Source organism: Lynx rufus, unplaced genomic scaffold (assembly GCF_022079265.1).
Source record: "Lynx rufus isolate CCGP_SWC_20201006 ecotype Redwood Valley unplaced genomic scaffold, mLynRuf1.p SCAF_1, whole genome shotgun sequence".
Lineage (NCBI taxonomy): Eukaryota > Metazoa > Chordata > Mammalia > Carnivora > Felidae > Lynx > Lynx rufus.
In genome coordinates, this window is record NW_025814823.1 from 198,514,861 (window position 1) to 198,659,039 (window position 144,179).

The 144,179-nt window shown below is 42.9% G+C and overlaps 1 protein-coding gene across 1 annotated transcript; it reads left to right on the forward strand.

The window, feature by feature from the left end:
* Nucleotides 1-31,838: 31,838 nt before the first annotated feature.
* Nucleotides 31,839-88,073, forward strand: LOC124510183 (chondroitin sulfate proteoglycan 4-like). Its single transcript, XM_047076948.1, is given in 12 exon segments — nucleotides 31,839-32,113; nucleotides 32,320-32,459; nucleotides 39,375-39,538; nucleotides 39,880-43,446; nucleotides 44,889-45,359; nucleotides 49,666-49,842; nucleotides 57,681-57,879; nucleotides 61,267-61,398; nucleotides 63,783-63,857; nucleotides 70,845-71,017; nucleotides 84,957-85,140; nucleotides 86,026-88,073. Coding segments are annotated over 12 exon segments (7,605 nt in total).
* The last annotated feature ends 56,106 nt before the right edge of the window (nucleotides 88,074-144,179 follow it).

Consider the following 144,179-nt stretch of genomic DNA (forward strand, 5'->3'; position numbering starts at 1 on the left):
GACAATAAACAGTTCACGATAATTTACCAAGCAAAGAAAATACACAGAATGTCAGAGGGTGGTAAGCACTGGAGAGAAAAAGAACAGGGAAAGGAGAGTCACTTGGGGTGGGGTTACTGTCACTTGAAAGTGAGGGGTTGCAGGAGGCCTCGCTGAGAAAATGGCGGCTAAGCTAAGTCCTACAGCGGGGAAGGGAGTGAAGCATAGGGCTGAGTGGAAGGAGAGGCTGTAAGCAGAGGAAGAGCCCAGGGCGGAGGCCGGGGTGCGGGTGGGCCTGGCCGACACGCACTTCAGGCAGGAGGCTGGTGTTGCCGGAGCTGGGTCAGCGGGGAAGAGGCAGTGGAGCATGACGGCTGAGGATGATGACTGGGCCACTGTCCTTCAGGTGGGGCCAAGCAGGCAGGCCTCTGTGAGGACTTGGGTATTTACTCCGAGTGTGGAGGAAGGCCATGGCAGGGTCTGAGCTGAGGAGGGAATTGAATGACACTCTAGAAGGATAACATGGCCCGCCCTATTGAGAACAGGTGGGAGGTGGGGGGCGGGGGGTGGGGGGGGGGTACGGTGCCAACGTAGAAAAAGCCAAGCCGGTTAAGAGGCATCCACAATAATTGGGACAAAAAGCGATGGTGGCTCCGACCAGGTAGTGTGGCATCAGAGGGAATGAAAAACAGTGAAACTTTGGATGATTTTTAAGTTATGGCCAACAGGATGGGTTTCTCTCCCAGCCGCCAGCCCTACAGTTTTAAGCTGTGTCTGGGCAAGTCCATCTGGATGTCTTTTTAATGCTACAAGTGTATCGTGCCCCTAACCCCTCTCACTCTAACCACCTCCCCTCTGAGTTTTTTTTTTTTTTTTTCCTGGACATAGACTCTTAGAAGCATATGAAAGTCTTCCTCACTCTCACATGTGCTAACTAGTTGTTAATTCTAGATTTTTTTTTTCGGCCCCATGCTTCCTTTCCAGCCCTACTACCGTAACCGTAGTTAGACTTGCCTATCTCCCTCTGGAAGATTCAATGCCACAGATAGTGAGTGCCAGTGATGGGAGAGGCCCTGCTGGAAATGCCAGAGGGCATTGGAGGCAATCCCAGCTCTCCAGGTGGCCACCTAATAATGAGAGGAGACCACAGTGAGATGGGACGTCTCCAACTGGTCACGTGGCAACGCCCGCAGGGCTCAGAGCCCAGTCCCCTTAGAACCAGGGAGGGGCTGGTACTCACAGCACCCACAAAGGCTGAGCTGGCAGAGGAGGGCTGCAGCCACACCTCCTCGCTATCCTACCCCAGCTCTGGCTGAGTGCTTGCTCGGCCTGCGGCTTAAAACCCCACAGCCATTATCCCAGAAAGGCCTCCGTGTAGTGAAAGGGTCCTAATCTTTGCATCACATGCTCAGAGTTTGAGTCTCAGCTCTACCAGCCAGTCACCCCAGGCCTTTGATGCGTTGCTTAGTTCTCTCCAAGCAAGATTCCTGGAGCTTAAAGAGAATAACTAGAAAGTGGCTTGCACAGAGTCAGCCTCTGATAAACAATAATGAATTTGGACACCGGTTTTTCCTCCTTCTGATAAACCTTTGCAATCCTACTAGATTCTTTTTCCCCAAAACACAGCTCTTGGATTGTTTTTTAATTGACCTTAAAAAAAAAAAAAGCCTCAGTGGCGGGTAGAGAACGTGCATGCGTTTGTGTTGTAATATTTATTATTGAAGTCTAGTTGACATGCAATGTTATATTAGTCTCAGGTGTACAACATAGAGATTTTCCAGTTCCATACAGTACCCAGTGCTCCCGCATTTGTCACAGTATAACATTTCTGCAATATTATGGACTATATTTCCTGTGCTGTATTTTTTATCTTTGTGACTTGTTTACACACACACACACACACACACACACACACACACACAGTGGAATTTTACTCAGCCATAAGAAAAGGATGCAATTTTGCCATTTGCAACAATATAGAAGGATCTAGAGGGTATAATGCTAAGTGAAATAAGTCAGACAGAGAAAGACAAATACCATAGGATTTCACTTATATGTGGAATCTAAGAAACAAAACAAAAAACAAAAACAAACTCATAAACACAGAGTCTGGGGGACTGGGCAAACTAGGTGAAAGATATTAAGAAGGACAAACATCTAGTATGTATGTGTTTTTAAACTTGGATCCGTATTTCTTTTCAAGTCCTTGACATCCTCAAGCTTTTTCACTAATAGAAATCACCTTCTTTTCCTTTAGAGAGAAGCAAATGGAAGGAAACTCTTTGCATCTTCTTATTTCTCTTTGGATAGATAACTCAGTAAATTTGGAAACATTAATTATGTGCCCGACATGTTCTTGGGCTGGGCAATAGGAATGACAAAGATACAATATTTGTTCCTTATTTTCAGGGATCTTATAGTCTAGTGGGGAAGCCTAGGTTCACATGTGAAACAATTAGAGCTATATATATATATATATATATATATATATACATATATATATGTATATATATACACACACACACACACGTACATATATGTACATATGTGCATAAATTAAATATAATGCATACATTAAAAAATTAAGAAATGAAATGATCATTTGGAAAAATAAAAGAAAGCTCTATGGAAATCATGGACCTTGCACTCAATACCAAATATTGAATAGATTGGGTTAGGTGGAAGGCGGGGAGAAGAAATACCAATTTGGATCAATACCACTCTGTTCTGTTCTCTGTAACTCTGTTACAATCTACTTTCCTTTTGGATACCTCATTCTGAAAATTCTTCATAAACACTGATATGTTTCACTGAATTTGAAAATTCACTCTCAAGCTTCACCCACTCTCCCACAGGAGCCCTCTATAGCACTTAGTTTGGGAATCTAACCCCACCACCCCTCCCCCACCATCATTTTCTACTATTCCCCTCTGAAATAGGACCTGTGTTGGGAAGACAAAGGCTGATAAGGAAGCTGAGGTCACATATCAGCTTTTCTTTTCTGTGGGAGTTTTCAAATCCCCAAGTAAAGCAAAGTTTTCCCCGTGGAACCCAAACAGTTTCAGTTTCCAGTTTAAAGTCAAGAAGGCTCCTATTATGCAATTTGTTCCCACTATTTTTCTCACTTCACATTGGAATGTTGATCTTAAGCAACTGTCTCTTCTACAAAAATACACAGAGCATCTTTTAACACAATATCCCTTTTTATTTCATTTGGCTGGGTAAAGGCTGCTTTGTAAAAGGGAATTTAGAACTTGTCAACTGAATCTTGGTTCATCCCACTTGAGCTTAAAGAGACTAGATTACTGTTTCCCTTTCGTTTCCTAGAAGTGAGACCCAAATTAAGTCTTATTTCATAGAACTTGTTGGATATATATATTGCTCCCAAAGAGAGCACTTGAAAGTAACATAAAGTTCTTTTCTTAAAACCTGATGGCGCCCTCAAGTGGCACATCCCATTTCAGGATCCTAAATCTCATCATCGTCCTTTCAGAAGCTTTCTTTCTTAGAAATTGGAGCTTTCTAAGGTTGATCTAATGATCAAAGCTATCAGGTAGGTTTATTATCTTTTAAGATGACTATCCAAATTCTCCCTTCTTAGCCATTGATCCCTGGAGCATGGGAGATATTTCTTGCTACCTGCTGCCATGAGAACAAAACTTAGATGCATACACTGATGTTACAGCGCATGGTTGATGGTTTCTCCGAACATTCTCATGAGAAGGGTGAGTTTGCTTTTATAACCAGAGATTCATGGTGAGTTGGTGTTTGAGTAACATCTTTTACCTTGAAAAGAATAAGTAAGTACTTTCAAACGAAGCGTAGTGTGGACCTCTCCCTCCTACATATACAGTCTCAAGAACCACAGTGATTTATACTTTACAAGGTAGTAAATACTGCTTCATTCTCTGGTTTCCTCTGAAGTGTCAGTGGTCAAGTTACTGGTGGGATGAAAGAACCACTTGGGGCATTATTCTTCAAGACTGACTTTGAACATAAAATCTTTGAAACATTCTCAGTAGATGGATTCAGAGTTTCCCACAGGTTGGCCAACCATTCACCAGACCTCTTCACAGCCCCTGACACAGTAGAAATGAGGCGGCTGATATGAGAGACAGGAAGCCAAGGGCTGTGGCTGGACAATTCAATCTCTGTTGTGTGGGTGTCCTATTAGTCACTTGAACCAAAGAATCAGCCCTCTAGAGGCTGAGAAGCACTGCACCTCCCCTCATTCTACCAGGCTGAGTAATTTGATCAAAAGTCAACAGAAGCCTAGCTTGGCACATGTGGACATGGTCTGGGGCCGGAGACAGCGAATAGCTTCACCCAACATGAGTCAGAAAAGAAGGTAGGGGGTGCCTGGGTGGCTCAGTTGGTTGAGCGTCCAACTTTGGCTCAGGTCATGATCTCATGGTCTGTGGGTTCGAGCCTCGCGTCGGGGTCTGTGCTGATGGCTCGGAGCCTGGAGCCTGCTTCCGATTCTGTGTCTCCCTGTCTCTCTGCCCCTTCCCTGCTCATGCTCTGTCTTTCTCTGTCTCAAAAATAAATAAAAAACATTAAGAAAAAATATATAAAATAAAAAAAAAAGAAAGAAAAGAACATAGAATGAGTCTCAGGCTTACACTTTACCAATAATTTGGGTATTTTATACAGACTTCACATAAGCATCAAAACGATTATCTAAGAGCTTAAACACTACAGAAGAAAGAAAAGCTCCAATAATGTGTTTTCATTGTTGTGCAAATGAAAGATCAATTTAATAGGGTGTCAGAGATCTAGGCACAAGTAAGGAGGCTTGTTGGTTTCACAGACATCAGAAGGAAGTGGTTGTAGTTGCTAAGCTCATTAATATGCCCAGGAGAGCAATGAAGACACTACTGTGCTGGTTTTGGGAGTACAAGTCCCCACACTGACTTGGTGCATTTCGTTGGCACAAAAGAGAACGAGTTCCCTGGTTTGCATGCTTCCTCTTCAGAAAAGGGCACTCTGTACCTTTCTCTTGCCACTCAAAGCTGTATTCATAAAGTTAACAGACTGGCAAATTGGAGGAGTTTCATCATGAGGAGAGAAGCCTCATGCTCTATGCTTTCACATAAATTCATGTGCGTGGGGGAGGAGACAGTGCCTGCCAAGGATAGGACACCCTTTCCAGTTCTTCCACTGGAAGTTGAGCCGACAGTGGGGAAAGGATTGAGACCTGCAGCCACTCACGGATTTCGGTTCCTGAGATTCGCAATGGCCACTGGAGGGCACCCCTGGGACTTAGGCTCAGATTGATCCCTGCCCAGAAGCCCAGACAGGACTCCGAGCCGTACAGGTACAGATCTAGATGTATTAACGCAGTTTCTCAACATCCGCACCACTTCTGTTTTGGACCAGATAATGTGTGGCAGCATATCTGGCCTCTAACCACTAAGTGCCAGTAGACCTTGACCAGCACTCACCCCTACCCAGCAAATGTGTCTGGGGCCAAAATCACCCTCACCTGCCGACCAGCTGTGGATTGAATGTTGGGTCTGGGCGTCATTCGTCCATTGTTCTTAGGCTCAAATTCACTTTCTCCAAACTCTTGCTTGGCCTGGGGTCAAGGGACACCCCTGTATTAAAAAGACACAAGAGTTGTCGTGGCCAACATCTGCCGTCATTGCGCAGTGAAACCCCAGACACAGGGCTCCCAGACTGATATGATGTCGGTGTCTCCCCACTTTCTGTCTCTGCACCTGCCTATGCCCTCTCTTCGGAGCCTCCTCCTCCAGCTCTGCCAAAAAGTGCAGACCTCTAGGAGGTGAGGCATCTTGTAAATTAATTCACACTAAGCTTTGTTTTTCCTCTGGAATACTTCATCACGTTGTCATACTGAGGAATATGTGCATTTAAATGGGGAGAATTGCCTGAAAGAGGATGTGGTTTAAATGAATCTCTAACAGCAGGCACCATGGAATCTATAAAACAGAGATATTAACAGCATTTATCTTATAAAGTTATAATACGGACTAAATGAGTAAAGCACTCATAACATGTCTGGCAAAAAGTAAACACTCTCAAAATACTAATTTTTGTTGTTATTATTACTAATTTTTTTCATCGATCCAAGAGGTATGTGGGAAGAGGTAGGCTAGCTTACAGCCTGAACCAACTTCTCATTAAACCCTTCTTGTCTCCAAAATCTGACCTGCACGTCTTTTCTAGATACCTGGAATAGACCCACCCAGGGAGCAGAGCTCAATGCTAAAAATTAAATCATCTTGAAATTGCCCCCTCGGAGTCTTTTTTGAATATTCCACCCTGAGTCCAAAAATCATTGAATAAGTCAATACACTACAGAGAAAATGGAAACACATATTTGTGAAGCACCTATCTTGTGCAAGGTGCCATGAGGCTATTGAAAATATTAGATTGAATCTAACTGTGTGGCTTATAAGAAAGATGTGAGTACTCAAATCACCAGGGCACAACAAGCCAGTGTCAGTGGAGGAGACTAGAAGGTGTAGGGTGTGGCATGAGGAGGAGGAAGAGGTGACCCCCACACAGCGGTTTGGTGGGGAGGGCATGTGACTGGGTGGGGGAGGAGACTTTCTGTGGGAGTCCTGGGGTGTGACCGTGTTACCAGGAAGCCACTGCCCCTCAGTCGCAGAGTCCCATACTTGGTGCAGTGGGAGTTCTGCAGTTTTCACAGCAGTACTTGTAAGATTTGAAACCCCAGACTCACACAAAGACCAAATAAGCCTTTTCGGAACCTTCCAGTCATGCTCCCAGAATGCATGTTCCCTACGGTTTCTGAGAAATGCTCCATGGAGAGTAAATGAACTAAATCATCAGTTTTGCTGAACTAGAGAAATAGGAGCCTTGTGAAAGTGCACACTGCTGCCTAATTTTCTCTGTTCCTTGCCATTCAAGCAGAGAAGTGTGTTGAATGTGTGTGTGTGTGTGTGTGTGTGTGTGTGTAAGAGAGAGACAGAGACAGAGAGGGGAGAGGGTGGAAGGGAGTAAATGAGTGAGAGAGAAATAGAGACAGAGAAATTGATTACTAGTTGCTTTACGTGGGAAGGAAGATGAGGGCTACACGTGAGTAGGCGGTATTAGCATTTATTCCTGGCAAGTAGCAGCAGAGTCAATGTTACATTGTCTTTAGATTAATTGACTTTAAAATAATTTGTATCAACTGTAATTTTTGTGTACAAGTTAACTCCAATCTGCACCCTAGAGGTGATTAATAATTTTTGAAACTCACAGTGTTATTAGTTATGCAGAACATTAAACAGAAATCCAAACCCCAGGAGGAGATTTCGGGGCACTTAAAGTATTCTTATTGCAATAAAACCTAAAACAGTGTGTTAATTAGCATAAAGGATGTCAGATAATTGTAAGTGGTAAGTTTCATGGTGTGAGATAGAGTTTAATTTGGATACTGTAGGAGACTCACTGTCCTTGAATGAATGGTGTTTAAAATTCTACAAAGTGCGGAACTTTAATAATTGATTTTCAGACCTAAAATCCCTTTGGACCTGCTTCTGCTGGCTATCAGGAGAACTTTGTCACTGGACTTAACTACAAAAATGCACCCACTCACTTTGGAACAGGCCTTTCATGTAAGGGCGATTGTGTGGCCAGGGCAGATAAGAGGCCTCTTCTCCCATGCATAGGCTGTGTGGGACTGCATTGTGACTTTGGGTGCAATTTGTCCCTCTATTGTCCCCCCACCTGGTAGTGGGTTGTGGAGGAGGCAATGTCTACCCACCCAGCCCCCCACTTAGAACAACCAAAAAAGATCAGTTTCTGATATTTACCAAGAAAGAATTGGACATTTGCTGAACGGTCAAATCAACTTAGACCAGTTTGCACCAGTGTAAGCAGCCCTTTGATGGCGGTTCTGGGGACAGGGACCTGCTCAAGACTTCTCGTTGAAGCCTCTTTTAGGAGAACAAACTTCATGAGGACGGGGACACAGGGCTCCCCCACATTCTGCGAAGTGAGTCATGGAATGAGTCACGAGCAGGGGGAATCTCTCCAATCCTAAAAGCCTCAAGGAAAAGGCACAGAGCAGCTGTCCCCCAAGGACACACTCTGTGGGTAGGTCACAGCAGCTTTTTGGAAACTGTTTCATCAGGTGACATTTTCCAAGCATCTGCCGATGCCTGCAAATGCTCTAGCGAAGTGCCTGGCACTCTGCTGTGGCTATGGGAAGCAGTATGGCATAGCGCCTTAAGGGCCTTGGTTCTAGAGAGACTTGGCTTTTGGTCCCAACTCTCCTATTAGTAGATGAGGAAGAGAAACAGGGAGGAGATCCACCACTCATCCAAGAGGCTCCTGAGTCACATTTCCCTCTAGATGCCTGTCTTTCTCTCTCATGATGCAAAGACAGAAGCTGTCACCTGATTCCTGAATAGGCAGGAGAGACAGTGGGATGCCAGGCTAGAGGGAATGCAAGGGTATATTGTGATGGTGTCGTGTGGAATGCCACCTCTCAGTTTCAGCAACTGTTCCTGCAACCGTGGGGTCTACGAAGGACTTCTGTGGGGCTTGCGCTGACAGACTCGCCACAAATCTGAATGTGGCTAAAGGAAGTGCCTCACACTGCCCTGAGTCTCCAGAGCCGACTCTTGGAGGAAAGAGAAGAAAACCCTCCCGGCCCCTATCTGCTTTAACTTTCTTCCACCATTTCAGGGTCTTGCTCCCAAATGCTGTGGGAGAACCATCCTGGAAGCGGCCATCACTGATTTATATTTCCGTACAGGAACCCTCAGCTCCTATCTTCAGCGTAGGTTTTCATTATGACAAGTCACAAAGACAGCAGAAGAACGGAAAGGTCCCTTGGGAGCAAGGGCAGGGCTGGCATTTTGGGGCAAAAGGAGGTACACTTCACTGATGTCTAAATTTTTCCTGGGGTCTCTGAGTTCTGCTGGGAAGGAATTCTTGGCTCTCACGTATTCTCCCACGACATCAATAAACTGACAACTCCGCGTTGAAAAAAATCATTGCAACTCATTCCTTCATCAAATATTTGTTGCGTACGTGCTACGTGCCAGCCACTGTTCCAGACCCTGGGATATCTCACAGAGATGACGGTGACTTGCGTTAGGGTAGCCGTCGAGATGGAGCGAAGCAGGCTGAGGCGGGCCATGTAGAGCAGGAGAGATGCAGAACTTGGGATGTGAGGAAAAGAGACTGATGGAGGTTGATTCCTAAGAATGGGCTTGAGCCACTGGATACATGTGGTTTCATTTACAGAGATGAGGGAGGACCAGGTTTGGGGGCAGCAATGAGGGGCTCTATTTTCATCACATTAACTTTGAGATGTCTATTTGACCTCTGAGAGAGGAGGCAAGTAAGCTTTCCTTATGCCGCCCAGGCTGCTCTCACAAGATACCATAGACTGGGCGGCTTCAATGATATGCATGTATTTTTCATGGTTCTGGAAGGTGGGAAGTCCAAGATCAAGGCACCAGCAGATCTGGAGCTCGCTTTCTGGTGTACAGACCGCCCTCTTCTCCGTCCTCGCATGGCAGAGAGCAGAGACAGAAGGACAAGCGCTCATGTCTCTTTCATAAGGGCATGAATCCCACCAGGAGGGCTCCACCCTCGTGACCTGGTCACCTCCCAAAGGCCCCCCTCCTCATACCATCACACTGGGGAGTAGAATTTTGATACATAATTGCAGGGGAAGGGGCCACGAACATTCAGTCCATAACAAGGCTTTTGGCAACACAAGTAAGGCTGAAACCCAGGGGGGACGTCGGAACTAGAGATATGAATTTGGGAATCATTTCCATGTAATACTTAAAAGCAGGGAGTGGGAAAGAGTTTGCTGATGGGGAAGAAAAGAGGAGCCAGGGCTGAGCGCTGAGGCGTTGCATCGGGCAGAGATGCTTGGAGCTAAGCCAAGGAGGCCGTGCAGGTGCAGTCGTTGAAGCGGCAGCCCAACCAGGAGCCTGTGCTTTATGGAAGCCAAAACCGGTAAATGTTTCAAGGAGGGAATAATTAACTTGAATGCTAACCGAAGGTAGGATATTCTGAGAACAGAGACGCGCCATTGGATGTGGTGACTGGGGACCGTGATGCGGACAGATGCCAGAGAGCAGGGATGAGGAAGCCAAGTGAGAGCTGGCCAAGAAGAGTTTCTGGTGGAGGAAGGGAGAGGAAGGGAGGCGTGCTGTGCTACGGAAACAGCATGAAATATGGAGTCAGAAGACGAATCGTAGGATAAAGACCCACCCGCTGGATGGTTTTGAGCAAACACTGTTCCACGTCTCCGTGTCAATCTGCAACGTGGGTTTGACAATAAGGCCTGATCCATGGGGCTTTTGTTTCTAGTTTTAAATATTAATAATGTTTTATACCCTTGATCTCGGAAACTGAGCATTGCTTTCCTGCCCAGGAGATTTTCCTGAGGGGGAAAGAAGCAACTGGCCTACTCACATTTTAAGAATCCAGACTTCGTTCCTGTCTTAGAATCTATCTCCCCAATTTGATCATGACGGCTTCTCAAAATTCCATGAAAACAGACACCGCGTTAATATGCCGAGTAGCCTACTTATTCATTTCTTTCTTTATTCATTCATTCAACACATACTAATTAAAAACCCATTATGGCCCCAGCATGGTTACAGACACTGGGGTTACTGCAATGATCAAACCAAACCCCTGCCCACATGGAGTTCACATTACAGCACGGGAAGGCAGACGATAAATAAGGACGTATATATTTACGCGATCATAAATGATATGGAGAAAAATAAAGCAGCTTAAGTGGGATGGAGGAGTTATTTTCCAAAGGTGACCAATGAAAGGACATTTCAGCAGAGACCTGTAGGCAGGGAGGGACGAGCCATGAGGATACAGGAGCGTTGCAGGCAGAGGGAATCAGGTGTGTCAGGACCCTGAGGAGGGAATATACTTAGGGTGGCTGTCTACTGTGGGGTCGACTTTTCCCTGTCACTCCAGACATATCTGGCATCTTGTTGTTCCTCAGAGCTCCAGGTTTCACAAACTGCTACTCAGAGAAAGGAAATAAAGTTTAGTAAAATGATAGGTTGCTGCTGTTCAACTAGGAAGCGTTGTAATCTCTTTGAAAAGCACACAATTGCTACTCCTTCCATCTGGCCCTTTGATGTTTGCTGATTTAGGGGTACAGTATTTCCCATTTTCCAGCGATCCCTAGAGGTCCCCTCCCCTGCCTATCACAAGTTCCCTCCAACTTTGTGTTTCACAGACATCCCACACCCCTCCTTTTGCACAAAGACACTCCCAGGTGGTGGTGGTTGGGGTCTGTCTTAGGTTGTAAAACCAAGTCTATAACTTTGATATATTAAGGATCTGGGCTGTGGTGTTTGCCGAACTTCTTGGCATTTCCTTTCCTCCTTCCCACCGTGCAGTCCTCATGTAAATTCTGAGGCCAGCTACTTTTCCACAGAGGAGTAAATAAAAGAAAGGTGGTGGGGGTTTGGAGGTGAGCACAGGTCATATGGGCCTTGTAGGCCTTTGTAAGGATGTTGGCTTTTTCCCTGAGAGATCCCTAAAATCGTGAGCTTTTTCTTGTCTCCTTACCTCTAGGTCACAGAAGCAGCACTGATAGATGTCATTGTCCCCATGCTACCCAATCGTCAGAACTTTTAAATCTCATGAATATCTAGCCTTCTACTTCCCTTACCTAGAAAAATGTCGACACTGGGTCAATAGTATACTTGACCTCCTCTGTATCTGATGCAGAAGCTGGTACTACAGGAGAAAAGAACACAGTTGTGCAGGCTGATGAAAGACCAATCTCTCTCTCTCTCTCTCTCTCTCTCTCTCTAATATATAGTCACCATATAATTTATTGATCCAACTGGGACATGGTAGGGATTGAATGGTTACCATACATAATTATACCATGAAAATAGACATAAACCAGGACTGGCTTGGACACACCAGGAGTAATGTCAATGTCCTTATAAACAAGTTTACGTAACTAAAGTGAGATAGGGAAGCTAACAGGATTTCATTTTAGTAAGGTTCCACTTCTCCTGTTTTCCTGCTAGGCCCTATTTACTCATGTTCTGTATCTTACTTTGCATCTGGGTAAAAACCACTCTGTTCCCAGTCAAAGGATGAAGCAATAAAGTTACTCATTCTCTTGAGTTTCTCCTGGGTCCCCAAACACCTGATACATCTAAGAAGAGCACGATCCCAAACATATTCCAGGACATTAGCTTTAAACAAACCCTGGCTGGTACTGGCATCAGTGCCTCTACCTTCGATGATTTATAAAATAACACCTATTGTTCACCTGTCACTCACCTTTGATCACATCTCACCTTGGATTCCTGGAGAAACATGGACCCTGGATTCCTTTCCAATACAAACCTCTAGCCCCAAGCCATGAAGAGACTCATTCCCCTTTCCTTTCTGAGTCTTCCAGACGCCCCATCTGTTATTCTCTGTCACTCAAGCCATTCAGTATACTCTGTTTTCACTTTTTCTGGCTCAAGTTTGATCTCTCTCCTGCACAAATCCAGGGAGCCCCTTGGCTGGTCCTGTGGGAGTCCCCTCTGGGTCCTCAGACCCTGCCTGCCTGCATCGAAAGGAAAGGGAAGGATCACGCCAATGATGAGCCTTCCATGCCCATATTGAACCCACTGATACTTAGCAGACACCTTTCGTCCCATTTCATTGAGAAGAGTGAGGCTACCCAGCTCAATTCTCTGTACTCTGACCCATAAACTTGCCATATGCCTTAAGTTCATCCTCCCCTCCTCTTCTCTTGCTCAGGACTGATCTGCACTTGTGTCTGGACCCCATTTCCTCCTGCCTCTTCCAGGACCCACCTCTAGTATCCCTTCTCCTGAATATTCCAACTCTCCTTCTCTATTTTCACCCCCTAAAAGCCAGCTCTAATTCTAAAAATCCCTTTCCTGATATTGTGTTCCCCCTCATTCCTAGTTGAACTCCATTCCTACTCTTACTCTATTCCTACTCTTTGACCCAAACACTTGAAGAAAGAGCCACACATGATGCCTCTTTTCTGTGTCCCACCCACGCAGGGCAGTATCATTCCTATCTCCCGCTGAGTTATTACCGCTACATTCATCAAAATCAGCTTTCTCCAAGGGGCCCAAACCATTGGACAGTTTTCATCTTTATCTTCCTTGACTTTTTTTAGGTTTTGATGCCTTTAGCACTGTTGAACATTTGTAATAAACATTCTCGACTTCCTCGACCCCCATGCAGCCGGAAACCCCTGGTCTCTTGGCAGCTCTCTCAGGCTGCTGTCATGTCGTGTCCTCCAGAGTCATTGTCACCAGTACATTACGATGAACTAATGCCAGAAGGTACGAAACACTTGGAAGTTGCAACTTCCTGCAGGTGGCACCAGAGACGCAGGATCACCGGCAGGTAGGCTGAGCAGGGGCTGTGGAAAAGTTGGTGCTGCTCTTTATTTTTCATGAAAATACTCAGCGCTCTGGATCTGGGGGAGCCACGTGGCCCAGGGGTCTCCTCAGCGCATGTTAATCCTTCAAGGCTCACCCAGTCGTGGGCGGAGGCAGGACTGAGTCACATGAATAACTTGCACGCGGGGGGGGGGGGGGGGGGAGGCCAAATAGTTCTTTGGAAAGCAGAGTTCAACAACTTAAAAATCAATTTTTTGTTCTAAGATAGCCAAAAATGGTTGCTCGTGGTTTCTTCTGTTTCTTTAACTAGGGTTACCAGAACACAGCTTTGTGTTAGAAACGCAAGGTCAGCAGTCTTGGCTAATGAGGTCTGGAGCCTGCTGGTATTGTGTCTGAGCCCCTGGGGCTGTTCAGTGGGGGGTGGTGGCACTTTCTGATTTTCCAGTTGCTGAGAAGTCCACAGGCCCCCTGTGGACATATTAAATGGCCACAAACTACCCTGGAGCTTTGGGCTTCCACATGGGGCCTGACTCTACAGAAGCCTTGCGGTGGGCTTGTGGGGAGCACTTACCTCTTAGAGCTGGCCACGTAGACCCCTGTCACTCGGTGGGTGACTTTCCATCAAAGCCTGTGACCTGACAGAGCCTTGATTCCGAATGAAGCCAAGCAGGAAACGGTGTAGTTGGAAACAGTGGATTCGCCACTTGTGGGAAGGTTACAACGATTCCCACTGTGGCTACAGACAAGAGCCAGCTTTGTGTGTCCTGTGTTGCTGCAAGGTCCCCCTAAAAGTTCACTTGTTGAAGGCAACATGGAATGTCAGAGCTGACAGGGACCACAGAGACCAGCCAACCCAACCTTCTCGTTCTTTTTTATTTTATTTTATTTTATTTTATTTTATTTTATTTTATTTTATTTTATTTTTTAATGTTTTTATTTGTTTTTGAAGGAGAGAGAGGGACAGAGCATGAGCGGGGGAGGAGCAGAGAGAGAGGGAGACACAGAATCCGAAGCAGGCTCCAGGCTCCGAGCTGTCAGCACAGGGCCCGATGCGGGGCTCGAATCCACAAACGGTGAGATCATGACCTGAGCCGAAGCCGGACGCTCAACCGACCGAGCCACCCAGGCGACCCATCCTTCGCGTCCTTCGTAACATAGATTTCAAAATGCGGATTGTGGTTTGAGCCTCATCGTTGCCTCCGGCCACATGATTTCAAAATTTTTTACATCCCTTCAATGTTAAGCTATTTGTTACTGACTGCAGTGCAAGAAACGACAGCCAGGTAAAACATGGAGATTTTTGAAGCTAAATCCTTCATACCAACTGCTTCCAGGACATCCCTCATCTCTTTATTAACCCGTGGCCAACTGACTTCTGTTCTCACTCTGTACAGAAACAGCTCTCAAGGCCTTTGTGTTCCCCATCCTCTTGTGTTCGTATGCTGTCTCCATAGACTCATTCTTCAAAGTGTGGTTCGAACACCGAAAAGGTCTCCCGTTCCGCTCACGTTCATCATCAATGGCCTTTTGTTCTAGTTAAAACCCCTTTTGTGGGGTTTTGTTCCTTGCAAGCAAACTAGTGTGGGGGAGTAATATTTTTTTAAATGAAACAAATCCCTGCATCCCTCCACACCCATCGCTTCCTTTTTTCCCTTGGTCTTTGCATGCCTTTGAACAGAATCTTTCTTTTTTTTTTTTTTTTAATTTTTTTTTTCAACGTTTATTTATTTTTGGGACAGAGAGAGACAGAGCATGAACGGGGGAGGGGCAGAGAGAGAGGGAGACACAGAATCGGAAACAGGCTCCAGGCTCCGAGCCATCAGCCCAGAGCCTGACGCGGGGCTCGAACTCACGGACCGCGAGATCGTGACCTGGCTGAAGTCGGACGCTTAACCGACTGCGCCACCCAGGCGCCCCTGAACAGAATCTTTCAAGGAAAGGATAACTTACTTTGCTTAAAGGCAACAGGAATAGTTAGCAGTCCAAGCTGCTGCCTCCCATCCTGTGCCAAGCACATCATGTAGATGATCTCATTTAACCTGGAAACATCCACATGGAGGTAGATCCTACACCGTGTCCATTTTTCAGATGATAAAATAGAAGTACAAGGTCAAATAACTTGCCTTACTGAGCAGTGGAGCTGGGATTTGAACCTCTCACCGTTTACACAGTTAGAGATTATAGAGCCTCCATGAAAAGCCACCCCCACAAATGATGGCGCTGTTACCAAACTGCGGCTCAGTTGTATTATTTCCCCCTCCCTTCCTTACAGTTACTGTTTAAACTTGGGCCTGGGGTTCTTTGACCTCCCGGGGAAAAAAGGAGCTGAACCTAGGTTCCTGCAGAGTCAGACTGACCCAATTCCAGTCTTCTGGTTTCCAAGCCGCCCCCTGCCAGCCACCAGCAGAGATGCCTCGGCCTCTACATTATTAGCTGTGGGTTCTCTTTTCACGTAGACTCTCCCATAAAGTGTTTATCTTCCTATATTCGAGGAAGGGCAAAAAAATATTTGCACTTTCCCACATGGAGGAATTTCCTCTTTTCTACTCAGAACAGCTATCTTGAAATAGCCCATGCCTTGGGCTAGGCAAAACTCTCCTGTGGCCTGGGTAGAAGACTGTGTTGTGCTCCAGGCCACTGTGTTATATCAGTGTGGCACCAACTGTGTGGGTTTTGCAAGGTAAGAAGGGACCTCTTGTTTGCTCGAGGTAGTTGGTTTGGAATCACTCTGCTCCTTCCAGGCAGTGGTTCTGTTCTTGAGAAATTCAGAATCCTTGACAGAAGCCCTCGCTTTCCTCAGGCAGCTTTCTAGAACTCAGAGCAGTTAATCTCTGCAGCAAACTCTGACAAAATCGCATTTGCCCTTTCTTTCTTCCTTCTGTTGACTTCCCAGGAGACTTAAAGCATCCTGAGATGTTCTTTTAAATTTTTTTTTTTCCAACGTTTATTTATTTTTGGGACAGAGAGAGACAGAGCATGAACGGGGGAGGGGCAGAGAGAGAGGGAGACACAGAATCGGAAACAGGCTCCAGGCTCTGAGCCATCAGCCCAGAGCCCGACGCGGGGCTCGAACTCCCGGACCGCGAGATCGTGACCTGGCTGAAGTCGGACGCTTAACCGACTGCGCCACCCAGGCGCCCCAATGAGATGTTCTTTTAAAGACTGGTGTTTCAGAGCACCTGGGTGGCTCAGTGAGTTGAGCGTTTGACTCTTGATTTTGGCTCGGGTCAGAATCCTAGAGTCACGGGACTGAGCCCTGCATCTGGGCGCTGAGCGTGGAACCTGCTTAAGATTCTCTTTTTCCCTCTGCCCCTCTCTCCCACTCTCTCTCTAAAATAAGAAAAATAAAAAACAAACAAAGACTGGTGTTTCTGAAGTTAGCAGTGACTTCTCAGAGTCTGCCTCATTTCAACCCCACTGAGGTCACAGCCATTGCCACAAAAAAATTGGCTCAATTGTCTTTAAACTAGACGGAGAGTAGGCTCTATGGGAGTTCTGAGTGCTCTTGGGTAGGCTCTTTAATATGGCAAATACAAATCCCAGTCTACATCTCAGATTTGCAAGCATGATGACTTTATTTTTTAATAGTCAAATTTCATGATTCCATATCCTTTTCTGCGGAGTGGCTAAACTCCGTCATGTTCTATGCAATGTTCCTTCTCAACACCCAGAAGGCTGAGAGGAATAAGATTTCCTGCTCTGGGATACAGGATAATCAGGGGGAAGCGGTCAGAATGGTGACATTGGCGGGTCCTAAAGAAAGGCAGGGCCCCATGGAAGCAGTATAATCCCTACATGTAGATTTATGGGCTTCAGGAAGACAGGAAGACACCAGGAGAGAAAAATGGCTGTGATGTGTCTTGGCAGCCAAGGCCTTATCCAGCCTCACAAAGAATATCTACACCAGGTTGGCTGAGAACGTTCAGAGTGGCTTGGGAGAAACAGACAAGTTTCTGACAGAGCCATTCATGTGGCAATGAGGTGTCTCTATGGAGCCTATATGGACTGATATCCAAAGACCCCAGGGGGTGAGGAGTGTCTCAGGAGCCACCCCCACAAGGGCATTGAGGAGCAGATAACTGCCAGCCCTCTTCTCTCAGTCATCCCTGATGCCTTGGTGCTACATAAATCTCATGGAACTTCAACAGCTTGGGGGAGCGAGATGCAGGAGTGAAAACTTAAAGGGGCTGAGATACAATTTTGCATCCACAGCAAATTGGGAGGTCAAAACTGAAAGCAAGTTGAGTTTGGGAAAAATATAGAAAATTATCATTCATGCACACCTGAATCTGTGAAGCTAGACTTGTATACCAGTCCTAGTGAAGTATGGATTCATCAAAAGAACTCAGAAGAATCTCATGGAAAGAAAATCTGGAGGTACACCTGAGCTTTGCGGGGATGAGAAAACCAGGAGCAGTTGCTGCCTGTGTCTTTGACTGTCCCTTCTAATCAGCTTTTTCTCTGGGCCATGGGGCCAATCTCCTGTCTGTAAAGACGAGACAGAGGCACACGGCTTTCTCTTCTGACTCATAGTCCCTGTTCCTCCATAACTTCGGTGAACATGGGTCTTTGGTTGGTGCTCACTAAGGAGCCATGTCCTTGTGAACCACTGGCCCTGTGGCTGCCACAAAATCATTGCATTCATAGTGCCTCTTGGTTGAAACGTTCTCGTTTGCCAGGGTAATGCCCTTTTGATCAGGAACCCACCTGGTTCAATTCTGCAGGGTCAGAAGGTGAGGAGTCAGGTAAATCAGACATGGCTGCTCAAAGCAGTCACATCTTCAAAGGTATATAGGTTGGAAAGTTTCAGAGAAGAGGGTCTTGGTCCCAGAGGCTTTGCCCAGTCTCGAACTCACCCGTGTTAAAATTACTGCTGTACATGTTTTGTACACCTCTTTACCTTGTAACGTTCTTGAAAGTAGAAGCTCTAATTCATTCGTTTGCGCCATGATATCTTCGTGTGCCTTCTGCATCTGGGAGGGTTCAGCGAGCACCTGCTGAATGAGTGCACATCTCTCTAGTCTTACACCTTTGTATCTCTGTATTCATTTTCTGTTCTCTATACCTTTATTTCTGAGCGAACAGCATTCTGGTTAAAAACCAAATAGAATAATTCTGGTTGCTGAGGTGTCACAGGTGAGGGCCAGCCAAAATGATTAGACTTGAGTATGACCCTGCTGCATGTGGATTTCCTGATGAGACACTCTTAGGAAACATCCTGAGAGTCACCATGGTTACAGTTGGGCTTTTCCTAACAACTGAGCATCTTAGTTCCTCATCATTTTAGAGCTGTCTTAACCGCTATGGAATTTAGCTAGAGACCACATTCAATCTTTGAAGCATTTAAGTGATAGATTACAACTAATTTAGAGAAGAGGAGCGAGTGGCACTCTACAGGGAGATAATTCCTAGTCCCTTTTTGACACTTGGAACGATCTTTCTAAATTAAAATCTTCAAGTTTATTAGTAATCATCCCCTCTGTTTGAGTCAAGAAATGAAACTATTTCAAGTTTCTCTGTGTGCTAATTAAAAGAGCTCTGTTTCAATGGCAGAGCTGTCCCGATGCCAATGATGATAAAAGAGAATCATAAAGTTTTGAGCCTAGAGGGAGTTTACAGATCATTTAATCCAATCCTTTCATTTTATAGGGGAGGAAACTGAAGCCGCTATAAGGTATGTGACTTGTCACACAGGTAGAGCCCAAGCTATAACTCCCAACCACCTGGTCCAGGGTTCTTCATCCTCAAGAAGATCAGAACTACTATGGGCAGTGGGGTGAAGCCAGAAATTACTATCATGGGGTGATTTGTGATTTATAATAAGAAATATATATTTTGTCTTAATTTTTTGTTTGTCTTAAAACCCTTGGAAGTTCCTGGGTGATGAGAAGGATAAAAAGTGTCTCTTTTGTTATGTTACTGAAGCTTTTTGGAAAGCCCCAGGTAACCTTAAAGATGGAGTCTCCTTGCCCAGGGAACCAATCCTGTGATTAGAAGGTAGGAACTTTCAGTCCCATTCCCAGACCCCCAAGGAGGGGAGAGGGGCTAGAGATTGAGCTCAATAACTAATGGCCAATGATTTAATCAGTCGTGCTTATGTAATGATGCCTCCATGGAAACCCAAAAGGAAGGGGTTTGGAGAGTTTCCAGGTTGGTGAACTGGAATGTTTCCATGTGCCACTGGGCCAGGCCCCAAACTGCATGAGAACAGAAGTTCCTTTGTTTTTGACCTTGCCCTATATATCTCTTCACCTGGCTGTTGGTTCCGATAACAAGTTTCAAGTTCAAGTTGACTCCTACAAGTTGATTCTTTCAAGTTTTTTCTGCATAGCTGGGGTGCAGGGGCCCAAGAGCAGCTGGCTCCAGGGGTCCCAAACAGACGGGGTTCAACCACTCACCACTGATAAAATCCGAAGGCAGAGAGGCCAGCAGTGGTGAAACAAGAAAGGAATTTATTTCAGTCAGGCTAACACTGGGAAGGAGGACGAGAGACCCAAAGACTATCTCCAAAGTGCTGAAAAAACTTCCAGGTTTATGTAAGGAAAATGTGGGACAAAGGTCAGTGAGTCCGTGCAGGTGGGCTGTATGTCTCTCAGGGATGCTCAGAAACTGGCTAGAGAAATCCATGGGCCTGACTGAGCTCCCTGGTAAAATGAGAGTGCCCAGTGATTTCTTACCATGAACCAGGCACCGTGCTCAACAAGAAATCCTCATGAGCTAGCTAAACCACACAACCCACGATAGGATCAGCATTTTCTTCATTTTACAGACCAGGGGACCCAAGCAAAGACAAATGAAAGATTTGCCCAAGGTCACATACCAAAGTCACTAACTAGTACCCAAGCTGGCATTTGCTCTCAGATCTCTTAAGGTACCCTACCAGTGTTCTTAACCAGAGGTGATATTTGAGTAGAGCCTTTTGGGGCACACCGATGAATAGTCTGGGGCCTCTCGGGGGAATCTTGTTCTGCACTGCCCATGTGTTAAACTTATGTGAGTACCTGAGGCTGTCAGGAGAAATTCTGCATGTCTATATCAGCCTGAGCTGAACCGGCCCTTCAGCTCTGGGCTGATTTATATGAGAAGCTGCCCCTCCAACTTGGGTAGAACGGATCCTGCCAGGGGTGGGGGCCAGGGAGAGGCAGGAAGTAGAGAGCAGTTCCCTTAGAGAAGTAGGGTGAGGCTGCCAGGAGAATGGAGGGCTGCTGAGCAGGAGAAACATGTCTGTTCAAGAGCAAAACAAATTACAGATTGTCTGCTGACGAAAAGGTCAAAATTGGATTCCACGCTATAAAAAGGAAAAAAAAAAAAACCCTTCATTACAGAACTAAAAAAGGAAAGGAAGGGGATGTGAAGTCATCCTTAATTTGATTAGGAACAAAATATCACCAGCATTGATGGCCTCTGTGGCACATTCGTTAGCATTTTGTCAGACTTCTTAGTTGCAGAGAACACAGCCAGGGAAGCGCAGCACCCAGAGAAGTTGATCTAGAAGGCCCCTGCTTTTATTGGTCAAGCCCTGTTCTTGGCAGATTCTGCTCAAGTCCGTTTTACCAGAAACCTCACACCTGGGCGGAGGCTCTTCCTCTCTATGAGCATGTGCCCCAAATCAGAAGGGGAGAGTTTCTGCCCAGGACTCTTGGGCCTTGATTAATCCCTCTGATAGTGGCTCCAAAAATTTCAATGAAATAACTTGACGGGCCGTCCTTTAACATTAATACAAATGAGGCTCACATTTGATAAGCAATGATTATGTCCTCTTATCGCCTCCCACTCTTAGTCGTTCGGCCCACACGTTTGCTTGAGCCAGCGCAGCAGGTATACATCGAAGACACAGCAGTAAGCGGAACGCGCCCCCTGTCCTTCTGGAGCTCAGGCGGGTCAGGGTAACCGTCTTCCTCACGGCTGGTGTGACAGTCCCACCTCCTTAACTACCAATTCCCCTAGCCTCCCTTTGTCACCACCTCCTGCTTGCACATTTCACCCCGCCGTAGAGGTCGCCCGGCTGGGGGGTGGGGGTGGGGGGAGCACGCGCCCTCTGCCCGCGACGACTGCATGGGCGCAGGGCCCCCGCACCAGCCCGGTTCGGTTTCGCCAGCGGCCTGGGAGAAGGTCGGGCCGGGCCTGTCGCTGATGGGGCGCAACAGCTGCAGGTCGCAAATGGCGCTCCCCGCCCCGGCCCAGCCCCCGCGCTGGCTGGGGGCGGCGCCCCCCGGCCGGGCTGCGGGCCCCGGCCGCGGGCGGAGAGGGGGCGGCGCAGGTAGCTGGGCGGCCGCCCCGGAGTAAGCGCGGGCGCGGGGCCGCCGCGGCGGGATGGGGCGGCTCGGGGCCCGCCGCCTCTTCCTGCTCGCCGCCTGCCTGGGGCTCTGCGGGGCGCGCGGGGCTCTCGGAGGTACGCGCCTAACTCCCCCTCCCGGTTCCTTCCCCGACCGGCCGCGCCGAGCCCGTGAGCAGAGGGTGGGCGAGCAGAGGCCAGGGCGCGCGGGGGGCTCTCCCCGGACTCCGGGGGCCCCGGAAACCCCGCGGCGACCCTGACTCTGCCTCTCGGGTTGGGCTTTCCCGAGCCGGGCGGCCGGGAGGAGACGGCTCGGCCCTGCGCGGTGGTGGCCGTGCGGCCGCGGGAAACTTCCAGCTCCCGCCCCACGCGGCCCGGCCCCGCTGGTTCCGGGGAGCCCCGGGGTGGGGGCTGTTCCCGAGGTCCGCGCGGCCCTCGCCGCCGCTGGGGGGGTTCAGAGTTGGACTCCTGGCGGCACTCGGACGAGCGGGACGAACGAATCCTGTCGTCCTCCCTTCTGCTCCTTTGCGGCTCTGCGCCTTCCCCAGGCCCGGTGAGGGGTCCTGGGCTGCACAGGACCGGCCCGGGTTTGGGGCCTTAAACTCGTGAAATTCTTTGGTCGCTGGCCTGGCCTGTTGTTCTGTAAGTCCCTCCACCAGTCCGCCTACATTTTCTGGACCTCATTCACTGGAAATGCTTTGCACTTCCATTGCGCTTTCCAGAAGTCAAGGATTACTAATAAAAGCATGATTATTTAGACTTTTTACATAACCGAGCCCTGCACTTGGGCCTTCCCGCCCACCATGGCTCCCTGAAATTTAATTTAGTTCAATGAAAGACTTCCTTTGTGACTTTTTAAAGATAACACATTCTAAATCTACGGCCTTGGACCTCTTTGTAGGATTCGGATTAAATTATGAACGCTTATTTACTGCACGTTAGGCATAGAATAGGCAAATAGTGTCATTGTCGCCTACACCGCCTGGTGATTTCACTGGGCGCTTCAGAGTAATGTTGCAGCCGTAATGGCATCTGGAGTATGGACACTTCACTCTCCTCTTACCCTTGTTGCTCTGTTCCAAGCTCCTCCTCTCCACCCTCCTCCCTCCTTCTGAATCCTGCCAGGACTGAAGGGTGGATTGGCCTGGGCTTGGAGGTCTAGGGCTGCGTGACTGAGGCTTTGATGTGGCTTTGAGAGGGAGGGTTCCAGTTGTACAACGGGGAGATCTGGGAGGGCAGTGCATGGTTCTGATTGGGTGGTGATCAGGGATAAGCCAGTAATCCAGTGGTTGGGGTAGGGGGATGGTAAATCCAAGCTTTGGAGTCAGATGGGCTTCAACTTGGGTGCTATCATATGTTCCCAGAATGTCTTTGCGAAAGTGACTTTCCTTTCTCTAGGTCTTAATTTTGCATCTGTAGAATTCAGATAATCACTTCTTCAGGGAGGCTTGAAGAAAATACTCTATAAGACTTATTCACAGCCGAAGAACTACTCAGTAATTCTCATTTGCCTCATTTTCTACGGATTAGCATCTTTCTTTGTCATCCATGCAATTGATTTGGGAATGAGGCTAAGAACCTATGGATTAGATACCTGTTTAGGGGTACGGAATGTGGATAGGGAATGTTTCTTGAAGAATTCCATGGGGTGCCTGGGTAGCTCAGTCCATTGAGTATCTGACTCTTGATTTGGCTCAGGTCATGGTCTCACTGTTCTGTTCCTGGGATCAAGCCCCGCTTCGGGTGTGGTGCTGACAGCACAGGAGCCTGCTTGGGATGCTCTCACTCTCTCTGCCACTCCCCCACTCATGCACTCTTTCTCTCAAAATAAATAAACTTTACGTTTATTATTCTTTTTAATTTAAATCCAACTTAGTTAATATACAGTGTACTAATGATTTCATGAGTAAAATTTAGTGATTCCTCACTTACATATAACCCCCAGTGCTCATCCCAACAAGTGTCCTCCTTAATTCCCCTTCCCCACTTAGCCTTTCCCCCCACCCAACATCCCACCATCAACCCTGTTTGTTTTCTGTATTTAAGAGTCTCTTATGGTTTGTCTCCCTCCCTGTTTTAATATTATTTTTGCTTCCTTTCCTTTATGTTCATCCGTTTGTATCTTAAATTACACATGTGAGTGAAATCATATGGTGTTTGTCTTTCTCTGTGTGACTTATTTTGCTTAGCATAATACACTCTAGTTCCGTCCACATTGTTGCAAATGGCGAAATTTCATTCTTTTTGATCGCTGAGTAATATTCCATTATATATATATAGACATATATGTCTCTCTCTCTCTCTCTCTCTCTCTATATATATATATATATATATATATATACCACATCTTCTTTATCCATTTGTCAGTCGGTGAACATTTGGGCTCATTCCATACTTTGGCTATTGTCACTAGCACTGCTATAAACATTGGGGTGCATGTGTCCCTTCGAATCAGCACTCCTGTATCCTTTGGATATATACCTAGTAGTGCAAATGCTGGGTTGGAGGGTAGTTCCATTTTCAAGTTTTTGAGGAACCTCCATCTGTTCTCCAAAGTGGCTGCACCACTTTGCATTCCCACCAGCAATGCAAAAGAGATCCCCTTTCTCCGCATCCTCACCAACATCTGTTGTTGCCTGAGTTGTTAATTTTAGCCATTCTGACAGGTGTGAGATGGTATCTCATTGTGGTTTTGGTTTGTATTTCCCTGTATTTCCCTGATGATGAGTGATGTTGAGCATTTTTTCATGTGTCTGTTAGCCATCTGGATGTCTTCTTTGGAAAATTGTCTATTCATGTCTTTTGCCCATTTCTTCACTAGATTCTTTGTTTTCTGGGTGTTGAGTTTGATAAGCTCTTTATAGGGATAGTAACCCTTTCTCTGATATGTCATTTGCAAACATCTTCTCCCATTCCATCAGTTGCATTTTAGTTTTCTGATTGTTTCCATCCCCACGCAGAAGCTTTTTGTCTTGATGAGGTCCAATAGCTCACTTTTGTTTTTGCTCCCCTTGCCTCCAGAGACATGTCGAGTAAGAAGTTGCTGTGGCCGAGGTCAAAGAGGTTGTTGCCTGTTTTCTCCTCTAGGATTTTGATGGCTCCCTGTCTTACATTTAGGTCTATCATCCATTTTGAGTTTATTTTTGTGTGTGGTGGAAGAAAGTGGCCCAGGTTCGTTCTGTGTGCCACTGTCCAGTTTTCCAACACCATTTGCTGAAGAGACTATTTTTCATTGGCTATTCCTTCCTGCTTTGTCAAAGATTAGTTGACCATATGTTTGTGGGTCCATTTTTGGGTTCTCTATTCTGTTCCATTGATCTATGTGTCTGTTTTTGTGCCAGTACCATACTGTCTTGATGATTAAAGCTTTGTCACACAGCTTGAAGTCCAGAATTATGATGTCTCCAGCTTTGCTTTTCATTTTCAGGATTGCTTTGGCTATTCAGGGTCTTTTCTGGTTCCATACAAATTTAGGATTGTTTGTTCAAGTTCTGTGAAGAATGCTGGTGTTATTTTGATAGTGATTGCATTGAATATGTAGATTGCTTTGGGTAGTATCGACATTTTAACAATATTTGTTCTTCCAGTCTATGAACATGAAATGTTTTTCCTTTGTGTGTGTGTGTGTGTGTGTGTGTGTGTGTGTGTGTGTCTTCTTCAATTTCTTTCATAAACTTTCTATAGTTTTCAGTGTATAGATTTTTCACCTCTTTAGTTAGGTTTATTCCTAGGTATTTTATGGGTTTTGGTGCAATTGTAAATGGGATCAATTCCTTGATTTCTCTTTCTGATGCTTCATTATTGGTGTTTGGAAATACAACTGATTTTTGTACATTGATTTTATATTCTGTGGCTTTGCTGAATTCATGTATCAGTTCTAGCATTTTTTTTTTTTTGGTGTAATCCTTTGGGTTTCCACATAGAGTATGTCATCTGCATCTGCGAAGAGTGAAAGTTTGACTTCCTCCTTGCTAATTTGGATGCATTTTATTTCTTTGTGTTTTCTAATTGCTGAGGCTAGGATTTGCAACACTATGTTGAATAACAGTGGTGAGAGTGGACATCCCTGTCATGTTCTTGAACTTAGGGGAAAGCTCTCAGTTCTTTCCCATTAAGGATAATATAAGTGGGGGGTCTTTTCTATATGGCCTTTGTGACTTTGAAGTATGATCCTTCTATCCCTACTTTCTTGGAGGTTTTTATCAAGAAAGGGTGCTGTATTTTGTCGAATGTTGTTTTTTTTTTTTTTCTGCATCTATTGAGGGGATCATGTGGTTCTTATCCTTTCTTTTATTATTGTGATATACCACATTGATTTGTGGATATTGAACCAGCCCTGAATCCCAGTAATAAATCCCACTTGACCGTGGTGAATAATTCTTATAATTATCTTTGGATTCGGTTGGCTAGTATCTTGTTGAGATGCTTGTTTGCATCCATGTTTCTCAGGGAAATTGGTCTGGAGTTCTCCTTTTTAGTGGGGTCTTTGGTTTTGGAATCAAGGTAATGCTGGCCTCATAAATGATTTTGGGAGTTTTCCTTACATTTCTATTTTTGGAAACAGTTCGAAAAGGATAGGTGTTAACTCTTCCTTAAATGTGTGGTAGAATTCGCCTGGAAAGCCATCCGGCCCTGGACTCCTGTTTGTTGGGAGATTTTCGATTACTGATTCAATTTCTTTACTGGTTATGGGTCTGTTCAAATTTTCTGTTTCTTCCTGTTTCACTTAAGGTAGTTTATATGTTTCTAGGAATCTGTCCATTTCTTCCAGATTGCCCAATTTGTTGGCATATAATTTCTCCTAATATTCTCATAATATTGTTTGCATTTCAGCAGTATTGGTTGTGATCTCTCCTCTTTCATTCATGATTTTACTTATTTGGGTCCTTCCTTTTTTCTTTTTGATCAATCTGGCTAGAGGTTTATCAATTTTGTTAATTCTTTCGAAGAACCAGCTCCTGGTTTCATTGATGTGTTCTACTGTTTTTGTGATTTTGATACCATTGATTTATGCTCTAATCTTTATTATTCCCCTTTTGCTGCTGGTTTTGGGCTTTATTTGCTGTTCTTTTTCCAGCTCTTTTATGTGTAAAGTTAGATTGTCTATTTGAGACCTTTCTTCCTTCTTAGGAAGGTCTGGATTGCTATATACTTCCCTGTTATGAGCACCTTTGCTGTATCCCAGAGATTTGGGCCTGTCATGTTTTTATTTTCATTGGCTTCCATGTACTTTTTAAATTTCTCTTTAATTTCTTGGTTAACTCATTCATTCTTTAGTAGGATGTTCTTTAATCTCCAAGTATTCATGGTCGTACCATGGTTTTTCTTGTGGTTGATTTCTAGTTTCATAGCGTTGTGGTCTGAAAATTTGCAAGGTATAATCTCCAACTTTTTGTACTTGTTGAGGGCTGATTTGTGACCCAGTATGTGGTCACTTCTGGAAAATGTCCCATATGCACTTGAGAAGAATGTATATTCTGCTGCTTTAGGATGAAGTGTTCTGAATACATCTGTTAAGTCTCTGTGGTCCAGTGTGTCATTTGAAGCCATTGTTTCCTTGTTGATTTTCTGCTCAGATGATCTGTCCATTGCTGTAAGTGGGGTGTTGAAGTCCCCTGCTATTATGGTATTATCATGAATGAATTTCATTGTTTCTGATTAATTGATTTATGTATTTGGGTTCCTCCACATTGGGGGCATAAATATTTATAATTTTTAGTTCTTTTTGGAACATAGACCCTTTAATTACGATATAATGCCCTTCATCTCTTGTTACAGTCTTCATTTTAAAATCTAGTTTGTCTGATATAATTATGTCCACCTGCCAAGTGGCACCTCCCTCCAGAATTTTATCTCAGATGTGGCTGTGTTTCAAAAACCCCACACTTCAGGGGCACCTGGGTGGCTCAGTCAGTTAAGCATCTGAATTTGGCTCAGGTCGTGATCTCACAGTTCATGAGTTCAAGCCCCACGTTGGGCTCTGTGCCAACATCTCGAAGCCTGGAGCCTGCTTCAGATTCTGTGTCTCCTTCTTTCTCTGCCCCTCCTCTGCTTGTGCTCTCTCTCTCTCAAAACTAAACATTAAAGAAAAAAAGTTTTAAAAAGAAAAAAACCCCACACTTCAGAGACCCCCACTGCTTGGACCCTGGCTAACTCTCTGGAGAAGGTCTCACTGAGCAATGGCTGGGTGCCGGCTTGCCCCAGAAAATGTTCGTGCAGTTGTGAAGTGGCAAAGATTCAGAGATTATGGCAAATCACAACACACAGCCATTGCCAGGTTTCACCGAACTCTGTCATCTTTGTCCCAATACCAGCAAACGTGGCTGCTCTCCGGGGTCCGCTCAGATCTTTGCCTGTGTGGAGGCCGTATAGCCTCTACCAAATGCACTCCAATCGGGGGAACCACTTCTCCCCGGGTGGCACATGGACCCCTCAGACCCCGCTGCGTGCACTGAGCTTCAGAACTTCAGACTCTGCACTCCACTGTTTATAGAATCCTGGCCGTGTTGAAACCCTCTCCTTTCTTCCCGTCAGTGGATTGGGAGAACAGATTTCTTGTTCAGCCCCCTGTGAGTGTTTTCACTCTTTCTCTTTCTCTCCAGCTACTTTCTAAAGAGTGCTTCTCTTGCACAATCCCAGTGCACCGCCCTCTCCTTCCTTTCTCTTTGTCTCTGTCCCCTCTCCGCAAAAGCAGCTGCTTACCATCCATGGCTTTTCTCTCCCCCGCTCCTGTTCACCTCTCCACACCTGTACCTGTGGAGTTCTGTGGCTCAAGTTATGCAAATTGTTGTGTTAATCCTCAGATCAATCTCCTAGGTGTTCAAAAATGGTTTGGTGCTGATCTAGCTGCATTTCAGGGACATGACAAGTTCAGGGTCTCCATGCCGCTCTGCATCTTAACTCCTCCTCCTCGTAAATACACTTTTAAAAAAAGAGAATTCCATAACGTAGACAGTAGCTCCCCCTTATCCATGGGAGACACATTCTAAGACCCTCAGTGAATGCCTGAAATCACAGATAGTACCAAACCCTATATGTACTATGTCTTTTCCTATAATACATACCTATGGTAAAGTCTAATTTATAAATTAGGCATAGTAGGAGATCACCAAAAACAAGAAAATAGAACAGTTGTAAAAATATACCATATTAAACGTTGTATGAATGTGATCTCACTCTCTTAAGATATCTTACTGTACTGCTCTCACCCTTCTTGTGACGCTGTGATATAATGAAATGCCTATGTGAGGAGATGAAGCCGGGTGAATGATGTCAGCCTTGTGACATAGCTCTAGGCTTCTATTGCTCTTCCAAGGATATGTCAGAAGGAGGATCGTCAGCTTCTGGACCATGGTTGACCACGGATAACTGAAATCGTAAATCAGGGGGGACAACTGTACTGTCAGCATATATACTGTTCTTCATCCATACCTCTGATTGCAAGACAAATATTGGAGACTGGGGTCTCATCCAAAGCTACTTTGGGGCACTCGGAAGAATATTTTTTGAGTAGCTAGATATGTGATCTGATTTCAGGTTTCTTCCTTACCTCCTTGGATAAATCAGGCTGTTGCTTTGAAGACTCTCCCTGTCAAAGGCTTAGGTGAACTTTTCTCAGTCCCTGGGGGACACTGGGATATGTCCTCAGCTTGGAGAGTGTCCCCACCGCAGGGAGCCACTTTGTCTGATAAACATACTGTCGTGGTAAGGATATCTTTTAGCATACAGGATATCTGTATTTGCAAATCAAATATCAGTCCTACTGTCACCACCTACTTTCTCAAGGTACAATATACACTTAACACTAGACCCAAGTAGGAAATAGTTCAATAATTTCTCATTTTTTTTAATGTTTAGTTCATTTTGGGGAGAGAGAGAGAGACAGACAGAATGTGAGTGGGGGAAGAGCAGAGAGAGAGGGAGACACAGGATCCAAAGCAGGCTCCATACTGTCAGCACAGAGCCTGACACGGGGCTTGAACTCACAGACAGCGAGATCATGACCTGAGCCAAAATCGGTACTTCAACCGACTGAGCCACCCAGGTGCCCCAATAATTTCTCATTTTTGACTACCTTCTTATCAGATCTCGTTAGAGTATTATTGCTTTGACCTCATACCAGCGCTGATGAAGAGCTTGAACAGGAAGAGGAGAAAGCGCCAGCACTTCCAGTTCCTTTGCGTTACTGGCCCTTGCGTTATTTCCACATATTTTTCATCTATGGCTTATTTGCAGGAATTGTCAAAAGCGACTGATCCTTTTAGTGAGGGTTTGCAGATCTGCGTGTGGTGTGTCACTGAATGGGAAAGAGGATGAGGCCGTTCGGTGTCAACGCATTGTAGGATTCCCGCTGCCTGCCCAGGGAGACTCGAGTACCCAGCAAGTGAGGCATGTGGCTGGTCTCACACAGACGACTGAGACAAGATGCCCATCAGTCTGTAAACTAGACACGCATAAAGTCTCAATTCTTACTTTTATAGAACAAGACAACCTGCAAAGTCTTCTGGCTCCACAGTGGATATCTTGGCGCCACGCTTTACCATTTCTTTTTTTCTTTCTTTCTCCACGTTGCCATTTCTACCTGAAGCTGGGGTGCCCGAACCCAAATGCTGCCCCCGGCCAGTGTGTCCTGGTGAGCCAAGCAACAGCTGGTGCGGCAGGAGGTGACACGGAGAGGTGAACCGTGGGGCTAGAACACCCAACTGCGCTCATGGTTGCCGTGCTGAATAGGTCCCGGGGTTACCTGATCAGCTGATTTGCAGGGAGACCAAAGAGTTCAGGTGTTTGATTACAGTCTCTTTCATTTAAAATATCTTAATTAATATTTTAAAAAATAGGGGCGCCTGGGTGGCTCAGTTGGTTAAGCGACTGACTTCAGCTCAGGTCATGATCTCACGGTTTGTGAATTGGAGCCCCACACTGGGCTCACTGCTGCCGTCACAGAGCCCACTTCCAATCCTCTGTCCCCCTCTCCCACTCACCCCTCCCCTGCTCGTGCTTTATCTCTCAAAAATAAACATTATATATTATATGATATATATTATATACTATATAATATATGATATATAATATAGCACATACACTGTTGTATATAATATATTACATATATAATATTATATATTATATACTATACATTATATGATATATGATATATACACTATATAATATATACTATATAATATATGATATATCATATAATATATAATTATAATATATTATATGTATTACATATATTATAATATAATATATATTATATAATATATATGGGCGCCTGAGTGGCTCAGTTGGTTAAGCATCCAACTCTTGATTTCAGCTGAAGTCACGATCTCATGATTTATGAGTTTGAGCCCCGCATCGGGCTCTGAGCTGGCAGTGCAGAGCCTGCTTGGGATTCTCTTTTTCCCTCTCTCTCTCTGCGCCTCCTGCATGCGCGTGCTCTCTCTCTCTCAAAAATAAATAAACTTATATATATATATATATAGTATATACTATATATATAACATATATAGTATATGTATATATCTTTTATATATATTGTATATATATAGTATATATATAACTTATATATATACTATATATATAACTTTTATATATATAGTATATATATAACTTTTATATATATACATATATATATATATATATATACATATTATATTTTAAAAATAGACCTGCATAGGCCATACAAAGCACAAACAAAAGTCATAACCTCTGCTTCTGGGGCCCTTCCCAGTGCTATTGCTTTATTCACCTCTGCATTCCCAGCACTTAGTCTAGTACCTACAAATGACAGGTGCTCAATAAATACGAGCAACTGAATGACAGAATGTACCCAGCGACTGTGGAAGGCAGAATAATGGCTCTCCAAAGAAGTTCACATCTTAATTCCCAGAACGTAGAATATGTTGCTTTACATGGCAAAATGGACTTTGCAGATGTGATCATATCATAAGAGGGAGAAGCTGATATGTTGGAAGCAGAGGTGATGGCTGGCTGGGGCCACAAGCCAAGAAACGTGGCAGTGTCTGGAAGCTGCAAAAGGCAAGGAAACAGATTCTCTCCCGGAGCCTCCAGAAGAAATGCAGCCCTGCAGACACCTTGATTTTAGCTCAGTGAGACCTTTCTTGGACTACTAGCCTCCAGAATTGTCAGACGATAAATCTGTGTCATATTAAGCTACTACATTTGTAGTAGGTAGTCTGCTGCAGCAGCAATAGGAAATGGAGATGAAAGAGCAAACACAGACATGCATAAGGGCCACGTGTGGTGCATCCAGGATAGGACATGGGAGCTATGTCACTAAGGAGGGTGTTGTCAGCTCAATCAGCGCCCAGCTAGGAACCAGGACTGCCTCACTACTTCATTTCAGGGGTGCTGTGGAAGCGACGGAGTCTATAGGAATAGCTCCCCCTGGCGTCGTGCAGGACACAGTCTTCGCGACCCTACGCAGCAGGCGTGGAGAATGCCGCCCTGAGAGTAGCCGAGGGCAGGCTACGTGCTGGTTTTCTCTTTGCAACCTGAGCAGTTGGCATAGTGACTAATGTTTGGGGAATGAATGAAAAGTGAGAACCTGGTGGATCCTGTTCCACAACAGCAAGAATTCCACGACTGTGGATTGCTCTGACCCCACCCGGAAACCCAAGATTGGCATCTACACAGTGGCCCTGGGCCTACTCTCCACTCTTTCCCTGCCTCTTACAGTGCCAGCAACACATTTAGCATAGAGATGTGGTGCCAGGGGCCCCCTCTCACCCCCCAGCCCACTAAACAACCGCCCATCCTGCAGCCATGGAGAAAAGATCTCTTCCTGGTATACCTTGACTTCCTGTCCCAGCTTATGTGTTAGCAGACCTGAGCTTTGTGGAAGAGAGGTAGAACCCCCCCCCCGCCCCTTGTTGGGGTTTGCATTCAATGAACAAAGGAGGTTGCGCCTCTCAGGCATGTTAGATGTTGGAGCTAAGTTATTTCATACTTGGAAGTTGTCTTCTTTCTTAGCATGCTCCGGATGGTTAGGACGGTTAGTTGTCTCTTGAATAAGTATTCAACTTCCGTTTCATAAAGCGCAACGTCAATGCCACAGTAAGGCAGTGCAGAGATTCCCCGGAGCAGATCTGGGGGTTAAAGTGTGGCTTTCCTGTTCAAGTGCAGTGACCCCTTCACAGGGTCGGTGTGAGGAAGAGCTGCTTTGTGATGTCAGCCCTCCTCCTACCACCTCATCTTAGGACTCTGTGTAACGCAAATGCTCTAGCAGAGAAGTTTGTTTTTGTGGTTTTGTATTTTAATTTTTCAGACAAGCTTCTACACCTATTATCATCTATGGAATACATTTGGAAGAAAGGCAATGCATGAAAAGGTATAATATAAAATTGCCAACAATGTTATACTATGAAAAAGCAGCCCTAATTCCCAGTGAAAGGAAACAGTTCTGAAATCTCTCTCTCTCTCCCTTTTAAATACTTTTGTAATTAGTTTTTATCCCACTTTTGTTTGCCCTCACAGTCACCAGGCCGATCTTTCTAAAATACGGAACCGATATGTCTCCTCCCAACCAAGAACCACGTCTTGGGGGCCTGGGTGGCTCAGTCGGTTAGGCATCCGACTTCAGCTCAGGTCATGATCTCGCGGTTGGTGGGTTCCAGCCCCGCGTCGGGCTCTGTGCTGACAGCTCAGAGCCTGGAGCCTGCTTCGGATTCTGTGTCTCCCTCTCTCTCTCTGCCCCTCCTCCACTCATGCTCTGTCTCTCTCTCTTCCTCTCTCGAAAATAAACATTAAAAAAAATATTTAAATAAATAAATAAATACATACATACCACATCTTCCCCTGCAGTCTTCTTAATGTGGTTTCTAAGGCTCCCCTCCCCCCATCAGTGGGTCCCTGCGCACAGGATCCAGTTAGTTGCTCAGTCAGCCGTTTGCTCCCCAAATGTTCTGGAGAACTTCTTGTCACATACGTACCAACAAACGAAGCGAAATGAAACAGAAACTTCTCTCTCAGGGTCCCCCTCTCAGTAAGGGGATATCCAGGCAGAAATCTCAAAATTAATCTGGATTAACCGCCTGTCCTCTCCCTTTCCCTGGACAATCTAGCTTTTTTAAATATTTCTTGAACCCACCCACTTCTCCCCTGTCTGCTCCCCACTATCCCTTTGAGCCCATGTTCTGTGCTTCAGCCAAAATCATCTAAATTGCAATCATTTCCCTGTTTGGTCCCTTTAGGGCTTTTTTTGGATAGAGTCTGAACTCTTGCCTTGGCTTACAAAGCCATCATTTATGGAGTGGTTACTATGTGCTGGGCACTCTTGTAGGTACAGAGGATTGAGCAGTGACCAAAACTAGCAAGGGTCCTGCCCTCAAAACTTCACATTCTGTTTGGGGTGGTGTGGTTGGAGCTGGATAATAACCCAGGAAACAAATAAAGAAGGTAACTAGACATGATGTAGGGGCCTCAGAAGGATTAGCCACTTTATTTTTGTTGTTGTCGTTAAGTTTATTTATTTATTTATTTATTTGAAGAGAGAGAGCATGAGCAGGGGAAGGGCAGAGACAGCGGATAAGAGAGAATCCCAAGAAGAGTCTGCTCAGCACAGAGCCCAAAGCAGGGCTCAGTCTCATGAACCACGAGATCATGACCTGAGCCTAAATCAAGAGTCTGACTCTTAACCAACTGAGCCAGTCAGGTGCCTCAAGGAGTAGCCATTTCAAATTGAAAGTTCAGGGATGGCCTTTCAGCTGAACACAGCAGCAGGCGCCCTCTGACCTTTACCCCCTCATATGTCTGTAGTTTTTGCCTGGCTGCTCCCCTCTCACTCTGTGCTCAGCCAGGTTGGACCTTTGGTTCCTTGCAGTCACTGGTCTCTTTGTCTCCTATTCCTCCCCCTTGTCTCTCTCCTCTTTCTCTCGCCTGTCCCTCGTTAGGTCTTTCTGGAAGCCATCTTCCTGCCTGCTGGAAACACCTTTCGTCCATCCCCCTTGACTAGGCTGAGTGTCTCGGTTGCGGTCTACATTTCCCAAGTAATCATCAAGCCGATGTAATTGCTTGACTGGCAGTTACGTCATTCACCTTCAAACACCCAGGACCAATCGAGCATTTGGTATATTTGTGGGCAGCATAAGTTCATGCAGGGTGGGCACTTAAATCTGCCAGGGAGAGACACTTTATGGGCAGTTTGCTCCTTTCTTCATAAAAACAAGTTGCTGATGTACCAACTTTCTACTCTCACCTGGGTTCGATATATTCTTCTTTTTGAGCAGCTTTCTCTTCTGATAGTCTGCAAGCCCTTTGGTCTTAGTAATTTCCTACCTCCGACTCCTGATAGTACTGGCACATAGGAGGTACCCAATAAATAATAAATCAGAAATCCCTAAACAACACCAAAGCCAAACAAGAAAAACAGAAAGCTGTAGTTTGGAAAAAGAAATGGGAACCATTTCTAGGGTAGAGAAAAATGAATCAAATAATCATCTTCTTGGGAGACGTTATAGAGAAATATCAATGTTTATTTTTCCTGAAAAGTCTTTTACCCACCTGACTGCCAATCTTTGGCTTCCATTCAACCATTTCACCTTTTATATAAGCACATAAAACCAGGAAGTTGCTCTGATTTTTGTTCACTTTGATTTGCTCTACACATGTAATGCTGAAGTCACACCTTTTCCTTCACCGCAGGTGGAGATCACCTTTCTCTTTCTAGAATTTCTTGTGCTTTGATTTGCTTTTTACTGTTATTTTGAGGCACTTACTAAGAGCCACAAAAGTGGGGGCCCATTTGGAGATATGTGAGGACACAACTGGTTCCAGGCTGTCAAACCAGAAGTCTTAAACCCGATTCCTCGTTTTTTCCCTTGAGGTCATGGAAATTTCTAGCCACCAGCCGAGCCTGGAATTGATTTAGTGCCAGGGAGGTGAGCCGTGGGAAAATAGAACATTACTTAGTCATTCTCAGCAGTAGATTTTATGATTTAGAAAACATTTCCTGGCTTTGAAAACTTAACAATACAGCCTCTAAGTCAGTCAAAAATCAGAGTGAGGGGATTCGTAATGAGAAATTCCAGGACTATACACACCAAGTGGGATAGCTAGTGGGTTTGTAATAAATCGTTTCGTCTCTACAACCTTATTGCTACAATCTGGTTTTATGGAATTATTATTTCATTATTAATGGCTGTTTTTAACTAGAGAGAAGAGTGCTTATACGTATCTGAAAAAGTGTGTAGAGATCAGATTCATCTCTGTAAGAGCTTTGCATCTTAGTGAAAACACTGGATTGGTGGTGGGGAATGCTTGGTTTTTGTCTTCGCTCTGTTTTGAAGTAACTGTTGACTCTACGTAAGTCCCTAAGCTTCTCTAGGCCTGAGTTTACTCAACTATAAAATGAAGGTCTCCTGGGTTAGTGTCTTTTGGTTCAATAAATGCTTGTTTGCTACTTACTTTAGATTGGGTTCCCTAAAAAGAGCAGCATGGGCAGAGATTCTTGTGCAAGTAAATTACTGAGTGAGGTGACCAGGAAAGAACTGTAAGAAAGGAGGGAAGCAGGATAGGGCAGGAGAAGAAACTAAGCAAAGATCTGGTTTTAATTGATCTAATATTGGCCTGATCCCAGAGAGGGCTCTGGGATATGAATAGCAACCCAGAGCTCTACGTATTTGGTGCGTCTGTTTCAATCAGTCAACGACCATAGGTTGCAGGGGGTATAATTTCACTGAAACTCCAGTTAAGCAGCTGGAGGATGGGTATATGAACCTTTTAAAGGGGATATCAATGAACTATCAACAAAACCTAAGATACCACCTGTGTGTCAGTCACCGTGTGAGATATTGGAGAGGGAGAGATAAAAAAGAGATGACTCCTGGTCATAGGAAACTCAGGGAATAGTTCAGGAGATAGATGAATAAACAAGTAATTTCAGTACAACGTGGTGAATCCTAGAATAAGGGAATATACAGAGTGTTGTAGGAACAGAGAAGCAGACATTGCAGATCGTGTGCCTCAGGACGCAGAATCTAAGGTGGAGAGAAACAGGAGCCTTCCTTATTAAGGACTGTTCTTAAGATCAACATTTGAGGAATGGAAGGGAACTGGAACGAGAGGAGAGAAAATTCCACTTGCGATGCAGTGCCAATGGAACTGACCTTGAGGAGAGTTTTGAAGATGCTGGGGGCTCTCTACCAGCAAGGTTCATAGCAGCCAGGGTAGAAAGGCCTTTATGCCTGAAGGGTAGTGCATCACAGAAAACATTCACCTGTGGAAGCCAGGTGCTTTGAAACCATAGATTTCTGGCTTATGGGGATGGGAACACAAATCTCTCAAGCGGGACACTGAGAGTGATGGTGAACAAGGCCACTCCTATCTACTTCTTGTTCCCAGACCCATGCATTATACTTCCCGGAGACACAGCAGGAGGTGTTTAAAGAGCTTTAATTTAAAGAACAACATCAGGTTGTTCCTACACTGTCAAGCCCTCCCTTTCAGCGACATAGTATATGATGTGCCAGTGGATCCTATTGTCTTAGGCCCATTACCACACCTTCCTTGGAGTATAGGGCATGTCTGTGATTGATGTGATGTTATTTGGCATCCCTTATTCGTGGATTAAACACTCCATGAGCTTTTCAGATGATAGCGCTATCTGAGTCAAGGAAGAAAAATATATACCCAGAACATGTGTCTATTTTTGTGGAAATGAATCACTGACAATTCTAAAGAGAAAGGGTTTCATTGAAGTCGGCTCACCACCAAATGGACAGTTGGTCTCTCTTCAAGGGATAGTAACATATTGGGGATTGGTGTCGGACTCTGTTGGAGGCATGTTGGGCATTCAGCAGTAGCAGTAACTAGGAAAGCCTTGGTAAGAGGGAACCCGGACTGTTGGGTGCATGCATAGACTCCACCCCGCCACCATGGCTACCTCATCATGAGCCTGTTGTGGCAGATGACAGAAGCTGGCTAATGTCAACTGGCCAAGTCACTGTCTGTCTGGTTGTTTAATGCATAGTCTGTGGTGGATGTTTTTTTGGCGGACATTAACATGCAATATAAAGATTTTCCCGCTTCCTGCATCAATCCCAGACTTCCTCGTTCCTACTCTTTCAATCTTTCGCATTCTAGGCTCTTGACCATCTGGCCAGGCCATTTGCCACTCTTTATCGGTCTTTATTTATTCGACTCTCAGGCCACTTCTCTCTGTGTAAAGTAGATGACTAGGTGTTCCACCCAAAGTCCTATCCATTTGGAGGACTTGCCCTTGCTAGTGGTTTTCATGGCCACCACTAAGAGGAGCTATGGTGCGGTTGGAGTCTGTTTTCATCACGCATCCGTAGGATGAGGCTGGCTCATCTGTGAACCACGCTCAGGTGTTTTGTTCCTCCATCAGCTGGCAACACGGGATTGCCCCATGCAGCCATAGGTGTGAGCTGATGAAAGGTGCTGGCACAAGAATGGTGATGACTGGAGCTCTGGGCTGCCCTCTTGTGCACTTGCTTGTACCTTCTTCTGGTCCTATTTATGCTCAATCCTTGATGTACCACTTCCATCTCTTTGATCCAGCTGTCATGGTCATTCTGTCATGTCTGTCCCACTGATAGTGGGTCGTTGCAATTTCTATGCATCTAGGAGCCACTTTAGCGGTGAGTTCGCACCAATTTCCAGTAGTCTTTTCCAAGGTATTATAGCCTATATCCCTGGAGAGTGCCCCAACTTTATGCTTTGTCCCCTTGTTCAGGTACCCTCAGTTGCATGTGTGTTCTTGCAGCTACAGGCAGTAGAATATACCTGGAGCGGTCCTACAGCTACATTAGGATCTAGTCCTTTTCTACCGATATCAAGCCCAACAGGTCTCCACACAGGTTATGCTGTGACTTAACCTTTGTTTTTGGCCTAGCGGCCAGGAAGAGAGATGGTTGTGTATCTTCAGCGGTCAGATGTTACTTGTGAGGAGAGGCCTCTGCATTCTCTTTAAGCAAGGCACGTGCCAGCCTTAATAGGGGAATAGGCCACTTCTGCAGGCTAAGAGGGTTCAGAGAGATCTGGGGACCCAAGGTATTTGAATGCATCAACCCAGATGCCCCCAAGTCCATATGTCAAGGTCCTATTTCTTTTCCAACCAGGGCCTTAGCTTTGTCAGAGCAAGCCTATCATAGAGGAGACTTTAACTCTATTTGCAGCTGACTACTCTGACGATTAATTCCTGAGTGGGAGTCTTACCTTCTACTGCTCTCCTGCTGTAGGAAAGGAGAAAGACTTTATATGCTGCCAGGGAAGCCCTCTAGCTTGTAATTGTCAACTAATCTCTCCTAGTTTTCCCTTATCTTTGTCCAAAGCTTCATTCAAACTTAGCAATAAATATCCAATTCATAGTCCTCCTAGCTATTACTTGCCCCATATTTTTCATAGCCTGATCGTTCATAGCTGGCTAAGGTGTTCCCTTCTGCTCTTACACCAGTTCACCACCAGTGGTTTGAGATTATCCCTGTGGGAGGGAAGGAAGAGGAATTGGGTACATGGAGAAATAGACTTGGATTCAGTTTCAGTGGAAACCTTGGCCACCCTTCTTGAGAGTTCTGAAGAGGGACTGACCCATCAGAGCTGTTTTGAGTTGGGGCAAGAAAATATTGAGTCTTTGTACCCCCACATCAGATCTGTGGGCTACCCCAGCTTTCTTCAGCAGGGTCAGTCCCTGAAGGGAGATGACAATACAAAGTGGAATGGTCATTGTGTAATAAATTTACTAACTTATACTTCTCTTAAAAATGTTTCCCTAGCATCTTTTTATGGTGAAAGTTATGTGGAGCTCAACATCATAGACGTTTCCTCTGAGTTATCTCTTCAATTAAAATTTCAAACCAGCAAACCACGGGGATTACTTTTTCTTGCAGCGGGGAAAAGTGACTACTGTATTATAGAACTTCTATCAGGAAACTTACGGGTAAGATTTTCTTAAATCTTTAAACACATGTAAACATCCAATTACCGGAGGAAAAGCCATGAGAGAGAAAGAGAACAAAATAGCTGTCCATTTGATTACTATTACTAGAATAAAGTCATGTGCCATTTGAAAAGTTTGGATCTCCTCTGAGTTTTCGAGCATGCCTGAAATATTCCAACTCTGACATTTTTTAACCTCACTGTATAGCCCATAAATGTGGAAAGCAGTTTCAAGTCCAAGTTTCTCCCCCGCCCCCCACCTCCCCGCCTTATGAATGGCCCTGTTTTCTCAATAAAATACAATAAGATGAGATTGATTAATTTTGATTCTTTCTGTTTCAGGTGAGGGTGAATTTGGGTGCAGGTAAACAAGTGCTCCTTTCTGAGGAAAGACTTCGTACAGATGACCTGGTTTGGCATTTAGTGGAACTGTACTATGTTAAAAACAATGTCTCTCTGGTTATTGACAAACGTTATGAGACAACGGGCCGTATCACCGGTGAGGTGCACAATTTGCACTTTCAACACGGAATCTACATAGCAGGCCACGGTGGACTTGATGTCCCTTACCTGAATGGAGAGCTCCCCAATTTCCGCGGATGTATGGAGGATGTGCTATTTAACCAGGAGGAGATCCTGGCATCCCTTAGATCTTACCCTGGCTTTAAGAAGGTTTATGAAGTGTCACTAGGATGCAGTGACGAATTTTTTGCAGGAGAGGATGAAGCCATCAATTTCTTTAGCTCCAGATCCTACGTCACCTTCCCAGAATGGAAGGTGCCAGGGGAAGGGCTATTGGAATTTGCTTTACAGACTGGAACTCAACAAGCCTTACTTTTATTTCAGTCAGGTAGAGAAGGAAATTTCGTTGCTTTGGAAATCGTTAACGGTCTATTGAGGGCTCATGTAAGATGGAGCAAAAGCAACACCCAGCTCTCTTCGTTTAGCTTAGTTAGTGACAACAAGTGGCACGTTATTCAACTGAAGTTCACTGGAAGTTTTCTGGCCCTGATGGTGGATGAGCAAGGGGTAAGGACATTGCTGCCTTTGCAAAGCAAGCCATTTGTATCTGAAGGCCCCCTCTTTGTGGGAGGTCTTAATGCCCGTAAGGGAGAAGAAGTTAAGAAGTTAGGATTTGCCTCTGTGCCTAAGAAATCTGCTCGAGGAGTTTCTTTCAAAGGATGCTTAAGAGGCTTGGAAGCCAACTCAGAAAAGAGAGCATTGAAGGATGCCCTTGTTTCCAAAGATATAGCTGCTGGGTGTAAAACGAGGAGTAGTGATAATGAAAATCCTTTCATAACGACAATGGAAAACCTGCTTCAGTCAGAAGTTCCCCTTTCCACCACCGTCGTTGAGGCAGGCAAGCCTTTTTTTCAAGATGCGAGTAGCTATTTCTTGAGTCTGAGTAACTTGGAGATCCAAGAAGGTGGGCGAGCCTTACTGGAACAAAGGCATATGAAAGTGGATGTGGAATCTGAAGATTTGGCTGTCCATCATTCTCAAATTCTATTTAAAATAGAGGAAATGCCCCTTCACGGGTTCCTTCAATTAGATGTTTCCCCTGTTCAGGAAATGGAGAAAGCTTTCACGATGTTAGATTTGAGGCAAGGGAAAGTTTGGTATGTCCATGATGGTTCAGAAGAACCTAGGGATTTTTTCACATTTTCAGTCTCTTCCAACAGCAAGCAGAAAATGCCATTTTATCTGCAAGGCCATGTTCCATATGTGTTCAACATTACTGTCATTCCAGTAAATGACCCCCCACACCTTAAGCTCCCCGAAGGAAACTTGCTTCTCTTGTTTGAGAATTCTAAGAAACGACTGACTCCAAATATAATACATGTGTCAGACCCTGACACAGATTCCTTGAGTCTTAGTTTCTCCATTCTTGGCAACTTCAATTCAGATACTGGGTTTTTAGAAAACACCAATGATCCTGGGAAAGCGATTAATGGTTTTACACACGGGGATTTAAGAGATGGCAACATTTTCTACGTGCACAGAGGTCCTCGGAACTCCCGGATCCTTCTGAGAGCAAGTGATGGAGAGCTGGTTAGCAATACAGTAGTGTTACGGGTCATGGCTGTTCCTTGGGGCTTTGAAGTGGCCATTAGAACCGGTGTCGTTGTCCAGCAAGGTGGCACAGTTCTGATTACACAGAGTAACTTGTCGGTGGAGGTTAATGGTGAACCCCACGAGATGGAGACCCGCTATGCTATCACTCAGCCACCCCAATTTGGCCAGATTCAGTGGCAGGGGTCAAGTGGCGAATGGAAACAAGTTAGTACCTTTTCTCAGCATTCCATTGATCGGGGTCAGGTCCGGTACCATAATACATTTCGAGAATTACAGCTAGGAAATGTTACAGATCACTTTAAATTTAAAGTTAACATAGAAGGAAAAGTCAGCGAGGAGCTAATGTTTCCGATTACCGTACGGTGGCTAAAGTTTACACTTCTCAAAAATGTTCCTCTTAAGGTCAGTAAAATAAACAGACAAGTATTGAATTCTGATCATTTGCAGGCTGTGACAGAGGGTGTGGACGTAGCTCAGAAGGAACTGCATTTTAAGTTGCTGACCCCACCTAAGAAAGGAAAATTGCTACTTGGCAATAAAGTGCTAAAAACAAACTCAGTCTTCAGCCAACAAAACATTACAGACTCTAAGATAAGTTACGAGCCACAGGAGAGGCCCAGGGAAGACACACAAGATACCTTTAGGTTCTTGATTGTTGTGAAGCACATAGCATCAAAAGATTATACTTTCAGAATAAACTTCGAAGCAGATAAGACACGCGTTACTGTGACTAACAGAGGATTATTTGTAAAAGAAGGAGAAGGGAAATTAATTACAAAATCAGAATTATTTGCTCAAACACTGGACAATCAGACCTTCCAATATAAAATCACCCAGAGTCCTCAACACGGGAAGCTGAAACTGATTAACTTGTCAGATCCTTTGAGAAGTCGTGACAATATCACCGCATTCACTGATCAAGACCTAGTGGGCGAGCGACTGATGTATGTCCATGATGATTCTGAGACCCAGCGTGATGAATTCCTCCTTGTGGCCTCTGCCATAGCACCAGGCCAAGACGGAGTGGTCAGGGATCTTGACACAGAGCATTTATCTACAGAAATCAAAGTTACCATTTCTGTAGGGTTAAAGAATGATGAGAAGCCAGTGCGCGTGGTAGATAGGGTCTTTCATGTTGTGAGAAATGGCCAGCGCCTGCTGACCCTGGCAGATCTCTGTTACCATGACCCCGACTCAGATTTTGATGATGGGCAGTTGCTCTATACCCGACGGGGCATCCCAAATGGGGACTTGGTGACAGCCAGTGACCTCTCTCAGAAACTATACCAGTTCAGGCAACATGACCTTCAGGAAGGGCGAGTGCTCTTTAGGCATCGGGGTGCAGACTCTGCTCGCTTTGTGCTGTTCGTGACGGATGGTGTCCATTACACGTCCTTCCTTCTAGAAGTCAGTGCCTCAGACCCTTATGTCCAGATAGCCAACAACACGGGGTTGCTTGTACAGAGAGGACAGGGCAGCAGCCTCACAGCAGCTAACCTCAGTGTCACCACGAACCAAGATATCAGAACGGACCACGAGATCGAATTCTACATGGTACAGCCCCCGAAGCATGGCAGAGTGCTGGTCAACCACTCAGTGTCCCGCTCATTTTCCCTGCACGACGTGAAACAAGGCCATGTGTTTTATAGGCATGACGGCAGAGGCAATTCTGATATGTTCAACCTGACAGTGAGAGTTAAAGAGGTGTATGTAGACGTAGGCATCTATGTGCGCGTGTACTCTGAAAGCCACCAACATGGCACCCAAATTCTGCTCCAGACCCTTGTTGTTGAAGAAGGAAAACCAGTAAAACTGAGTAGAGGAAGACTGCAGGTAGGTAGTCGCCCTGGCGAGCATTCTGTCTCTCCATGAGTAATCTGTTTGCTTCTAAGAGCTATTTTTGTGTTAATTTCCCTCCTGGTATTCAGAATGACTTTTTTTTTTTTCTCTAAATGTAAATGCCATTGAAAAGAAAGGCTGGAAGGTTTCAGGATTTTGACACTACTGAGCTTCCTATAGTTGGAAATGGAATATAAGAAATCCTAAGTCTTATGTTAAAGCTTAGTGCACACCAGCACACACGCTATCTGTGTGTGTTTAGTGTAGGATGCACTACACTAAATGAGGAGGTGATGTGTGTATTGGAGTAAATTAAGGAATGAGGAGGTGATGTGCGTATTGGAGTAAATTAAGAGATCTTTACGTTTTTCATTTCTTATAGAAACACTGCCAACATTTCATTTCATCTGAATTACATTCATAACGGGATGAAGCAGGGTATAAAAACTTAGGGCAACTTAAACGTAGAAAGGATTCCTCGAACAGCAGAGGATGCTATATTACACAGTTAATTTCCTTCATGTGGTCTCATTTGGTTTCCTGAAATTGATGGATAAAATTGGCCTAGACTTGTGGAATGTCTGGGGTGAGACCTCACACCAGAAGGTTTCCTGGGGCTCCTCCTTAGAAGCTTCCAGCAGGCAAAGCCCCACTGATCACACTTAGGAGATCGTGTTCTTTTTAGGGTAATCCTGTATAGGGTGTGTAAACTGTGATTTGTGACAACTGGCCACAAATACAGGCTATTCTGAATCTACCCTCAGGACTGCAAAGGAGTTTATTTGTTTGCGAAATGCAGCCAATAACATCAAGAAGAAATGAACACAAATCAGAAGCAATTTACTAAATGAGCTTGACTATCGGAATATGGGGGTCACCAGCTTTCCTCATTTCTTTTTTAGGATCTTGGAGAGTATGTGTTTCACCACCAGGGGGCATGTGTAGTTTAGTGACTATAAATCAGTTACAATGACTGAGATGGATTTTGCTGAATCAATAAATTCAATATATATTGAAAACGCTGAGCCAGTTAAAGTGGGAAAGAAAAGTAAACTTTCCTCTAAAGTCTTGAAATTTTAGTGATTCAGCTTCTGCTTCTTCAACCATTTTTTTCCTTCTCCTTATACCATTTTATTTCTTTTTACCTCAACATTCTGAGTCCAGGGTATCTTCCTGCTGAGAATGATGCCTTGTTAATGCATTAGTAGCTTATCAAGTGTTGTTGACCATTACATTTCTTTGCAACCACGGCTAAATGCAAATATTGACATGGTCACCAGAACCAGACCCAGGCTTACACTGTGTATTAACCCTGATTGTAACTTAAGCCATTTGTAGACATTAATAGAAAACAATTTGGCTCATCAAAGGGTCTTGACTCTTATGAGGATTGTGTTTTTCTTTTTGTGTCTGTGTGTTATCTATAAAAACTCAAGGCTGTGCATGAAGATAATATTCCTGCAGAGGCAATGTTCATCGTCAGAATTCCGCCGATGCATGGATACCTCCGAAAATCTTTACCTGAAGAAGGCAGCTTGGGTGCAGATGAAAAGTCCCCTCTGATTTTTACACAACAGGATATTGATGATGGCAATATCCATTATGTACAGATAGCTCCTGAGCAACAACAGGACCATTTTTTACTGGATGTGGTGAGTGGTATCCAAGCTGTGAATGGAATTGAAATTTTGGTGGATATCGTCCCTAAGCGGATTCCTCTGGAGGTACAAAATTTCACAGTCCAGGAAGGTGGTTCCAAAGCACTTCTGGAAGACTATCTCAAAATTCCAAGCAAATATTTTGAGGGAATTGACTGTGAATTTGTTCTGCTCAAACCACCACAACACGGTTATGTTGAAAATTCTAATTTTCCAAGAATAAAGCTAATGAAGTTTACCAGGAAACAGGTAATAAATCTCAGTTAATACATTTGGGTATATGGGATAAGAGGAAAAAATTGCTATTTGTTATTTAGATTAATGGACTCTCAGGAGTGATGAAACTTGAAAGAGGGTCCAGCTTAACCTCCTAACAGATGCTAGAAGCCTCTTCCATGGTAACCCTATAAAGAGGTCATCCAGCCATTATTTAAATATATTCAGCAATGGAGAGCTCACTTCTTCTTGCAGTGGACACTTCCAGTTTAAAAACACGTCAAATGTTAGAAAGTTCTTTATGCTGATCTGAAGTCTGCCACTTAGACACTTCTCCAAGGTCCTGGTTCTGATAGCTCACAGAACAAATCAAGACCTCCTTTTGTAAAAGCTTTTTAAATATTTGAAAAGAAAAGTTATCAAGTTCCCTTGGGTTTTATCTTCTTCGGCTTAAACATCTCTAGGTTCTCCCACTTTGCTCCTGTGTCATGGGCTTCTAGCCCCTGTATCATCCTGGCTGCCTAACGCTAGAGGACCTCCACACTCACTGCCCCACTCAACGTGTCACCCTAGATATTTAACCTAGACATGCTTTAGTCCCTAGTGGATTTACTCCTTTATTCGTTCCATTATTCAATCAACAGATGCTGATAGAGTGCTTACTTGGTACCGTGCCCTATGTGAGCATAGTGCTATCAATGGCTCCATGGTCCAGTCCCCACAATACAATACAACCTGGGTACAACTTCCCATCTAGTGTTCAGTGTAAAATAACCAATTAACTCTGGGCTGCTATCAGGTTTCTTTGCTTTGGGCTAGGTTGGTATTATTGTGAGATTTGGCTTTCTTATCATGAATAAAAGAATGATTTCCATTACTTTCTAAGTATTGAAAAGTATCTTCCCACCATTTCCTGTATAAGATCCTAGGAATACGCACTCTTCAGGTTAGAGACCTTTAACAACCACCTGGCATCTCTGGGTATCTTTGTCTAGTTAGCTGTAAACCCATGTGGGCTGCTTTATTTTGCTTCTCAGGATTTCATCTTATCAACGGACTTGAATCGATTTATTAAACTCTTATTCTGTTTAAGTTGCTATGCAAGGTTGCCATGATAAGGAGCCATATTGCTTGCTCTCAGGAGATGCTGTGTGTGTGTGGGGGGGAGGGGATGAGGCATACAAGCTTTAATATGAGGTACCCTCTTTTGATGCCTCACAGAGCATTCTTCAGTGGTGCTAAGGAAGTTCAGAGTTGTTACATCTGACTCTAATTGAAGAGAATAGGGAAGACTTCACAGAGGGAATAACGTTTAAGCAAGACTTGAGGAAAGAGAGAAAGATCAGGGAGATAGCAGAGGAGAAAACATTTTTAAAAAGCAGCACGAACAAAGGCAACAGCCTAGCCAAGGGCATGGAGGTATTAAAGTGAATTGGTTCTGGGGGCTGCGGAACACCCCGCAAGACTTGTGGATGGGCTTAGGAGCGGCAGAGAGAACTGGGGCCAGACTGGGGGGGAGTCTTGAATTACATGTTGAGAGGGTTAGACTGAACCAGGAGGCATTAGGGAGCCATGGGGAGAAACAGAGAATCCTGAGGACTGAAAACAACCTTGGAAATCAGTGCTTCTCTACTGGGGACCCAGGGAAACTGATCCTTTGATGCCTCCCTGCAGACGTCTCTTCCTCATGGCTTCCATGAGGCTGAACAAACCCTCCAAGATGACCACTTGCTCTGGTGCAAGTTGAATCTACTGTTGTTCACCTTGTGTGCTCTAGGTGAGGGAGAGAGCACTAAATTGTGGTCCTGTCTTGGCCAATTCATTATTAATTACACTTTGTAAGAAGCGTGTCTTTAGAATGGTTGGTTGAAATCTGTAGGTCAAGTCTGTGTGTTCCCTGGAGTATCTATGTGATTGTGTAGCCTTGTTCACAGTCAAGGTCATGTTTGTCTGCTCTTCCAGATGACCCCTTCACACTTGCTCTTCCTATGTGACTCTAAGGTCTCCAGGTTTTGCGACATCACTGTTTTCACGTAAAGTGGCACTTATCCCTAACAACTAGTGGCTATAGTGTTAGTGGCTGGGAGATGGAGCCCCTGGCCATGTTTGCCCTTCATTCATTCAGCAAATTGTTTTTGAATACCTATTATATGTCAGGCATGCCAGTTGTAGGTCCTGGGGATACAGTGTGAACATATCCAGCAATAATCCATGCTTTAATAATCTTTTCTCCTGGTGGAGGAAAGAAGGAGGCAGAGTGAGACAACAGACAAAACAAATAAGTGAAATAAATGGCATATTGAGTGAAGATTAGTGCTGTGGGGAAAAATAAACGAGGAAAGGGAGCTGGGAAATGCTGGAGCCTTCAGTGGTGTGTGTGTGTGTGTGTGTGTGTGTGTGTGTGTGTGTGTGTGTTCAGTGTCAAATCAAATGGTCGGGAGGTGCCATTGAGAAGGCAGCATCCAAGGAGACGCCTGGAGGAGGTGACGGATGGGTGAGTGGGTAGATATGGAAGAAGAGCATTCAGGCAGAGGGAAAGGCAAGTGAACAGCTGTGTGGAGAGCAGGAAAGGGACTCCATGCTGTGCCGGGAGAGCTGTAGATGAGGTTAAGGAGGTCCAGCACAGGAGGGCTTTCTACTTCTCCTTTAACATGAAGTGAAATGGGGAGCAAGGAGGGAGGGAACAGTCTGGTGACAGGAGACCGAATACTTTTCAACCTTTTAAGATTTTCTGTAAGTTTGTTATGTCTTTTAAGCTCAGGTGAGCTGATATTTTTCTAGTGTTAGAAGTCTAGAAATAGGCAAAATCCCCACCAAATCTTCTCTTTGCCTTTGGATTAATGCATATTAAATGGCACGTAATTTGAGGGAGTACCAGTCCAGTGAGGAAGCGATGTATTTCTCCAGGAAAAATACTGAGGAGACAACTTGTACTTAAATACTATGTTCCTAAAGCATTTTCGGTATAAATTCTCTCACATTCTGATCAATGCCATCTTCCATGTTTATTTTCAAATAGCTTAAACCAGCATCTTTCAGAACTTGTGCTCAGACCTATGTTCTGGAATTCTTCTGCCCACAGAACTCCAAAGAAATTCCCATAGCACCTTTGTACAGTGGCCAAAACTTTCCCTTGAGACTCTTCATGAACTTTTCAACTCATCAGAAACACCTCTAAGAGATCAAAAGTATTTGCTCAAAGGAAGTGCACCATAGGAACGGGCAAAGTTGAACAGTTGAATTCTTTGGCAGTATTTTATCAAAACAAACACAACCTCAGAGACTTTTTCAGAAGTTCAGCTACTCCTGTTGGGCTTTGGAAGTTGTCTGCCATTGTCTGTTTGGGTCACAGGCTCACTGAAGCTAAGTTCCCTTCCAGCTTTAAAACTCTCTTGGTCTCTAATTATGATCTTGTGCTCCTCAGTATTTTCCATCAGAGCCTTAAAGACATGAAAGGCATTCTGATCAAATTTGTGGTTATTACAAATCCAAGAGGAATAATTAATTCACTTACTGACCGTTTCAGAATGAAAATTAGAAAGATGAACCCTAACAGCGACCTAAGTAAAGGTTTTCATTTGTGTTATCAGGGTGAGGGAAGTCTGCCTTGATAGACAATTTGGTTTTGATGTATTTCATTATATTCTGTCCACAGGAGATGTGTGGTAGCTAGTTACGGGTAGTGTCTGTTAAGAGATGTATCAAAAAAGATTGTGTTCTGGAGGAGGAACAGGATTAGGAGGTAGCATGTATAGTCTCTCATACAAAGAACAGTTAAAGAAATAATGCATGCTTAGTTCAGAGAAGAGAAGTTTGGGGAAACTTAATAGTTGCCCTGGTCCAGATGTCGCCAAACAACCGAAGTCCAACAAGTAAGTAGAAGCTTCAGAGCCTGAACCTAACATTCGGAATTGTCTAACAAAACATTCCACAACTTTAAACATTAGTCACTGTAAATAAGCAAGTAGAGTCTGAATTTTAGTGGGTGTCATTCCACTGGAAGAGCAGCCAAATGATATCACCTACCTACAACACATCTTGTTTGGAGAAATAGCCTTGGAACTCAGGTTTCCCGATTACCAGTCTAGAGTTCTCTTTACTACCCCATGTTGCAGCATCATTCCATTCCTCCTCAAACTTATTTCCAGGATGTGGCATCGCTTCATAAAAACTATGCCATCCGTCACAATCTCCACTCTGATTGTTGGAATCCAACCTCATAGGATGAACACATGCTTCTGTGTTTCAGAGAGGCGTAAAAATTAGGATGATAGCAAGGTGTTCCTGTTTTTAAATCACATTTCAGTAAATTGGTGATTTTTGTTATTGGTGGTTATAGGTGGAAAATGAAGCGATTTACTATGTGCATGATGATAGTGAGGAGCTTCTTGACAATTTCACCATCTTTGCAAATAGCTCAGAGCTTGGAAAACAGAGTTTGCCCCAAACCCTTTTTGTAACTGTGGAATCAGTAAATGATGAGGCTCCAATAATAACAGCCAACAACATCCTTCAGGTAAGTGCTCCGTGCTTTTTATCATAGTAATCTCAACACTACCAATTTGATTTTCTTTTGTATTATTTCTAATGTTAAATAATAAGACATAGGACTATGTATGTATAATTAACATATTCCTACTGGTTTTAAATAAATGTTAGTTGTTACCAGGACATTCTGTTTGGTAACTGTTGGGAGATGATGAATTCCAATGAGTTACCGTCAGATTGTACTTCTTGAGTGGGTGTCATTCTCACTGTATTCCCCAAGGCATAGCCTCTTCTAGTTAGGGTGGGCAGGTGAGCATCAACTCCCTAGTGTGAAGTGTGTGACGTTGGGCAAGTTATTTAGCCCTTCAGTTTGCTTTTATCGAGGTGGTGGGAAATGGAGGCAGACTTGTGAGGAGTAAGCAATAAAATGATGTAAAACTCTCCCACAGTGCCTGACACGTGGATGGGACCCAATAAATGGTAGCTATCATTACTGAAAAACTCCAAGGCTGTACCAGTATTAGAATTAAAACAAAACAAAACAAAAACACTATACAGTCATGTGACAGTCTTTTGCTGTTTCTGGGAGCTTCCATCACTCTTCACTCTTTCTGAGAATCCCCTGGGGTGCTTCTTAGGCACTCACAGATAAACAAACGTGTTTTGGCTGTCGCATGGTGTCCACCACTTGGCTCCTCCCCTGATCTGAAGCCTGTTTACGCTCAAGTATCCCAAAGCTTTCATTCCGCAGATTTTCTTGGTCTTAAATCACTCGTTCTCACTGATCCTTCTTCTAAAGACTTGGGCGTGAATTTGCTGTTCTGGCTTGGAGAATAATTGCAGCTATTGTAGTAGTAAGTGCTCAAAAAAGAATTGTTAGCTATTTACAGTATGTGCCAGGTAACACTCTTAAGAGCTTCTAGCTCACTGAGATGTGCTACCATTTCCCTCACTGGACCATTCCTCATTGGACAGACGAGGAAATCGCATGACAGCTGAATGACAGGCTGAGGACAGAGTGACAGCACGGGAGCCCGATGGCTTGTTCATGTCTTTTGTCATGCTCTCCACCAATGACTGACACCTAGTAGACAAAAAATATTTGGTGAAGGGAAGAGTAAATGAAAATATAAACTGTCAATTCCCCCAGCACTGGCCCACGTTTCAGAGACCGGGCTTTTGTCTCCACTCTTTCTTCCTTTAGTGTAGCTGCATTTCTGGAAGAATCCTTGGCCCTTCACACATTAAAGCTCCTGGGGGACTCATTCTTCAGATATGCCCAGGTATGGGAATCTGAAGCATTCACTTTGAAATTTGGATGAGACAAATCTTCCAACATATGTATGTGTCAATTTCAGCCTTGTTTATACCTCTTGTGAGAGTAAATAGTTAATAATAGATATTTTAGGGGTGCCTGGGTGGCTCAGTCTGTTAAGCGTCTGACTTCGGCTCAGGTCATGATCTCACAGTTCATGGGTTCAAGCCCCGCATCAGGCTCTGTGTTGACAGCTCAGAGCCTGGAGCCTGCTTCAGATTCTGTGTCTCCCTCTCTCTCTCTGCCATCCCCCCCCCACCTCAAAAGTAAATAAACATTAAAAATTTTAAAAAAAATAGATACTTTAGAAGTCCAGAGGAAGCTGGATAGTCATAAGGGATGCAGGAGAGGTAGACATGAGTAGAGCTCACCAGGGGCTAATCTAATGAGAACATTTTATGTTGTTAAACATGTAAACATTCTGGGGTTTAAAAATCTGTTTTTACTTGCTCGAAATAGTTGGATCTAGGAATAGACTTGTCAGCGCTCTTATTTTACAGCTTGGCTCATTATTCAGCCTCTACATTTTAAGTGAGAAACTAATGGTGTTTATGCCTTTGTAACTTGTCACTTAATTTTGAGTTTACTTCACGGTCATTGTCCAAACAGCCTGGGAATGGTTCTAGCTGGTCACATTGGTAGGCCTACCTCTGCTTTCACAGACTCTTGTTGTACTAGTATCTACTGAATTCATTCTCAGCAAAGCGATCTGAGAAGTAGGTTGTCGCCAGAGTGAGGGATTGTAGGTGTCAGCGATGATTAAGCGCAGTTATAAAAGCTTACGTTTATTGTGTGCTTACGGAGTATAGTACTGGACATCTTCCAGAAGTGGTATCATTTTCACAACCCTACAAAGCATCTTGTTATGAATGTCCTCATGATAATGGGCACCCTGAGACCCAGAGCGGCACCAAGGGAAGGTGTGGGAAGTCTGACTGTCTCACCATCATGCTCTGCCGCTTTGCCCGCCACCCATGACTGACTCAAGCTCTGCCGGTGCATCCATGTGATCAAGGGCTGTGTTTATTAGTAAGAAAAAAGCCCCAAAGCTGTTGTGCCTCTTGCTCCTACTAAAGTGGACTTTACGGAATAGGTCTGCGGCCGTTGGATTGACACACAAGCGTTTGCCCAGGAACCTCGGCAGAGGAGTTGGGCATTTTGCTGTGTGGTGCAAAACTGGAGGATGAGGAAGATCCAGGGGCGCGGCCTAAATCTAGACAGACATGGGGGAAGAGCTGGAGTGGGCTGAGGGACAGGAAGACCGAGGAATAAAGTAGTGAACTCTCAGTCTTCCTCGTGGAAAGGAACTGAAGCCCTCTCCTGGGTTTGGCTTGCAGCTTTGAGGTGCCGTCCGTTACAAGATGCACCATCAACTTAACGATACTTTATTGTACTGAAAGATTCCCGTCCATTTAAGGCGTTCAGAACATTAAAATGTGGGAGGAAAAATGTGTACATTAGACTGTGTACATTCTGTCTTCCCTTTAAATTAGCGAGATACAGTCTCTGCCATGAACCTTGAGCTTGCTCAGGCCGTTTGCCCAGACCCTTTCCCCCCCGTCCTCAATATCGGAGAGTTCCTCTCAAGAAAAAAGGAAGAGTAGCTGTGGGCAAGGGCCATTTCCTTTCTTCTTCCCTTCTTCCCTGGATAGCCTGGATCCAGGCCAGGAAGGGGGCGACTTCCCAGTGTCAATGAATGTGGTCATTTGATACTGGCTCTTTCTGAATTTATTCAGTAAGAATCTCATTCCCTGCCTTGAACGTTCTGGATTAAAGCTAGAAGAACAGAGTTCAAGTGTTGTAACTTGCCCAGTTTAGGCAAAATTTCTCTGAGACTCCTCTTCCTTGACAGAAAAACCATGATTGAGTTGTGGGTTGGTATATGTGTATGTGTAAAGATACACAGATTACATATATGTATATTTATTATAAAGAATTATATATAGATATATAATAAATACATATATTATATATGTGATAAGGAATTATATTATTACATATTTATTATAAGGAATTGGCTTATGTGATTATGGAGGTGGGCAAGTTCCAAGATCTGTAGGGTGAGTTGTCAAGCTGGAAACCCAGGAGAGCCAATGGTATAGTTCCCCTATGAAGGTCACAAGAAGACCTGATGTCCCAATTCAAAAGCAGTCAGACAGAAAAGAATTCTCTTTACTCCCAGGAGAATCAGACTTTTTATTCTCCTCGGGCCTTCAACTGATTGTATGAGACTTACCTATGTGTGGGAGACTTCTCTGCTTTATTCAGTCGATTGACTTCAATGTCAATCTCATCCAAAAACATTCTCATGGAAACACCCAGAATAATGTTTAACCAAATATCTGGGCACCCCATGGCCTAGTCAATTTGACACATAATATTAGCCATCATAGTCCCGAGATTCTATGCTGTCTTTGACTCTCTCAACAGAATCTTCTCAAGACCTTCAGCTTACCACATGACCACTTACTCTCCTTACTTGTCATCAGAGCTTGGAGAAGTGGCAAGAAGGGTTATCTGCAGTCTATTTGGGAGAAGGAGGTGGGGGCATAGATAGCATCACTGATAGCATCTCAGACTCTGGATAGGACTTCACAAGCAGAAATCTGAATGTTAACCATTCTGTCATAGCATTTCAAATACACCCCTTTCTCCTGAAGTATTTTAAACAGCATGCCATTAAACTATGGAACTTGTGACTGGTTGGACTCCAAAGTCATTCAGTGGTGCAGGAAATCATTTCCATTGTGACACCCTGGAGTTAGGACGTGGAGTTAGACCAACTCAGGTGAATCCTTTGCATTTTATCATGAAATATATTCTCCTGAGTACTTTTGTATTCAAGCATGGCCAGGAATTTTGGGGCATAGCTGACCAAACGTATCTGTGTCCACAAGGGGGCTTCATTTTCCTGTTTTTCAACTTTGGCTTTCAGTACTGTACATTTTGTTTTGTTGTTGTCTTTTATACCCAGAATAGAACCATTTGTTTGTTTCTGATAAGTACTTGTCATCACTAAAAAAAGCTTTGAGAGCTTGGGACAGTGGAAGAATTAGGGCAGCAAAGCCTGAGATTTTGTCTGAAGGCCTAGAAGGGTCGGATAGTGGGATGGTAACTTTAGAAACACTTCACATCCCTCACATGAAGCTCAAAACAGAGGTCTGGGTTTTTAAACATTAGGATCATAATTAGGATTATCCTGGATTGTAATTAGGTCTCTAAATTCCACTGGCCTTCTGTTTAATTTAAAGGTGAATTTAAAAAAAATGTATTCCAATAAATGCGTTAAAATTTTTTTTTAGATATGACTATTTTACCAATGACTGGGCACTAAATCGAGCCTCACCCAAAGCAGTGGGGCTGTGAACTGAACTAAATTTGGTTTGAGTGGAAATGAAGACCTGAAGTTACCAGGTCTTGTTTTGAGTGGCAGGTTTTCCACTTGTTTTGAAAGATGGTATATTACAGAGGCAAGAGGGGGCAAAAGGAGAGTAGCACGGGAGAGTAGCCACAGTGGAAAACATGCTTCATCCAGCTTCTGTATGCACAGTCCTGGAAAAAATGAGTATCTACGAGTCACAGGAAGAGAATGGCAGTGCATTTCCAAACCAGTTTATGTTCCTAAAGAAAGGAGAATAAGACACGTGGATGGATTTTAAAGTGTAAAAAGTGAAAAAGTAGAATCAGTGGCCTTGGAATTTTGTTAAATAGTCCAATTGTATATTTTAGAGACACTGGCGGCTTTCCGTGATGAACTGAAGACCAAAGCCTTATCATTTGAACATTAGGCTGATCAGCAATCCTGGGAGCGATTAAAAAACTGATGTCCTTAGAGTTTAGGGCTGAAAAGTCCTCAGTGGGCATATTCCCAAAGCCAAGATGTAAGAGCATCCATTGACAGTACAATCATGAAACAGATGAACTATGCACCCCAAATTATGGAGAGATGCTGTGGAATTAAAGAAAAGCTGAAGTTCATGTTATAGAAGGGCTCCAGTAATGGTAATCATGACACTCCAAATGATTTTTAAGTAGTGTTAAAAAAAAAACGTATTCTATCTTTAGAACCAACTCTGATGAAGGATATGGATAATGTAAAGCTAATATTTATTGAATTCTTACTATGCGCCAGGTGAAGCTTATTGTAAGTACTTTATATAACTCAAATCACTCATTATCCGTAATAATTCTATCATTCCCAGCTTACTAATGAGGCAATTAAGGCACAGGGAAATTAAGAAACGTGCCCAAGGTTACATAGCTGAAATGGTGTATCATGCCTCATATGAAAATGTAGGAATCATGTATTTTCTGATATCCCTTTCTCAAATTCTATTTAAATCATTATTAGATAATGAGTGGGACTGAATTAAGATATTTCATCAACTCCCTACACTACTAAGGAAAGCAGCCCCTTAGACCAGAGAGATATCTTTTAAATCGCTTAGGATTGAATTTTTAAACAAGTTGGTAACAAGCATAGATGATAAGGCTCTAGAGAGGGAGCAAAGAATGACGTAAGCTTGAAAGTATGCATAGTGTTTCTATAGGGAAGACATTTATAAATACAGATAGAAATATGAAATTTTAGTTAGCGATAATGCCACCCATTTTTAGTGTTAGTGGAATACCATGTGACTGCGTGGTTATAGAAACTCAAGACAGCCTCGTTCCATCAAATGTGATTCAATGTCTAAATATATATTTTCAACTCAACATGTTCACGACTGAATTCCTGATCTTACTTCCCAAATCCACCCTATCTGCAGATCTCCTCATTTCAGTTGATGATCATTCTGTCCTTCTGGGTTTTGAGGCCCAAACCAGGGAGTCGTTCTTTCATTCTTCCACCTTTCCTTCTTCCACACCTCACTGCATCTGATTCATCGGAAACCCTGTTGGCTCCTTCTTCAACATGCACCTAGAATTTGACCACTTCTTACCACGTCATCCACTTCTGGCCACTCTGTTCTCTCATCCCTCTCTGGGATTATTACAGTCACCTGCTAAGTGGTCTCCCTGCTTCTACCCCTGCCTTCCCATGGTCTATTCTTGACACAGAAGCCACAAGGGTTCTGTTAAGGCCCAGTTACTCCTCACCTAAAGCCCTACGATGATTCCCCATTGCACTCAAGTAAAAGCCAAAGTTCTTACAGTGGCCATCAAGACGCTGCAGGATTTGACCTTCCACTACGTTCTTGACTCCTCTTCTTGTCTTCTTCATCTCACTTGTTCTTCTCCTGCCATACTGACCTCCTTGCTGCTCCTCATACAGCTGAAGCTTGCTCCTACCTTTGGGCTGTTCCCTCTGCCTGGATGTTCTTTCCCCAGACATCCACATGGCTCCTCCTTCACTTCCTTCCAGTTTTCCTCAAATGAGCCTCCTATTTAACATTCTCCCACTTCTGAGCCCCTCATTTTGCTCTATTTCACTTTTTTTTCCACAGTGCCAGGGAACTCCTAACAGTCCACGTTGTTCATTTCTTTATTATGACTGTTGCTTCTTCCCCATATCCCTTCATCCCCTCCTGCTGGAATGTAGGCTTCATGAGGATAGGACTCTGTTTCTTTTACTGATGAATTGTAAGCACCCAGAACATTGCCTGGAACATGGTAGATGCTCAATTAACGGTGAATTGTGGAATGAAGGTATTTAGGCAAGGTAAATATATCTTAAATGTAATTGGAAAACAGAGATTATTACTCAGAAATAATTGTAGATGAGCTACCCTCACAGCAGACATTGCAAGGCCATAGGCACCAGGTATGTGTTTTCCTGCAAGACAGGTAAGATAAAGGAAAATGTTTTCAGTGTGCAATGTGTGTTTTCCCTCAAATATTTAAGATCTGGTGAAATCATTCACCTCTTAAAATAATAAATAGAAATCCTTAAATCAACCTCATGAAGTAGGTTCTAGGATTTTCTAAAATTCCATGTAGAATCTTTGCATATGCTTCCATCCTTAACATATGCCAAGCGTACAGAAGGAGCTTAGCAGCCATCAACTTTTATTGTTATTATATTTTATGTAAGTAAATGTGCACTTTAAATAATTTTGAATAAATAATTACAAATGCTATTTTTTAATTGGGACTTCATAAACCTCATAAATTCAACAAACACTACAGCATGTCCTGTATTTCATCAGGTATTTAATTATATGTCTGTTTTGAATTAAGAATCCTCATAGTTTAAAAGCTGTAGTGAATTGCTTTCGTTTTTTTTTTTTTTTAATCGTTATTTATTTTTGAGAGAGACAGACCTTGAGTGTGGGAGGGTCAGAGAGAGAGGGAGACACAGAATCCAAAGCAGGCTCCAGGCTCCGAGCTGTCAGCACAGAGCCCGACACGGGGCTCGAACTCAGGAACCGAGAGATCATGACCTGAGCCAATACTGGACGCTTTAACTGACTGAGCCACCCAGGGGACCCTGAATTGCTTTAGTTTTTCAATCTTTGTGCAAGAAGCCAGAGTAGCATAGCTATCTAGTTTACTTGTGGGACGTGACTGGAACTGGTCTTTGCAAGATCTGTGCTTCTCTTCTTTTTAAGGTATGGGCGAATTCTGTCACCGAGATTACCAGTGGGGACCTCTGTGCGGAAGATGAGGACTCCTCCCCACAGGACCTCATCTACTGGGTCAGTCCACCCAGCAACGGGAATTTGGCTCTCAAGTCCTTTCCTGGCCAAAGCATCCAGAACTTCACCCAGGCTCAAATCAACAAGGGCCTGGTAGTGTTTGTACACACTGGTATGTCATAGAAACAATGTGAAATTAAAATATGTTTCGATCAGAGGCTAACATGAGAGTCAAACCTAGCAGTTGCTGACTGAAAACCACAAGCCATTCCAAAACCCTCTGGGCCCTGTAATTTTTTTTTTTAAGTGGCACATTTTTGTAAGGCTAATGATAGCGAACATCAGAGAGCATCTATAACTCACACATGGCTTACTCACATGGTCATGTAAGGTCGATGCTCAAATATAACGTTCTCAGAGAGCCTTTTCCTGACCGCCCATTAAAAGAGCATCTAGTCTTTGTCCCTCCCCCTCCCTTACTGACTTCCTGACATGGTAGTAGAGAGTGCTTTCTTTATTTGTTTGTTGTCTGTCTTCCGCACGCGAGTGCAAACATTTGTTGAAAGAATGAAATTATATTGAATACCTATTATGTGCCAAGTAATGGTCCTTATGTTAGAGATACATTAGTGAACAAAACAAACATTAAATAGGTGAACACGTGAATAAACTAATGAGTGACTATAACTGTAATTCTAAAAGACTCTGACATTAAAAGCCTTTTTTTTTCCCTTCCTTCTGTTAATCAATAAGCCAGACAGTCACTGTAAATCTGCAGAAGGGGTGATCCAGCCTGGCATTGTTTCCAGGCTGCCCTTGTCACTGGACAGAGGGGGGAATGAGCCCATTCCCAGCCTGTAGGAATGAATGGGAAGGTGTATGAGCCAGGGGGCATGATGGGAAAGCTGGCAGTCATACCTGGTCAGCCATTTTTATTAACTTCTTTGAAAATATAGTAGAGAAAATAAAGTTAAAAAAATCTTCTAAATTCAAATATAGTAATTTCCTAATCTTTGCAGTTAATGGAAAGAATCCCCACATAATCTGAAAATAATTTATTATGTGAGCGCTCTCAACTAGCAGTTCCAAACCCATAGCCTGAGGACCTCTAGGGTTAATTTTATTGCAACAAGATACTAAATCTACCACATACGGACCAAAGCATTGTTCCTAGACTGGATGATCTTTTCCATGTATGCATGTTCTCATTTTTTAAATGTGTGCAGATGTGCTGATTAATAAGATACGATTCATTTAAATAGGCACTGAATTAATAGGAAGTTTCCGCCAACGATGTGTGGTTTTGATTATTAGATATTGACAATCTGAGTATTATTAGACGAGGGCCTAGAAATGTTTTTATTTTTCGAAAAGATTATCGTATTTTCAAAATCCGGAGAACTGTTCTAGCGACTCCCCCAAGGGAAGTTTCCGATTCCTACAACTATGTAGTTTGCAATGAAAAGGAATCATTGACTCTCTGGCCCTTGCTGGCACCGCAGGAAGTGTGGTCACATGACCCACTTCATTTACTCTGCAGAAGTTCTCTGAGCCATGCGAGGTAGTGACCCCATTTTAGAGATGAAGAAACTGAAGCTCAGAAAGATGTAAGTTGATCTGACCATAACGCTGGGCTTTCTCCACTCTCTGCCACCCCACTGGAGGCCAGAGTCAGTTGAAGAACTACAGTGATTATTTGCAGCGAAGGACTAAAATGAAAATTAGCGCTCTGGACTCATTTAATTGTCAACTACCAGGTCCGTGTTCGCTTTTGGCTGGTAAGAGAAATAATTTCTCCTAAAAAAGCAGGAAGGACAGTTAAGGCAAGCTCTTTGAAAGTCAATCCATTCCATCTTCTAAACGGCTGCAGAGGCAGTGATGACCCTCAAAGTGGCTGGAGCCCAGCTGCAGGGGGGGCTGTTGCTGAGACCAGCTGGTCCCCTCAGCTACATCTGTCCATCATCGACCCCACACACAGGCTTAGGTTTAATTAGTCCCTCTTAGCATTTATATTTGCAAAGTGCTCTGCCATTAACCTAATTCATTTTTCACATAACAACCTAAGTAGGTTGATAAAGGCATGACGTGGTAGGCTAAGTGATTTCAGGCGCCCTTCGCAAAGTACTGTCAGAAAGATCTGAGGTTGTACAACAGAAAATCTATAGGTCACCCCTACGCTCACGTTTCTGTCCTTTCCTCTTTTTGGCCATAGTTTGATGGTTAGGGCATTCCCAATGTACCATTCTAGTATTCATTTTGATAGAATTCCTTTTGATTCCATTCCCACTTTGTTTCTGGATTCGTGAAATGTTGAAAGTGGCTAGTGGCAGAAAGCATTCTCTCCCTAATTTCATGTTCCATTAAATACAACTCTCGAAGTGCTATTTCTAGTGAAAACAAGCAAGCCAGCAAACAAACAAATAAAATTTGATTGTGGGTCCCTGTTTTAAATTAGGCAGACTCAGAATTTTCTCTCTCTCTCTCTTTTTTAAACTATGACTCTTGAGTGTATTGGGAACTTTAATAAAGTCTGTAACCTTTTTTTGTGAGGACTCAGAATTCTGGGTTTGCATAGATAACAGAAACTCGAGAGGCTGGCAGGCCATCGACCAGCTCTTTATTAAATTGTGTTATTAAGGGAGTACTTGTACGTAACTGCAGAGTCTGACCCTGCCTTCTTTGTTCCTTGCCACATGTCCCTGAGGGCAACAAAGAGGACATTTCTACCCATTACATGATGCAAAGACCCGTGGGCCTCCAGATTTACTGCTGGCTGAACATTTTCAAAGGGTGATGGGAATGCGAACATCAGGCTGTCTACATTGTGAGCTTGCCTGGTGCTTTGTGAGTCAGACTGGTAAAGCGCTCCTGGGGACGGGATCGATAGGGGGCCTGTCTCAATTTCTGTAACACACATAAGTTAATTTATAACTTTATTGATAGCACTAATCCTTAGAAGCGTGGGAGTACCTTTCTCCTCTTGGAGGAATATAACAAAAGCCGGGCCTGGATCACCTTCCCCACTCTTTGCCACCTTAGCAGAAAACAGCTAGTTTGAGTTCAGTGAATAATTAGAAATTATTTGGAGGGAGGGACTAAGTGTTATTTACTACCCCCTAGTTTTGACTTTAGTATTATTAAGTAAGCATTATCAATATTTCAGAAACTGCTTGTGTGTGTGTGTGTGTGTGTGTGTGTGTGCGTGTACATGTGTGCAGCATGCAGACATTACTTTTGGTGGCGTAAACTGATTCCAAGATAATAAAATGCAGGTGATGAATATGTTTAAAAGATTTTTTTTTAATTACTTGGAGGTAACATCTTTGCTTTCTCTTATTAGGTCATGGCGGGGAGGAGAAATATGCATTTTAGACCTTTATTACTGTTCTTTTAACTTCACATTTTGGCAACATTTGGCTTGCTGAGCTCAGTGACTCTATGCACACATTCTTCTGTTGATAGGGGGTGCTTGGCAGCGGGATCAGGTGGGAGACAGGGTGAAAGGGGGTGGCTTTTGCAGAACAACCAAAGTGACCAAGGCGTAATTCTTCTTTTGAAGGAGCCATGTCAGGAGGCTTTAACTTTCAGGTTACTGATGGTTTGAACTTTGCACCGCGACAAATATTTAGCATCACCGCTCGAGCCCTGACCATTAGCTTAGAAGTAAACCGAGGATTGAGCATCTTTCCAGGTAAGATTTTAACTTGAGTGCATTTGGGGTTAAGTGGTTTTCAATTTATTTAGAAAGTTCTACCTGCAAGGTAAGAAGTGCCATCATTTATCATCGAGTGATACCAACAACAGTTATAAAGTCACGGAAAGAATTCTGTCTTTGCAGGAACTCAGCAGAAACTAGGCCGGCTCTGTCCACCCCTTCTCTCTTTCCCTTCTCCTGCTCCTCAGAGAAGATGTGCCGGTGAAGGGCAGTGGGAGACCAGAGTCCCTGAAAGAGTCATGACGCGCGTGCACTTTTTCCCTACTCCCTCCGTAGGGTCCTTGACAAAGCAAGGAGGGCCAGGCTCTGCAGTGACCATCTGAATCTTGGATTTCCTTTTTCTAAATATAAAAACCCTGTGCATCAGAGGGCTGTGAGGGATTCCATTGAGTGCTGGCTTCAGGGCCCTGAAGCCTCTGGACTGCTATTTGCCAAGAATCTCGGCTTGGCGGAGATGGAAAAATCAAAGTGCACATCTCTGGCTCAATACCCTTATTGCGGGGATAGGGAAAGATTCACCCAATGGCAGAGGTAATAAAAAAGAAGAACAAATATTTAAACTTGCTATTTAAAAAGAATGCACTGAGGGAGACCAAACAGAAAACAGTTAAATTTATATTACAGTTTAAAAAAACAAAAACAAAAACATGCACAGTGACTTGTTTACTTGGTGTGTGTTACCAGTAAAACATAGATGGAGAAAGATATTCATCATTTCATTAATTATGGTTATTCTATAGTCACTTTAGCCGGTTGTTCTCAACCAGGAAGCTTTTAAAAATAGCAGTGCCTCAGGGTGCCTGGGTGGCTCAGGCAGTTAAGCATCAGATTTCGGCTCAGGTCATGATGTCACAGCCGGTGAGTTCGAGCCCTGCGTCAGACTCTGTGTTGATGGCACAGAGCCTGGAGCTGCTTTGGATTCTGTGTCTCCCTCTCTCTCTCTGCCCCTCCCTTGCTCGCACTCTGTCTCTCTCTCTGTCTCTCTCTCTCAAAAATAAATAATAAAACATTAAGAAAAAAATTTAAAAAACATAGCAGGGCCTGGGCCTTACTTTAAACCCGTTATACTGGAGTGTCTGCGAAAGGAACGGCCATCGTTATGTTTTCTAAGTTCCAGGTGGTTCTGAAGCACAGCCAGGATTGAGATCCGTGGGGCTAGGCACTGTTCTAATCTTTGAGTCCTGACATCCATGTGAGGTAGATGATATATTTATTTACAGGGGACCTGGCAGGATTTGTGGCTTACAGAGACAATGTGATTTAGCTGTGCCACCAATAAATGGTGGATAAAACTTGCATACTTCTAAGGGAGACCTAGGGAAAAGTCACAGTAACTTCAACAAAAACAGTTTTTTAAGAGAAATATTGAAAGTTTTAGTCGCCTTAGCATTTGAGCTCCTGAAAAGAAACCTTATTAAAGTCCAGTTAAAGATACGTTGACCCGAATTCTTTTATTCCCCAGACAGTTTTATGTCCCATAATTTTTCTCTGGGAATAACTGTGATGTTTTCATTGATTTTTTTCAAGGCAATTCGGGTGGCATTTAGTGTTTAAAAATTAGCAAACTAGGAATCTGAAAATGTAGTAATTTACCAAAAAAAAAAAAAAAAAGTTCTGAAATCAGAGTAAATCTGGTTGCCGCAAAAGACTAAATACTCTTCATCTATTCTGGCTAAACTCTGGTTTAGTAATTGATGACAGTTGTGTTAGCCTACAGGGGAGTTAAAGCCACCACAGCTTAGAAAGTTTTGGGTTTCTGGCGCCTGTTTTACTGAATATTAGTTTAGCAAGAAAAATATGTGAAAGTGGACCAAATTGTCACTTTTGTGGAATTATGCAAAACATGTAGTTTTCATAGCCCTCTGCTTAATATTTGGGCTCAGCCGGGAGTAACTGACTCCTTTCCCTTTCCAATGTGCCCTGCCCCCGTCCTGACACGGCCTCCCTGTGTCTGAGAACCCCACACCGGACCTTGTGCATTCTTCCTACATCCCAACAGAAGCGGCTCCATTTTCCAAGCTTCCCCTTAGCTAGCACCCAAAGTCGGCTATTGGTTTCCGAGTCGCCCCCCATCCCCAGATTGTGACTTGTTTCCAACTCCCAGCTCCTGGCCAGTAGGAAGGAATTTAAAGTTTCATGTACATTTCCATTAGGTGGCTATGTCTGATAAAATCTCCACTTGGGTGGGTGTGGAAATGACAAGTGCAGAGTCCCAGATTTACGAGTTGGGATGGACCTGACGGGTCAATTGGTCCAGTTGTTCTTGGTGTTTTTCCTATCCTAACGTCCCGAGTGGTGGGGGCCCCTCTTGGATCTAGTGTGGGCATGGTTCAGATGACCACACCTCCTCCTCTTTCTAGGGACGCAAGTGAGCCTTGCTCAGTTGGCTTCTCCACTAGCCACTGAAGGATGTTGGTCTCTGCTGCTGTGTGAAGGTATGGGGGAATGATGATAGATGCCCCACTCTTCCTTTTCCCTCAGGACACCCCTCATCATGACAGGTGCTGCTGAGAACAGGCTCTGAGTGACCTCTGCCTCCCTCATCTATTAGCCAGTACTTTGGCTGAAAGGGAAGGGAGGCACTCCATGCCCCCCTTCCAATGTGACTCCAGGTGTCAGCTGTCAGCTAACTGCTGCTCTTGTCAGACTCCAGTTGACCTATAGGTTCTAAAATATCGGGGAAATTCTAATGCTTTTTATAGAACTATAGATTTTATAAAACCATAATAGCAGGAAATCTATTCTTGTTATAGAATGGACATTCAGATACTATCACTACCTGTGTTTTTACTGTGCTTTTCATCTTTATCTACTACAGTGGATTGTTTTAAGGATTTAAATGAAAGAATGTCTATAAAAGGAAGTTGCATCACCCCTATTTGGCATGATGCAATGTTGATAAAAAAAACATTGGTGCTCAGGCAGTTTCAGAGTCATAGAACTAATAGGAATCATAAGCCCAAGACCGAGTGCCAACTCTCAACCCCAAATCTTGTGCTGGAATCATGGCAGCTTTTCTCCTTTCTGTGCATGACTGTGTTCCAGGGCTGTGTCCATTTTAGAACAGCAGTTCTCCGAGAATGAGATCATCATGGAGTCTCTTTATTTTGTCTCCACGATATATCATTGGTGGATTGACATACACAATCAGGAGAATATGCACAGCAATTTAGTAACAGCGATGATGATGTAGAAATTTTGTGTGTTTTGCTCCCTTCAAGTAAGGAAATATGGCAACCCAGCATCAGTTAACTTTATTTTTTTTTTAATTTTTTTTAACATTTATTTATTTTTGAGACAGAGAGAGAGCATGAATGGGGGAGGGTCAGAGAGAGGGAGACACAGAATCTGAAACAGGCTCCAGGCTCTGAGCTGTCAGTACAGAGCCCAACGCGGGGCTCGAACTCACGGACCGCGAGATCATAACCTGAGCTGAAGTTGGATGCTTAACCGACTGAGCCACCCAGGCGCCCCACTTTTTTTTTTTTTTTTTACACTAGTCCCCATACCAGTTGGACTTTGACCACCAGCCTGGCAAACTTTGGCCATGCTATTTTGCCTTCCTTGTGGACTCAGTCTTAAAAAGTGGCCCTGACTTGAGACCTGTAAGAATTTGTAGGATGAGCCAAAATACTTGTAGGAGTACTTAATGGGTGAATATTTTAAGGTTAACCATAGCTTCTGTGCCCTGCCTAGTTTGAAAGGCATTTTTTAACTCAGTTATTTTAAAGTAGGAAGGACTGCAGTTCTAAATGACCTCTTTTTGTGTATGAATGAAGAAAAAACATCTACTCAATGGATATTTTAATTTTGTTATTTTGTGTATGTATATGTATAGATAAATACTCATACACACATACACACATGTTCTATTTCTTCCTGCAAAATTTATTCCCCAGAAAATTTTATAATTTTATAACCAGTTTCTCACCTTGAATGCTACTATCGAATGTGTTTGTTTTTCTTCAGTTGTGACATGTTAGAACATATTGTGACCTCAGGACCTAGTTTTTCTGCATATCCAAATGGTACTTGGCTCTTTTACAAAGAGTGTTGGGGAGGGGTTGACTTGGAGAGTTTTTTCAAACTAGTCTAGAATATAAGCTTACACAGTAGCTGATCAGTGAAGGGTATTCATAGCAGACTGTGTTACTTCAATCCCCTTGGGGTTCAGTCATGCTACAGAGGGAATCACATCTCACCAACGGGCCATCTGTCCTTTGAGGTGGGAATTGAGGGAGAGAAGAAAGCAGAAGGAAATCACACTGTGTTGCTAGAGTTTGGAGCAGAGATTCCTAAAAACCTTTTAGTCAGCTAGTCTTGCAACACTGATTTGAATATTGTAAGACTTAGTGGGAGATAATACAGAAGTGTAAGAAGATTGTCAATTCTCAAGGAAAAAAATGAAAGGCTTACTAATTGGTGAACTAAGAGACTTAGACTTAAGAGTACACTAACCATGCATAGCATATGCTAAGGGTCCAGTGAGTAAGCGACCACTGGGTAAGCGACATGTGTTCAGGGGAGGGAAATCTCCCACAGACTGCAATAGTCAGGGGGAGCTCTTTGACCAGACAGGTCCTGAGCTGTCCCTTCAGAATAAGTGCATTTCAGTGAATGGCAACAAAGGGGTGAGCATACCAGAGAGCCCAGCATGGCTGTGGAGGAGAAGACCAGGGAAGAGGTTTGGCACGATGTGTTCAGAAAGTGGAGAGGAGAATCTGTTGGATTTGTTGAGTGATTCGTCACATTTCCTAACTCACTTATCAGTCCGGCACTGAGCTTAAAGTAGTATGGTATAGACAATATAGTGTCAATTTTAAAAATATTCCTTTCGGAGTAAGTGAGACCTACATTTGGCTATTAGGCAAATTGCTTAACCTCTCTGACACTTCTTATCCCTTCTTAGTGAGGAAAAAAAATCTGTATTTCTTGGGATTGTCATGATATCCACAAGGAATGGCAGGACTGCGTCTGTGCTGTTTCCTAGTACGTCTCTACCCCTTATGTAGAGGTTGTCATGTGCGAGGCACTTGCTAATGTCTGTTGAAGAAATGAGCAAGGCCTTCTAGCCTCATGACCAGGAAACTCTGGCTGTTATGGCGGTGGTTGTTTTTCGTGAAACAAACACAATAGGATATAAGTATGTTTGACAAATGCTGTATTTAAGAGAAGGATAAAGTAGATTTCTTTACTGGGAGACTCAGAGTCTTTCACATGCAGATTTGCTTTTCAAATCTCTAAGAGGTGCATATGGAGTGAGGCCTAGCCAAACAGATATGGTCATGAGCCTTTTATTGCCACACTTCTTATAGGATGGTCACTCTATGGAATATACAGGTAGGTAGGACCTTAGAGAAATCCTTCCCAAATTAAGTGCCTGGAGTTCACTGATGAAAATATCAGTGCTTGCAATAAAACGAGGTGGGGTGAGGGGAAAATGGTGTTTGGCTTTCTGTGAATTGGGCTGGACGAGAAAAGATGCTCATCAGTCAGTTACAACATGGAGCCAGCTAGTCTTGCTGACTGAGCATGCCCAGGATGGCTGCTGAATAGGAATTAAACCCTAGAAACCCTTCAGGGTTAGGCAGCTGGACAAGGGAACGGGGACTGATGTACCGTGGCTGAGAGAAAAGCGCTCTCGGTCTGGAGCGTCTCTGGTGGGTCTTCTCCCCAAAAAGGTTAAGACATAAAAGGTTATGATACTGTTTTAAAGAAAGAATCCCTCCTATCCACCACTACCTGCCAAAGGTAGCCCTGGAGGTGAAGGAATAAGTGAAAGAGTCCTTTATAAGAAAGAAGGCACAGTGGGATGGATGCCTGAGTGGCTCAGTTGGTTAAGTGTCCAACTCTTGATTTCGGCTCGGGTCATGATCTCACAATTCGTGAGGTTGAGCCCCGCGTAGGGCTCTGCCCTGACAGTGCGGAGCCTGCTGGGGGCTCTCTCTCTCTCCCTCTCTCTCTCTCTCCTATCTTGATCACATGCTCTCTCTCTTTCAAAATGAATAAATAAGCATTGGAAAAAAAAAGAAGGCTCAGTGGGGAAAAGGTCCAAAGAAAAGCTGAAGATAGAGAACTTTGGGTACCCAGAGACTGCACACATAAAAAGACAATCCACCTGACAGAATGAGGGAACCCTATGTTGGCAGGTAACAAAGAATGGGCCATAGTTGACTTCGTGTAACACTGACTATTGGCCTCCCCTGGCAACCTCAGATCCTGGGCCCCCAGCTCCAGAAGCTAGAAGAGGGCAGTGTCTGCAAAAATTTCAGCAGCAAAGAAGTAAGAGAAATGTGGGAGGCAGTTACAAGCATCACATGAGTATTTTGGGGTAACTGCCAAAATTGTGCCAAGGGAGTCCTGAACCCAGGCCTGAACTGTGTCCCTGAGGCTGACATTGGCAGACACTCCTGCCTCACCCCTAGAATCCCAGGACCTAGTACCCAGCCCAGGGGCTCAGACATTTTGTTTTGTTTTATTTTGTTCTGTTTTTCAGATCTACAGAGAGGTATACTTAACAAATTTTTAAGCTAGCCAAAGTATGCAAAATGATGATTTGATATACCCATACATTGTGAAAGGATTATTCCCCCCATCAAGTTAATTAACAAATCTATCACCTCATATATTTATCTTTCTTCTTCTTCTTCTTCTTTTGGTGAGAACATTTAAGTTCTACTGTCTTAGCAAGCTTCAATTATACAGTATATTGCTATCAACTGTAGTCACTGTGTCATACATTAGATCCTCAGACCCTATTCATTTCATAACTGAAAGTTTGTATTGATTATCAACCTCTTCTTATATTTTCCATCCCCTGGCAACCACATTTCCACTCTCTGTTTCAATAAGTTCAACTGGTTTTTTTTTTCAATATATATATATATATATATATATATATATATATATATTTTTGTAGGTAAGTGATAACATATAGTATTTGTCTTTCTCTCTCTCACTTATTTCCCTTAGCATAATGCTCTCAGCTACATCCATGTTGCTGCAAATGACAGAATTTCATTATCTTTAATTTTTTTTAATGTTTATTTATTTTTGAGAGAGAGAGAGAGACAGAGAGACAGAGCATGAATGGGGGAGGGGCAGAGAGAGAGGGGGACACAGAATCTGAAGCAGGCTCCAGGCTCTGAGCTGTCAGCCCAGAGCCAGATGCGGGGCTTGAACTCAGCTGTGAGATCATGACCTGAGCTGAAGTCGGATGCTTAACCAACTGAGCCACCCAGGCACCCCCAGAATTTCATTGTATTTAAAGACTGAATAATAATATATATTATATATATATATATATACACACATATACATATATGTATATAATATATATATACACATATATATTTGTATATATGATTTGTTTCTTCAAGATTATGGTTTTGTTTCCTTTGGATATATACCGAGAAGTGGGATGCTGGATCGTATAGTATCGCTATTTTTAATATTTTGAGGAACTTCCATACTGTTTTCCACAGTGGCTTCACCAATCTACATTCCTTCCAACAGTCAATGAGGGTTTTCTCATCTCCACATCCTCACCAGCATTTGTTATTTCTTGTCTTTTTCATAATGGACATCCTAACAGGGGTGAGGAGATATCTCATGCGGTTTTGATTTGCATTTCCCTGATAATTAGTGACGTCGAGCACTTTTTCATGTACCTATGGGCCATTTGTATGTCTTCTTTAGAAAATATCTGTTCAGGTTCCTTGCTTATTTTTAAATTGGGCTATTTGGCTTTCTTGCTATTGAGTTGTGTGAGGTCCTTGTATATTTTGAATGTTAACCCCTTACCAGATACGTGGTTTGCAAATATTTTCTCCCATTCCATACGTTGCCTTTTCATTTTGCTGATGGTTTCCTTTGCTGACCACTTTTCAGCTTGATGTAGTTCCAACTTGTTTACTTTTGTGTTTGTTGCTAGGCATTTTTTAAAATGTTTATTTATTTTTGAGAGACAGAGAGAGAGACAGAGAGAGAGAGAAAGCACAAGCAGGAGAGGACCAGGGAGAGAAGGGGACAGAGGATCCGAAGCGGGCTCTGTGATGACAGCAGAGAGCCCTGTCACAGGACTCGAACTCAAGACCCACAAGATCATGAAGTGAGCCAAAGTCGGATGCTCAACCGACTGAGCCACCGCAGGGCCTTTGTTGTTCAGCGTTTTAAAGGGAGCCTCCAAATCGAAGGCTCAGAACAAAGCTCACACGTCTAAAAATCTTACCCAAAGCCAGCTTCCCGCTTTGTTAGTTAGGTCCCACTTTTAAGAGCTTGATATGGTTTAAACACTGTAATTAGTGGCCCTCACTTTCTAAGGCTACAATACTTGATAAGTAAAGCAAAACAGATGTCATTCAGGAGGCTTAGTTCTTATTAGGTGGTTGACTGATGAACTTGTTTCATAAACAATTTATAAAGTGCCTGCTTCAAGAGCTACCCTGCCAAAGCATAATGCTAAGCCCTTAGCAGGGCTAAGACAGAATAGATAAGGTGAGATTCTGGGCCAGGAGGACTATGAGACTCGCTTTCAGACCTGCCACCCTGTAAGGCTGGGGACATTCCCTCCCAGTCAGTGTGAAGTAAAGGGGTATGTAGTCCAACTCTGTGCTCCCAAACTGTGGTCCACGCACCTTCTGGTCTGTGAACTGATAAGAAGAGAAAATATTTAGAATTTTGTATGCCACTCTGACCTTGCTGTGACATTGTATTGTATTTTATAAAACTATCAGTGAACAGAGGATTGGGGGAGGAGGGAAGCCCTGATCCTTCACCACAGACCATTTGAGAACCACTGCCCTACCCTGCATGTCCCAAGCCTCTCTGGGCTTTAGTTGCCACATGCGGTCGCATTTGCACACAAACTCGTGTGTTCCTGGTTCTTCGTCCCTTGGCATTTGCAAAGGTCCCTCCCTCCCTCCCCACAACGTCCGTGAAGCCTGCAGGTCTGGGGTCCTCTGGAAATGTTGCACGTTTGCTCAAGAACCCACTTCTTCCCCAGATGCCCACGGATGGACACTTCATTGAACACACACAGCCACAGGCAGGCCAGGGTGCGCCTGTCCCCCCCAGGGGAGGGCACTGTCTCTCGTTCTCTCGGTGCACATAGCCAGCTCCCCCGTCCTGCACTCCGAGCCACACACACTGCTATTGCCTTTTACCCGTGGGGATCAGTAAGCTGTGCAGGACCAGGCGGGGACTGGGGAAGTATGTTTCCCTCCTTCATCTCCAGCCCTAGTGGCCAATCACATCCTTAAATAGATGCCTTCGGGATCATGAGCCCCTCACAGCACAATTTCCAGTTAGAGCTGGCCAGTCCCGTGTGTCTTCCAGAATTTTCAGGGCTCTTTGAGGATCATTTTGTTATCTGGCAGCCTTCGTAGGCTTCATACTTAAATGCCTGCTTTCATCTTCCTTAGGTTCCACGAAACCCCTTTCATCCGGTGACCTGAGAGCTGTGACCAATGATGCGGACAGCACAGGAAACAGAACTGTAACTTTTACGGTTATAAGTTCCCCTAGACTTGGGAGGTTGGTGTGAGTAAATTCTGACAACAGCACAGAGGATGTTTCCGTGTTTACGCAGACTCTGGTGAGTCCTGACATCCGTGCAGCTGGGCAGGGCTGGGTGGCTGTGCAGGGTGGCCCCTGGCTCGCCTTCACCCTGTCAGGCCAAGCCCACGTGCCCCTTTGCCCAGGCAGTTACGCATTTCAGCCGTGCTGGTTTTCGATATCAGACATTTAGTAGTAGCACAGGATGACACAATTGTCCAAAAACGCTAAGCAAATTCAAACTCCGTGTCTAACACATAAAAAGGAATCCTTTTATCACGAAGACAGATTTAAAAGGAAGCCCAAAGCAGAGGAGCGGGAATAAATCCTGCAGGACACGTCTGGGTAACATTTATATTTAATGCGTAAAATTATCAACATTATTTAGTACTGTATTGTTAGATGTGTGTATATATAAATCTGTATTTAATCTGTGGCCAGAACCATCTGTTTCAAACTTCACTAGCACTTTACCACCACCACCATCCACGTACCTTTTTATTTAAATGGATAAGCTTTCTTGAATATGATTCTTGCATGCTGTTCACCCTTCTTTTTCCATTCTTAAACAGTGGGTACACGGATTTGATAGCTGATTTGGCTGGAGCATTACATGACTAGGAAATTTAAAAAAATCTAAAGTCATGTTTAGGAGAAATAACAAAAGTGTCCACCTTTAACCTTAGACCCATTTCTCTCCAATGTGATATAGCAGAATTGAATCTGGCTTTTGCCTTGTAATTGCCTTTGTCCAGGATGCATGGAAGGGAGCAGATCATGAGGCAGTACAATCTCTGAATATAGCACTGAAAAGAGGAAGTATAAATTCTCTAGTTTACAAATGCACTCTGGAGGAAGAAAAAAAGGGTTAGGATGAACACTGCAGTGTGTGGGGAACTTAACGCATCAACACTTGCCCAGGGTCAGTTTGCATTTTAAATAATGACAGGAATGATATCAGTCCTATAAGGATGCCTTGGCTCTTGCCCTCGTTCTTTAAAAAACAAAACAAAACAAAATTAAAAAACCCTTTTTTACGGTGATCATGCCAAGCATTAACTTCCACTGGGTTTTCACTGCAAATACACAATCTTTTAGCTGAATGTGGTCTAACTAGGCTTTCGTGAATATGTAGCCAGGATCCACTAGGTTATGCTGCGGTAACAACTCTCAAATGTCATGACTGACAGTAACAAAAGTTGATTTCACGCTTATGCTGTATATGGGCTGCGAGGTGCCTACAGGTCTGCTGTGCACCTCTCCTTTATTCCAGGACCTAAGGGGAGGGGGCAGCCCCTCTCTTGGACACTGCTGTATTTGCGGCAGAGGAAAAAGAAGTGACGCTAGAAACACACGATGACTCTTAAAGTTTGTGCTCAGGTATGCCAGGTATCACTTCTGCTCACATCTCGTTGACGAAAGAGTCACACGAACAAGCCTGATGTCCGTGGGGCGGGGAAGGACAGTCCTCTCACAGAGAGCAGACCCTGGATAATTGGAAAACGACAGAACACTCTACCATAGGGGGCTAGCCTGGTAATCTGAAAGCTGTTTATGATACATTTTCCCATGAAAACAAACCACTTTCATCATCCAACACCATTATAAACAGGAATTAAAACCCCAGCCTAGTTAAAAGGCTTGAGGGCAGGCAATAAAAGTCTTGATTGATTAGAATCCAATTATTGTAAGGTTTTAGTTTTCCTCTCATTATTCCTTCCTCTTTAAGAACCAAGAGGCAAGTGTCAAAACATATTAGCAGTGGCGGGTGTTGGCTGGGGCAAGTGAGGTGTTAGATTGGGGCTCAGGGCTATAAGGGCCCTGCCAAGGGGTGTCCGGGACCAGAGACCTTGGGTCCAACTGTTGGTCTTTCCTGTGGACACAGGGCAGGCTCATCTGGAAGCACAGCCTGGGCCGTGCCACAAGTCAGGCATGCTGAGAGAGGAGTTTCATTGTTCTTGAATGGACCAGATGTGTGGCTCTTCTCAACATACAAGGCCTTTTCCTCTCCAAGCCAAGCACCCACCGGGCCAGCAGCCCGTCCTAGTGCTTTTGACTCAGAGGACAAAGGCGAGCTCCCTTTATTGTATACAAGGCCCCAGATTGTGCATCAAGTCCTGATGCGAGTATATTCCTGGACACGACAATTCCTGGGTCCTTGAGCAGAGCATAGGCTCGAAGACAGCATGTGAGATATACTTAGAGATGTAGAAATTCAGCCCAGTGGCCCACACTCTGTGTCTGTGGTGTGCGAGTATGAAACAAATACCTCATTTATGAATCGGGTGCCCTGTGGCTGCCGCTTGATCTCCTGCTGACTGCTCATGGCTGACGACAAGTCTCTTGGCTTCTGAAATCAGACCTGGATTAGCTTTGTGAATTATGGCAAATTACGTGTCTTTTGAACCCCAGTTTCCTTATCGGTAAAATGAAGAAAACAGTAGTAATGATAATTGAAACCATTTTGAACATTCATCATGTCCCAGGCGTCGTCCTAAGCTGTCTTCTCTACTACTGATGATCTCACTTTATAGGCTGGGATCCTAAAGCACAGGGAAGTTAAGCAACCTTCCCACAGTTACCCAACTCAGGGGCAGCCGAGCCTTAACTTGAACCCAGGACTTCTGACACTAAGTCATGCTCCTATCCACCAGGCTGTCCTTTCCTCTAGGAGCGTGTATGGATTAACACAGTTGATGGGTGCAAAATGTCTAGGACACCATTCCACATGCAGCAGACACGAACTAAATGCTAGCTAAGGCTGCTGTTACCCTTTTTGTTCTTGGAAATGTGTGAGGTTCCTTTCCTCTCCCAGTAGCTAAAAGACTGGTTTCACAAGAGGAGGCAATTTTCTGGGACACCAGAATTGGCTGCCATGTTTATCCTAATGTGCTACTGTGATCTAATGAATGGAAATGAGGTCATTAGAAGAGGGTGACATTTGCCTGTCACCTGTGACCCAATGACTGTGTCCCTTTGGGGGAGAGCCCCCGGTGTTCTGGAACACATTTCCCTGATGAGAGCAAGGGGGCTGAGGAAATGTCGGGATGGATGGAGCTCTTCAATATTGAGCAGAACATCGGCTGGAAGGCAGAATGAGGCCAGGGCTGGGAGGCCTCCAAAGATCCCACCCCAGTGGACAGAGCAAGGAGGACCCAGGGGAAGGACTCCTCCCCAGAGCAGCTGCTGCAGAAAAGTCGAGGTGGTTTGCAGGATATGTTGGGCTAAATGCCTATGAATAAACATCATCGAAATACCCTGACTACTCTTTCACTACAGTAGTCATAAAAAAAAAAAAAAATCAATAACGTGGGGAGAGGAGAGGGTATCCTGAGCAAACTCTGTAAGATAGACACCAAAGTGTGTCTCAGTGTGTGTCTGACTCAGTGTGTGTGTGTGTGTGTGTGTGTGTGCATGTGGTGTTTCTGAATATGAAAATAACACATGCTTATTATAAAAATAAAATTAGAAAACATTAAAGTGGTACATCTGTATTGTAAAAAAAAAAACAGGGCACCATCAATAAATCCAATACAACTGGCGTTAATCTGAAGACATTCAATTCTGTTTAGCTTGTGTGTTCAAAAATGTGCAGTTTTATTTGTGACTTGGGAAGAGGAAGACACTTAGTATTTATCTTCCTAGCTTTCCCATTTCTAGATCCTCTCTCCTTTTTCACATGCAAATGGAATGTAAATCGTTTCCTAAAATCTGCAATTTTATGGCCTCTGTTGAATAGGATACTGCTCGAGACTCTGGGCCATTTAATCATGGCTCAGATTTACTACCCAGCAGCTCCAGAACAATTTGAGACATAAAAGAAGGGGCAGAGGCAGGCTTTGGAGGTGATGCAGATAATCAAAACCTTTTCTCTGGAATTACTTAATGAAGACATTTATCAAGCACGTATTACGTGCTTTGATTAGCCCTCTTCAGTTTAGTTGGTGAAAAGAGACATGACTCAGGCAGGAATCAAGTTCAATTGTAAAGGGAGTTTGGAACTATGCAGCCATGTTCATGTAAGCAAATGGCTTTGATTGCTTTCTGGCATTCTGTACCAGTTTTTCTAACTTCAAATTTTCAAATTTCAGTTAGCCAATAACCTGCTAAGTGTCCAATTGGGAGAATGTTTTAGGCAGTTGATGTTTGAGTTCTCTTTCACACCTTTACCTTAAAGGACTAAGTTGTTTCCAGCCCTCTACCACTCTCGGCTGGGGAGGCAAAGCCACCGTATCAGTGTGCACATAAAACCCACATCCTTTCTTGTTTTTTTGATGGATACATAAAAATGACCATTTTAATCAGTGACTCTGGATGGCTTTAGCTTGTGAAAGAAACCTAGACACTCCATGATGCTTCATATCATACTTGATCGAAATAATTGTAGGCATACATTTGTTACGTTATAGCTCAAAATATTTTCTTATCCCAGAATAAGCTCACCATTTTTTTCAAACCATACCACGTCAACCTACCAAGATAATCAAGTAACACTCTTGTTTTTTGCGGTACTATCACATCTGCCTAAATGGGAAAAGCTAAATCACAGAACTTGTGCTGAAAATCTTATATCCTGAAGAATTAAACATACACCAAGAACGTGAATCGTCAAATTTTTGTGAAATGGAAACTTTTTACATTTGTAGACACTTAGTGTTCATTTCGAAGAATGTGTGAACAAAGTATGAATCGAATTCTTTAAAGCACTAGTCCTTTCCAAGGAGAGCACAGGGCTAATTGAGTGATTTTCATTCTGGTGCTTGCTTGGATAATTTGGAATCATTAAAAAGCAAAGTGTTCTGGTTTTGAGGTTTTTAATGTCTGGCCTTTTTTCTTTTCCATAAAGCCAGTAATTGCCTTTTAGCCATTGTGCTTTTGTGGCAGGATGGTCATCCATCTTTGTCTCTGCTGCGGCAACACAAACACAGCCTTCCAGGGCCACACTTAGCAAACAATGCAATGGATTCTGTGCTGTGAATTTTGTCCAATTACCTCTTCTTCCAAAGTCTCAGTCTGTTGCTCAAGATAACGCTCACATTTTAAGAAATTGCAAGCACATTTCCCGTGGGATAGAAATTAATTTATCACAACTTAATGGCGAACACAGCGGGATCGCTGAACTTTGGCCCTGTAGTTTTCTGAGCAGAGAAGGATCAGTGTCTTTGTGTTAATGATCACTCTGGCCTCCCTGTCCCTACTTTCCTGAGGTCTCTTCAGTAGCAAGCTCCATGGTAACTAGACCCAGTAGTCATTTTGGGCACTTCCCACCCGTGTTTTGTTTTAGTAATTTGGATTTTGCCATTACAAGTCACTGGATTATGTGTCACCATATTTTCTACATGTAGAAATACTGCATTGTCACTTACCTACTCATTGTTCACACTGGAAATTGGCTCGTGGGTCCTGGCCCAGTAGCTTTGAATAACCAAAAATGTTTCTTGTTCTTAGAACTGTTGGCTCTTTCTTTGAAAAAGCAGATAGAACTAATACCCATTTAAATGAGAGCGGTTTATCTTTTCTCCTTGTATTCATTTCCTACGGCTGCTATAATAAATTGCCGCAAACTTGGTGGCTTGAAATGGCAGAAATGTGTTATCTCATCGTTTTGGAGACCAGAAGTCGGGACTCCATTTCACTGGGCTGAAGTCAAGGTGTCAGCATGTTGTTTCTCCCTCTGGAGGCTCTGAGGGGGAATTCCTTCCTTGCCTTTGAAAGCTTCCGGTAGCTGCCAGTATTTCTTGGTTTGTAGCTTCATCATTCCAGTCTCTGCTTCCACCGTCGCTTTCCTTTCTCCTCTTTTGTCTGTGGCAAATACCCCTCAGCCTCCCTCTCGTACAGATGTATGTGATTGCAGTTACCTGGATAGTCCAGGGTAATTTCCAGTCTCGGGATCCTTAATGACACCTGCAAGGTGTTTGTCAAAGAAGGTAATAGTCACAAGTTCAAGGGATTTGGCTCTGATATTGGCCTACTACATTCTTCAGCGTACTACATACACTTCTCTACAAAAAAGCAAGATGTCCCATACTACCTTCTATTTCTTCCGAATGAATTGATCACCTTTTCTACAATCTTGTTTGGTAGTTTAATTAAAGGTTTCCATGCTTTTAATGGCATAAAGCCCATGAAAGTCAATGTTTACTTCCATGTAATGTGGATTTGGACCTTTCTGCCAGGGAGGGCTATAGATGGCTATATTGTTAGGCTCCTTGAAAACCTTGTTGATGTGGCATTTTTATGGAAATTGGCTCAGTCGTGGAGGGGGCATGGGTAATTATTTGGACTTGGTTTTCAGTTGCCCACTTCTAGCTGGAGAGTTCCAGATATCACCATTTAGGAACTTAGGTCTCCTAAAAATGCCTCTTCTATCCATTCTCATTGAGGATAATCCCTTCTGGGACTTAACCCAGTTCCACTTTTTTTAGCAGGATGCCTGGGGTGCACCCTCTAAGCTGTGACTCCCTGGGCTGCCCCAGACTTGTGACCTCTCCTGGGAACCTTGAGCCCTCCATACCCAGCTGGTCTCTACACACGTGATGGTGCCAGTCCTGGTAAAATTAATAAAGGGCACAGAAGGAAGAGTCATTTATCTGAGCTCATCCTTCAGGAGCACAGGACCTTGTTGTCGTCCAAACCTTAGCGTATAGGACTTTTTGGTTAGCCCAAATGAAATCTTAGAGGCTTTACCATTCTGAATTGTTTGGCTTTCTACAGTCTCCTTTCTCTGTGAACATCTGCCCAAGATAGAGACTTTTTGGACACTTCTGTTTCCCTTGCTTCTTCTGGACAACAATTGTCCTATCTAGAGACTTGGACCTTTAACAAAGCCATCGTGTCGTGGAGAATCAAGTGAGTGGACTGTATGTGACCCTTTCTCCCTCCCCCTTTTCCCAGCTGACTCTAAGACAGTATGGTTACTCTCTTCTCCAGTGGGAATTTCAAAGCTGTGATTGACTTTTAGGCCCCACTGTGGGAAAGATTAGTGTAAAAGGCTTATGCTGTGATTTTCTTATCAGGACCATAGGGAGCCACATTTACAAAGACCCTCGGAATGAAGAGATGCTCCAGAGTGCTCTAGCCTGCCTGTGGCTGAGTTTGACAGTGTTATTCTCTTAACACTCAGTCCTGTCCGCATGTACTTTTGTGGACCTACAGAATGTGCACACTATTTTAGGGGAAGAATGATCAGATTCTATATATCAGAGTGCTCCCACTTCACCCCTGCGTTCATCCAAGGCATTCTTAATGACCCTTAGCTCTCTGCCTTCAGGTTTCAAAAGCTTACCTTTAAGAAAATAGATGTCTGCCAGTCACCTTGGGGCCAGAAAGGGGTTGCCTTCAACCTTGAACCAGGTGGAAACTCATTCCCACCTTCTTCCCTCTAAGGTCCTGTGAGAAAGTTTGTCCCTGATATACAATGGCAGTGGCATAAAAGAAGTCGAATACAGTTTTTCTTTAACTTGCCTTTTGTAATAAATACAGTATATAGAATGAGCTATTTGTTTGAATTCTTACAAGCTCTAGCCCATAGTGGTTTTCTCGTCTTACACATACCTACCAACTGACTTTTTACATTACTAAACTCCTTGAAGTTGGAGCGCACATCTTACGAATTTCTTGGTTGCCTAGAATCTTCACTGAGCTTCCCATGGTGAAGGAGCAGGACAGTGGAAAAAGCATGAATTCCAGAGTCACGTGGGACTGGATTAAAAACTGGCTTCTCCCACTTATTGGCTATGGGTGAATTATTTAAATGTTCTGAACCTCGGGGTGTTTTAAAATCTGTCAAATGGGTATAATGAGGCCCCTAACACAAAACTAAATAAAATGAGTTATACACTATACCTTGCAGAGTGCCTGGCACGTATGTAGGGCTCAGTAAAAGTTAGGTACTCTTTGTGTTTTTGTTGAATAAATGGTTAAGAAATGTCTTGGATCGCCTTATTTCTACTGCTTCCTAGTATAAACATATAGTTTATAATTAAATTTTGTAAAGCACTTGTTAAGTAGCTTGTTCATTTAACAAATGTTTATTGAAATGTCAAGTATACGATGGTGAACTGATACTTATTTACAAAGCAACTGGAAGTAAACTTCTGGAGCCTGTGCCAAAATCCAGCCTAAAACTTCCTTTGTTTGATGAGAGAAAATTTATTTTATTAGGTATGTTTTAGAAATTTCTAATTATTGAATATTTTCATGCCATGATTCTTTTTAAAACAATAAGTCTAATCTTTCATCTTAACCAGAATCCTCTGATGTCCTAGTGAGGAGGTGATTATTGAGGACTTAGATGCTTTATTGAAAGACCCAGAAATGCCCAGGGCATGTGGCAAAAGACTAATTAAGTTAAATGTATATTTACAAGTGAGATATTAGTCCGTATTTTAATGCAGCAATGGAGGCTCAGAGAGATTAAATGACCTACCAAAAGCCACAGAGCTGAAATTGGGTAGCATTTATATTGGAATGTAGGCCTGACCAACCCAGGGTTCAAATTCTATTACACTCCTCTGCTTCCATTTTTATATCAGTGTGTGTCCTTTTCCTCCTGGGAGGAAGAAGAGTCATAATTCAGGCAGTTGGAGCCAAAGAGGCCCCAGTAAAGTGATCTAGGAGAAAGGGCTCTTATCTGTAAACATGGAGATATGGCTTCTGGTCTCAGCTCTCCTCCCAGTTAGGCTGGTGATTACGGGGGGAGATGGAGAGAAGTTCCCTAAATTTCCAACCTCTCTGAGGTTCTCAGCAGCCTCTCAGCTGTAAAATTTAACCCATCATAGAAAAGTCAGGAGGGCCCTTGGCCAAATCTGTCTCTTTGGCCTCTGACAAATGTTTTTCTTTGTGGTTCTGTAGTCATCAAGGATATGAAATCCAGAAGGTTTAGATCTCGGAGATCCAATCGTTGCCATCACATTATCACTTCAAATAAAAGCACTACCAGGGTCTAGGATTTTGACCTATGTATTCACCCACTTACAGGTTAGGTAGGAGTACAGCCTTGTTAAAGTATTAGAGAAATGGACATAGTTGGAGGTGGGGGGTCGGTATATTGGGATAGGAAACCACCATTTCTTGATGTCAGAGTGCCCAAGGCATTTGAAGGTTGTCCTCACTCCCCCGTTCTGCATACGCTTAGTCATCAGAGAACAGAAACTATTGGTCTCTAACTGAAGTTGATATAGTAGAATACTATGGGATTTACTTTTTTAGATTTTTTTCATTGTTATTTTGAAATAATTTCAAACTTACAGAACAATTGGAAAAGAGTACAAAAATTCCAGTATACTCTTCACTCATATTCCCTGAATGTTAACTTTTAACTGTCTGCTTTATCATTCCCTCTACACACACACACACACACACACACACACACACACTTCTGAAATTTTAAGATCCAGTTGCAGACATGACATACCTTTACCTCTTTTTTTAAGTTTATTTATTTTGAGAGAGACAGAGAGAAGGAGCACATGTAGGAGAGGCCGAGAGAGAAGGAGAGAGAGAGAAAATCCCAAGCAGGTTCCACACTGTCAGTGCAGAGCCCCCATGCTGGGCTCGAACCCACGAACCATGAGATCATGACCTGAGCCCAAACCAAGAGTTGGTCCCTTCACTGACTGAGCCCCCCAGGTGCCCCTGAGATACATTTACCTCTAAATACCTCAGTGTGTATTTCCTAAAAACAAAGCCTCTCTCATGTAACCACAGTATAATTTTCAAAATCATGAAATTATCGTTGATACAGTGTTATTACATAATCTATAGACCTTATTCAAATTTCACAAGTTGTTTCAGCGAATATCCTCTAGAAAAAAGAGTATCATAGACCATCCTAGAAAAAAAATCCACAGCGTAAAACATAGCATTTAGTCGTCAGGTATCCTTGGTCTGCTTTACTCAGAGACCATTCTGCAGTCATGCTGACTTTTGTGACATTGCCAGTTTTTGAGGAAAACAGACCAGTTATTTGTAGAATGTTCCTTGGTTTGGTTTTATTGAATGTTTCCTCACAGTCAAATTCAGGTTGTATGCTTTGGCGGGAATTGGCACGAGAGATGCTGAGTTCTGTTCCTGCTTCATGTCAGGAGACACTGATGCTCATTTGGTCCTGTCACTGATGGTCTTTTATCAGCCTTTTAGCAGTTTTTCTGGTTTCTCCACTGAGAAGTTACTATTTTCATTTTTATAATTAAGTATCTCGTGAGGGAATACTTTGGAACTGTTTAAATCCCCTGTTTCTCATCGCAACTTAGCTTAATAGTTTAAGCAACCATTTAGGATTCTTACCTGTGAAACATTTATTACTGTGGTGATTGCCAAATGGTGATTTTTCTCATTCGAATTTTCCTTCTGCATTTACTAGTTGGAATTCTATAAAATGGAATTTATTTTTTAATGCTTATTGTTTTGAGAGAGAGAAGAGAGAGTGGGGCGGGGGCAGGGAGAGAATCACAAGCAGGCCCCTCACTGTCAGTGCAGAACCCGACACAGGGCTCAATCTCACAAACCATGAGATCATGACCTGAGCTAAAAATCAAGAGTCAGACACTTAACCAACGGAGCCACTCAGGTGCCCCTACAAAATTGAATTTCTAATGGCATTCCAGAAGGACTCCACCTGTAAAAGAGAAAGTATCTGGGCTAATCTAAATCCATGGGAAATGAAAACCTCCCTGCTCCTCTCTCCTTAATCTTAGAGCCCAGGTATTCAGCTAAGTGGCTTATCTCTCTATATTTAATACAGCAGAAATTTGCAGAGCTGTTGGAAGCTGTTCCTAAGGCCACTTTGGGGTAACAAAATTCCTAATCCTGTCTGAGATCCTTCTCTCCTCAAGTTTACCTTACACCTTTTTTCCCCATAAAGTCTTGTTCTTCTCCCTTTTCCAGCTCTCTCCCATCACACACACACACACACACACACACACACACACCTTAGAATCTGATTCTTAAAGCTCATTGTCTTCTAAATATTAAAGACTCTACTCTAAGTTCCTTCAAGGCATGGCTGCCAAGTTGACATTCCACACACACACTCACTACTCCCTTTTACTTCTAGCTCAGACTTTCAGTTATCTGCTGTCCTGTCTTGAAGCTCAGACACTCAAGCTGATCTAATTTAATTCTCTCACTCTCCAGCATAGAATAAGTCAGTAAGTTATTCAGAATTTCTCACTTTTTGAATGACTTTTCAAAAACAGAATTACAGCCAACCTCTCCTCCAGTAGTCTTCCAAAGTATACAGCCTCCTCTCCAATTACTTCCCTCAAATTTCTGACCTTCATCTCAACTGTTCCCATCTATAAGAACCATTCTTTCCCTGGGACAATCATTCCTCATCCTGTAGACATCAGAAGACCCTTAGATTATTCCAATAACTTATTATATATTTTTCAGAGAAGTTAACTTTTACTTAAACCAGAGAAGTGAAAGATAAGATCAACTAGCCTCTAAGAATTTTTTTTCTTCCTGGTCAATAGACTGTGTTACTTTTAATATTAAGGAGCTGGATGTCTCTTTCCTTATAATATTACACATCTCTCAAGCAGAATGGGAAACTTTAGGAACCATTCTCCAGTCCAAAATCCATGGCATAGTCACCTGTGAATGAATACATTTATGATGAATATTTTATTATAAATCTTAAGCTGATAATAGAAATAGTAGAACTGCTAAATAAAACTGACTTGTTTCCCAGAAACGTCTAAGGAAAAACTCCAATTTTTCATGAGTAACCTTGCTTCTTTATGAGAAACAATACTTTCTTCTCCTTGTTTAAAATCCCTAAATGACTGCACTTCCTTGTCTTATCCATGAATAGGAAGGGAATGAGAAACTCGCCAACAGGTTTTGGCCACTGTGGAAACAGGAAGCTTATATTCCATGGAAACTCATAGACCCAAAGCCTTTCTAGAACTCTGGTTCTAGGTACGTCCGTTGTGTCAGCGTTGAGCCACAGCAATACACAGCCAGACTCCTGTTAATTAATACAGTATTTCCAAATACTGACTGATGAAATGCTCTGTAAATTATGGGATAATGTATGCTAGGCACTGCTGACATGGACATAAATACCTTGGAAAAACCTACCTCTAAGTTCAGATATTATAGAAGGCAGGTCAGAAAAAAAAAGATGTGACCTATCGGAATGAAAGGGTTAACCATTTTATCTCTAGTCTTCCTTTCTGTGATTAGAGTTTTAGAACTTTCAGTCACTGTTGTTGGAGGAAGGACTACCCACATGCTATCTGAACAACCAAACCCTGGGTGGAGCCTATCTCCATCAGCTGGGCCACAAAGGACATTGATAGGCAACAGGCATTAGAGACTTAGATGAAAATATTGAAAAATACCCTAAGCAAGGTGGGAAAATTTGAACATCAATAAGAATAGCAATTGCAATAGAATGAAATACATCATATATTAAAATTCATGAGTTTATAATGATCTCAAAACAAAACAAACGTTTATGTTTGGATATTGGAATCAGGGAGCTCATTTTTCTAAAAATCAGTATAAAGGGAAAGAATCAAGTATTTATCCTGTCTTTCCTACATATACTGCAGCATAGCATCAGTGTAGCCGAATAGCTGATGAGGGAAAATTCTTTTTAGAAGACTTTCAGGTAAGAATGAAGAAGGAATGTTTAAAATATCATTGCCTTGCCACTGCAAAAATCAGGTGTTTAAACAATCATATCACTGACTCTGTAAAATTATCACATGACCAGGCTGGTGGAGAACTTTAAAAGAGATGGATCAACCTGGAAGCATTTGAATTCACCGATTAATCTTAACATATCCAAAAGAGAAGCAACCCAAAATTATTTTGTCTTGCAATGAGATGCACAGAAAATATACAATACAACCTGTAAAACATTCTTAACAAAAACTTGAATCTGATTCTTATTACACTTCTAGATTTCATTACTAGTATATTGGAAATGTAGGGGACAGAGGAACATGTTAAACAACACCATTGGGATGCAAGCAACAAGATCCAGAATGTAGGAAACTCTATAAGACAGATGACCCAATTACTTTAACAAATAAATTACAAGCAAAAAAAATTAGAGAAGGGGAACCTATAGACTAAGAGATGCCTCTGAGAAGCATCAAACAAATGTGATGTGTGGACTTCTAAGGATCCTGACTCAAAGCAACTATGTAAAAAAAAAGTCATGTAGTAGGTCATCAGAGATATTTGAACACTAATTGGATAGTTGATGGTATTAAGTAATTATTGATAATATTTAGATGTGATATGGGGCACCTGGGTGGCTCAGTCGGTTGAGCATCTGACTTCGGCTCAGGTCACGATCTCACAGTTTGTGGGTTTGAGCCCTGCATCAGGCTCTGTGCTGACAGCTTGCTCAGAGCCTGCAGGTTGCTTCAGATTCTGTGTCTTCTTCTCTCTCTCTCTCTGCCCCTCCCCTGCTCATGCTCTGTCTCTCTCTGTCTCTCAAAAATAAATAAATGTTCAAAAAAATTTTTTAAAAAGATGTGATAATGGTATTGTGATTATGTTTTTTAAAAGAGTCATTTTGTCAATATTTACTACAACATTTACAGATAAAATGGTGTTTGAGACTGGCTTCAACATAAGCTATTGGGCAGAATATGAGTAATATTATATAAAACAAGATTGGTTATGAGTTGATAGTTTTTTAAACTATCATATAGGCAAGTGAAGGTTTATTATATACTTTCTATAATATAAATACCATAGCCTAAGTCATCTCGAAATCAATGTGCTTTTTTTCCTTTGATAAATAAACTATTTTTGTAATAGAAGAGCTATGTTTGACAAATAGGTTACCATATTGTTAAGTGCAAACACATATGTTTGCAGATATGTGCCGTAATTTAAGCATGAGAATGAACCCTGAAAAGACATGTATGTATCTCCTTCAGTTAGGATACATGTTAGTCCTTGTATTATCCCTGAAGCCAGGGGCTGAATTTTTCTTCCTGTCTTGACAGGTCAGTGAACGACTGATATTATATCAGCATGTGGACCATGAGAACACTGGCTGGACTGCAGAAGACTCTTTCACATTCACGACATCCTCCCCACCAGCAGCTCTAGGCCCTGAGGAGTTTCGTATTACTATATCATATGAAATTACTGAACCTGGTCGGCATAGTCGTCTGCTTGCAAATACAGGTAAAGGCACCAAAAGATATGGTCAGTGTCTTATTAATTATTAAAGTTGGGACAATTTGGAAATAAGTAATTCTCTTGTTAATTAGAAATGCCATGATATCATAGCAATGCCATGACATCAACCTTTGAAAGAAGACATATATAGTTATAAAAATTTATTTCTTTATGCGTGCTCTTTCTCTGGTCCTCTTCTCTTTCCTCTCATAAGCTTTAATAGTTGTAGTTGGGGGGAAGATTGAAAATTAGCTCTAAAGAATTTTATTTGTACCTGCAAATGGGGACTTTACCATGCCTATGACTAAAAACTGTCCATAGAAAATGAAAATAACAAATAGGGCAAGTTCCTGAAAGGAAAGGGGTATTGAAAGCTGCACCTGTTTCCATGGCAAGAGAAAGTCCAGTAGTAGGTAAGTGAGGAAGTTAACATTATATAAGTGAATCTCAAGATTTCAGAACTCTCTTGCTTGTCATGTTGACTTAATAGTTTGGGTGTGTGTACTTAAAATTTAATTTATATGCCTTGGGTAACAAGGTCCCTGTGCAACCAAGGCATTTTGAATAATCCACTGGAATAAGGAAATCTGAGAGTGAAAGTGCTTTGCAGCTGTCATCTTAAAGTTCTATACTATTTTTTTTTAAGTTTTAGTTATTTATTTGAGAGAGACAGAGTGAGCGGGGAAGGGGAAGACAGAGAGGGAGAGAGAATCCCAAGCTGGCTCTGTGCTGCCAGCACAGAGCCCAGTGTGGAGCTCGAACCCACAAAACCATGAGATCATGACCTGAGCTGAAACCAAGAGTCCGATGCTTAACCGATTGAACCATCCAGGTGCCCCTGTCATCTGAAAGTTCTAATGAAATGCCACTTTGTTCTTTATATTTTCACAGGAGCTGCCGTCAAGGAGGGAGACAAAGTTCTCATTGGCCAATCTAATTTAGATGCTTCCAACCTCTTACTGAAATTACCCAAATCACAGCGACCTTCCTATGAGATCTGGTTCCAGGTTACATCTCTTCCTCACCATGGAACCCTTATGGTTGGAGAGAGGAATATTACCAAAGGAAAACCCAATTTCTCCCAGTATATAGTTAATAAATTTGGAATCATATACCTTCACGATGACTCTGAATCACTGGCTGATAATTTTACCTTTGCCGTTTGGCCAAATCAAAAGAGCAAGTCTGCCACCAAGCCAAAGGCTGACTTCCTTGAAGAGATGTTTAACATCGCCATCTCTCCTGTTAATGACCAGGCACCAGCATTAAAGACAAAGGGGCTTCGGTTGAAAGTTCTACAGGGCAACAGGTTAGTTGTGGGACCTGAAAATCTGAGAGTGGAAGATCTAGACAGTCCTCCAGAGGAGATCAGATATATGATCATCCGTAATCCTAATAATGGCTTTTTGGCACTGGCTCACCATCCAGACATACCTGTTCACCATTTCACACAGGCCGACATTGACAACTCTAGGGTTTTATTCATTCAAGATGGAAGCCCATCCTCAGGCGTGTTTTACTTTAGTGTGACCGATGGTCAACACCGCCCACTCTATAAGCTCTTCCACCTGGATGTCATCCCCATCTCCATCACCCTGGTGAACCTCACTGACCTACTTCTCCCACAAGGCCAGACAATAGTTCCTATCACCAATACTCATCTGTCAGCAATGACCAATGGGAGAAGCCCCCAAATCACTTACAAGATGACATGGCCGCTCCAACATGGGCATCTGCTCATTGAAAACCAGGTGGTCATCAGCTTCGGGCAGGAGGATCTACATTCAGGAAGACTCTCTTACCATATGACAAATCTCACTGCCTCTGGGGACCAGCTACATTTCTCACTGTTTACACCAGAAAGCAACCTTACAGGACAAACACTGAGCATCAGAGTGCAGCCTCTACTGCGGGTTATGTCAAACTTGACCATTGCCAACAGAGTGGTTTATCAGCTGAGAAGAAAGGACCTTGATGCTACTGAGCTTGCTAATAGGACTAAGAGTGATCCCCAATTTGAAGTGACAGAACCCCCTGTCCATGGAAGACTTGTACGAAGAGTGGGCCGAGGTGCTGAAATGGAAAACGCTACTCTATTCACTCAGAGGGACATTGACCAAGGATTGTTAATGCTGAATCCACATGCCAACTTAACAGGCATCGATATGGTGAATGACTCCTTCACTTTCCTGCTCAGGGCAGACCATGTACAGCCAGCAATAGGTTATCTCCCCTTCACCATAGTGCCACCTGACCCCTTACTCTTGCAAACATTTATCCCTGATGTTTCTTTACTAGTCACTTCCAATAACCTTGTGACTTCAGATTTCTCTCAGGAAAAGCTTGTGGTTTCCTCAGGACCCACAGTACAGGCAGAAACTTTAGGGAAGCTGACTCAGGCCAGGCAGCAGCAAGCAGATCCATGGGGACGATACCATGGTCAAGAGCCTACAATGGACAGCAGAGCCTCTCTAACTAGGATCATTTGGCCACCAAACACCACCTACGCCAGTCCTCAGGCACCCACCCAACCCAGGGAGAGCAATTATCCTGTGATAGTCATTGTACCCTCGGCTGTGGTGGTCTTCCTGCTGATAGTAACTGCCGTGACCTTGTGTATCCGGATGCTGGGCCGGAGGGCAGAAAAGGCAAAACCTCTCATCAAGCCCCTGACCGATCTGGAAACTACAACCCCAAGTCCTAGGCCAGAAAGGAGCATAGCTGTTCCCACTGTCACAGTGACACCCCTTCTAAAAAGCTCCAGCAGTCCTCCAGTCAGTCTTTGCAGGGACCCACTAAATGGGCAAATGGCTTCTCCAGCTACTGAGCCAGTGGAGAAATGTGCTCCTTGGGAGACATGGATGAATCTGGATCCTGACATGGTCAAGCTCTGCCGACAAACCAACCCAACACTGAAGCACAACCAGTATTGGGTGTAGACTGAGGGCTCTTGTTCCTGAGTGACCACCTGCTGTACTGGGTTAGGTACTGGGATCCAAAGGCAAAGGAATGCTGGGTGAATCAACTGAGAAAAGCTTGGCCGTGACAGTCACTCAGTGCTCACTTATCGTCCCGTGGTTAGATGTTGGCAAGTGTTTATTGTAACGCGTACAACACTCTTCTGATGGGCTCTCCACAATGGGCTTTGTATGCTCTCTTCTGGACCTGACTCTGAGTATAAGGTTGTGTCAGTATTTAAGCCCTTTACCAAAGTGCTACCAAACATGCTGGCCTAACTGGGAACAGCAGTATTAACTTGGGTGCTAGAGTTAATGGAGGAAGCCTTTGCATATTTTTCACTGAGGATTCACTCTCTCTGAGTGAGTCAGCAAGGAAATGCAGGAACTGTTTCAGCAAGTAGAAAAGGTAATTTAGCAAATCAGCAAGTTTGTTTCTAGTGTATTTCTATAATGTATTTTCCTCCTTGGAGCCCGTAGCTTTGACTTCTTGTGCAGGAAATGCCTTGGTGCTCTGGATAGTAGGACAGCTTGACTCCCTTTGAAGTATTCGCTGAGCATATTGTGTTTCATCGAGAAGATTTATCTATTCTGACTTGTAAAACCAAGTCTGTAGTACAAATATGATTTGAAGCCCCGAAGAATAGAAAAGGCTGTTAAACGCATTTGTGATGACTCGATTTGGCTTAATATCACGATGAATTGAAATAATGGCAAATTTGTACCTGACTTGTCTGGTTGAGCCTACCATTGGCTCAACTGATTCAAACCTGTTTCGATAACTCTAAAATGAAGATATCAGTACTTGTATTAGTTACGAATGCTTTAGGTTGCAAATCACAGGACATTAGCTATGAGTCGTTTAGATTGGAGATTGGCAAACTTTATTCGTGCAGTACCACATGGTAAAGAGCTTAGACTTTGCGGGCCATGTATGGCTGTTTATTTTTAACAACCTTCATTTTCTTAACAAAGTTTTAAAAAGGTAGAAACAATTCTTAGTTCTTGCCTTTGACCCACAAATCAGTTTGCCAACTATTGATTTGGCTAAGCAATAAAAGTCTTGCAACTACCAAGTAGCCTGAGGTGGACATTCCGAGGCCGGTTCAACAGTCCAAAGATGTCATCAAGTACTGAAACTCTTTTGTTCTTTCTTCTCTACCTTCCTCAAGCTGTTGGAATTCTGTTTTTCATTTTTGTTTTTGTTTTTGTTTTTTGGCTTAGTTCCTTGTGATTGTGAGGTAACTGCTAATGCTCTAAGCAGGACAGTCACGTTCAAAGGCAGACATTCTAGTGGGAAAAAAACAGATATGGCCAAAAGACTTTTTCTTAGGATCTTATTTATTATTATTATTATTATTATTATTATTTTAATCCTGTAAGGGTAGGCCTTCCCAAACATCTTCCCCCTTTTATGTCTCAGTCTAGAACTGAGCAATGGGATTCCCATCTCTGGAACAACCATTTGTCCAAGAAATGGAATTCTTCTGACTGACGATCTTTCCTGGGGCTGGGAGAGGATTCTGCCATGTCAGAGATCAGTGGATGACCCCACCCTGTAATTAGGGGAGGCTGGAGGATGGCAATTAGTTAAACAGTGAATAAGATCTATTAAAGTACTCTTCAAATATGAAATACTTGGGAAATAAGCATTTTGATCTTTCAAATGGATATCTACTTTAGTATCTCCTTTTCATATTTTAATGATTTTCTTAAAGCCAGCAACTAGTGAGTTTAGAGTGGAAGGAACAACTTCTCCTGGCGGGGGCATTTGGCAGTGTCTGGAGACATTTTTGGTTTTCACAACAGGTGCTGTTGGCATCCATTGAGTGCAAACCAAAGATGCTGCCAGATATCCAACACTGCATAGGACAGCCCCCCAAAAGAATTACCTGATCCAAAATTTCAACAATGCCAACGTTGAGAAACCCTGGTTAAAACCACAATGAAGAGTTTTCTTGTCTACCCGATGAAGGATTAATAAACCCATTACCAAATGTAAGCAGCAACTATATTCTAAAAACAGAATAAAAGGGTGAAAATTCTATTGTACGGTTGAAACTCTGCTTGGCAAATTTTTTTTAAAGAGGATGTATTTAAAAACAAAGCTTGAGGGCAGATTCATTCCTTCATATTCCTTGATAAAAGAAAAAGATTTTACCTTGTATTAACAGTTGGAACACATCGGGAGGGGAAAAAAATCAATATTTACAAAGGTAAAGATGAGGTCAAAGTGTTCCCCAAAGTCTAATGGCCTCAGATGTGTTCCATGTGGACAAGAATTTTTTCTCATCCTTTCCCTTTTCTGCTTCTCTGGGTTGCTTTTCTGTCCCAACCCAATTTTAACGGCTCTCTGTGGAAACAGACTTCGTAATCTACAGACCAAATGGAAGGACAGCATATTTGGACCTAGAGATAACTAATCATGTCTTAGATCTCTGGTTCCAATGCTGGTGCTAAAGAAATCTTACCTACTCTTCTTCCTAAAGTGATTCCCTCCTGTTTTTCTGTATTATTGAATTATATGTAGCCCCTTTCAAGTGTTTTTGGACTTGATCCCCTTAGAAAGGAGGACTGAGAGTCTTAACCCAAGGTTGGTTTGATCACTATGCAACTCAGAATTACTCTTTTTTTTTCTTTTTCCTTTTTTTCAATTTAAATCCAAGTTAGCTAACATATAATATAATAATGTTTTCAGTAATAGAATTTAGTGACTCATCACTTACATATAACACCCAGTGCTCATCCCAACAAGTGTCCTCCTTAATGTCCCTTGCCCATTTAGCTTGTTCTAAGGAGCCAGGTGCTCAGAAGGAACAGAATGGCAGTATGTGCTTGAGCTTGTACACAGAAAGGGAAGGCTGAGGAACATCTTTGCATCCAGTTAAGTGGGTTTTCTTTTCTCTCGGCTGGGCAAGGAGACTGCCCATTCTTTGTGGAAGAGCCAGATGTAGTTGGCTCCATGACCATGTTGGCCTCTTCCTTGCTTCAGCCATGAGATCTGTGAAGCTTATCAGCCCGACCAAACAAAAAAATATGATTTCCCCTCCCCTTTCCTGTTAACTCTGTAACTTCATAAAAATAAAATTAGTGTCCGTATTGGAATTAAATAGACACAGATGCTTTGAAATGAGAATTCACGGTGTCTGTGAGTGTGCCTGCCAAAGCAAGACCATCAGTGTGAGGTACAGATGTCAAGACTCAGTAATTAATAGAGTAATTAATATAGAGCTTGGAAAGTTTTCCAGAGCATCTAGAATAGTCTTCTGATTTGCAGATGGATTCAATTTTTAAAAATGCCTACCATTTGGTGCTGGCTCAAATAAAAAATGAAATAAAAAGTTTTGGCAAATTCTTGTTTAGTGTTGAAAATTAGTTTTGGAAATTGAAAATCAGTTTGAAATGGTTTCTCCCATACAAAGAGCTACAACTGCACGTCGTAATGAATTCGCCACCTCTTAACAAATGACTGGGGAATGAATAAGGGGACACCAAAAGTTAATGTCAGAAGAATTGCTGATTCTTGCTTAACAGGAGGTATTGTTTTGGGTGGGCTGGGAGGGGAGGGTCTAACATTGTTCCATATCTGGAGGCTTTGGCAAATTCTAATCTTTCAGGGATCCTGCTCAAACACCTGGGTGCACTTCCTTAGAGTCCTGCATTAGGTAGATTGAGACAGGTGCTGTTCTTACCGTCTGGTTTTTCGGATTTCTGGGGCTGTTAGACACGGAGGGTGAATAATAGGTATGTATCAGATGACACTCCCTGAATTTGACAATGGGACTGTGCTACACACCTACATCTTTCAGAAGCATTGTAATTAATGAGTTTGAGGTTGGCCATGTGTAGGGAGACATATAGGGTTGAAAGTGGGCATGGAACCCACTGTGGGGCATGCCCAGTGATGGAGCCCTTGGCTAAGGTGCTCAAGAACACCACTGTCTGTTTGGCAAACACTTAGAAAGGGCTGCCTTTTCATAATGATTGGCAAACATTTATAAGGCACCTACTGTCTGTGAGACACCAAATACTAGACACTTCCCCTAGATGCAGATGCGAGATGTTGTCCTGAAAGGATCTTTCTGGTTTGTTTCCTCTGATAGGTTCTTCCAGAATCACACAAGGAGTGACAGGAGAGAAGGTATGGAAAAAAGGACAAAGAGAAATAGAGGTTCAGAAAGGGCTTCATCTTTTCCCTTGAAAACTCAGTGGTGTGGTGAGAATGAGGGACCTCACTGGCCCACCCACCTCCACTTCCGCCCACCTGTCCCTCAAGGTGCCCCTCATGTTCCCATCAAGGCCTACGGAGTGAGACACTACAGAGTGGTTAGATCTAGACTCTGCCTCTGTTTTGGATCCTGGCTCTCTGCTTCCAAGCAGTGTGGCTTTGAGTAATGTATTCAATCTCACTGAATTTCAATTTTTTAGACAACAATTTCTTCCTCCAAACCTGCCTCTTTGGGTTTTGTTAAGATTTAGTGATGTTAATATCATTATCATCATCATCATCATCATCACCACCACCTCCATACAGAATTTTCAGTGCATCAGGCACTATACTAACTGCTACAAAAACTTTTTCTTACCTGCACTTTTAATGCATTTTAAAAGAACTAATACATTAGGCCACTTCAGTAAACGAGAGGCTCATATTCTACCCAAAGCAGTACATGGAATTGAAGCAGTATGTGGTAATGGAATTTCAGGTGGGCGGTTTAAGGATAGGTGATGTGTTTTTCAGAAGGGGAGCTTCCCACATGCTCATGCCCCACTGGGCAGGCACTGCTTTCCCCTTTGTCCTTGGATGGAGCCTTGGCAAGAAAATGGATGAAAGAAAGAACACATCAGGAACATTTGTAAAATCAGGGATTTTAATGGTTCTCTATCTTGTAGGGGCTGCTGAACTGTTGATGAAATATTCTGCTTTGTTCCCTTCCTTTCCAAACCGGATCAAATCCCTACATCGGCCAGGGCTTTGATTTGAAACCTTTACCCCTTCTCCCACTTCCCATCCCATTATTCCCAAGCATTCACAGGCTACTACTTTTCTTTTCTCTTTTCAAAGCTTAATTATGTATTTTGAGGGGGAAGGCAGAGAGAGAGGGAGAGGGAGAAGCCCAAACAGCCTCTGCACTGCCAGCACAGAGCCCAACATGGGGCTTGATCTCACACACTGTGAGACCATGAGCTAAGCCAAAATCAAGATTCCCACACTCAACCGACTGAGCCAATGAAGCACCCTAGTAATTTTCTTTTTAAGTCTAGGATTAGCAAAGGACTGCCACTTAAAAAAAATTAATACCATAACTTTACCAAAATAAAAAGTGCTGTTTACCATCACCATAATTTCCTTTCTTTTTTTTTTTTTTTAAAATTTTTTTTTCAACGTTTATTTATTTTTGGGACAGAGAGAGACAGAGCATGAACGGGCGAGGGGCAGAGAGAGAGGGAGACACAGAATCGGAAACAGGCTCCAGGCTCTGAGCCATCAGCCCAGAGCCTGACGCGGGGCTCGAACTCACGGACCGCGAGATCGTGACCTGGCTGAAGTCGGACGCTTAACCGACTGCGCCACCCAGGCGCCCCACCATAATTTCCTTTCTTAAGGACAAACTCTTATAATAAAGAACTTTGGGGGGAAAAATAAGCAACTTTATGCAAAATTCTCTCCTTTGTCCAGATCTGACCACGGCCTGGAAAAACCTCAGCACACGCCAGCAGGGCCAAGAACTGTATGGAGGCCATGCTTATGGCTGCATGGCCAGACCTCAGGGAGAAGCAGGGAAGAGAAAAGTCAGCTCCTCAATGACGGTGTTCCTTAGGAAGATGTGGTCAGTCATCCCGTGTGTGTGTGTGTGTGTGTGTGTGTGTGTGCATTAGCAAGGTTTGGGGATGAGGACTAACTCACTATTTAAGAGTCCAGACAAGACCAGCCCCACAGGCATATGCAACCAGTGCAGCCACACAGGCCTCAGAACGACCTGGGCTGGGATTAATGCTCTGTCTAACCATCTTGAAATTCCAATAATTTTTGAACGTAGCTCCCACATTTTCATGCTTCACTGGACCCTGCTAATTGTATAGCTGATTCTGAGACTGCATAGAATTTAGTTGATGACTGTTGCATCAGACACCTCTTAAGCATTGTTTAAAATTCTCTCAGCTTGGCTTTTTCCTCCAACTATGGCTACCAGTTCCAGGCATATTTATAGCCATAAATGAGGGTGTAGTGTGCCCTGGGTCCCGGTATCTCTGCAGCATGCCTGTGGGAACCTGTACTTGCACAACCCAGAAGTGAGAGAGTTAACTCCCCACAGAACAACCCTTATGAGCTAAGGAATAAATACCTCTTCCTTTCATCCCCAGGTATAAACAGTTCTAAGATGCATTCTGTGAGGCTTCTCAGACTGTCATGAAGATTGAAGACAGATATATGGGTGTGTGGAACCTCTTCCTGCCCTGCTTGTTATCCCTGTCCCTCACTCCTGCTCCCACTCACAGATGAGCCTTTGCTGTTAAGGGAGCCCAGGCAAAGACAGTGGTCCCTATTTTCCTTGTATCATCAGCTGGGAGTATGAACCCTATGGCTAGGCGTCCATGGCCTTATGGTTTTCATGGGACCCTTAGGAACAGTTACTCTGGGTTACTTGCCTTGAGGGCCTGTGCTCTGCCGGACCCCTTATCACACGCAGCCCAGGTCTGCTGGGACACTGCTGTCTGCCCACAGCTGGGAGCCAGGAGGCCTTGAACTAGCGGCAGACCCTAAGCCAAGGCTCTGTCTTGGAATCAGCCAAGAAGTCACGGCTTTACCAAATCACCATCTAGTTAAAAATCTCACTCTTCATTGCAGTTTCTCCACTGGTTGTTTTGGGTTTAAGAAACAGTAGCTCATTAACCACAACTTTTAGCAAGACCAAGATTTACTGTATTTTGTAATAGTTTAGAAACGCTCTTCTGCATTTCATTTCAGCACTGCTCATGGTTTCTCAAAGTAAAGATTACCTCGCACTTGTTTTTAATAACAGCTTTATTTATTTATTTTTTTTTTGAGAGACAGAGAGAGGGAGGGCATAGGTGAGTGAGGAGCAGAAAGAGTGAGGGAGAGAAAGAGAGAATCCCACAAGGGGAAGAGGGAGAGAGAGAGAGAGAGAGAGAGAAGTGGAGATCAACCAAAGCAGGGCTTGTGTTCAACCAATGAGGAACTGGAACTCATGAACCGTGAGATCATGACCTGAGCTGAAGTTAGATGCTTAACTGACTCAACCACCCAGACACCCAATAACAGCTTTATTGAGATGTTGTTTACACACCAAACAACCCACTCAAGGTATACAATTCCATAGTTTTTAGTGTTTTCACAAAGGTATGCAATCATGTACTTGGCCATTTGCATATCTTTGTTAGAGAAATTTCTCTTTAGATGTTTTGTCCATTTTAAAAATTGGGTTATTTGTTTTTATTCTTCCACTGTGTTATTTACATATCATGGATAATAATCCTTATCAGATATGTGATACTCAAAAAGTGTCTCTCATTTTGTAGGTTGTCGTTTCAGTTTTTGGATGATGTGCTAGAAAATATAGGAGGTTTTATTTTTTTATTTTTTTATTTATTATTTTTTTTAATATATGAGATTTATTGTCAAACTGGTTTCCATACAACATCCAGTGCTCATCCCAAAAGATGCCCTCTTCAATACCCATCACCTACCCTCCCCTCCCTCAAGGAGGTTTTAATTGTGATGTCTAATTTATCTATTTTTTCCTCTTGTTGTTTGTATTTTTGGTCTTGTATCTAAGAAACCGTCTCCTAATTTGAAGTCATAAAGATGGAGGCCTTTGCTTTCTTTTAAGACTTTTATAGTTTTAGGTCTCAAAATTATATCTTTGACTCATTTTGAGTTAATTTTAAGGTATGGTGTCTATGCTATAAAGTAGGGGTCCAACTTCATCCTATTGCATGTGATAACGAGTTGTCCCAACACTGTTGAAAGGGCAGTTCTTTCCCCCATTTAATTGTCTTAAGTCCCATGTCAAAAATGAGTTGACCATGAATGTGAGAGATTTCTGTATTCTCAATTCTATTCCATTGAGTATATATATAAATATATATACACCTATATTCGTGCCACTTTGTTTTGATTACAGTAGCTTTGCAGTAAGTTTTGAAACTGGGAAGTGAGTTCTCCAACTTTGTCCTTCTTTTTCAAGATAGTTTTAGCTGTTTTGGGCTCCTTTAATTTCCATATGAACTATAGAATCAGCTTGTCAATTTCTGCACAGAAGGCAGTGAAGACTTTGATAGAAATTGCATTGAATCCATAAATTTGGAGACTACTGTATCTTTTTTATTATTTATTTATTTTAATTCCAGCATAGTTAACATAGAGTTTTTTATTTGTTTCATGTGTACGATATAATGATTCAACAATTCTATATTACCCATGGCTCATCATAAGTGGGCTCTTAATGCCCTTCACCTATTTGACCTATCCCCTCACCCACCTCTCCTCTGGCAGCCACCAATTTGTTCTCTGTATTTAAGAATCTATTTTTTGTTTCTCTCTCTCTCTCTCTTTCTCTCTCTTTTGTTCATTTTTTTCATTTCCTAAATTCCAAGATGACTGAAATCATTATAGTATTTGTCTCTGACTGACTTATTTCACTTAGCATTATACCCTCTAGATCCATCCATATTGTTGCAAATAGCGAGATTTCATTCTTTTTTATGGCTGAGTAATAGTGAGTTCTTCTGGTCCATGAATATGGAATGTCTTTCCATTTATTTAGGTCTTTCTAGATTTCTTTTTCCCTAACAGTGTCTTGTTGTTTTCAATGTACAAGTCTTGCACTTTTTCCATTAAATTTATTTCTAAATGTTTTATTTTTTGTGGTGCTACTGTAAATTGAATTCTTTTCTTAATTTAATTTTGTTTTTGTTATTGTTCGGGTACAGAAATACAACTGATCTTCGTTATTGATTTTGTAATCTACAAGTTTGTTAAAGTATTTTTATTTTAATTGTTCCTTAGTGGGTTCCTTAGGATTTTCTATATGCAAGATTATTTCACTTGCAAATACGAATAGTTTTAGTTCCTCCTTTCAAAATTAGGTGCTTTTTATTTAATTTTCTTTCCTAACTACCGTTGCTAGAATCTCCAGTAAAATGTTGAATAGGAGTGGTGAGAGTGGACCTCCTTGTTTTGTTGTTGATCTTAGGGAGAAAGTTTCAGTCTCTTCTCATTAGGTATATTGCTAATTGTAGATTTTTTTTGTAGATGCCTTTTATCAGGTTGAGGAAGTCCCCTTCCATTCTTAGTGTGTTGAGTATTTTTATCAGGAAGGGATGTTGAGTTTTGTCACACTTTTTCCCTGAACTATGGAGATGATCATGTGGTTTTTGTTCTTTATTCTATTGGCATGATATATTCCATTAATTGATTTTTAAGATATTTAACCAATCAATCCCACTTGATCATGGTGTATAATCTTTTATATATATTGCTGGATTTGGTTTGCTAGTGTTTTTTGAAGATATTTGCATTCTGTTAGCACTCTTGCTATAAGCTTCTCATTTCAGGAGCATGAGCTCCAACAGAAGAATGTATTTTGAATGGAAATCAAACAAGTTTTATCTGGGAAAGTTGGTTTTATTGTGGAATAGAAATAGAATGAATGTGGTCACTTGGAATGTTTGAATCTGTGAGGAAGAAGGAGAAATATTTCATCTTGATTTAGTGTACAGATCACATTTGGAAAGGTAACTGGCATTTTAGTTGGCCTCTGGGACAGGAGAATCCACCAGAACTATACTGTTGAAGTTGACCATATATTGTTCCACGTTGGGTGGCTGTATCTGCGGCTGTCTCTATCCCAGTTCATCCCACTAGAGGTGCCCATGATAGGAGGTCAGCCCTTCCAGAGTCTGTCAGTCAGGTCAATGGGTGACTACATGAGTGTTTCTTGTAGGCCAGATGTGCATCCAGAGAACAAGCTGGCATGGGGTCATTTCAGGTCATATCCAGGAGGGTGATCTAGAGACCTAAGACTTAAGTGGGGAGAAGATGGGGAACTCCTGGATTACCAGGGAATGAGAAGGAAAGGAAGTGACCAGCCAGAGAATATTGGCATTTGCCTTGCCAAGGAATTACAGATAAGAGATCTCCAAAAATTTCTGAAGAACCATGTTAAATCTCATAAGAAAAGTCCTTTAAACTTGTACAAAAATAGAGATTACAAATTCTAACTATATAGCAGTACCAGGTAAGTAGAAACTTTTCTGTTCCCTTGACCTAGTACCCTTACTGTGCTTCAACCCTGGAGAAGTTGAAACATGATTAGTTAGAGGAAGAACAGATGTGAGGGAAGGGTGGCCTTTTCCTTCCCTGACTTCAGGCTCAAACCATAGAAGGGGAAGAAGGCTCGACTGAGAAGCAAATTTGAAATTTTGACCCTTACATAAGGCTGATATTTTAATGCTAATCTGAAGTCATAATGTGTAACTTGAAGCGACCCTAGAAGTGTGTGTATTATTCAAGAAGGACCAGAAAATTCTTGAGAACCTCCCCTACCCCCGCCTGAAAACTTAGCAGATATGATCTCACAGAGGTGATTGAAAGGGCCAGTGGAAGACAAAAATAAAGTTTTCTCATTACGCTTTACCTACTGCTTGTTCAACATAACTTTTGTGTGAGAACGGTGCATTTCTACTTATCAGAATCTCACCTCCACTACAGGGCTAAGTGCTGAATGCTGTCCGGTTTTATTCCAAATCGGGTTTCACTACAACACTGGCCTATCTACATTCTACTTCCTCTGGGGGTCCTTGTGTGACCACCCCAGTTAGACAATCTCAATCACCATGATGGGCATTTAGCCTTCTTTCTGGCTACTGAGCATACTTATGTCTGGGAAATCTCCTATTTTATGAAGGAGAGCTCTCTTCCCAGAAATAGAAGCTGAAATGTCAGATACTCAAGTCCCAACTTCCCCGCAGCCATTGTGCAAACACAGCCCAGCAATGGGAGGAAGCAGGGGCTGTCCCAACTCCATTCTGGTGACAGATGGTGGTAGCAGAAGTGACATCCAATTTCTAGAAGCAGAAATGACAGATGAGGGCCTGGCTTCATGGTGCTGATGGTGAGGCCTGTAGCGTCTGTGCCTGGCATGGGCTGTGTAGTCTTTCTTGGCCCGGTTCCTTGGGCCAAACACTGGGTTTGGCAACAGTTTCTGGCTCTGTAGCCACCACAATTGGTCCTCTGGTGCTCCTGGAGGCTCCGTGAACTTCTCTGTAGTCTGGTTTTTTTCTCTGAAATAATTTTAGATTTACAAAAAAGTTACAGGGATAATGCATAGAGTCCTCACGTACCCTCATCCAGCTTCTCCTAATGTTAACATCTTATATAACCGTGGTACATTTATCAAAACTGGGAAACTACCATTGGTATGACACCGTTGTCTAAGCTACACACTTTATTTGGATTTCACCAGCTTTTCCATTAGTGTCTCTTTTCTTTTCCAGGATTCAAATCAGGATACCACTTGCCCTTTGCCTGTCACGTCTCTTGTCTCCTCTCATCTGCGATAGTGTCTTGATAGTCTTTCCTTGCTTTGTAAGAGTACCAGCCAGCTATTTTGTAGAATGTCTCTCAGGTTGGACTTATCTGATTTTTTTTTCATTTTTCTATAAGAGTTATGAATTTGAGGGGTGAGGAATACCACAGAAGTGAAGTGACTTTTCTCTTCAAGGGGTAAATATCAGGGAGTACATGACACCTACATGACAAATAACTGGTGATCAATGGTTAAACTTGATCAATGGTTATAGTGGCATCTGTCAGGTTTCTCCACTATGAAGTCACTATTTTCTCCCTTTTTGTCCTCTATTTGTTATAAGGGAGTCACCAAGTCCAAACCACACTTAAAAGGAGGGGAGTTAACTTCCATTCACTAAAGGAGTAATATCTTCACATGTTATTTGAAATTCTTCTGTAAGGAAGATTTGTCCTTTCTCTTACATCTATTTTTTTCATTTCTCAAGCAAAAGAATAGGGCGTTTGTTAGTAAATTTCAGGGCAATGTCTTAAGAGTCCAATGGCAGGAAAAAGCGACAGCATGATAGGGTTTGCAGAGATCTTAGAAGCCAAGACAAGAGACCATATGGAGAAAACAAGAAAAATGCTCTCTGTGGCCTGCTCTGTTCCATTGGCCGTGAACTGGCTTCTGCCACAAGGTGCTTAGTTTCACTTTCCTCGTGGCTTCAACTAGCCAAAGCCTCTAGATGGTCTAAACCTCTCTCTTGTGCCCGTGCCACATGACTTTTGCTCAAGGGCATAAGGTCATTTCACTACAAAGGGGGTCTCCTGGCTCAAATTCTCGAGAGAAAGAAGCTTGTCTTTCTCAGCCTAGCCTATGGATGTATTCTTCCTGGACCAGGTGTCCACTTGAATGACATCAGCTGTGGCCAGCGGTGGGGTGGGACTGCAATCATTGTGCCCCTCCTGCAGAAGCGCCCTAAGAACGAGTCAGTTCTAAAAGGAAGGAATGTGGTAGGCAGGCACTGCGACATGCTCCCATGGCACCTTCCTTCAGTTCTTCCTGGAATAAGCATTCTTCTACTAAAATAACACCAGAGGTCGCATTCATTTCCAGTGTACATAGTGGCTTTTCTCCGTAACACACAGTGCTCTCCAGCGATCATCTCTATTCTCTAATATTTTGGAATTTCTGCTGAAAATTTTGTTCAGCAGATAAAATAGAGCTACTGTAATTGAAGCATGGGTGGGGGCTTATCGCATCACACTCCACCCTCCTCAGCCTCCCTTCAGTGGCTGTCAGACTACGGGTTAAGGGAGGTAGACCAGATACATGACTTACTTCCTTGGACCTCAGTTTTCAAGTTGGAGAAAGAAAAGTCACTGATTTCATGTAACATTATTCTCCAGGGTTCTATAATGAGGGGTCCTGGGAGATGTAGAGTCCCTACTCCCCAAAACATCATAAAGATGGCTTGGGTGCTATATCCTTCAGGGTCCCAGGAGGCACACCCAAACTGCATCACTGAGAAACATCTCGTAATGGACTCTACAGAGATATGGGCAGGGTTCAGGAAAAATAACAAGTATGGCTCAATACCCCTCAGGGATTGCAATTGTGGAACCATCACTACCCCTCAGGCAGAAAGGACAGAAGAAAAGAGTAGTTCCAGGAGGTGGAACACGTGGCTGTCTGGCTGTGGCCTTCAGTGGATAGAAGCAGCCAACCTTAAAGTGTAGAGAGAGAAAGCTGGGGAACAAATGCCCCACCCACCTCCTCCCTCTGATCTCCTGCCAGGCGCTGCCATCCACTGACCCCAACCAGAAGCCAGAGACCACGTTGCTCTTGATTCAGTCCTTGGGAAGCAGCCTCTCAAGACAGACAGCAGGGTGGAGAGGGTGGAAAATGGATCTAAAGAAACAAAAGGAAGGTCTCCAGCACAAGACAGACAGATGGTTTGTGGCTGAGCCCGGCCTCGACCCCCTTTCCTGACTTATTCTCTTATTATTCTCCTTCTGCCTTCTTCTCGTTGTCTCCTATCAATCAGTACTCTAGCCAGGCAGTTCCAAGCTTCTTTCCTTGCTGCAGATGGAGAAGCTTAGTTTTGCAGACTGTGAGGCCTAATTTTGGCCTGCATTTCACACACTCTCCAGCAGTGAAAGACCTGGGCCTTCACTCTTGCTTTTCTTGGGTCTCCGCCCAGCCCTGGAGGCTGTAAGTCTCTGTGATGGCCCCTTCATCCTGACCTCTGAGGGACTTACTTCTAGATTGAGTGCTTTGCTGAGCAACCTCTCCTTTTGAACACAGGAAAAGCCCCCAGTGATTTTTGTTGTTGCTGTACAACGGAAAAAAGAAGCCTCAGATTTCTTTCTGAGTAAGTGAGGATTGCATTCTTCCTGGAAAGAGTTTTCTTCTCTGAGGCTGCTATTGCCACGGTCAATTGAAAACTGGGAAGTTGCTTTCAGAAATGCTCGCCCATGCTTTGGAATGTAATTGAAAACAACTGTCCTACTGAAACATGTAAGGAGCTGGAACCATCCCTAGCGGCTAGTCGAGGAGGGGGTGGGGACAGAATGATTCAGAGGAGGGGAGGGGAAGAGAGTGGTTGGGTCAGGGCAGAGAGAGAAAAAGTGCTTATTGGTCAGAAGAACGGAAAATAATTAGAGGTTTCCATGTAGAATAACTTTCCATCGGACCTGCCCTGATGACAAAACAGGTTGTGGATGAGAAACGCTGGGTGGCTTTTTAGAGTGACATAGTCTCAGATCCAGGCAGTCAGAAGAAGGCTATTCCAGAGCAAGACTGTAACCCTAGTCTCTTTAGAGTAAGTCAACTAGAGACAGGCATTTCCACCCCCGCCTTCAAGAAGAGACAGGGAAACTAGTTCACAAAGCTACAGGGGATAGTTCACAGAAGACAGAGATACCTCCCCTTCACTTTTTAGTTATTGTCTCATTTGGACAAAGATGACTAGAATACTCACCCCAACATATCCTCTGCCTTTTGTTTCCTGCAGGCTCCACATTCTCTAGCCTTAGGCTTTCTGCATGAATCATAATTTTATTCCTAAGCAAATGGCCCATACCAAATGCAGATGCTGGCTGAGTCTCTGCCAGCTAGGTCGACACATGGAATAAATCCTTCCCTGAGCAATGTATCTTCCAGCCCTGCAGAAATAGGGACTGGGGCTTTCTCCAGGAGGTCTGACATACATTCTTCCAGTGCCTCGAATGTATTTGGGGGCTAAGTTCAGAAGACAGGGCTCTTACATGTCTTGCCTTCTAAAGACAGCACATTTTCCCCATTATATTGGAGAGAGATCAGAACTGATCACATTCAGAAGCATTGAAAAAGACATTTTAAGGTAATATTACAATCGTTTCTTCCTAGAGCTTTTTATGATTGTAACATTAGGAATGAATGTGAAGTGATTTGAAGTGCTTCATGCTAGGCATTTTGGCTGGGAATCTGGGCCTCTGAGGAATCAACAATAGTCTAGTCCATAGATAGGTTTCTGAGGGAGCATCTCTCCCTTTTCTGGACTCCCATAAGACTTCTATTAATGTGTTCAAGGTGAGGAATCTTTGGCGAAATGTTGAAAGATCATCTATGTACTTCCCACAGAATTATATCTTTTTGACCTAGAAAGAACATTGGTCATGCAACCCTAATCTTCTACAGATGAGGACACTGAAGTATGGAGGATCAAAGGGTTAACTAGTGGCAGAAATAGCTCTGGAACCTTGCACCTGGACTGGCATTCAAGAGCTCTTTCTATTGTTCTGCTCTTCCATTTTGAAAATCCATGAAACATTCCCAATATTATGAGTGTGTCACAGATGATTGGTGCAGTGATTATTACATGCGTTTCTCTAACAATTCCCAGCCTCCTTTGCATTTAGGTTGGAATCACATGACCATCTAGCATTGGATTATGAATAAAAGTGGAGTATGTGCCTGTTCTTGGCTGGTAGTGAGTTCAGATCAATATTCCTTCTCCACTCTTCACATGCTCTGCAGAGGAGAACTTAGAGATCAGATGAAGCATATGGCAAAGCTACAAGATGGAGGAAGGCTTCCCAACTCATATGTGATGTTACACAAGCAGGAAATATGCCCTTGCTCTCGGAAGAAACTAAGATTTCAGGAATTTGACCTTTGAGGCAGCTAGCATCTACTACCCCAAGTCAATGGGATTCTGTTTCAGCCATCTTGCCTGAAAAGGACATAATGAACAAGGTTCGACAATGGCAGCCCACCATTTGCAAAAAGTCAACAGGAATGTAGCACTCATCACTTGGACACTCATTGCTCAAATCAGAGGTGTAAGGTCTGGGATAAGGCAGGAGTTCCAAGGCTGAGAAAAGAAAGTTAGTTGCTAGTTAGTCCCACTCTTCAGGAAATCAGGTTTCCACAAATGTAGAGAAGACTGTCTTAGCTCTGGTGTGTTCTATCTCAGTTCTCTCTCTCTGCATCCAAGGATGGACTGTGGCCACATTGCCTTTTCAGTCTGAGCCCAGCTGCATCCTCTCTCACAAGTGCCCCAGAAACTTAGGGGAGGAAGTAAGTCAATGTGACTTCTCTGTGAAACCTCTGCTGCAGACCCCACTTCATGTCCCCAGCTGCCAGTGCACCTCTTAGGATGTGGCTCTGGACTGGGAGCTTGTACAGCTTCCCCTGGGAAGCTCGGACAATTTTCCCCACAGTGTGACTTGCAACAAAACCCTTAAATAAGACAGAGGAAAGCAGGTCATTGTCTCTGCTGGGTTGTTGGCATTGTGGCTATCATTGGGTGACTTTTGGCTCTGGAACCTCAAGTTAAAACGTGGATTGCTGGCTCATGTTGAATTCTGGTCAACTGGCCTTGTTGTCTTTGCATTTCCCGCCTCTGAGCCTGGCAGGCCCACAGTGGTGAGGTCCGTTGACGGAGGGCTGGGTTGCCTGTGTCATTCTCCCTCCACAGATGGAATCTTATTTCGGAGTGACTCCTCATGGGAGGATCAGGAACACACATCCTGGTGCCAGCAGGCCCAAGCCCAGGCTTTCATACTCTCACATCATGTAGCTTCAGATCAGGCAGTCATTGATCTGCTGCATTGATCTCTCTTTTTTTAGGCATCATTCAAATCCAGAGTATTTTAATTACTGTGGCTTTAAAGTATGTTTTCATATCCGAGAGGGCAGATCTCCATTCATTAATCTTCTCATACATTTACTCTTCCAAATGAAAGTTAGAATCAATGTAGTTGCCCTATACCAAAAAAAAAAAATGCTATGAAGAATTTATTAGAATTGTGTTAAATGTATAGATTAACTTGGAATGAATTGAAATTTATATGAGATTGAATCTTCCTAGGCAGAAATGCAATATAAAAAGTCATTTATTTCAGTCCTTTATGTTTTTCATGGAATTCTTAGAAAAATATAATTCTAAAAAGACCCCATTTATAATTGCATAAGGCTATTTATTGTTGGAACTCTGTAAAATATGTAGGAATATCAACTATTTGTTATAAGCATAATTGTTTGATATTTAAATATTTACCTTTTACCTGAACATCTTAAACTCTCTTAGTTCTGTTTTTGAGGTATAATCATATTGCAAATAACGATCACCTGTCTCTTCCTTTCTATTTCAGCCTGTCTTATTGAATTGGTTAGGACCTTCACAAAAATGTTAGACAATAGTATAAAATTGGTCATATTTATATTACTTCTGATAGAATTTACGACCCTGCAAGTAACTCCATTAAGTGAATGTGTTGTCTGTTAGACAAAACCTCCTTGTCAAGCAAAGGAAATGCCCTTCCTTATTGGTTTCATAAATTGATATGTGTGCATGTGTGTGGGAGAGGACAGAATTTCAGGGTAAGGAGGAAGTGTCATGTTATTTTACTTGAACTTGGCATTTAGTCCCATCTCCTGTCCTCTCTTCACTAAGAATATCACAGTATTTAAAAAAAGAAAAAACTGTAATGAGACAGTAAAAGTCAAGATAGTCCCTCTCCTTCACATTTTTCCCCTTATATCTATCTTTTCTACATGCAAACCACCTCTGTAAGTCTGTGTCACTATAGGTTCCTGCATTAGCTTATTTGCCTCAAGTGACTTAAACAATATTTTTTAAAACTAGGTCAACCGGTTTTTATTTATTAATTTTTAACGGTGCAGGGAAAGTTTACCTTCCTCTTCAAATTCTTTGATCGGTTACATTTATGATTTCTTCATCCTATCCAATTATTATTCTAATAATCCAGACCTTTTCCCTTTTTGTCTACATTCTAAAAAAAAAAAAGAAACTTCTCTGGATTATTTTTCCTATTGTGAAAAGTGCTGTATTTTATCTTCTTTTAAAATATTATCTGGCAGCTTCTTTGTCTTCCTTGTCTTTGTTCCCTACCTTCACAACATTGTTTCCACAACCAACTTTTTAACCTTTTGAACACTGTATTTGGACATGAATTAGGTATGGAAGGAAAGAAATTTTCCTTCCAGAGTCCAGATGCTCACATCCTGGGACTTTTCTTACCCCAAGTCCCGACTCTCTTACATTGTGACCTCTGGGTTTCAGAGGCAGTGTTCCCTACAACTCCCAGCAGTCTGCAGAATATAGTTAAGAAGCCATTGGACTGGAGAGGCTCTGAGCTCCCTCCCTGCTCTGAAATCCTGTGCACCTGCCCTTACTTGTCCTCCCCACCTACTCAAACCATCCCCATCTTTGAAGCCCGCCTTCTCCAACCCACACCCCTGACCTTGCATGAACATTTGTACCTTCCTCCTCTGTGCTCTTGCCATGCTGTTCCTTCCACTCCAACTTCCTTCCCTTCCCACCTTTCTTGGTCCCGAAAAAGTGTAGAATTTTCAAGTGATAGATTGTATTCCATTTGACTTGAGCACGGGACTTCTGAAGGAAAATAATAAGAAAATTGTGTCCAGATCATAGAATATAATACTTGTCTGTGGTAGCCACTTAAGTTTGGAGTGAGAGAATTAGCAACATACACAGGTATCAACCAGAGTGTGTATAAAATGATTCCCCAGTTCCTTCCCAGTCTAGCAGCCCTGACTAATGATCAGAGAAGTCAGTAGGTCTGACGGCAGGGGATGGAATGAACTAGATCTGGCAGGACTGGGGCCAGGGCCAGGGTGTTCTATTCCTTGGCTTGTGAGCCGCATAGAGTGAAAGTCATAAAAAGTCTCTTTGTGATGTGTCTAAGGGGTATTCTATCTCTCCACAAGACTGGGGAATCTGAAATCACCTCAAGTAAGCACTTAGGTGGTAGATGGTGTTTTTGGACTCTTGGCCTCTCTTGGAATTGTCTTCATAATCTCCATTTCTCTCTCTGTGCATATGTTTAGATGTTCACCTAGCATTTGCGACTTTTTGAAAGTACTTCCATATCCACAATGGTATTTTATGTATATAGCAAATTAATAATGGGAGAAATTATCTTCGTTTTATAAACAAGGAAATTGTTTTCCTAGCAGGTGAAATGACTTGCTAAGATCAGATACCATAATGAACATTAGTGGTAGAACTGCAACAGAAAAGCAATGAGCTGGGAGCCAAGGGACCAGGGAGGCATGTGCCCGTTCATATTGCTAAGAGAATTCTGGGGAAATGGCCCCCACCCGGCCACTGTGCCCTCCGCCGCGTTGGAGCTACGTTATCCCCATGAAGTCATAGTCTACTCCATGTGAAGAAAATAATTTTGCTTTTCAAGATGTGGAGTTGGGGGGGAAAACTGGACATTCTGGATGGCTTAGGAGCTGGCACAATCAGGATAAAGGAGGCTTTCAGAATTGGTTTGAGGCAAATGGGCCAAGAGAATATGGTAACCAGATTTTGCACATCTAAAATACATTCCTATTTAAGAAAGAGAGACTTTCTAAATTGGCTCAAAGCAGTACAAGATGGAAATAAAGGTCTTATGCCAAAACTCCAGGCACCACACAGCCCGTTTGGTCCCCTCAAAGTTGGCTGAGCCACGTGACAGGGTTTCTCTCATCCCTGCCCAAATGCTGCGTCCCACCCTCCCTACGAGCAATTTCTCTTTCACAGGAGGAGCTCTGGCACCTTTCAGAAGCTCCACGTTCAGAAGGGAGAAGCCAGGGTGTGGTGGGGGGGCTCCGTGAGTACTGGGAAAGGGTGTGGTACCCAGTCTGTGCGCTGAGAGGCCCCACTGACGTCACCCCCTCACCTCCTTCCCGTTCACACTGGAGCAAGCACACAGAAAACTCCCTTTTGCAGCTGTGAAAACCCTTCTTGCTGATCTACATCATGCCCACGGCTCCCTACAGCTATTCCAAATCCCCAGTTTCATTGGCCATATTCAGAGGGAAATAAAAACACCTATTTCCCAGTTGGCCCTTTTTCAGTCAGACAAAATTAAAATAAAGCTTGAAGTTTAAATGAAATTCCCTTCCAGTTTATGCTCTGGAGTTTCCATGCTCCCTCCACCTCAGCCTAGTTAGGGCCGAGCCGGCCGGCTGAGGGCTTTTCTTCCAGTGTTTGCTAAGGAACATCCTGGAAAGTTGGCCGTAAGTCTGCATTTCTGTCTAATATGCATCTGCTTCGGCCTTTAGAAGGGCCTCATTCCCTCCTAGTGGGATGTGGAACAGTAGGAATCTAGAGGGAAGGGGAGGGGAGAGAGTTCATCAGATCTTCCCTAGGTGTCACCAGACCTCATTGCCCGCAATAGTCAGATACTACACAGACTGCCCGGGGCTCCATCCTCTTCCCTGGAGGACACAGGAAGGAAAGAGGCCATTTTCCGTGCTGGTAGTGAGTGTTGGAATGTATCTTTCACTGGAAGCTCAGGTGAGAAGGGACGAAACACCTCTTCCAAATCCCTCAAAACTGGGCTTCTAGAGTTTAACATCAACAGTGGTGTTAGAGGTTTGGAACCAGGGGAAATGTGGTGCCCCTGGGGTCCTTCTGATCTCAAGTACCCTGTAAACCCCAGTGGTTTGGAGGTATGTATTGGAGGTATCTATGGAGCTTTCTAGAAATAGAACTGCCATGCCTCAAGCCCAGATGTTTTCACTCAGTAGGAAGGAGCCCTGCAGGGCCCTAGCATTTTTGTAGCTTGAAAAGGTCTGCAGTGATTCTCCTGCAGGTGGTTTCATATGTTTGCCAGTTTCCTCAGCTGGGATGTGTACCAAAACATTTTAGAATTCTAAATTAGATTTAGACACAGGTAAAGGATAGCCAGTTTTAAAAGACTGGTGGGTAGAGGCACCTGGGTGGCTCAGTCAGTTAAGCGTTCAACTCTTGATTTCGGCTCAGGTCAGCCTCTCCCAGTCGTGAGATTAAGCCCCATGTTGGGCTCCATGCTGACAGTGTGGAGCCAGCCTGAGATCCTCTCTGTTCCTCTTTCTCTGCCTCTCCCCTGCTTTGCGCTCTCTGTCTCTCTCAAAATAAATTTCAAAAAGTAAAATGAAACAAATTAAAAACTAAAAGACTGGAGGTTATAAAATCAGGAAGAGTTATAGTATATAGGTATAAATGTCTCATTTGTAGACAAATGGAATAAGGCTGTCTGCCCACAGCAATATTCAATGGATAAAATTAATTGTACTCTAGCTGCAGAGATAGAACTCAGCGGCAGGATGGGACAAACAAGAAATCTCATCTCTGGAGGTCGGGTAGACAGGTAATATTAGACCCACCCCCGTTGAGGAGGGCACTTGTTGGGATGAGCACTGGGTGTTGTATGGAAACCAATTTGACAATAAATTACATTAAAAAAATATTAGACCCATCCCTGTACTCAAGGAGAAGGGATTATATGTGGGCAAACACAACATGACTCAGGTAAGGAACATGGATACATAAACACCAATATTTTGGGCTCTCACTTTTATTGATATCAGACACCTTGGATATGTTCCAGCTGCTAAGATTTTCATTTATTCCTTCATTAAATATTATTGCCCACCTGCTACTTTCCAGTCATAGGTGCTAGATTCTGGAGGGACAGCGATAATGCCACTAGAACTCTTTTTCTGATCGATTCTCTTCTTGCCTTATTTTTTACTTGGCCTTAGCTTTTCATTTAGAAAAAAAATTCCACATGGTAGAGAACTTGCTCTCTGCAGCCACTGGTTTACACCCTTCAGCTTGGAGAAACTCCAAGAAAAAAAACGTAGCTTCTTTTTCTCAGCAGCTATGGTAGGGGCGAAGGGCAGACTGCCCCAGGATAGGCCACTCTGGCCTGAACGTTATTTTGAGTTAAAAGTAGTCAACACCCAGCAGATGCAGAAAAAGCTCTCTTCTTGGTCCACAGCTGCCTAAATTTACATTGGAAAGGAGAGCCTGTACCAAGAAGAGTGCTATTAACAGAGACTCCCCTTTACTTAAGAGACTTATCTGAATAATAGGGCAAACTTTAATTTGCAAAACATCTCCTTTCACCTTCCTGCTAATGGCCTTCCTTGACCCTACTCCTCTCCTTAGCTCATACAAGCTGCCTGTTGCCTCATGGTCTTTGGAACTCCATGTCTTCATGGATTGCCCATGAGCCTGCTATTAAATTTGATCTACTCCTGTTGATCTGTCTCGTGTCAATTTGATTCAAAGTCCAGCTAGACGGAACTTGAAGAGCAGAGGAAGGTCCTCCTACCTGACACCAGCAATCACTCTAATGAAGTATTCAGATCAGCTCTGCTTAGATCACTCCAACCATCCGCCCAACCATGACAGACGATAATTCCCATGCATGAGATTTTCTCAAAGACCCCACCACAGACCGTCCTTCTTAAACCGGCTTTCAAGCTCAGCCTCCTGAGTTACATAGCCGAAATTCAACTTGTGCTCAAACGTGCCTCATATAACACTTCTAAAATTCCGTTTCTTAGACCTTGCCGAATTGAAGATGGTTGCCTAAGCAGTAAATCTGAGAAACTAGGCATATATTACCTACATCATACTAGACTGCTCGTGATGTGGCAAATGGAATGAGAGAGTAAAATCAGGGTCTTTTTTTCATTTACTGTTGGTAATAATGACCCTGGCCTCAACTGTTCACTTACATATTCAGATATACAAGAGAAAATAAAATCTATATTCTGAATATTGCAATATTTTAGGTGGTAAATATAAAACGTCACATCTTCCCTTGGCGGCAGTCATGGGAAATCATCCTGGGATGATCGCTGTGGGTTGTGAGATCTCTCCGTCCTGTCTGCCAGCAGTCTTTCACGTCTCTCTTCTTCTCCCCTGCTCATGATGTTCCATCTGCCAGGCAGCATCGGCTGGCCCAATGGACCACTATTTATCGGCTGTAGATCAAGGTGAGTTTGCATAACTGCAGGTTGTACCTTAATTCCTCATTAGCAAGACAAAATATGCTCTCTGGATGTTTCAAACATGTTTTTTTTTCAGTTTTGCTTTTTTTTTTTTCTAAAGAGAGTCAACAAAAGATATTCTCAAAATTTATTGTGTATAATTATTCTCATGGACTTCTGATAAAAATTTCCATATACAGACCCATTTTGAAAGCTCAAAACACAGGAGGAGGAAACTATAAATTAAGTGTCCAAAATACGCTCTTTCTCACAGAAAAAAAAATAAGTTTACTCTGCAGTGAATTTAAATGACAGCCACCAGAAAGGCCAGAAGCTGGGCTTCTGGATTAGGGGCTGAGATATAAAATGACAACACCTGCATCAAGGCTCATCTATAAAGAACAAACAAACAAACAAACAAACAAAAAACAGACATTCAAGTGTTGTGTCTCTGAGAAAGGCAAGCTTTGGGAAAGAAGGAAAAGGTGAAGTTCGCTGACCCCAGCGCTCTGCTGGGATGGTGGTCAGAGAATTGAATATATCCTCTGCTCATGTTCCTTTCAAACGCAGAGATTGCCAGGAAATGCAGGAGAATCCTTTTCGCCTCTCTCCCTCTTATGTTAAATTTCTCATCTAAATCCACGTGGAAACAGAAAAGGTGCAGCCCATTTCAGAATTGAGCAGGATTGGATCCTGCTTTCTGAATTTGGAGTGAAAGGGCTCAATTATGTGAATCTTGGTCAGTTTTTTAAGTACTAGATTTTTTTTTTTACAGTTGTAACATTTACATTGCAAAATAGGTACCCTTTTAACCATTTTTAGGTGTGCATTTCAGTAGCTTAACACTGAACACTCAACTGTTGTATAACCATCACCATCATCCATCTCTAGAAATTTTTCATCTTCCCAAACGGAAGCTATACTCAGTATAAAATTGCCCAAGTTCTGTTCCCAGCCCCTGGCAATGACCATTTTACTTTCCGCCTCTTTGAAGTTGCCTATTCTAAGTACCTCATGTAAGTAGAATCACACATATTTGTCATTTTGTGACTCGCTTATTTCACTTAGCATTTCCATGTTAAAGCGTAGGTCAGAATTTCTTCTTCTTGAAGGCTGAATAATATTCCATGGCATGTAGGTTCCACATTTAGTGAGCTTTAGGGTGGATTATCTTCTCCAGTGATAATCCTCAGGACAGCCTTAGTGGTTTCTATCTTCTTCTCAATGTTAAACATTTGTTTATTTATTTATTTTCTTTTTTAAAATTTATTCTTAAGTTAGCTTGTATACAGTGTAGTCTTGGCTTCAGGAGCAGATCCCCATGATTCATCACTTACATTCAACACCCAGTGCTCATCCCAACAAGTGCCCTTCTCAATGCCCATCACCCATTTTCCCCATCCTCCTAACCCCTCCATCCCCCTCAACCCCCAGTTTATTCTCTGCATTTGAGAGTCTCTTACAGGTTGCCTCCCTCTCTGTTTTTATCTTATTTTTCCTTCCCTTCCCCTGTGGTCATCTGTTAAGTTTCTCAAATTCCACACATGGGTGAAATCATATGATATCTGTCTCCCTCTGGCTGACTTATTTTGCTCAGCATAATACCCTCCAGTTCCATCCACGTTGTTTCAAATGGCAAGATTTCATTTGTTTTCATTGTTGCATAGTATTCCATTGTGTATATATACCACATCTTCCTTATCCATTCATCAGTTCATGGACATTTGGGCTCTTTCCATACTTTGGCTATTGTTGATAGCACTGCTGTAAACACTGGGGTGCATGTGCTCCTTCAAATCAGCCCTACTGTATCCTTTGGATAAATTCCTAGTACTGCAATTGGTGGGTCATAGGGTAATTCTATCTTTAATTTTGGGGGAACCTCTAGAGTGACTGCATCAGTTTGCATTCCCACCAACACTGCAAGAAGGTTCCCCTTTCTCCATATCCTCACCAACATCTATTTTTTTTCCTGAGTTGTTCATTTTACCCACTGTAGCCATTTTATTTTATTTTTATTTATTTTTTGTTAATAACCTGTTTATAGTTTTTTTAAATATGAAATTTATTGTCAAATTGGTTTCCTTACAACACCCAGTGCTCATCCCAACAGGTGCCCTCCTCAATGCCCATCACCCACTTTCCCCTCCCTCCCACCCCCCATCAGTTTTTAAAACCATAAACATTTGTTTAAAGATAACTTGTTTCTTCTGTGTTTTATCATTATACCTGCTTTCTTCTTCCTTCCTATCTCCCTTCTTTCCTTCATCCCTTTCTGTGTCTCTCTCTTCCTTCCGCCTCTCTCTCCCTCCTTTGTAATAGCAGGTGATAAGTACTGCTTGTATCATAACTATATAAATATTCATCTCTTCTACCAAATAGTTTCTTGAGAGTGGGGACCAATTCTTACCTCATCGGAGACCCTGAGCAAAGCTAAGTAAATGCTCAGTAGACAAAAGTTGAGTTTAACTTCACAAAAGTTGAGTGGAATGATACTCAAAGTAGGCAGCTAATTAATGATCCCATCCACAGATTTCTTGAAGTCAGCTAAGCAAAACACAGATCCATTTGTCTATCCATGTATTCATTTTCTATGGCTGCTATAACAAAATTCCACTAACCCAGTGGCTGAAAACAACGCAGATGTATCATTTTATGCAGTTCTGTAGGTCAGAGGTTCAGTACGGGTCTCACTGGATTAAAATCAAGGTGTCAGTAGGCTACATTCCTTTCTGAAGGCTGTAGGGAACTATGTTTCCTTGTTCATTCAGCTTTTAGGAGAATTCAGTTCCATATGGCTGTAGGATGGAAGGCTTTATGTCTTCACTGGCTGTCAGCAAGGGCTGACCTCAGCTCCAAAAAGGCTTTCCTCCACTCTTTGCACATTGCGCGCTATATCTAAGAACCAGCAGCAGGACATCAAATCCTTTTCAGGCTGCCATCTCTCCAATGCTTCCTGTATTGTGTGTGGCTCTCTGCAGCCTGGAAAGATCCTGTACTTTTAAGGACTCATGTGATTAGATTGGACCCACCTAAAAAATCAGCCTCAAGGACCATAACCTTAATCACATCTGCAAAGTCCCTTTTGCCATGTGAGAGAACATATCCACAGATTTGGAGGCTTGGGGCCTGGACATCTTTGGGGGCTACTATTCTGTTTACCACAATCTATAAGCATCTACTCCAGACCCCCTTGTTCCTGATGTCCTAATCTTTCTCTTTTTAGGGCCCTGCCTAGTTGGCCAAGTAATTCACCACTCTCCATGGGTCCATGGATATTCCAACCTCAGATTACTTCTTCAGTACAAAATGGAGGAGTTGCACTGTCCAAAGCACTGCCCATTGGGATGCTTTTCCTTCCCCACTGCCTTTCAAAGCTGCCCTGAGTGGGGCTGTAGTGCAACCACAATTCATTTCCAGGGTGTACACACATACTGACCTGACCCATTGCAAACCAAACTCAGGCCTTTTCTTCTTCCATTAGCTGGTCTTAAAGGGTCCTATATATGGCCACAGGTGTGAGCTGAAGGACAGGTACTAGAGTAAGAGTAATGGATGACATGGCAATCTGGGCTACCTACCCATATATCTGGCTTGTTTTCTACAATGCTACCTGAGGTCTGTCCTATAGGTAGTACTTCCATTGTATAATGGATTGCTAGTGCCCCTGCCTGACTTTATGACTTGGTAGGCTAAATTATGTGGTCCAAGCACTGTAGCCTGGACGGAGCACAAAACCCTTTCCTTCTGGTCCCAACTCAGAACTGGCAGCCTTTCGTGTCACCCGCTCTACCAGTTAGAGCAATATTCTCATGTGGGGGCACCTCTCCCTCCAAAATCTGAGGTGTCCTATCAGTTGTTATACTTACTTTTTAATGGTTGGAGGTACAGGAAGTATTTATTAATTTATTAATTATTTGTTTGTTTGTTTGTTTGTTTTGCTTTGGAGAGTACGTCCCAGCTTGCCCCAGGCTATTGGGCACCTAAAAATTTTACTGATATAGTAGTACACCCTAGAATCTTCAAAGAATTTATCTTACATTCTCTAGTGTGCATGAGTCTCACCAGGGCCTCCAGTGAACTGAGCACTTCCTGCTCATCTGCTCTGATTAATATGAGGCCATCAATAGACTAAACCAATATGAGGTTCCATGGGGTGTCCGAATCTTTTCAGACTATAGTTGAAGAGAGAATGGGAGAGTCGACACAGAACTGGAGCAAGATAGTGAACCCATACCATTGTACATTCCAAATCAAAATGAAACATCAAATTCTCTTTTCTGATATTATTGTAAAAGAATACATGACCCATACCATCCATGAACATAAGACAGTGTTGATCCGCTCTAGCTGTCACAGCAGCTGTGATTGGGGCTACTCCTCCGTTGAGTGTGTGCCCATCCCCTGTCATCCTTCAGGATCTGTCTGGTTCCTGCAGGAGGCAGACTGGTGAATTAAATGGAGATAAGATGACTGCCACATCTCTAAGGGGTGAAATAGAAAGGCGGGTAAGGGAGGGTTGATTGATTTGGGAGCTCTTTCCCAGAATATAGGACTAAATAATCTGGAGAAGACCCCAGGAGAGGTTTTGAGCATAAGACTAGGAAGGCTCAACCAAATGAGGTAAAAATGCCAGACATTGCCAAGGCATACTGTAGAAAGGTATTTAAAAGGCTCAGAGAAGAGGTCATGCTAGAGTCAACATACTATATAAAGCTGGAAAGCCCAAACATGTTATGATTTAACCCTATTTATTGAGTGGCTAAGAGGGGTGTAAGGGCAGATTCTGGAGTGAGTGAGTTGCATGTTGCCTTATGGGAGAAAGACCTCTGCATCTTCGTTAAGTAAGGCAGCCATATTATCCCTTAGCAGAGAGCAATGGCACGACTTTTGCAGGTTTAGAAGGTTAAGAGAAATCGGGGGAATCCATACCGGGTGGGGGAGAGAGGGTATCAACCTAGATGTTCCTATCCCATGTGTCCAAGTCCCATTCTTTTGCAGCCAGTGCCCTGATCTTGGCACAATACACTGTCTTCGTTGGGAGTTTAACCTTCCACCTTCCTTGTAGCTCAACTACTATGTCAAATTCTGGGCTGTTTCTCAGCTTTCTCAGCCCTCCTGCTGTAGGAGACAATACCTCTTTATATGCTACCAGGAAGGTCTCTCCAGCATTCACTGTTAGCTTATAATTGTCAGTTAGCCACACTTAGCTTTTCATTATCTTTTTCCATATCACCAAGTTTACCAACAGCCATTCAGTGCCATTGTCCTTAAAATTATTATTTCCCTCATATTTCTCAAATGTCTGATAGCACCACCTGATGAATTCCTTTCCACGAGTAAATCATTCCAGTTCATTATTGGTCGGAAGTCTTAAAAAATGCATTGTTACCTAGTACTAGGGTACTGGGGATCACCTACCACCAGCAATGGGATCCCCTTTTCCAGGTGGGTGTTGGATAACTCACCTCAGTGCTTGACACTGAGGCCTTCTGACTACAGTACTTTTGGTGGCTGTGGAAGAAAAGTACTTTATTCCTATAGATGGCTGGTGTATCAGTTTCTATCAAGTAATCTTCAACCTTTCTTACAAACTGAAGCACTTTGATCCAACTTCAGAAGAGCCTGTTTCAGGTAAAATTCTTCCCCTGGAAGGCTCTTGAGTAATAAGAGAATAAGAAGGCTCTCGTGAAATAATAAAATAATCTTGTGGCTCCTTGACCTTCATTTCGTTGGAAAAGCAGAACCCTTTGGAAGATTGTAGCTCACAGGCAAGTAATCAGTTAATGGTGCTCGTTAGTTGGCTACTATGTTCTCAGTCCCTCTACTTACCACAAAAGGAGAAAAAAGAAAATTCTACAAGTTTCTAAGTGCATCTTCAAAGAAACAATGTGATTTTTCATCACTGTTGCCAATATTAAGTTGAATTTTGAAGTAGTAATCCCACTGCTATTAAGTGTTAACGTTTTTTTGGTTTTTTTGGTTTTGTTTTGTTTTTTCTTTTGTTTGTTTGTTTGTTTGTTTGTTTTTGGTTCATAAAAGATGTTGTTTAACTTTGGCAAAATTTCCAAATGGTCTAGGGCTCATGTTGGTGCATACTCTTGGGTGGGCCAAAGTGTGGGTCAAATGTACACTAGCCAGCAGTGGGTTCTGGAGAACATCTGGGACACCATCAGTCTCAATTCTTCCATCTTCTCAGAAAAGTAAGGAGTGTATGTGTGACAGAAATGCTTCCTAGGGACTTTTGAGGAGTCAGATGTCAGGCCTAGCGACGCCCTCCTCCCTTGCCACTTGTTCTATTGTTCTCTGATGCATCATATTGCCACACTACACTGCATCCTAAGACACAGTGGCCTGCCTGAAGACCCAAGACAGGAAAGTAGTTAATGTCCTCCAGGGGTGACTACAGATACCACGGGTACTCCAGTAGACAAGTACCACCCAGGCAAGGCTTGGGAGCTCCTCTCTTCTAAGGATGTTATGGTTTTCTACCAGGCAGATTTGCTACAAGGAAGGAGTTCTGGAGTCAGGAATATTCATTCTCTATCAAAATGCCATTTGACCATATGTTAAGTTAACCTGTCTGCTTTTGACCAAATTATTTTTGACCCATTGTTTTCTCTGGATAAGCTTATCCTAAATAACTTGGACTCATTTCTCCTTGGCTTCCCCACTGCTTAACTATATAAAAACATAGAAAAAATAATAATTGTCAAGTCATCAATAAAAATACTGAATAAGACAAATATCTCTCTATCCCAAATCCCACCCTTACTGGTTACTCAGAATATTCTTGCTAAGAAACAAAGTACTTTCTGGAAATATTCAAATTCTTTCACAGATTTAAAAATTCCCAAGGGATGGGTATTGTGGCTAGGCATTCAAATACTTACTAAGCACATGTGGCTCATCAGCAGTTTTCTAGATTTTTAAAATACAATATAGTGTCACTTTATTCAGGCAGCAACAAGTTGAAGCATCAAATCGGCATCCAAGTAAATAAAATCACTTATGTTATAATTAACTGAATTTTAAACAACCTGTTACTTGGTACATTTTAATAAACTTAGAGTGGAAATGATAATATACCAGTAGCCATAGTTTCACTATGTAAAATAATAATAAGAACAGTTTTTAGTACATAAGAGGCGTTCAGTAAATGCCATTTAAGTGTGTTTGCATTATTAACTCATTTTAGGCAGGGGCTATCCCAAATAAAAAGAAGATATGGTCATCTTTTTTTCATTCTCTTTTTAAGCTCCTCCACTCTTCCTCAACCAATGCAACTCCGTGTTTGCATATTATATTATATTATATTATATTATATTATTATATATAGAACTTCTTTATATATAGATTATATTATATTATATTATATTATATTATATTATATTATATTATATATAGAACTTCTAAGAAGAGGTTTTGTTTTGTTTTTTTTTCTAGTAAAGATTTGTAATGAAAAAGAAGTTTGGAAACTAGTGCTCTAATGTAACAGAATTTGTCAATACTCCACCTCACCCCACCCCACCCCCCTTCACTGTTATCCTCTCCAGGGCTTCCTGGATGCTTTGAATCCCAATAACCCGCATCTGAGTCTGGCTGAAGGCACTCTCAAGCTGGAGCCAAAGCTCACTTTGCCTGCACACAGAATTATGGATCAGAGGCCGTCCATAATTTGTGACTGATCTACAGGAGTATAAACATTCCAGCTCCCTCACCTCAGACCAGGAAGGCTCTGAGGTGGGAACTACACTGTTATCCAGAGCTTCCCTGCCAGCCATGGCCTGGCGCCTCACCCTTGTCTGTCCTTCAACCCCGCTCTCTCCTCCTTTTCCTTCTGCTGTACGGATTTTCCCTGGGAACACTTCCTCATCAGTACTTAAATGTAGGCTTTCGCAACCGAGGCGCTCACTACTGACATCTTGAACTGGACAATTCTTTGGTGTGGGGGCCGCTTTGTGCATTGTGGGATGTTTAGTAGCACCCCTGGGCTGCCAACAACACATCTCCTATCCTCTCCTCCTCTGTCCACAGTCATAACTATAAAAAATGTATCCAGACAATGCCAGATCTCTCCTGGGAGGCAAAATTGTCCCATTCAAAGACCACTGTTTGAATATTACCATTGTGGATCCTGAAGTTCTGAGTTGGCTAAAGTAGGAAAAGAAAGGATTAAAAGCTAAACTTCCTGATTCCCAGGCCACTGGTTATTTCTTTCCACTACACTTGTGCTTCCAAACTTGTCTGATTATAAGAATCACTGGTGTATATGTTGGCGATGGGGGGAGGGCAATTGGTTTTAAATGCAGATTCCCAGGTCCCTTCCCTGAAGAATCTGACTCAGGAGACCTGAAGGGGGACGGTGGGACTCAGTGATTCTTTTGATCAAGCCCAGTTTGGAAACCAAAATGCTGCTTCTCAGATTGTCATGTAGGGAGAAATCACCGTGTGCATGGTGTGTGATGGGGGGGGGGGAGCATGTATAAAATATAAATATATACACAAAATATAAATTCCTGGGCCCTGTACTCTGTGAGTTTGCAGTTTTAATAAGTTTTCCATATTTTTCTGATATAGGTGACCTGAAGCACTTTCCATTCAATCATCTGTTAATACACACACAGAATAGTGTCTTTATACATACGTTGAATGAACTCTTCCCTTGGTTGACATCAGGATTCCCAGAAAATGCACTCATAATATACTTTAACTCTTTAGTATTTATTCATAATTTGTGTAATTATCTTCTTATTTGTGTAATTTGTGTAATTGTCTTCTTCTCTAAAGCACAGTCTCCATGAACTCAGGACCTACCTGCCTTCTATCTGATTGTAATCCTCAGGTCAGCACTCTGCCTCGTCCAGAGTGAGCGCTCAGTAAATGTCTGTTGAATGAATGACGTTAGGTGCTAGGGTATGCAGAAAATGTCCCCCCAAAGATGTTGCCATTCTAATCCCCAGGAATTTGTATATGCCAAGATGAATATGAATATGGATATTACCTGGCAAAGGAGAATTAAAGCTGCAGATAGAGTTAAGTTTACTAATCAGCTGACCTTAACATAAAGGGATTATCCTGGATTATCCTAGTGCCCTACTGTAATCACATAGGTCCTTTAAAGTGGAAGAGGAAGACTGCAGAGGTCAGGGTCAGAGAGAGATCTGAAATGCCACACTGCTGGCTTTGAAGATGGAGGAAAGGGCCATGGACCAAAGAATGCAGGCAGCCCCCAGAAGGTAGAAAAAACAAAAAAATGGATTCTCCCTTAGAGCCTCCAGGATGAACAGAGCCCTACGGACACCTTGAGTTTAGCCCAGTGAAACTCATTTCAGACCTCTGACCTCTAGAACTGTAAGAGAATATATCTGTGTTAAGCCACGACATTCATGGTAATTTATTACAGCAACCGTAGGAAACTAACACAGATGGTAATGGTAGTTTAGGTCTTGGTCGCATTTATTGAATGCCAAACTTCCAGGCACTTTACCTCTGTCCTTCTTTGTCCTTATAAGAAGGTCTTATCCCACTTTGCAGATGAGACGTCAGAGGCTCAGAATGGTTATTAATGCCCAAGGGTACACCTTTAGCACACGGTGGCGTTGGGCTGGGCTGCAAACCTCTCATCTCCACACTCTTTGATGTTCCAGTGCTGTTCCAAGTGTCGCACTCAGTTGTTACTGCTGCATATCAAATAAGTTACAGACATTGTGATGTGTGTTCAGACTTTCTACACTAATTCTTTTCTTTTTAAAAATGATCTTGAGGGGCGCCTGGGTGGCTCAGTCGGTTGAGCGTCCGACTTCGGCTCAGGTCATGATCTCACGGTCAGTGAGTTCGAGCCCCGTGTCGGGCTCTGTGCTGACAGCTCAGAGCCTGGAGCCCGTTTCAGATTCTGTGTCTCCCTCTCTCTCTGCCCCTCCCCTGCTCATGCTCTGTCTCTGTCTCAAAAATAAATAAACGTTAAAAAAAAAATTTTTAAAAAATGATCTTGAAGTGTAATTTTATGTCTGTTGAATCTCGTAATACAACAATGGGGGCTCATTTTATATGTCTTTTTCATTTCATCTTTTAATCAAATCATTCTTATTGTAACCTGTAAAAATACCAATTCACCGTGGATTAGAGGGGAAAAAACTGGTTCCAAATCGTAGGAGCTTTGAGAAGCAGTGCACAGATCACGATGCTGAGATTTGGGGTTGTGAATGGTTCTTGCCTCCGGCCTTCCTAGGCCCCCCAAAGCAAAGCAGTGAGAGTGGAGAACCTGGCCCAGGGCGCAGGGCCTTCCCAGGAGGGGAGTGGAGGGCAGAGGCAGCCTGGACCTCAGAAGTGGCGCTTTTTCCCCTGGTCACAAAGCTTTCCCAGTGCTGCTTCCCAGTCTCACCCCAAACCTTATCATTTCTACCTTCTTTTTCTTTCAATAAAGGCTTTTCAAAGTTTAACTTTTTCTTCTCTTTCTTTGGTCAATTTTTTTTTATGAGAGTGCATGCTCCCCACATATTTCACATGGCCTGCATTTTTATGAATCCAAGAATAAATGCATTTTTTGGCTAACAACTAGGAAGTATTTTTAGACTGATAGGGCTGTATTTTTGTCTTTTGCAGAGCATAACGTAATGCAAAGCAGATGCGGTTGCATGCAGGACCCTTTCATTCAGCACCCAGTTTTAGATGTGCTGCCGGCACACTGCGTCCCTTGAGAAATACATTAACACTTTAATAAAAAACTCATCTGACCCAAAGTAGCTCAACCTGGGGGGGGTGAGCCAGCCAAAGCATGAGGAGCTCAGATCTTGCCTCTTTCTTCGAACTTCTTTGGGTCAGCTGTGTTCTAAGCTTGGCTTTGCAGGGGAGGGGGTTTTTGCAGTGGAGATGTTCAGCTAGCAAGTCAAGGAGAGCACAGAGGGTAGTGGGAGTAGGGGTGAGGTTCAAAGCCAGAAGAGATTACCGAGGGCAGATGAGAACCCTCCAGACTCATCGCTGTCGTTTTCCTCTACGATTCTCAGTTCCCTGACAGAGCAAGACCATACCCCAGAGGAGCCTACGTGACAAAGAGAAAGAACTCTGCCAACCTATCCCACTCACAGAATCTTCCACTTGTCAACAGATCTGGAAGCAACCTCTGTCATCACCTACTTCAACATCCTTGTACAGCTACACTCAGGCCAACACTCGGGTCTACCTTTGCTTAGTACCATTATCATCTGAGTAGGTATCATGAATGAAATCGAGACCCAGAGAAGGTAAATCTCTCATCCAAGGCAACAGCGTTCGGAGTATAGCATACTCATTTCCACACAGTCCAGCAGGCGTGTTGTCAGGACCGATACGAAACTCCTAGAATATTCCTGGTGTGACTGAGGACTGGTTTTCTCCCTGCCAGCTGAGGGTTAAACCTGAAAATATGCCAGCAGGGTTTCACTTGCTCTGCATACAGGAATTCTATGCATTTTAAATCAAGAGATCCTGGATCCCAGTAGATGAAAAGGGTTCATAGGGCCGGAAGGGCCAAGCCCGTGTGAGCATTGTGCATTATCTTATTTCACTCTAGAGAATTAAAGCGAGGCGGTGGAGGGTTGGTCGTGCTTAAAATCCTTCAAGGCAGAGGGTTATTTCAACTCTGCTATGATTGGAGCTAGGCGGGCATATTTATTCTATCCCAATAAAATAAACAGTAAAAGCGAAGACCAATAAGAAAAAAAATTCTTGCAAATATCGCAGATTTAAGCCCCTATGAGAATCAAAATTAAGGAAATATCTACAGCCTTCTGCGGCTATACGCCCAAGTCTTCTTTTCTCTGAAAAATCTTTTGAGGTTTGAGAATAGCTCCAGGGAGAATAAATGGAAGGTAATTGGGATGTCGGCCTGTCAGTATCTGACTGGGAAAATGACCAGCCTGAAAGAGTGGCCATGAGGTTTGCCTTGCAGATGGGCAGCATGAACAATGAATGAAAGCTGTGACGTAGCTCGAAGAGCTGGCCGCTACAGGAAGATCTGATGGGGCAGGTGATAAGCCTTCTCAGAGCTTTGTTCTCTTCACTTGGAAGTAATGGTGATAATACTTCCCTCATACAATTGTTTTTGCTAGGTTGATTGATGGCATAGGTGAATATTTAATAATAATTGTTAACATTTTTCCAACCCTTACTACGTGCTAACGCCCTGTCCTGGATTTGTTTGTTGGTGTTTTAAGTCTTACTTGTGTCAGAAGAAACTTCAGGCAAATGATTATACTCTTTATCCTTTTAGCCTTTCTTTATTCTCTGTGGAGAACAAAGCTCCGGAAATTAATCATTTTGCCTACCTCATAGAGTTGCGAAAATTCCAGAAGTTAGTCTGTGCACATGATCATCCGAGTGTATGACCTGATAAGTCCTTAATGAATATCAGCCATTAAGATCCATTATTTTACACTGCCTGAGCCAAACCACATGGAAAGTCCTTGTGTGGGTGCTCTGCCCTTTTATTAAACTAGGTGGATACGTCTCTCTTTTATTAAACTAGGTGGATATGTCTGTAATCTCCACCTAAGGGCTCATGCAAGATTCAAAGAGTAGATGACTTACACTGATCCGTCTTAGCATTGACCAGAGCCAGCTCAGATCTTGAAAGCAGTTTGTCTCCACAAGGCAGCCCTAGCCTGGGAGCCCGCACACCAAGCCCTAGCCCTGTGGCCCACAAAATGCTCTATGGGGGTGGCACAGACCCACTGCTTGCCTTTCCCTGCTGATCTACTGCAGACGGTCACTGGGGGACCTGGGTCTGGGTCTCTGAGGCTGCCAGGGATCATCAGCCAAAGGAGGTTTATTGAAGGCAGCCTGGGGCCATTGCAGCACCCAGGTTCACTTGGGGTGGTCAGAAGGAAGGGAACTGAAGAGAGCCAATAATTTTGTGAGGAAGGAAGTAAAGCTTCTATTAAAAAACATTCCTTAGTCATTCTTTTTAGTTCCTTAGCAGTTTATTTATTTAGTTTTTTCGTTCCTTGCCAGTTTAAGGAAACGTGTGTGTGTGGATGAGTGTATGTGTGTGTAGATGTGTGTGCAGTGTGGAGCGTGTGTGTATGGATGTGCATGAATATATGAGTACACGTGCATGCATACAGCCCGTGTATTCTACCCCCAGGGGAAGTGAACTGACAACTTCCAGCAAACTAACATTTGCAGGGACCTTTTACCATGGATTCTCTGTAAGGATCTGTATTTTAAATATTTGGGGTCAAAACATATTTTCTGAACTGGTCAACAGGATATGCGGTCTCAGTGTTTCATGTCATGGGTTATTAAGATGTTTCATCCTTTACCCAGTTTTCCCTAAAATACTCAAAGTCCCCACACCCATCCTCCATAATCACTCATTTAAAGTTTATCAAAAAACTATATTTTTCCCTTCCCCAAAACATATTTCTTAAGGTCTTTTTATGCATTCAGCTTTGGTTCTGGAAGCATTGTCATTTTTTTTTTTTATTTTTGCCAGAGATTTACTCAATGATAAGGAAGCAAAGATGGCAGGATTGGGGTGGGGAGGGTGGGAGGCCAAGGAGGAGGGGAGAGGTGGATTAATCTTCAAAAATAAGACATCTCTCCTTCAAAATAACACATCTCTTCGATGTGAAGCTTAACTAGAAAGCTATCTCTGGTTTTCCAAGGCTGGTCCTCAGTGATTATTCTCCCTGGATAATTTATAACCATAAAATAACAGGCCTTAGAATTGTCTCCATTCCTTTGCTACTCAAAGTGTAGTCAGAGGGCCAGCAGCCTTAGCAACAACTGGGAGCTCCTTAGAAATGCAGAATCTCAGACTCTGACTCATCCCCACTGAGAAGAATCTACATTTCAACAGGATTCCCAGGTGACCACCCACAGAACATCGGAGAAGCACTGGTCTAGAGAACACCCCACTTCACAGATGTGGAAACTAAGGCCCAGAATAGATGATGACCATGACCTAGACATCTTCCTTTGTGGTAGGTGTCCAAAAATGACTTGATTTCCCTGTAATTGAACCTGGCTTTTGTGCCCAGACTTCTCTCTGTAGAAGAAATCTTATTCTTGCCCAGTCAGGGTAACGTGACACTCGTGGATTTTCTCAGTCTTATTTGAGTAAACGATTAACTCAATATTGTCCCTCACTGTTTTCTCCTGTCCTTCTAGGCAGGGGTGGCCAAGCACCCAGGGGTCTCATTTTCAGTTTGGGAAGCAGAGAGGCAAGGCAGGATTGCGATGGAGAATTGTTCCATCTGCCCATCATAAGGTGCCTGGATCCGGAGGCAAGTAAGGCTAACATTCTTCACCTCTCCAGGGTAGAGCCCAATAGTCATGGAGCTTCTACTATTAGACTGGTATTACCAAGTGGTCAACAAAATAGAAGAGGTCCCTGCTCCAGGAAGCTTACTTTCCAGTGGGAAAGATAAAGATTAATTAATTATTAAATGACTAGAAAAGTACTGAGGACTGATACTTGGTGTTATGGGAGCATGTAATAGGGATTTGACCTTGTCCAGTGGTTAGGGAAAACAGACACTATGTTGGAAAGGAAAATGGCCCAAATGCAGGATGGAAATAAGGCCGTTGTGGCTAGAGCTCAGAAAGAACACTTCAGGAAAGGTTGGCAAGACTCAGGCCATTGTAGGAACTTGCAGGGCATCCAAAGCAGCAGAGTAGGAAAGAGAAGTGGCAGTAATGTGATCAAGGTACACTACATACATTTGGAGTCACTTTTGTAGGATATGGTGAATGGATCGGAGAAAGAGAAATGGGATGGTCAAATCAGTTAAGAGGCTTTACTCAAGATAAGGGACGAGGGGTGCCTGCATGGTTCAGTTGTTAAGCATCTGACTTTGACTCAGGTCACGATCTCATGGTTTGTGGGTTGGATCCCCGCATGAGGCTATGCACTGACGGAGAGCCTGCTTCGGATCCTCTGTCACCCTCTCTCTCTGTGAGCACTCCCTCTCTCTTTCTCTCCCTCAAAAATAAATTTAAAACAACATTAAAAAATAATAAAGTGGTTCTCATCCCCCTTGTCCTTCACATCACTAACCACCATCTATTAAAAAAAAAGATGAAATAGTCACAATAAGAGATTGTATATTCCTCTGGGGTAGCAGTAGAGATGGAAAAAATGGACAGGTTAAAAAAATAGAAATCTAGGAAGCAAAATAAATAGGACTTGGTGAAGGATTGGCTCTGGTTGGTATAGGAAACGGAGCTGGTCAGGAAAGACTTTTGCTTTTCTGCGCTCTTATCCAGGTGGATGGTGGTGCTATTTGATAAGATAGAAGCCTCTGGACCAGGTTTTGGGAGAAAGATCATCAGCTCAGTCTAGAACTACACTGCCTCACATGGTAGCTCCTAGGCTACATGTGGCTATTTAAATTAAATTAAGTTTAATTTAAAGAAACTTAAAATTTCAACTCCTCCATCGCAATTGCCACATCTCCAGTGTTGGATAGTCACGTGTGGCTGGTGACTACCATAGTGGACCATGCAGAGATAGAATATTTCCATCATCATAGAAAGTTCTAGTGGACAGCATTGGTGTAGAGAGATTGAGTTTGAGATGCCTTTGGGACACCTAGAAGCGTTGTCAAGGCAACAGTTGATTATATATTGCTCTGGAGCTGGAGGAGAATTGTAGTTGGGAACCTAAATTCCATCCACACGTTTTATCAAATATTCACTGAGACCTTAGTACGTTTTATTCACTGCTGTCTCTAGTGCCTACAGTAACATCTGCCACAAAGTCTCACAGAGCTTACTCGCTAGTAGAGGTGAATAGATAATAAACAAATACAGAATATCTTGGGTGGTCATAAGTGCTGAGAGGAAAATTAAAGCAGGACAAGTGGGCTAGGGGATGGGAAGGGGTATGGGGCTCTTTTAGTTCTGGGGGTCAGGGGAGTCCTCTCTGATAAGATCACATTTAAAAGGAATGAGATACATTCAAGGCATAAAGAGGCAGGATGGTGTTTGTGGTTCATCTGCCTGTAGGTGGTATTTGAAGCCTTGGGCATGAGCAAGACTTCCTTGGAGAGAACACAGAGGAAGAGAAGGAAAAAGCCCAAGCTCCTACTGGTTGGGTCAGAAAGGCCAAATCTGCAGAGGAGACAGAGAAGAGGCAGGGAGGAAACAGGAGAAACTTGGGTCATAGAAGCCAAAGAAGGAGAATATTCTGAGAGGGAAGGTCTGGCCAATACCACTGATGGTCTGCTGTAGACTAAGAAGGTCCTGGGTCTGCCTGCTTGACGCAGAGCCATTGGTGCTCTTGGCTACTGTTGCTTCATTGGAGAGTGTGAGTGTGTGTGTGTGTGTGTGTGTGTGTGTGTGTATGTGTGTGTGTATGTGTGAGTGGCTCCAGATTGGGATGGATTGAGGAGTGTGTGGTAGGTGAGGAAAGCGAGACCTGAGTCCAGACAATTTGGGAAGAATCAGAGACATAAACATAGAGAAGGGAGTTTCTGGGGCTCAAGGCACAGTCCCAACCATATACCAGCTCTGCCCTTCACCTTCCATCACCACCCAGCATCTGTTTCAAGTCAGAACACTAGTCAGTAGGGCCAAGGCGGGGGGTGGTAATGGAGAGGTGCTGTGTGCTGCTAAGTTAGAAAACAACAGCAGTAAAGGTAAATGTTGACATGTTGCCCAGAGGGCAGAGGAAGCAAGGACTAAGGGTCAGCTGAGATGCTGGACGTTTATGGATTCATTCAGTCATTCATGCAACAAATCACTGGCAGAGAGTATCTAACTGCATCTTAGAACACGCAATAGTAATAGCACTTTCAGAGTGTTACTATGTGCCGGGCTCTGTTCTCAGCCGTGTGAGGGGAATATCATCCTTCATCCATGTTACAGACAAGAAGACTTAGGTGCGAAGAGGTTAAGCAACTCGCCCAAGGTCCCACACCACAGAATTTGTTACGCTGGGATTCAAACCCCATTAAGAACAGGGTGCTACGGGGATACATCGAGGGACAGCTACCATCCGTGCAGCTGCTCAGCAAGCACTTATTAAGCACCTACTGTGGTTAGGTGCTGGGAGGACAAGGATCAATTGAACACGGTCCCTGCCCTCCTATGGCTTATAGTTTGGTGGAGGAAAAGGACCTCAAGCAGGTGCCACACTACAGGGTGATAAACGCTATGGAGGGAAAGCATGTGTCACAGGAGCACCACACCCAGCTCTCAGAGATCAGGGGAAGGCTTTTCCAGGGAAGAGATGGGGATAAACTGAATTGAGAAGGCCGCCACAGTTGGCTTATAAGGGGGGCTGTGTAAAGGGAGAGTATTAAGAGCCACATCCAGGCCAACAGACCCGTGAGAGCTAGGGGTGGAGAGGAAGTAGTGAGGAAAAAGTGCAGAACCCACATGCCCTTTAAGGAGATTAGGCATTCGCAGTCCCAGCCCAGCTAGTGGCTGTCCGGCACTGAGGATGACAGGAGGTCCGATCACTAGGTGGGGAAGTAGCCGTGCCAGGGGAAGTGAATGAGACTGTAGCTGAAGACGGACATTGGCCCGCTTCACAGAGACAAAGATTCCCTCCTTGGCCAAACTCTAGCCAGGCTTCTTAGAGCCTTCTTCTCACACAGGCCTCAGTCTTGGCCTCTAAAGACTCAAAACAGAAACTCACACGGTTTCTAACAGCTCAAGGCCACATCCCTAGGATGACCTTGATCCCCTTGGAGTGCCTGCCTAAGAAAACTCAAGGCTGCCCGAAAGAACTGACCATTTGTTCCAGCTGAAACCTGACCACCCTTTCTCAGGGCATTTACTAAAAAGGGCTTGCTGTTGGAAATCCTTCCACTGTCCCTTTGAGGTCGACGTCTACCTCCTGCAACTTAGGAGTGTCTTCTCAAGGACCTAAAAGGCACTCTTTGAAGTGTGAGATCATCAGGACGGATACGGCCTCTGCCTCCCAGTCTCTGTGGGAGGACAGACTCCCAGCCTTGATCACCGCCAGCTGACAGACCAGCTGACCTAAACCTATTTACACTGACCAATCCTTTGAAAGCTTTCAGGTCCCTGATTCCACTGAGCCCGGCTCACCCTTCCCTAGCCCCCGTTCTCTCGTTAAAACGCCCAGACACCTCTGTATAAATCTAGTCAAGCTTAGTTCACACTAGGCTCTCTTCCCTACTGCAACAGTTAGTCCTGGTTAAAATCTGTCCTTATCACTTTAACTAGTGTCTGATTTTGTTTATCTTTGACAACAATTAAGCTCGGAGTCAGATAAGAACCCACCAAGCTTACTGAGCAGAATAATTTTAACTTGCTTATAGCTACGAGCACACAAACCCTGACGTCTGATGCCCAGAGGTCCATGCACACTGGGCCATTCACAAAGCTCTTTCGACCTCCTTGGCCTGACACGGCCAGCTATACCTCTATACAGAACAAGAAACCGCTGACTCACTGAAAACAGAGCGCGTTTATAAACAGGAAGCTGAGTGTGTGACCACAGACATTCAGCATCTGATAGCAATTGCTGAACGTGGCAAAAAAAAAAAAAAAAAAAAAAGTTCAAATTAAAAAAAAAAAGAATTCTGTGCCACCGTATTAGAACTCTCTAGCTCGTGGAAAGACAATCCTACTATTGATCATTTATGAAATACTTAAATAAGGGTAGAAGGGTAGTTCTTATTTGGTCAGACCAAGTTGGTGAGTCAGGCAGACTGCAAATATTGATTGAATCCCTTGGAGCGTGTGGTTTCTCCTTTTCCTTTCTCCTCCCTCCCCAAGCAGAGCAAAAAGGCTCCTTGGTGAGTTTCGTGGCCATACAGAAGGGATTTGTTTTCCCTCTGCGTTCCTGCAGTCCGCCTTCTCCACACAGCGGCTCTGTGCTGTGGCAAACACAGTCTCCACCGGGAGAGATGCACAAACACTGGCAGCTTAAAAGCCGCTACACAGTGACGCCTGCAGCACACTGCGTGGCTGGTGCTGGTTACAATGCAGAATTGCTGGGATCGAGCCTAGCAAAGGGTGTCAGGACCTGCACTTCCCCTGTTCTCAGCAGAAAGGGAGCCATTCATTTTCCTCGTGTTCCCCTGTGGCGGGTGGGGGTGGGGGGGGGCTCAAACATATTAACCCAAGAAGGTAGACTTCTACAGCCAAGGAAAGAGCCAGGTGGTTATCCCTAAGAGGTCTTCTGGGATCCGGCCCCACTGCCACATATGTCATCAGTACACAGGTGTCTGAGCAATGTTTGGAATCTCCCTGCTTTTTGTCCGTGAAGTCAGGTCATGGATAATAATAGCACAGTGTCTGGTACATAATAAAGCTCTTAATAGCGAGTAGCTAAGGGCTTTATTTGCACAGTTTTGTTTAATGTGCACGATAACCTCAGGAGACAAGCACTGGCAACCCCACTGGGTAAGTTAATAACACCCCTAGTGAATCAGTGAGTGGCCAGTTCAAGATCATGGCCCCGGTGTGCCTGGTTCCAGAGCACAGCCATTTGCCTTACTTATTGCTAAAGTTTTAGAGCAGGATGTGTCCCTTCCTTTATATCGGTACTGTACTTAGAGGTTCTGATCTGCAAATATCACCTACAAAGAACCCCCATTTGGTAGTTCTTCTGTGTTCCATAGAGCACTTCCCACTTGCTCTTCCATCATTTAGAAAGAAGATGCCATGTTGCAATTCACAAGTAGCAGTGGTTGTGTCTCAGTGCCTTGGACAACACGTTAGTATTGACATTAATAATAACTAACTTTATAGACTATTTGTTGTGTGCTGAAGAGTATGGGTCATTGGCTCCACTCTACAGATAAGGAATCCTGCCTGATGCTCAGAAAAGCTAAATCGGATTTCAGTGCAAGTAGGGAGACTCCAGAGCCCCTGCTCTCAACCATTATGCTGCACTGGGAAAGAGTCGTGCCTAGAACACCAGGGTATAATTTATATAAGGAGTAGCCCGCTGCTTCTGCTGTTGTATTAAAGTCTGAAGAAAAAGGTCTTTGAGTCACGACAGTTACCACTGCAAAGTTTGGAGCTATCGGAAGCAGACCCCGACAAAGGTCCCTGTACAAGTGAGTATAAAGGAAGTGCTCCGATGGAAAGGCCAGTGAAATGTAGGGGAAATGGGACAGGAAGCAAAGGTGCGGGTCAGTGAGAGACCTGAGGACAAGGGATACAGGACAGCTCGGGGGCATGTGAGGGTCGCGCACCTTAGGGGCTGTGGCATCTACGTGTTACCGGGATTTAGCTCTGCTGAGTCACAGCAAACCCCATCTCCCAGAAACAACATATAAGTGCCCGTCTCCCGTAAACAAAGACCAAAGATAAGAAATCTGAGACCTCATGGTGCCAAAGCAGAGGTTGGCAAACCACGCCCTGCACCCAAACTGACCTGCTCCTGTTTTGTAAGCCTGTGAGCTAAGAATTGCTTTTATAGTTTTTCATGATTGAAAATAAATCAAAAGAGTATATGATTTGATGACATATGAAAATGATAAGAGATTCCGTTTCACTGTAAATAAAGTTTTATTAGAATACACGTTGGAACATATTGGAACTCATTTATGGCATATTCTTTATGGCTGTTTTCCCTCTAACATGGCATTGTTGACAAGTTGTGAAAGAGACCATATGGCCTGCAAAGCTGGGGATATTTATCATCTGCTCCTTTACAGAAACATTTTGCTGATCCCTTTTCTACAGTATCAGGGAGGGAACCAGAATTCTTCTAATTTGTTGCTCTGCCGTTCTCAACATTTGCTACTGCCTCGTGTTCTGAGATGGTTACTTAAACTCCAGCCACTGTGTCTGCATTCCAGTCAGCATAAAAGAGAACAAAGAGTTCACTTCCTCACTTAAAGAAAACTTCTGGTACAGTTTGTCTTCTACGTTAGTAGAAATTTGTCTCCTCACCGTACTTAGCTCTACAACTTTAGTTCAAGAGGCTACGAGCTTGGAAAAAAAAAAATGGGATTCCTGATGCAGGAAAAAAGAAAATGTATGTCAAGGACAATCAACAGTTCTGCCTCACCTTGAGAGGGTTTTAAAACAAGGAAGTTTGAAAGAATGGTATATAATTCTACAAGGCACAGGGGAAACTGAATTGCTCTAACTCTTTACATTTAATTAATATTTCTTCTCTCCATTCCAAATTTCACCTATCTTAGTCCTTAATTAGCACAGCAAATTAGTTACGTACCCGATTTTCTTTTTTTCTTGCCAGCTCTTTATGCCCAACAAAAAGAATGTGTCCGTCTCAGAAATGCTCTCTTATTTATTCTAAAAATAATATATTCTCAGGAAAGAAAATATGAGGGCTCTTTGGAGAAGTAACTGAATCCAAATCCACGACAGAAAATCTACAAGAAGAGCCTGTAACATCTTTTTATACCAGGAAGCAAGGAAGTTAATCACACACCTCTGGGGCCATGACAACAGGATCTGAGAACCACCTTGAAGTGATCTTCCTACTGTAAGAGAAGAATCATTTGAATTCAATAAGAATATCTGAAATTGATTGAAACACCTCAGATATATTTAAATTTATAAGTTTATAATTTAAAAAAAAACCCACATTTGTCATCTTTACAGGTACTAGGTACAGAACTCATTGTTCTGAAAACTGTAAATAAAAGAATCAAGAATTTAACTTGCCTTTCCTAGATTGTTCCTCAGGGTAACTAAATAGTGGAAAAAGGAAAGCTTCTCTTTAGAGAACTAATAAATAAAGAGTGATAGAAAATCACCATTTTGGAAACCTGTAAATGATGACTTTAAGTAGGGCTCCTCAATAGCCACTAACACCATAAAACCTTAACGCCATAGAAAGAGAGAGAACCAGACATTGTGTGTCTTCCAGGGGAAGCGCATCTTATTTCCACGAATCATTGTTGCCAAAATTTGCACCTAAATCTGGTTAAGTCTCTGCCTTAGCCACTAACCGGCCTCAGGGAGGGGCGATAGTGTGATGAAATAAGATGCTAGATAGAACCCCGAGCAGCATTTCCTTTGAAGGAAAGGGTAAAAGAAGGGGAAATCTAGAGGGTACTAAGAAAAAAAAAATAGAAAATTAGGAGAATATTCAGGAGTGCAATGCTGTGGAATCCAAGAGAAAATACAGTTTTAGGAAGAAGGAAGAGATAGACCATGTGAAATGTTACAGGGGGAGACAAGGGCTGAAGAAATGACCACTGGGGGTCAGTGACAAGGAAGGCTACTGGTGACTTTGATGAGAAGACTTGATAGAAGCCCGTTACCGGGGAGCTGATAACTGAGAAGAAGTTGAGGTGGTTAGAGAAAAGGTGGAGGACTTCATCAAAGTTGAGTCATGAGGATACAGAAACTGCATTAGTGTCTCAGGACTGCCAGAAGAAAAATTCACAAGCTGAGTGGCTCAAACAACAGAAACTTTTTGTCCCATAGCACTGGAGGCTGGAAATCTGAGAGCAAGGTGTTGGCAGAGTTGGTTCCTTCTGAAGGCTGTGAGGGAGAGATCTGTTCCATGCTTCCCCCTCTAGCTTCTAGAGGCTTGTTGTCATTCTTTGGCGTTGTTTGGCTTCCACTGTATCCTGTTAATCTCCACTTTCATGTTCACATGGCATTCTCGCTGTGTATGTATCTGTGTCCAAGTGTCCCCTCTTCACAAAGGCAACAATCATATTGGACTGGGGGTCACCCTAATGACTTCATTTTAACTTGATTACCCTGTAAAGACCTTATTTCCAAATGAGGTCACATTCTGAGGTACGAGGGCTGAGGACTCAAACATATCTTTTTAGGGGGAAACAATTCAACCTATAACAGAGACCATACTTTCTTTAGTTATAAATGTAATGTATGTTCACAAAAAAAATGAACAAAAATAAAATTTAAATCATACTGGTATGTCTAGAGATTTCAATACTAGGTTAAAAGAAGGAACGAGAAGAGAAGATGGGACAGTAGCTGGAAGGGGGCAGGTGTGTTGAAAGTCTTTGTTTAGTGCAGGGTGGAAAAGACTTGAACATGGGGCGTACAGTGGGAAGGAGCCATAGGTAGGGAGAACTTGAAGACCAACGACACAAGGTGTGGTGTCATGTGGTGTGGTATGTTGTGGGGTAAATATTATATCAGTGGGTGGGAATCTTGGCTGAACAAAAAGAGAAATCTAGACCTATTGCTTGGCACTGGCTGCCCCAGAAGGATAATTACATGAGCGTATTTGTGTGGAGAATGCAGTTGCCAGGAGGAGTTGCATGCAGGGATGCCCGGAGAGTGTGGAGAAGAGTAGGAGAGAGAACAGCAAAAAGCAGAGTGCAGGAGCCTCTGGCTCCTCCTCGGCCTGACCCCATGGAGAGAGGTGCTAGAACGATACACCATACAGGCTGGCATTGAAAGACTCTGTCATACTTTGTAAATTTCAGGCATCACCAATGCAACATCCAGGTGTAGGCGATGCACAGTTGGGAAGAGGAGAATGCCCCCCGTTTCTCTGTGGAAACCAACACAGCTTGGTCACTGTGAGGACTGAGAGATCAGCCCCTCTCCAGCGTTGCAAATCAGAGACATGTAGGTCCAAGATACTCCGTGACTCCAGAAACCTGACTGCTCCTGAGCCAGGGTCCTCTGAGACAGGATGAGATTAATAGCTCACAGGCTTTGAGGGAAGCAGGCTTAAGGATGAGCTACTGCAGACACCCAGAACTTGTGACCCATCCTGGGAACTCATGGCAATAACTATACAAGACCCAGTGGGGGGGGAATGGAGACATCCCCCCGACACACACACCCACTTCAGTCGCCAGTCATATGTCCAGATTGTTACCTGTGCTTCTGACCAATTGGCTATAGATCAGAGATTCCCATTGACCCCCACCCTCCTTGGGCTGGATTAATTTGCCAGGGTGGCTCACAGAACTCAGGGAAACATTTTACTTTCTAGGTCACTAGTTTATTATAAAAGGATATAACTCAGGAAGAGCTAGATGGAAGAGAGGCATAGAGCAAGGTATGGGGAAGGAGGAAGGGGTGTGAAGTTTCCATGTCCTCACCAGGCACCACTCTCTCCACACCTACTTATGTTCACCAACCTGGAAACTCTCTGAACCCATCCTTTTGGGGTTTTATGGAGGCTTTGTTACATAGACATGATTGATTAAATCTTTGCTCTTTGGGGAAGTTGATTCAACCTCTATCTCCTCTCTCCTCCCCAGAGGTCTAGGGAATGGGACTGTAAGTTCCAGCATCTAATCATGTGGTTAGTTCTCCTGACAACCAGCCCCCATCCTTAGGAGTATCCAGGAGTAGGTTCATTAACATAACAAAAGACAACTTTGAACTCTCAATACTTAGGAAACTCCCAAGTATTTGAGGAGTTCTGTGCCAGAAATAGGGACAAAGACCATATATATATAAATAAATAAATATATATATATATCTTATTATATAAGACCAAATATATATATGTATCTTATTATAATAAGATATTAAGATATAATGAAAATAAGATATTATAAATCACAATGTTATTATAAGCCAATGAATAAATAAACTGATTCATTCATATAATGAAATACTATAGGTTAAAATGAACAAACTAGATCTACATATATCAACACGAAAAAATGTCAAAGCCTGTTGATAAGAGCAGAAAGTTACAAAAAGAAATGTACCATATGGTTTTTAATGTTTATATAAATAGTTAATGCATACAAAATAATGGTACATATCATTCATGGATATATCTCTATAATAAAAGTTTAAACGTGTACATGGGAAGAAACATCCTAACTTCAGAGTCATGGTTACCTCCAGGGAGAAAGGTAAGGTTGGGATAAGGGTGCTCTATCTGTACTTAGTGTTTTCCTTCTTAAAAAGAGAAAATTGATTCTGAAGCAAATAAAGCAAAATATTCACATCTGTTAATATGGGGTTGGTACATGAGTATCTGTTAATGTTTTCTGCGTTAGGCTGTATATTCGAAATGTCATCATTTAACATTTAAAATTAAAAAAAAAAAGAAGGCAATATCACTGTTCTTGAGCACAGGAAAAGATTTTCATTTAATAACATTGGTTTAAGTTTATTCTAACTTAATTTTATTAATTTTACATTACTAATTTTATGGTAACAGAGTATATCGTGTATCTCCTTTCATGTGTATCTCTAATTAAAACTCTTCTCAACACATTCCGCTAAAATTCTTTTTCATAAACCTTCTTTAACTAAAGACTTTGTATTCTTATTAAGTGTGCTCACTGGGCTTCTACTTTTCTAAATTACAGCTTACCGTGGCTGACAAAGACAACTGACCCTGTTTCCTTGTTCTGGTAACTGCAGCCAGGCCAGCCCACGGTGAGCCCCCTAGGGAATCAGTCAAATGTCTGAGCTGTTGCAGGAAGCTTGCCTGCAGACAGCACACAGGCCGCAGGCCCTCAAGCAGGGCCCTGGTCTTTCTATCTTTTCTGAAGAAGGAAGTGAGGCTTGGAACAGCCCCAACAATGCTTCCAGCATTCCTGATTCTATCTCCAGTTTTGAAAGGACTTGTTGGACTTAAAAGTGGAGGTAAAAGGGAATGGTTTATAGGAATGATCTGCAGTTGACAGGCGATGAGCTCCCTTGTCCATTTGGCTAAGTCTGTTTCTAGCATCTCTATAGTAGTGTCAGGCTTAAAATTAATATTATGTGCTACCTTGCCATGGAAAACTGGGAGGGCCTCAAATGGCCTAACTGCATCTTCCTACCCACTCTGCTCGCTCGGATAAGGTCCCCTAGCCAAACAACCCTCCTTATCAGGGGGACGAGGCCCAGTGCCTACTTATCCCTACCAGGCTCCAGTTCCCTGCCAGCTACAAAATTAGGCAAACAAAACAAGCACACCCGCCTGTAGAAACCAGGAATCCTTCCCACCTCTTGTTACCATAAAGCCTAACCCCGTAGCCCCTGATTGGTCACTCTGTGCCCAAGTACAACTCCTGCCCAGCTGTGGTTGCGCAGCATCTTCTTTCCCTAGACAATAGGCTGCCATCAGTCTCTTCTGTCCAGCGGTGAGTGTCATGTTTGGCCATCCCCATAACCCTAGACTAGAATCTCTCCCTCACTAACAAGCTGAAAAGGAAGCAATCAAAATACTACAATTTTCCATTCTTTCTTCTTTAGAACAATCATTATGCAACTGCAACAGATAACTCTCATGTCTTTTATTTCCAGCTAGTTTTTCTGGTCAGGAGGTTGGAAGTGGGAAGAAAATGCGTACAAAATGTGTTTCATGATCTCTTTCTAGTTGAAAGTTGAGAGATTTCTGCTCTGATGGGAAAGGGAGGTGAGAGGGTGGCAACACGAAAGATTGAAAACCTCCGCCCAAAGGGTGCCTGAAGATCATTCACCTAGAAAGTTCACAAACTGAATAATGATCACCAAAAAAAGTTTTATCTCATGATAAAGAATTACCCTGCAGCAACCAATCCTTCTAACCAGCCTAATACAGAAATGATGAAGAATTGCCTCATGAACATTATCATGTCGTGACATCACAGCCATGATGCCAATGTGATTTTTCTGATTCTTTGGGACATATTTGGCCACAATGACCTCACTGAACATCCTACCAAGGCCAAACAGTATAGCAAATCATCCTTTAGCTATTACCTTTATGTGCTGTTGTTTTTGTTGTTGTTTTTACATGGGCAATCAATTGGGTTGGAATGTTTATGTTGTTTGGATGTTTCTGGTGTCAATAATCCTTGATACATATTTCTTTTGAGTTCTTTTAGAAATTTCTTTTGTGGCCTTGGGATATTGCAATCTATGCTTCCAAAGCGCATTCATATTTATTTAATTTACTCTTACATCATAGTTGAGTCTGGACTGATCATTTATTCATCCCAAATGAATGAAGTGATGAAACCTAGAGAAGTCAAGTCCCAAGGTTACCTCGTCAGATATATAGATTTTTTACTCAAAAAAGCTTTCTGAGTCTTAAATCCAGTGTTCTTTCTACTACTCAGATTCTTTTAAAGTTTACTTCTTTATATTTCAGTTCCTCATAAGTTAATTAAACTAGCAAATATCTGAGAAAAATGGAATGTCGGTGCTTAAAGTGACTTTAGAGATTATCTCAAGTGTCAACACATCCAAACTAAGGAAGACATCATGTTCTTGGGATAGTGACTGTGATTGAAGAATACTCATGAAAATACATTTGTTGATTTCAAATGTGCTACCTGGTTCACTCATATATGATTAATAATATTCTGAAACTATACTTGTATAAGTGTACGAAGTATAAGTACTTTGGTATAAGTTGTACCAAATATGCTTAAAATACTTCCCAAACTGGAACTCTAATTTACAAGGTATTAATTAAACTGAAAAGCCATCATGGTTAAGAAAGTTAGTAGACTCTGCATTAAAGATAGAAAACTTAAAATATGGTGCAGTTTTAGAAGCTTCTTAGTCTAATCCAGCTTCATCCCTGTCCATGTAATGCTGGAGACAATATCTCCAGAACATTTTCCTATCTGGGACTCTTTCCCACACATCCTTCTTGGGGTACAAAGAGACACCAGCTGTCCATAGGTATCCTCCCAAGACTCGAATGATGATACTTAACAACGCTGCAGAGCACTTCCATTCACAGCTCTTAGAAAGTTCTAATACCGGGTGCTCTTTTAGACTTGTTGATGGCCCTCAGCTCCTCATTAGAACAGGCCTAGAGGATGAGAAAGAAGGCTAACTTTTTTTTTCTTTTGGTGTTTTACATTCTCTGGTCAGTATACTAAAGTCGAGTGTTCTGCTTTGCAATTCCATACTAACGCTTGGCACCATGAGTTTTGTATTGAAGTGATTACAACGTATTCTACAAGGACCTGTATTGCTGATTAATACACAGTAACAGCAACTAGATTTATCCTCCTACCAGAAACAACTGAAAAACTCTGAACAAATGTGTGAACTAATAATGCTCAAGACATTGGCTGTCAGGCCATGAAGGATCACTGAGAGATGGGAAACAAATGAGATGAACTTGATGACTGCCCAGAAATTATTCTACCACGTGAGGAAACTGTCCATCAGCACAGGGATAAAGAACCCAGGTAGAGTCCATCTGTTTGGCCAGGTTGATGAGATAGAGCTCAGAATCCAGGGAAACAGAAACAGCTAGAGTTTACAAGGCAGAGTACCCACAAAAAGAGGGCTGTACAAAGTCATAATTCTACAGAGCCGAAGAGGGTCCCCTTTGAGTATTTGGCTGAGTATCAACCAGTGTGTGCATGTGAGGAAACTACCCAAGACCAGGGAGAGAGTTAGAGGGAATAGTCTTCAGACTTCACACAGGCCTGAGAAAAGTGCCTGTTCCCTAAAGCCGTAGTGGAAAAACTCATAATTCAGGTAGAATTAGAGAACCCTGACGAACGTTCCTCAGTAGTGCAGAAAAATTGACTTCAGGCTAATGGCAGCTTCAGTCCAGCCCAATACAACCTAAAAGCAGTACCTGAAGGATCAAATTGTTTCCAAGTAATTTAACTGCATCTAGAATAAAGCTCAATAATATTTACAGGAATCAAAAATATCCATCAGCCAATGTGGTAAAATTCACAACATCTGACACTCATCAGAAGTTATCAGTTATACAAAGGAACAGTAAAATATGACCCATAATGAGAAGAACAATCAATCAACCAAAACGCTCAGAAATCACACAGGTGATAGGATTAATGGGCAGGGACAGTCAGTCATTATGATGGTATTCCATATGTTTAAGAAACTGGTAGAAAGAGTAAACGTGTTGAGTAGAGTCACAGAAGATATAAAAAGAAAACCCAAATTGAAATTCTACAGATGAAAATCACCATGGCCTAGACAACAAGTCCACTGAATGGGGTTACTAGCAGAATTAACATTGCAGAACACATTGAGGTAGATTAACGGACTTGAAGATACAGGAGAGGGAGAGAGAGAGAGAAGAGAGGAAAGATGACTGAACAAAATAAACAGAATTATTGAACTGTGGGACAAAGTCAAACAACTAAATACATCGGTAAATACCTCAAATGAGTGGTGGTGAGGCTAAAAACGATTTGAAGAAATAATAGTCAATAATTTTCCATACTTGATAAAAACTATAAACGCATATATCCAGACCTCTCAACAGACCTCAAACAGCAGCAATCTATACCTAGGCACAACATAAAGCACTTAAATCCACTAACAGAGAGAAAATCATAAAAGCTGCCAGAGAAAAAGAGGAACAAAGATAAGGTTACTATCAGATTTCTCTGTGGAAACATTGTAAGCTAGAAGATAGTGGGGCAACATCTTTAGAGTACTGGAGAAAAAAAATACTATCAACCTACAGTTTTTTTTCATCTAGTGAAAATATCTTTTTTTAAAGACAGAGAAAGAGAGAGAGCATGAGAGTGGGGAAGGGGCAAAGGGAGAGGGAGAGAGAGAATCTTAAGCAGGGTCTACACCCAGCTAAGAGCCCATCTCAGGGTTCATCTTGGGGTTCGATCTCATGACCATGAGATCATGACCTGCGCCAATATCAAAAGTCAGATGCTTAACTGACTGAGCCACCCAGATGGCTCCAGGGAAAATATTTTTCAAAAATTAAGGCAAAATTAGGACTCCTGGGTGGCTCAGTCAGTTAAGCGTCTGACTCTTGATTTTGGCGCAGGTCATGATCTCATGGTCGTGAGATCAAGCCCCATATTGGGCTCCGCAGTGGCATGGAGCCTGCTTGAGATTCTCTCTCTCCATTTCCCTCTGCCTTTTTCCCACTCTCTCTCCCTTTCTCTAAAAAAATTAAATTAAATTTAAAATTGAAGGCAAAATAAAGACTTTTAGAAACACAAAAGCTGGGAGAATTTATCACCAGCAGATCTATAAGAAATTTGAAATGAAGTCCTTATGGCACCAGATAAAAGAATAGATCTACATAAAGGAATAAAGAGCACCAGGAATTATCATTACATAGGTAAATATAAAATTTTTTTTCTTATTATTTACATTTCTTTAAAGGATAATCCACTTTTTAAAGCAAAAATAAATACATTGTTAACAATACATTGTTATTTTTGCTTTAAATAATAATGATGCATTGTGGGGTTTATAATATATATAGAAATGAAATACATGACAATCATAGCACAAAGTCCAAGAGAGGAGAAATAGAAGTATAATTTTGTTGTATTCTTATTATAGTGAATTGAGTATATTTTCTCCTGAAGGGAGACTGTATAATAAAAGCTCCAAAGTGACCATAGCAGAGAATTATACCTAATAAGCCAACAAATAAGATAAAGTTAAATTATTAAAAGTCTTCAGTCCAAAATAGGTATAAAAGAAGAAAAAGTGAACAAAGAATAGATGAGGCAAAAAGAAAACAAATAACATGATGGTAGATTTTAACTCAACCATATCAGTAGTTACATTAATTATAAATGATCTGAACACTTCACTTAAAAGACAGAGATTGCCACATTGAATTATAAAGCAAGATCCAACTACATGCTGCCCACAAAAACCCACTTTTAATATAAAAATATAAATTGGTTAAAAGTGAAAGGATTAAAAAATGTATACCAAGCTAACACAAGTCCATAGAAAGCCATAAAGAGTGACTATATCAAAGTAGCAAAGAACGTTGCAAGGGATAAAGAGGGCTGATGATAAAGGAGTCGATTTACAGATGATGTAACTCTCCTAAATATTCATTGTGTCATATAGTACAGCTCCAAAATTCATGTAGCTAATCTAGGCTACACAGGAAAAATCTTGGCAAGATATTTAGGAGACAAGTGAAAGTTCTAAGCAAATGATTGGTCAGATTTTCATGCCAAATGACTAGTCTCTGAGCCCCATATTAAACTCTCAGTGTGTGGTTATTCCATAGTATCCTGTACACAGCTTTCTTGTCTTATTTTTTACATTGTACCCCAATTAATTGTTTAGAGCAATTCATGGATTTGTTTCTGCCACCAGGTGGTGATCTCTTTAAGGTAGAGACTCATGTCTTACTTAATTTTTTATTTCTTGAATATGGCAGAGTGTCAGACACCTACAGCTAAATAAATACTTGCAATGTCAGACCATAATAACATCCACTTATTCAGGTAAGTCTTTGCAACTATAACAATTTGCTTAAGACTCAAAGCAATTCTCCACCATAGATACGGTATATATTCTCATATTTCAGATGAGGATGATGAGCTAGAATCAGTAATTGTCCAAATTTTATTTAAATATTGAGCTGTTAAGTTAGTCATTCCGTTTTCTGCAATGAATTTTAATCATAATTGGGAGATGATTCAGTTTCAAAATATTAAGTTACCTGAGGAAGCAGATGGTGCTTCTTATATATAAAACTCTGTTCTTCCATTTTTAGGTGTGTGAACTCTGAATATGTCTCTAGGTACATTTCTGGAAGTGTAGGTTTTAGAGTCACAAATAGGGAGGCACGCATGGTATAAATTTTGGGTTCCGATGCTTAAGTATTTTAAATTTTTTCTCACTATTCCACGTGACCATGTTTTTGAGTTTCATGTTGCTCTATGATAGGAACTGAATGTTTGTGTCCCCTTAAAATTCATACGTTGACGTGCTAGCTCTGATGTGATGGTATTCAGAGATAGCAGCACCTTTAGGATGTAATCAGTGTCAGAGGTCACGAAGGCAGTCTCTGGTCTGATGGAATCAGTGCCCTTAAAAGAGGATACACCAGGGGCGCCTGGGTGGCGCAGTCCGTTAAGCGTCCGACTTCAGCCAGGTCACGATCTCGCGGTCCGGGAGTTCGAGCCCCGCGTCGGGCTCTGGGCTGATGGCTCAGAGCCTGGAGCCTGTTTCCGATTCTGTGTCTCCCTCTCTCTCTGCCCCTCCCCCGTTCATGCTCTGTCTCTCTCTGTCCCAAAAATAAATAAACGTTGAAAAAAAAAATTAAAAAAAAAAAAAAAAAAAGAGGATACACCAGGGGCGCCTGGGTGGCGCAGTCGGTTGAGCGTCCGACTTCAGCCAGGTCACGATCTCGCGGTCCGTGAGTTCGAGCCCCGCATCAGGCTCTGGGCTGATGGCTCGGAGCCTGGAGCCTGTTTCCGATTCTGTGTCTCCCTCTCTCTGCCCCTCCCCCGTTCATGCTCTGTCTCTCTCTGTCCCAAAAATAAATAAACGTTAAAAAAAAAAAAAAGAGGATACACCAAAGAACTCGCTCTCTCCCTCTTCACTATGCGAGGACACAGTGAGAAGGTGATTGTGTGCAAGACAGGAAGGGAGTTCTTGCCAGAAAAATAAATTTCTATTGTTTAAGCACCCAATTTATGCTATTTCGTTATAGCTGCCCAAGCTAACCAATATGGTATAAATAATAGATGTGTAAGACCTATGAATTACGAATGATTATACACCTTTACTCCAGAATATAATGATTAGAGTCGTATAATAGCATCTAAAAAATGTAATCCACCATATTGGGCTTCAGCACTATAAACCACATATAAATTCTTTCCTCCCAAATGGCCATGTATATTGTTCTCAAAGATTCCGTTCTAACAAATAATAGCTTATTTCTCTGCACCTGCTTACTAAAACGGGGCTTAATCATTGAGGTTCTCTTATGGCCAGGCACTAGGTAAACCATGTCCTTAATCTTTGGTCCTATATTCCACTTTAAAGCAGGAATAATACCAATGGGCCTTGCAAATTCCAACTTGTGACTGCAAGTTCTCTAGGTTTACTTGGACTCTCAACTTGCTGTCGCCTGCCAGTCCCCACTGGAATTTGTGATGGTGATGAAAAAGACATGCCCTGGGAAGGCCGCTCTGGCCAAAAAGTCCTGGCACTGGTGACAGTGGGCAGTATCTGTAGTGCTCATCTGAACTGTCATTCCTGAAGCCTCTTCAAGTAAAAGAGTGTTAAGTTGCTGGAGAAGAATGTCTCTTCATCGTCTTCACTCAGTAAGAGTCTTGGGCTTTTTTTGGGAAGCACTTTCCAGAAGAAAAGCAGAGAATTTTTTTTGTCAGTATGATAATAGTCTCATGTCAGATAGATATGTCAAGCACAGGGGTTGTGAATATTTTTTATTTTGGTTCTGAACAGAGAAAACTAGTAATGGGAACACAGACTGGAGACAGGAAATAGGCTGACCCTAGAAACAGCTCTCCTCTTCTGCCGTACCCCTCGCTTCTCCCCAGGCAACCCCCCTGCTCACTTCCAGGACCCCCAGACCCATATGCTGACTGATCACCAATGACCCATAGTTCTTACCACCTTCCCTCTTCAAAACCAGTTCGTTTTGGGTCCCATCCCTTTAGAAAGTTGCTCTCTGTCTTCATGAGTACCC